At 34.3% G+C, this 144,179-nt stretch overlaps 1 long non-coding RNA gene across 1 annotated transcript; it reads left to right on the forward strand.

Moving 5' to 3' along the window:
- The first annotated feature begins 8,606 nt into the window (after positions 1 to 8,606).
- LOC137761190 (uncharacterized) lies at positions 8,607 to 119,609 on the forward strand. Its single transcript, XR_011073403.1, has 5 exons — positions 8,607 to 8,705; positions 51,910 to 52,013; positions 101,355 to 101,431; positions 102,238 to 102,397; positions 118,143 to 119,609. It is a non-coding gene; the product is annotated as an uncharacterized lncRNA (long non-coding RNA).
- The last annotated feature ends 24,570 nt before the right edge of the window (positions 119,610 to 144,179 follow it).

The following is a 144,179-nucleotide window of genomic DNA, read 5'->3' on the forward strand; positions in this document are numbered from 1 at the left end:
TACACCTCTAGTTAAACTGTAATGTGACCACTTCTTACTATCCTGGGAGCTCATCCTATGCTCATTCCCTAGTGCCTGATTTTAACTGCCAAATCTGACTTAATGTTTCTCTTTCCTCTGACATTATTTTGAATGGTTCTATAAATTCCAGTTCTAGTTGGTATATTCTGAATTTCCCCACCACTTCTCCCACCCCTATCTCAGTTTGACAAATGATCACAAAAATCTCCAGTCCTCTTACACTAACACATACTTCCTCTGTCTTTCCAATTTGCAGATCTCAACCTTGACCTACCTACCAAAACTCTATACTTGCTCATGTGCTTTAATTTACATTGAACACCCAAAACTCCTGCCTTGATTCAACGTGACGTACTTGGCCCAAGATTCACAACTGTCATTCTGTCAAACCAAATATCCTTTTTATTCATACCAAGAATGAAATGGATAATTTTCTTCTCTCAGTAGAGCATATATGTACTTCAATCTCTGTTTATATTGCACTAAACTTTTATCTACCTTTATTCTATATGCCAGTATCTTCTCAGACACATCTTGAATGCATATTCTGGTATATTCTGGCTTACACATCTCTGCATTTGGTGCCTCTCAACATATTTTCTAATGTATACACATTTAATTAATTAATATATTTCTTCAACACTTTGACTAATCTATTCTGTATTTATTACTGACTTTTAATATAGGTTCTGCATTAGAAGCCTTACAGAGATCCAACTCCCACTAGGCCTTGTTAGCTACTTTAAAATCACTAACAACTTGGCAATATCCATACTGCTTTATTATAATACTGAATTTCCTCAGTACTGATTTGACTTAATTTATCTTTAAAAAGATGCAATATTCATTGACAGTAAGATGGAGAAACATGGTAAAATATATATTGTGGTAACTCATGCAATAATATTCATGGAATATTATACAACAATGAGAATTTAAAATCTACAATTATAGTCAACAATTAGGATGACTCTCACAAATGTAATGTTAAGTAAAAGAAGCAAAACATAAAACATCTTGTACAATTCAATTTCTGTAACTCACAAAAACAGACAACTAATCCATGTTTTTCAATATTAGTATAATCGTTATTTTTGAGATTGATGGGAGGGCAAGCTTGGTATTAAAAGAGGACATGAGCAGGGTTTCTGGGTTGCAAGTAATGTGTCCTTGATCTGAATGCTGAATACATGGGCATATTTACATTAAAAATGCATTTAGCTATATATTTATAATACTTAAGTAAATAGCTTTTAAATGAGGGCAATGGATATTCCTACTGAGTGAAATAAAATTTCAGTGGTTGTCTGCTAGGAGAAAATTATGTAGATTCTGCTTGTCCCAACCCATGAAGAAATCGTTTGCAATTAACGAGTTTATCCAGGAATTACATTCATGCTATTTTGGTCTGTGACCCAATATTTATAAAAGCTAATATAGATTAGATTCATAGATCAAGTGTTCTTTGTAAAGCTATCATCAGACAGGTCAACCTTTGAGCCATAGTCCCTTACTTAATAAGTTTCATAAGCTACTCAATCCTGTCCTAAAATCCTGACGTATAATACAGCAAAAATATTTAAACATTTAATTGAATGCAGTGTTTGCAGAACAAATTTGTAAAAGATAAATAACAGCATTCAAGTTTGAATAAATTGCACACATACTCAGAATACATTAAACCTAAATGTTTTGTTCCTGAAGCAGCTTCTTTATTTACTTTGAAATAATTTTTTTCTGAAGACTTATTCTTAGAAATAGACAAGAACATAGAACACATGGGATGGGTTACTTACTTGACATTTTAGCTTTTGTCTTCCTTTTAACTGTAAACTTGAAGTATTTTAAAGTAGTATTTTTATTACCTGTCTGTGAACCCTAGTTAAAGCAATATCAGTTATACCTTAATCTTTTGAAGAAATCTACTGCATATCTCTTGTAACCCTATGCTCACCAGCCAACCTTTCCAATAGTTATAAGAATTAAATCAAGTTGGCTTTTCTAGCAGTGCTGTTGAGAGCCACTCAGTGTTACTGACCTTTTCTTGATAATTGCTTCTACTTTTACCATCAATCTTCTGGAAAAGATGATTTCACCTTTATGTATCCAGGCTAGCAGGGCTGTAATTATAGGAATTTATTTATGTTTCCTACCCTCCGTTAAGAAAATATTGAGATGGTCTCTTTCAGCATCTAAATCCTCCCAATGACTTGAGAAATCACTTGTGTGAGCTGCTCATGTGAAAAAAGGTATATCTTGGAATACTTACCTTGTTCACTGTAACTTAACTATTTCAAATGACTTTGTCCTGGCTGCACATTTGAGTAACAGAAGTAGCTTTAAAAAAAAGACCTAAAAAGCAAGAAAATGAGCATCAAATGCTAACAGTTTGGTCCCACTGTTTCTCATTTTCTCATTTAATTATTCTATGATGGTGCCCAAGTATTCTTTTTAAGAAACCCCAAATGATTTGCTATGAAGACAAGACTAAATATCACTACATGAAGTCTCGGGTTCTCAATCTTTGTTCTATGAAGCTACAGGTGTACCTTACAGTAACATTAGGAAGGGCTGTGAGTTGAAATAAGGATATCAAGATTCAGAAGGTGAATCTACAGAAAGTGAATCCAGACTCTTCCTCCGCTATTTAAAAATCATTCGGCTCTGTATTTTTCTATGTTGAGAAATTATGCTTGAAAAACTAGTTGAGCTTTTTAAAATGTTGAAATCACCCAATTAAATGACTGTTCCTGATTCTCTAGAGATGTGGTTAGATCAGTATTTGTCATATTTAATTTAAAGATTCACATATACATACATATGGACATAAATATCTAAGTCTTAATAAGAATTGAGTGGTTCAGCAAATAGCTGTTTTGCTATATTTCCTGTGACTTACATAGATATCGATAAAGAAACTTTTCTTCCCTCCCAATATTTTTTCAAAGTCTCTCCACATAGACCACTGAAATATTTTTTCTTTCATATATTAAATTCATATGTTAAGAGTTTTGAATAAAATTATGACTTGAAATCATGCAATGAAGGTCATAGGAATATAGGCACAGGAATGAAATAATCAATAAAAGCATCATATTTTGGAGCTATTTTGTGATGGCTCACTCTGCCTATTTGAGGAAGAAAGAGACACCATAGGTAATAGATTAGATTTGCTCTGCTGGGCTTTTTGAGGGTTGAATTAGCTGTGCAAAATTTTCCATCATACTCTAAAAAAATAGAACTATGTACAAATTTAGACGAAGATATCCTGAGAGGAAAACAGTAATAGTTAACCTAATCTAAAGGCAAATGTTAAAAAGGCCATTGACAATGTTCATACATGACACAAAGCAGTAGTTCTCAATGCATGTTGAAAATCATCTGACATAACATTGCCTGGACTCCATTCATAGAGATTCTGATGTAGTTGACCTGTGGTGCAGCCAGGCAATCTGTGGCTTGTTTGTTTTGTTTATTTGCTTGATTGATTGTTTAAAGCTCCCTAGGCAATTCTAACTTGCCCACACGGCTAAGAACTACTAGAGGATTGCTGGAGGCAATGATATTCCTCCCAGGAAATGATCTGTAATGGCCAACCACATATAGATATTTAAAGGCAAGAAATAGACTGCTCAAGCAATAGGACAGGGCAGTGAACTCAAAATGAGGGCATATGTGTCAGTGGGAAGGAGCTGACCAGAGGCATGAAGAATGTGCTCTATTATTGGGAAAAAAAAGGTGCTAAAGTTGAATATTGACATTAGATCATCTCTTGGCAGCTGATGATGTGACTTTAGCACAGGGAATAAGATGCAGGTACCATTTTATTTTTCTTTATTTTTATACACTTTTAAGCTTTTGTTGGTCTTAGTCTCTGGTCGCTAAAGTTTAACTTTCATTTTCAAGCTTTAAATTATGTGTACATATACTCGTTGCATAAACTTACATGTACTGTTCATATGGTTTAACATGTTAACATACCTTCATGATTTCTTTATGTCAAAATGTAAGTATTGGCATTTAGAATCCACTACTCACTGTAATTGTAGATATCATTCATTGACAACTTACTATGTGCTACATTCATAAGATACATTCTCTTAGTTAATTCTAACAATCTTATGTCTCTATTTTGCATGTGAAAACCCAAGGCTCAAAAAATTAGGTCTATTGCTTGGGGGCTTAAAATCCTGGTATTTAACACAATCTCTCTGACTCCAAAATCTGGGCTATTAAACTCAAATAATTTTGATTTGTTTTGACTTATTTTATTATTGTTGCTTTAAATCCTTAATTTTAACTATTTTAGTGTTCTTTATTTTTATATACTTTTAAGCTATTAGTACACTTATTCTCTTTGTGCTAATATTTAAATTTTATTTTCAGATTTCAGGTTTACCCTTTATACTCATATCTTTATTTTTTATACCTTTTATATATTTTTTATTGAATATTAAATTCATCATATATATCAGCTTTTGTTATTAAAATTCAATTATGAACTTTCTGTACATTACTTATTTTAATTTTATCTTATAATACTACTAGTTCTTAGATTTAATCAATTTTCTCATAGTTCTATATAACTGTATTTTTTTTCTTTTTATTGTTTTCTTTCATTTTTCTTTTCTCAAGTTTTAATATTTTTCTGATGACAGGCAAAAGATGGAAAGCCCATTTGACAGTTAGGAATTCTGGGAGACTCTATTCTTTATTTGTCCATTTATTGAATACCTACTATAAGAAAATATCAGTGAACAAAACAGAAAAGATAGTCCTCTTCCTGGTGGAGAAATATATGTTGCAGTATATTAGAAAGTTGCATGTTTACATATTCTATAGAAACAATGGAGAATTATTTGGAAATTTTTAAATAGGATAGCAGCATAGGTCTATTGAAAAGGGGAAATTTGGGCAAGGATGTATGTAAGTGATATTAAGGATATATATTTTAGATGGAGGAAGTATCAGAGGCAGGTGTGCTGGGGCAGAGAAAGTGAGGAGGAGAGCTGAGAAATATGAGGTCAAAGAGATAATGGAGAACCAGATCCACAGCATGCTTTGTAGGTCTGTCTTGTATGCCATTGTAAAAATGTTGACTTTAACACTAAATGAATTGCATGTTGAATAGAAGAATGTAGTACCTGGCTTCATGTTTAAAAATGGTAAGTCTAGCTGCTGTGCTTAGAAGAGACTAACTGAGGTAAGGGCAGAAGCAGGGAGATAATTTATGAAATGACAGATTCCAGGTGGTTGACATCTAGTTATATTTAAAGCAGGATCAAAAGAATTTCCTGATGGATTGGATCAGGTATATGATAAGAAAAAGATAAGAGTTAAGTACACCATAAAGCTTCTCATGCATTTTAAAAAAATTTTTTATTGTACTATAGTTGCTTTACAATGTTGTGTTAGTTTCTACTATACAGCAAAGTGTATCAGCTATACGTATACATATATCCTCTCTTTTGGATTTCCTACTCATTTAGGTCACCACAGAGCATTGAGTAGAGTCCTCTGTACTATACAGTAGGTTCTCATTAGTTATCTATTGTATACATAGTATCAGTAGTGTATATATATCAATCCCAATCTCCCAATTCATCCCACCCCCTCCCCTTTCCTCCTTGGTATCCATACATTTGTTCTCTACGTCTGTGGCTCATTTCTACTTTGTAAATAAGATCGTCTATACCAATTTTTTCAGATTCCACATATGTGCGCTAATATACGATATTTGTTTTTCTCTTTCTGACTCACTTCACTCTGTATGGCAGTCTCTAGGTCCATCCACATCTCTACAAAAGACCAAATTTCGTTCCTTTCTATGGCTGAATAATATTCCACTGAATATATGTACCATTTTTATTCTTCTGCCCAAACTGATCTTCATTATTTCTCTTTTACAAACTGTTCCCCATGAATCATTGGGATTCTTTTTGAGTGTCTTAAGTCAATTATGGTTTAGTATACATATTTTAAATGGCCTTTATTATAAATAGAGAGTTTGAACTATAGCATAATCAGAGCTTGTTCATTTCTCTAATTTATTTCACTGTGTTCTTTACCAGTACATTCAATACACCTTTTCTTCTTCTAGTCAATTAAGAGATATACTATTCAACTATTCCATCTTATATATCTTGCCAGGCCTGTGGAACTCTTAATTAAATGGTATGGTTTCTTAACATCCTACAATGTCTAGTCATAGGAGAAGGAGCACATTTTAAAAATAATATAGCTGGAAATATAAATATGATGAAACTATAAACATATAGCTCAAGAAAGCCAAACAGAAGAGAAATATTATGAAAAGTACACCAAGGCACATTATAATGGAAAGGATCCAAAATCTGTGATAGAGATATTAAAAGCATCCAAAGACAAAAACACAAAGAAACAAAGATAGAGATGACAACACATTTATCACTAGAAACTAGGCAAGCAAAAAGAGAGGGGAACAACCTCTTTAAAGTATTGAAAAAAAATTTGTCAACATAAAATTTTATACTGGGAAAAAAATCTTTCAAAAAGAAGGCAGAAAAATTACTTTGTCAGACTTTCAAAAGTTGGAACAATACATCATTAGCAGATCCATACTTTAAGATGTTAAAAAAAATCCTTCAGAAACATAGAAAATAATACTAGATGGGAATATGAATGTACTCTTAGAATCAGAAATGATGATTTTATTGGTAAATTATATGAGATTTTCTCACTTTTTAAATATCTTTAAAAGATAATCAACTAGTTAAATACAGATAATAACAGTATATTGTGTGAAATGTATGACATGACCACAAAGTTTGGGTGGGGAGATGTGCAAATATACCAGTATAAGTTTATTAAACTATAGGTTAAGTGTCACAATATCCCTTGAAGACAAATTATAAGATAAAGATGTATAAGTCATAAAGCAAGCACTAAAATAACAGAAGGTCACAGCTGCTAAGCTAGAGAATGGAATTATACAATTTATTCAGTTAATTTCCCCCAAAAGGAAACCGTGAAAGGAAAAAGAGAAGAAAGAAGAGCTAGGATAACTAGAAAATAAACAGGAAGATGATAGATTGATACTTAATCATATCAGTAATTACATTAAATGTAAATCACCTCAATTCAGCAAGTAAAGGTAGAGATTGTTCCAGTAGATGCACTTTTGCACAGTATGAAATAAACTTTGTTCTCTGCCTCCAACCATATAAATTTTTTTAGCTCAAAATGGAACATAGAATTTAATGTAAAATCTAAAATTCTAAAACTTTTGAAGAGACATAGAAGCAACCTTTGTGACCTTAGATTGGATTAGGCAAATAACAAATTGAAAAATTAGACTTCATCCAAATTAAAACCTCCTGTTCTTGAATAGGTGCTGTTAAGAGAATGAAAGATAAGCCAGACGATTAAAAAAACGCTAATCATTTGTCTAATAAAAGACATGTATCCTGCATATGTAAAGAACTCTCAAAACCCAACAATAAGAAAAAAATAGTTCAGCTTAAAATGGGCAAATGATTTGAAGATATTTTATCAAAGAAGATATATATTGAGGTGGCAAATAAGCATGTGAAAAAGGCTCAACAGCACTAGTCATTAGGGAAATAAAAATTAAAACCACAATGAGTTGTGGTAACATACCTACTCGAATGGCTAAAATGTAAAAGGCTGACCATAATAATTGTTGGAGAGGAGGGACTCAAACACTTCTGTTGAGTATGTGAAATATAATTATGCTAAATGATGGAATCCAGACAAAAAAGTAAAGAATGTATGATTCTATTTATATAAAATTCTAGGAAATGCAAACTGTGGTACAGTGATAGGAAGATCAGTGGTTTCCTAGGGATGTGGCAGGAGGAATGGAGATGTGAGGAAGGAAATGATTACCTAGGGCATGAGAAAACATGGGGAGTGATGTTCATGTTCAGCATTTTTATTGTGGTGGTAGTTTCATGGGTATATACATATACCATAACATCAAACATTTTGAGCACGTGATTTATTGAATGTCAGTTATACCGTAACAATGCTGGTTTTAAAAAAAATTTAAAGTGATTCACCTGATTTTACTTATTTCTCCAAGTAAAGACATTACTCTGCCTCGTCTCTCATTGAGGCAAAATGACCTATATATATATATTTTTTTTTTATTTTGAAATTAACACTGTTGGGAGGAGCTTAATCTTCAGCCCAGAGGTCCAGCCCCCTCAACCCCGGAGGTGGTCCTTATAGCAACGCTTTGATAATCTCCCCCCACCCCCGTCTTAAAAACAACTTGGTAGCCTTCTCTACTGCGTTTTCCCTCTCCCACGCTTCCTCCCCTGCGCGGAGGACCGACTCGGCCCCTTCCGGAAACACCCGAAGCGACTTCTAGTCAAAAAATTACACTTCACGCTCCACCAACCTAACCCTGGCCAACGCTTTTGGGGCGACCTCGCGGGTAGTCGAAAGGGGCGCTCGTTTTTATTTCCCGATTCCCCCCCACCCACCTACCCCCAGCGTTCGGAGACACGCAACCCCAGGGTCAAGGAAGTGGGCGGAGTCCTGCTTTGGCGCCAGCCACTACTGCTGCAAAGCAGGAAAAACCTCCGCCGAGGAGACTTCGGTCACGGGCCTCACCTCCCCCTTCCCTCTCCCTCCCCTCCCCTCCCCTCCGGGGACCACCAGGCGCCAAGCCACGAACGGTAAACGCCACTCGACCTATATTTTTAAAAATATATTTCGGGTACTTTTCTACTTTTTGTTAAGGAAATGTTTCCAATTGGGCTCTTTGATGTAATTCCCCATTCTCTGCCGTAATGTGTCATAAATGCTTATAGTTCTGCTAATTGTAGTTATGTATATCTTTTTTAATTTAAGCAGTGCGAAAGCATGCTTATTGATTCAGTTATTCTCAAGGATGTTTGATGTTCATCAAACATCAAATATAAATTGTTTCATGATATCTAATTGATTCTGTTAATTCTGAATAAACCGGTGTGTCCTAACACACCCAAATGTGGTGATATTAGCAAAGGATTAAGACCTTAAGTATTAAAAAGTGAAAGAGTTTTAACACAAAATTGTAAATCAACTATACTTCAAAAACAAAAAAGTGAATTAAGCATCCCAAATGTCTTTATGATAAAGCTCCACAAATTATTGGGTCCTCCTGTGAATTACTGATACTCATTTTCATTTGAAAGCCTAGTCCTGTGACTTTTTTCTTTCCTTTTCTTTTCTTTTTTTTTTTTTTTTTTTGGTAAGGTTTTAACGTGTAATCATGCAATCTAAAGCAGCATGTGCTACATCTACCTAAGGAACTCATTTACTGAGCCCTGCCATCTGAACAGCAGGGAGCTAAGTTCCCTGAAGTGCCTCTAAGCATTTCAGGCTCAATGAGTCAAGAATAAATCAAACCCAGCTCCTGTGAAAACAAACACCTGCCAGATAAACCTACTAATGGGTGGTTAACAATTGGCAGTCCTGCCCCATCTCCATGATACTAGCACATTGTCACACTTAAATCTCAATTGTAGCAAGCTGTACTAGGATATTGAGCCTAAAAGAAAATGATTTCCCTTGATCATTTCATATTATTTTGTGAGAAGAGAGGATAAGGGAATCCAGTCAGAATACCCATGGAGAGAATGGTGAAAAGTTGTAGAAAGAGGAAATCATCTTCTGATAAATCTACAGTTCATTTTAAATATACACAGGGGAACCAATGCTGTCATTTTACCTCAGTACTCAAATACTATTCAAAGTGATGCGTTAGTTTCACTTAATATTGATTGAACCATGCCACTTTATTTTTTTTATTTTATTTTTTTTTAATTATTTATTTATTTTCATTTATTTATTTATGGCTGTGCTGGGTCTTCGTTTCCGCGCGAGGGCTTCCTCCAGTTGCGGCAAGTGGGGGCCACTCTTCATCGCGGTGCGCAGGCCTCTCACTATCGTGGCCTCTCCTGTTGCGGAGCACAGGCTCCAGACGCGCAGGCTCAGTAGTTGTGGCTCACGGGCCCAGCCGCTCCGCGGCATGCGGGATCCTCCCAGACCAGGGCTCGAACCCGTGTCCCCTGCATTGGCAGGCAGACTCCCAACCACTGCGCCACCAGGGAAGCCCCACTTTATTTTTTAAATATTTTTATTGGAGTATAATTGCTTTACAATGTTGTGTTATTTTCTGTTGTACAACAAAGTGAATCAGCTATAAGTATCCCCATATCCCCTCCCTCTTGAGCCTCTCTCCCATCCTCCCTATCCCACCCCCCCTAGGTTATCACAAAGCACCGAGCTGACCTCTCTGTGCTATGAGGCTGCTTCCGATTAGCTATCTATTTTACATTTGGTAGTGTATATATGTCAATGCTACTCTCTCACTGCATCCCAGCTTCCCCTTCCCTGCCGTGTCCTCAAGTCCATTCTCTACGTCTGCATCTTTATTCCTGTCCTGCCACTAGGTTCATCAGTAACGTTTTTTTAGATTCCATATATGTGCGTTAGCATATGGTATTTGTTTTTCTCTTTCTGACTTACTTCACTCTGTATGATAGACTCTAGGTCCATCCACCTCATTACAAATAACTCAATTTGTTCCTTTTTTTGCATGCCACTTTATTATAGCTCTTTTTGTACACAGGAGAATAAAATGCAAAGTAAGAATTCATTGCACATAAAAGAAGCCTCATTCTTTAGTCTAGATAGAGTGCTGTGTGGGAAATGAGAAGGTTTCCCACTACATAATTTTGTATCCAAGGAACAGGAAAGAGCAGCTAACCTTCCCTTGATAGGTGGGATTCAGTGAGAGGTAGTCTCTGTATACACATCCTCTGTGGATGGAGGGGAAGGGCGAAGATAACAGGAGAGACTGGCAGAGGGTGTGGTTAGATGGAAAAGGGCAGGTTGCAGTCTCCACTTGTCTCCCAGTCTGTTTAAGTCTTCAAATTTTGTGATATAGGTTACCATCAGTTTCTCAACCCTGAAGACACAGACGTTACATGAGAGTGGGTCTGTCTACTTCCCAGAGACTGTATCAGCATGGGACAAAGAAATGGGGCCATTAAAGGAATGACAACATAACCCTGACAGACAGCTCAGAAAGCACATACAACTGATTTCCCAGGGGTATCTTCGACATAGAGGGATTTATGTCAAACATGATCTACACCAGACTATAGGTTTTTAACAAATGATTGGAGGTTCTTCCTAACACAGAAGATAACAAGAAAAGTTGACGATGTTAATCAACAGAGAAGGACCAGTGCCCAAATGCACATTGACCCTTCCCTTACATAATAATGTTGCCTAAAGCTTCCCCTGGATTCCAGGGGAAAGGAGAGAGGGAAGAACCTTCAAGAGGGGAGACAATCCTCATGTGAAGATGAAATTTTCATTGACTAAGTTGTGAACTAGGTATTGATTTTTAATGCCTGAGATATTTAGTAAACTAAAATGAAAATAGAAAAAAGAGTCACAGAATTTAACTGATGATATCAGAATGAGTTAGAGCAAATTGCCCTAAATAGAGTGAGGAGTAGAAAACAAACTTACTTTTTGTCCTTCCATTCTAAGGAAAACACAGTTTTCGGAAACTTTACACCCTAAATATCTCCCTTATTTGTTCCATTGTTTTATACTCAGAGCAACTGCTTTGGTTCAGGCTTCTTAAACTCTTCTGTCAGACCACAAATTCTTAACCTTTAATCTCAGTTTTTTCTAATCCACTGTTCACATGGGATTTGGAATTTATTTTATGGGAAATGAAGAAATATAAGTCAAATATTTTGTTTTATTTTTGCCTTCTTTTAGAAAGTCTTATGTTAGTTTTTCATTCTGTTACATAATGAATGCCATTAAGAAGTTTACTGAAAATGAAAGTATGAATGAAATATCTTTAGTATATATTTACCTGTATTTCATGTTGAATGCACTTTAAACTATCTGTGTATAGAAAATCCATTAGTTGCACCCACTATTGGTTTGGAATTCTGTGAAAATTTGAGACACCAGGAATAAAGTTTATATCAATATGCAGAATGTTTTTGCTAAATAAAGTCCAGTTCCTCATTTATTTAACCTAGTTACAAGAAAAAACTGCCAATAGAGGTGCACAACTGCAAACTGTCATAAGTATTTATGCTGTGTGTTCACTTACTTAATTTTATCTTTTAAATTTTATTTATTTAACTTTTAATTTTGAAATCTTTCAGATCTATTGAAAAGTTGCAAAATTAGTTCAGAGAGTTCCCATATCCCCTTCACCTAGCTCCCCAAGACAGCATCTTGTTTAACAAAAGTACAATAATCAAAACCAGGAAGATTACATTGATATGAAACTATTAAGTAATCCATAGATATATGCAAATTTTTCCATTTGTGTCTCTAATGCCTTTTTTCTGTGTGTAAAGGCATTTAATTGTCGTGGCTTCTTAGTTTCCCATATTCTAGAACATTTCTCAATCCAATTTTGTCTATGAATTTGACATTTTCAAATGGCACTGGCCAGTTATTTTGTACAAGTTCTCTCTGTTTTTACTTGTCTGGTGTTTCCTCATGATTAAATTCATGTTATAAATCTCCATGCCATTTATTTTAAAATATTTTACAATACCTCTTTCCATTACTTTATAGTGATCTCCCTTCAAGCTGTAGGGGAGGAAAAATTTGTTGCCCTTACATTCCTAGGTTCCCTGGCTAGGGTCCTATAAGCTAAACTGACAAAAGAAAGATTAACAAGAGAAAAACAAACACAAGTTTATTAACATGTGCAATGTGCATTCATGTGGGAGAAACACCCTGAAAGGAGTGGTTAGAAGTTGGGGCTTTTACAGCAATTTAAGCATATTAAGAAATGCATTATAAGTATATTAAGAAAGGACAATAATTTTGTAGAGAAGTGACAAGACGAAGGAAAAGGGCTTTGAACTGCTAGGGTGGCAAACGTGGAAAGGCAAATACATGGGGAAAGTAATGGTAGATCAGGGCTAGTTGGTAAGGTTTGTTTCTGTAGGCTCTTCCTAGATGCTGTCTAACTTCTGGTGATAAAGATGTCATCCCCTTCTTGGTACTGAAAGTGAGGAAGGGGCTAAACTTTCATAAGGAGAATTTATGTTCTGCTTTCAAGCATATGTGGGATGGACAGAGAGCTCTTACTGGAATTGTTTTCTCATGTGCCTTCAGCTCATAATAATCCTATGCCACAGTGGTTTATTTCGGGGTGGCATACTCTGAATCCCTTCAAAGCTAACCTAAAATAGTAATAATTTATTGTAGTTTACCATTTCATTTAAATGTGCTTGATTTTTAAAGAATAGTTACCATATACATTAGGTGCAGACAAATACTGTTTGATTCCACTTATACGAGGTACCTAGAATAGTCAAATTCATAGAGTCAGAAAGTACGTTGGTAGATGCCAGGGACAGGGGGGATGTGGAGGGGGGAGGGGAATGGGGAGTTAGTGTTTAAAGGGGACAGAGTTTCAGATCAGGAAGGTGAAAAGTTTGGGAGATGGATGATGGTAAGAGTTGCACAACAATGTGAATGTACTCAATGCCATTGAACTGTACAGCTAAGTATGGTAAAATAGTATGTCTTGTTATGTGACTTTCACCACAATAAAAAAAAATTTTTTTAAATAGTTACCATAAAGAAAATAAAACACCCTTGTATATGATTTTAGAAACATGTTAACTGAAAAAAGAATTGTCCAGTTGAGAGAAATTGTTTGTAGTGCATATATTTAGAGATATTAAGAGTAAGTTTCTTAATGATTGGAATTCTTTATCAAGTTTTCCACTCTATAGAAAATAAAAGCTGTATTTCTATTTTATCTACTTTATCATTGTTTCTGAATTGCATTTCATTTCTTGTTATTGTAGATTTGAGACAAAACCTCATTGTTATAAAACAAGAAGAATATTCAGCTAATCTGATTGTCCAATTGACTGATCCTTCTTAACCTTATACACTAAAACAGAAGATTGGTAAAACCAGGCTGTTTATTGTAATTAAATTAGTGAAGAATTTTAAGTGAGTTTTAAATGAATGAAATGCATTTCCAGAAAAAGAGAAATAGTTCAATTTTTCAAAACACATTTCCTCCCCGGGAAAGAGGGATCCTAAGTGGAGGCAGGAAAGGAAGAAGCCATAAAGCCCCATTACCTTGCTATAAAGTCCTGGTTGAACAAAAGCGCCCACCACACTGTATATGTATATGTATATGTATATGTAGGAGTCAGCAAACCAGACTTCGAATTGGGAGCCAGTGACAGCAGCAGTGGAGCAATAACCTGTCCTCAGGGAGGCAGTGACAGCAGTGCCAGCAAACGTGACAGGTGACTTCCAGAGTCAACGCCTGTGGGCAGCACTGCAGTCTCTATGGGCAAAGGTGGTGTGTCCTCACTGGAAAGTCCTAGGGTATCATGTTAGCTGTGAGCCCAGACATTACCCCTCCTCTTTTTCCTGCACTATTGTTCATGCCAACTTCTGTAGTTTTCTCTCCATTTCTGCACTACTATAAGTTGTTTTTACTGCTTGAATAAGTCAGATTTCTAATGTGCTCAATGATGAACGCTGGCTCATATACCACATAAATGACATGACTGGAGATGTGATCTTTCTCTTCTTGTTTTTTGGTGTGTTTCATACACTGCTTAATTTGCATGGTGTTGTATATTGTCTTTATCTTTGACCATCTGTAGAGTTGTAAGTTTTCAATATTAATATAGATTCATTTTAATATATAATCACTATACATCATATCTACCCACATATATTCTGAAACAAAAGTTTTGAACATATGCATCAAAACTTCACATCTAATTAAGTGTTATAGCTTAAAGTACTTGCCTTGGGAGATTATATACTAACGTCAAAATGCCTGTCAATTGTCAGAATATTTTGTGTATTTCTTTAGAACCATGTAGAAATTAGTCTCTTCATTTTATCATTCTGCCAATCTCCCCCCTCCCTTTAAGGAATACAAGAGTATTTTTTTATATCGATTACTTTTTATATCCATCAAGCCAGGTTTCGGGGATTTCATATTTATAAAAATTAAATCTATTTTTAAAGGATGATGATTTGCTGTCATTGTGAATATAGAAAATTCTCTGTGCCTTTTAGTGACTGGGCTTCTCTGTGTCCTAGGCCCTTGGGAAGTTCTCTCCCACATGGATTCCCTTACTTGTCCCGACCAATTTCACTTTTTTCTCTTGGAATGATTCCTCCTTGAATGCATCTTCTTGGAACCCAGCCATTATGCCCTAAGGCATTCCAAGCAACCACAGGAAGAGGTCTTTGGAAGGGAATCAAGCCTCTGGCCAACACCAGTAACTGAACCCACAGTTGAGCCTAAGGCTTCAATTGTTCTAGCATCCCAGCCACCAATCATGTGGAACAGAATAGCCCAATAAACCCACAGAATCTTACTGAGAGACAATAAGTAATCATTCTAAGCCATAATAGGAATTCCTTAATAAGACTAGGATGGTTCTTTTTTTTTTTTTTTTTTAACTTTTTGGGGGTATAATCAATTTACAGTGTTGTGTTAGCTTCAGGTGTACAGCAAAGTGAATCTGTTATACAAATACATATATCCACTCTTTTTTAGATTCTTTTCCCATAGAGGCCATTACAGAGTATTGAGTAGAGTTCCCTGTGCTGTACAGTAGGTCCTTATTAGTTATCTATTTTATGTATAGTAGTGTGTATGTGTCAATCAGGAATAAGATGGTTCTTATACAACTGAAACAAGTCCTAAATAAGCTTAGATTGCTTAAAAATTAATAGGAAAAATATTTAAGGAAATTGCGTCTTTATTTGCAGCTTTCATCTTTACTTTCATAGTTATCTCTTGCATTACAATGTCTTTTTCAATATTCTTTTCTATATAGATATATTTTCTCTAGCAGCACTTTAACTTTTCTAAAAGTAGTGTCTACTCTACTTTTATTACTAACATCAACTATCAATGACTTTCCTAGCCTCTTTTTTGTGCGTGATTACATTTTTGGAACGACTAAAAAAGGTAATACAAACCAACAAGCCAACGTCTTAATAATTTGAATTAATATATTACTTTTTTAATTAAAAAAGTAAGCGAGGTATTACATCATGATATAGTAAAATGGCTTTTCTCATCCTTGTCTTCATATTCTTTTTCTTCCTATCTAACCACAAGGACAACTAACTATGAATTTAACAGTTAATATAGAGAAGAGCATTAACTTATTTAAAAGTTATCACTGACAAAAGGAAAAGACGTAATCTGTTGAAACATACCCTTAAAGTTTTAAATATTAGATTTACTAATGTGGACGTTGATTCTTTCTGGCTTTTTACTTTACTCCTAGCAATTACTTTTTAGGGTTCATATGGACCCCCCAGACACACACACACACACACACACACGCACACACACACGCACGCACACACTAAACAACAACAAAAAAACCTGGCTCTACCACAGGTAGATAATTATCAATATCTATAGCTTTAGGTATTGCTAAGTAATTTTACTCATGGCTTTATAATCTACTATACTTCTCATTCGTTGAAAGCCCTTGACTATTTAAAACTGTATTTTATTTTACTTTAACTTTGAAGATCACACCTACAGATGACCCAAAGCAAATTTTTGGTTTTAAAAAGTTCTTCATTTTTTTCCACCAATGACCAGGTAAATTTTGATCACTTGTTCCTCTTTTTGTAGTATTTGTAGTCTTACATCAAAGCATATTTCCAACCGTGCTAAGTGACACTTTATTGTATCTAAATGTGAATAAGACTTATTCTCTGCCCTTACTTGCTATTCTTACCCGACCCTTCCATTTGAGTTTGCAGTTGCACTATTACCACAATGCTGACAGCTTCAATTTTTTTCCTTAGCTGTCATTTTCCCAACAACATTCCATTAGTTCTTAAGATTGCCTAGTCTTTCCTCCAATTGTATCCTAATACATTTACTGGATAGGCTTCTCTACAGGGTGAGAAACAGGGTGCTTAAACATAAATATCAGAGTTATCAAAACAAAACAATTCCAATTTATTTCAACAAAAAAATCTAATGTCAGATTTAAGTAATGTCATGAGATGAATTTACCATTACCTACTCAGTCAAATATTCCAGCAGATTAATTTTTAGGCTACTGAAACTTTGAGAGAAATTCTTTAAGTAATTTAAAGATATTTACTAACTAAAATTTTCAATTTTTGTTATCAAAGAATAGAGTTTATGTTTCTTATAACATACCAATAAATTATACATATTTAAGTGTACTGAATATTTTCTAAACTTTTTGAAAGTTGTGTGCTCCATTATGCATTTTTGTCATTATTTATGCCAAGTAATATCTATAAACAAAACCCCAAATTGTATGAACAAAACAAAACTCATGAAATATATTGCCAGGTAATCTTACAAATCAGGAAATTAAGTCTCTGAATGCTGAAATACAGGTCCCAATATTGCACACATACCATCATCTGTTAGTTTTTATGCATTTCTCTACACTGTGCTTAATGCCTTATAAACAATATTTTGTATAAATTATGCATCAAATGGCATAGACTAATACTTTAAAATTTCTTTGTACAATTTATCCTTTCAATCATTCTGACATTTATGTCAAAGAATTTAATATATTTGCAGACAGACATATTTTGATGGATGTTTCTTTCATTTTTGCTATCAATTTGCTTCAGTATTTTGACTCCAAGTACCATAATAATTAAACATTGTATCCAGAAAGAATATTTTATAGCATGCTTACTTTTTTCTAAGTCCATCTATCTACTTACTATCTATAATTATTATTACTTGATTAGTAGAATCAAAATCACCATATTTCTTGTTATACTTATTGATCATATATCAGTTATAAATTTTACTATAATTTATGTCATAAAATTTACTATAATATATGCATATATATAATATATACATCTTATGTTATATATGATATAGGTAACATAATTTATATGCATATGTAAGTACACATACACATACACACACATATGGATAGATCAATAGAAGTAGTGAGAGTTGATATCCTTACTTGCTATTAGGGTAATATAATTCTGTTTTTCACCATTAAATAAAGTGGCAGCTGTAGATTCCTCATATGGGTCTTTATCTTGTTTAAGAAGTTCCCTTCTACTGCTAGTTTGTGTAGATCTTTGATCAGGAATGGTTGTTTTATTTCGTATATTTATCTTTTTAGGTCCATTGAGTTGATCACATACCAGGTTTATCCTTAAGTATTTCATATTTTGCGGCTATTTTGGTGGTATTATTTTTCTTAAATTTCAATTACCAAATGTTTGTTGGTAGTAAATGGAATGAAAAATGACTTTCATAAGCTAACTTTGTATCCTACAACATCACTACATATAATTATTCATTCTAGTGGACTTTTTATATAATACATTCCGTTGTACTGTCTACATAGACAATCATAGACATACATTGACACAGTTTAATGTCTTTCTTTCAAATCAGTTACTTGTTTTCTTTTTCTTGCTTTACTGCACTGGCTAGAATTCCAGTACAATGATGAATAGAAGTGGTGAGAGCAGGCACCCTTTTTGTATTGTGATTTTAGGAGAAAAGCATTCAGTCATTTATCATTTTGTATGCTCTTAACTCACAGATGTTTTTTTATCATATAAAAGAAGATACCTTCAAATTCTAGTGTGATGAGCTCTTTTATCAGGAATGAATGTTGGAATTTGAAAAATGTCTTTTCTGCATATTTTGAAAGGAGCATATGGTTTTTCTTGTTAGGTTTTCAACATAGTCAATTGTATTTCTTGATTTTTGAATGTTAAACAAACATCCCACTCCTCTGAGAAACCCCAGTTTCAAATGTGTTTTCTTTTTTATACATTGTTTCATTCAAGACGTTAAAAACATGTTTAGAAATTTTGCAATGGTGTTATGAAGATATTGGTCTACAGTCTACTTTTCTTATAATATCTTTGTTTGGTTTAGGTATCTGGGTAATTCTGACATTATGGGATAACTTGGAAAGCATTCCTTCCTTTTCATCTCTGGAAAAGTTTGCATGAATTTCATATTATTTCTTCCTTAAATGCTTGGCAGTATGAACTGGTGACAACATTTGGGTGTGAAGCTTCCTTTGTATGACAGATTTTGTTAAAATTTCAATTTGTATGGAGGATGTGAAGCTACCCATGTTATATATTTTTTCTTAATAAGTTCTTAGGTAGTTTGGGTCCTTCAAGGAATTTTTCCATCTTATCTAAGTGGTAGAATATATTCCTTAAAGTTGTTCATAACATTCCCTTATTATCCTTTAATGAATGTAAAATCTGTACTGTTTCTCATGCCTTATGTAGTAATTTGTGTTTTCTCTCTATCTTCTTGGTCTTTATGACTAGAAATTTATCAACTTTGATCTTATCAAAGAACCAGCTTTAGGTACTATTGATTTCCCTATTGTATTTTGTTTGTTTCATATTTATTTTTGATAATTTCTTCTACTTAATTTGTATTTGATAAGCTTATATTTACTCATTTCTTAAAATGGAAGATGTGGCTATTGATTTTCAGTCCTTTGCTAACATTGAGTATTCTTTGCTAATATTCATATTTAGTGCCACAAATTTTCCTCTAGTACTGCTTTAGTCACATTCCTCAAAATTTGACATATTCTGTTTCATTTTCATTCAGTCCAAATAATTTCTAATTTCCCTTTTCATTTCTTATTTGATCCATGGATTATATAGGAACATTTTATTACTTTTTAAATATTTCTAATTTAATTTTATGTGGCCAAGGAACACACTATGTATCCCTTGAATATTTTAAAATTTACTGAGGGTGTTTTATGCCAGAATGTGATCTGCTTTGGTAAATATGTCATGTGTTCTGGAAAACAAAAACTCCAGTTGTTGAGTAGACAGTTTTCTATGAATGCCAATTAGTTCAAGTTGATTGATAGTATAAGTTCTCTATGCCATAACTAATTTTTTATGTATTTGTTTTGTCACTTACTGAAAGGGGAATTGAAATCTCTAACTATACTGTGGTTTTTGTTTACTTTGCTTGCTCATCTGTCTGGTTTTGGTTCATATTTTTTGAAAATCTTTTATTAGGTACATAGAATTTGAGATTATTATGTCCTTTGATGAATCAACTATTATTAGGAAATGATCTTTATCTCTGGCAATATTCTTTGCTTTGAAGTCTATTTTTTTTTATAATAATGTGGCTACACTAGCTCTATTTTGCTTTGAGTTAGAAAGACATTTTTTTCTTAACAAAGCCTTTTAAAAGTTTTTAAACTTGTAGATCTTTAATTTAAAATGTATTTGTTACAGGATGCATTTAGTTGTGTGTTTCTTTTTTATTCAATCTTATAAGCTCTGCCTTGAAATTTAAACCATTTATATTTTGTGTGATATTGATATGGTTGGTTGTAAATATTTTGTTGCTATTTGTTTCTGTTTGTCTCATCTATTCTGTATTATCATTTTACCTCTTTCCAAGCCTTCCTTTCAATTAATTATCTATTTTTATGGTTACATTTTATCTTCTTTGTAAACTTATTAGCTTCTCTTCTTTGATCATTATTTAGAGATTGCTTTAGGGTTTATGGGATATATAATTTAATTTCCTTCAATTGATGTCAAGTTATATATCTCCTCAAGCATAGTGTGAGAACGTTACAATATTATACTTCCATTTCTCCCTTTCCAAACTCTGTACTATTGTTTTCTGTATTTTTCATTTACAAATATTATAAATCCTATACTATATTATTGTTTTATACAGCCAATGATTTTTAATATATTTAAATAACAAGAAATTGGTATCATACTACTTCTACTTCTTTGAAAAATTTTCTTAACATTGTTTGTTCTTATTTTGTGGTGTCTTTGTCTGGTTTTGGTATCAGGGTGATGCTGGTCTTGTAGAATTAGTGTGGAACCATCTCTCCTTCAATTTTTTGGAATAGTTTGAGAAGGGTAGGTGTTAACTCTTTTCTAAATGTTTGGTAGAATTCACCTGTGAAACTCTCTGGTCCTGAACTTTTCTTTGGTGGGAAGTTTTCATTACTGATTCAATTCCATACTGTTAATTGATCTGTTTATATTTTCTATTTCTCCTGATTCAATCTTAGGAAGCTGTACATTTCTAGGTATTTATCTATTTCTTCTAGGTTGTCCATTTTATTGCTGTGTAATTATTCATAGTAAAATCTTATAATCCTTTGTATTTCTATGGTGTTAGTTGTAACTTCTTTTTCATTTCTGATTTATAAAATTGAGCCCTGTCCCTTTTTTTCTTGGTGAATCTGGCTAAAGGTTTATCAATTTTATTTATCTTTTCGAAGAAATAGCTCTTAGTTTCATTGATCTATTCTATTGTTTTTTGGTCTATTTTATTTATTTCTACTCTGATCTAATTTTTTTCCTTGTACTAATTTTGGGTTTGTACTTCTTTTCCTAGTTCCTTTAGTTATAAGTTTAGATTGTTTGAGATTTTTCTTGTTTCCTGTTGTAGACTTGTTTTGCTATTAACATTGCTGCTAACATCTCTCTTGGAACTGCTTTTGCTTTGTCTCACAGATTTTTGGATCTTTGTGTTTCCTTTTTCATTTGTCTCCATGTATTTTTTTAATTTTGTCTTTTATTTCTTCAGTGATTCATTGGTTGTTTAGTAGTGTATTGTTTAGCCTGCACATGTTTTTTTTTTTTTTGCAGTTTTTTTCCCCTTGTAGTTGATTACTAGTCTCACACTGTTGATATGTTTAAATTTATTGAGACTTGTTTTGTAGTCTAGCATGAGGTCTGTCATAAAGAAGGTTCCATGTGCACTTGACAAGAATGTATATCCTGCTGTGTTTGGATGGAATGTTTTATATATATCTATTAATTCTGCCTGATCTAATGTATCATTTAAGATCAGTATTTCCTTATTGATTTTCTGTAAGGATGACGTGTCCATTGATGTAAGCGGGGTGTTAAAGTCCCCAGCTATTATTGTGTTACTGTCAATTTCTCACTTTGTGTTTGTTAATATTTGCTTTAAGTATATAGGTGTCCTTTGTTGGATTCATATATATTTACAATTGTTATATCTTCCTGCTGATTGATTCCTTTGTCATTATGTCATGTCCTTCTTTGTCTCTTGTTAGTTATTGTCTTAAAGTCTATTTTGTCTGATGTAAGTATTGCTACCCCAGTTTTCTTTTCATTTCCTTTTGTATGGAATAACATTTCCCATCCCCCAATTTCAGTATGTGTGTGTCTTTAGATCCGAAATGAATTTCTTGTAGAAAGCATATATATGGATCTTGTTTTTTAATCCAATCCACTTTTGTCTTCTGATTGGAGAATTTCATCCATTTACACATAAGTAATTATTGATAGGGATGTACTTATTGCCATTTTGTTCATTGTTTTGTTAATTGTTTTGTGATTGGTTTTGTAGTTTTCTCTTTCTTTCTTCTTCTTTTGCTGTCTTCCACTGTGTTTTGATGGCTATTATTAGTGTTATGCTTGGATTCTTTACTCTTTTCTGTGTATCTACTGTAGGTTTTTGGTTTGTTGTTACCATAATGATATCTATGTCTATATTTTGCATTTTTATTTTCCTGTCCACATTTAATGTTTTGACATCTTATTTTACATTCTTTTTGTGTATCCCTTTACTACTTACTGTACATAAAGATGGTATTACTACTTTTGTCTTTATAAATATTTGTATTACTACTAGCTTTATAAGTGGTTGTTCTACTATCTTTACTATATGTTTGTCTTTACCAGTCAGAGTTTTTCTTTCATAAATTTTGTTTTTCTAGTTGTGGTCTTTTTTTCTGCTTAGAGAAGTCATTAACATTTCTTGTAAATCTGGTTTAGTGGTGCTGAACTCTTAGCTTTTGCTTGTTTGTAAAACTCTATCTCTCCTTCCATTCTCAATGAATTCTGAATTGAATTCTGAATTCAGAATACTCTAGCCTTTCTGGGTAGTGTATTTTTGTTTGTGAGTTTTTCCCTTTCATCACTTTCATGCAGTTTCTGCTGAAAAGTTGGCTGATAGTCTTTGGGGAGTTTCCTTATATGAAACTAGTTGCTTTTGTCCCACTGCTTTAAGAGTCTCTCTTTTCTTTAATTTTTGCCATTTAATTATAATGTGTTTGGTGGAGAGATCTGTGGTTTCACCTTTTGGTTCTCTCAGTGCCTCCTGGACTTGAATGTCTGTTTTCTTCCCAAGGTGAGGAAAAATTTTACCTATTATTTCTTCAAATAAGGGCTCTATCTCTTTCTCTCTTCCTTCGTGACTCCTGTAATGCTAATATTAGTATGCTTGGTATTGTCCCAGAGGTCTTTAAAACTATGCTTTTTTAAAAATTCTTAAAAAAAATTTTTTTTTTCTGTTCAGTTTGGGTAATTTCCACTACTTTGTCTTCCAGATCACTGGTCTGTTCCTCTTTATCATCTAATCTACTGTTGATCCCTTCTAGCATATTTTAAAAAATTCAGTTAATGTATCCTTTAGCTCTGTTTGGATCTTCTTTTATATTTTCTAACACTTTATTTAACTTCTCACTGTGTTCATACATTCTTCTCCTGAGTTCATTGAGCATCTTTTTCATCATTACCTTGAACTATTTATCAGGTAAATTGCTTATCTCCATTTCAATTTGTTTTTTTCTTCTGGGGAATTGTCTTATCCCTTAATTTGGAACATATTCCTCTTTTGCCTCACTTTGCCTAATTCTCTGTGTTTATTTTTATGTATTAGGTAAATCAGTTACATCTCCCAATTTTGGAGAAGTGGCTTTATGTAGGAGATGTACTACGGGGCCCAGCAACACCCTCCCCTCTGTTCACCATAGCTATATGCTCTAGGGTGACCCCATGTAGGCTGAATGGGCCCTTCTATTGTGGTTGCCCCCTGGCCTGTTTGGCTGCCAGACCCTACCTGAAGTAGTGGCTGCCTGTCCACTGGAACAGCTGGTTGCAGTTCTGGGTCATCTTGGGGCTACTGCCAGCCTGCTGGTGGGTAGGTAAGCCCCTCGCACTAATAGGCTAGAGGGAGAACTCCAGAATGGTGCTTTCTAGCACTAGTATCCTTGTGGTAGAATGAGCCTCCCAAAATGGCTACCACCAATGTTTGTGTCCCCAGGAGGAATACCAGTTGCCTCCTGCTTCTCCAGGAGGCTCTCTAAGATCAGCAGGTGGGTCTGACCCAGACTCCTTTCAAATTACTGCCTCTGTGCTGGGATCAGAGGATGTGATATTTTGTGTATGCCTTTTAAGTGTGAAGTTTCTCTTTCCTGCAGCACTCTGGCTCTCCCATATGCAAACCCTGCTGGTCTTCAGAGCAAGATGTTCTGGGGGCTCAGCTTCCTAGTACGGGACCCTGGGTTGGGAAGCCTAATGTGGGGCTTGGACCCCTCACTCCTTGGGGAAAATCTCTGCAATTGTGATTATCCTTTTGTTTGTGAGTCACCTACTTGAGGGTGTGGTCTTGACTATACCATGTCTCTGCCGCTTTTACCCATATTACTGTGGCTCCTTCTTTATAACTTTAGCTGTGGAAAATCTTTTCTGCTAGTCTTCAGGTCATTCTCATAGATAGAGGTGCTCTGTAAATAGCTGTAATTATGGTGTGTCCATGGGAGGAGGTGAACTCAGGGTCTTCCTACTCCCCCGTATTGGACACAGTTTCAGTTTTCTTATTATTAGAAAATTTTTTTAATTAATTAAAAGTTAAAGTACTTTAGAGTTAAGAAATAGTGTGCTTCAAAATCACCATAAACTGACAATGAATTAACATCCAGAATATATAAAAAATTCCTATCAGTCAAAATTTAAAAATACAACAGTAAAATGAGCAACACGTGAGAGCAATCATTTCACAAAGTAGAACATATTTTTGTTGATTAAATGTAGAAACATTTAGCCTCATTAGTAACCAAAAAGATATAATTTAAGACTAAAATGAGATATAATTTTAATCCCATTCAGCTGACAAAAATCAATATATTCATGAACCCAAATGTTGGTGAAATTATAGATCCCCATAAATTTTGTACATCATTGGCAGAACTGTACATTGGTGCACACACTTAGGAAAACAGTTTGGCCTCATAAAGTTGAACCCATGTGTAATCTACATAGAATGTCACTCTTAGGTTTATGATTAGCAGAAATTATTGGTTATGTGGTATAGCAAACATGCATAACAATGTTCATAACATTGTTTATAATAGCAAAAAATATAAGCATAAAAACAAAACAATTTAGTGTTCATCTGAAATGTCCTTGCCATGAATTAGCTTGGTATTTTGGCAAAAACATTTGCATGATGGCACATAGACCTTAAATTACAGGTTAAGTGCTCAGTTTATGATCTAAACAAAGTACTTCAGGAGACATCACACTGAGAGGTATTCTAATGAGGTCTTCTTAACTCCTCAGTGTCTTGCAGTAAATAAGTGTGCATCAGTAACATGTTATTTTGTCTGTATCCTATAGCATTTCAAGTAAGAAAGATAATATTTGGACAACCTAAAATATTTATTCAAGCTTCAGGAAAAAAACACAAACTGGATATTAATTAGTGGAGACATATTTTACTTGACCTCTATGAAAGATATCCGGGGTTTATATTACTTTGCTCTTTTCACCACCCTGCCTACAGGTAAAGATTTGTATGACAATGAAAACTAACCACAAATATAATACCTCTTGAACACAGTATTCAGTACCTAACAATTATTATGAAGAAATTAGCAATAATAATTATTTTTATATGGAATTAACAATATATTTCATGAAATTAGCTTAAATATACGTCATATTTTATTTTCTTTCTTCTTAAATTTCCTCTTTAATTTTTTTTCCCTTTCATTGAACATTTAACTGTGGACTTACTCTATGTCAGATATTATGAAAATAGAAGATTTGTGGATTGTAAATTAAATTTTTTATTATCTATTCACTTTATAATTTTGATAATTATTATACTTATCTAAATCGAACTAAAAAAATAACATATTCTTTATCTCTGGACAGAGTCTATGAAACAATATACTCTAATTAAAGTCACATTTATTAAAGCATTCATGAGAGAAAAACTGTATCTTGTAAGGTGGAAGATGAATGAGTTTGGGATTGCTCTTACTCATCTCCTCTCCACTTATCCATCTCCTTCAGCCAGTGATGAGGAAAGCTTTCAGTAGTGGCTTACAATGTCAGGTACCCTAGAAGAATTGTGTGCTGAGGGATTTGAAAGTAGTAAATGTATAGTGTGCCAAGCAAATAATTGACTCGGGAAATATAAACTAGTAGTTGTAGTAAAAAGAAAACTGTGTTATCAGAGAAAAAAAAGGCATAAAAAATTGTATTTTACAACTGTATTTTACGGTTACATTGACTGCCAGGTTGGGGACAGTGACAACTTCTTTTTCTAACAAATGCCTACTACAAACGAATATTATGTAAAATTGAAAATAACCTCTGAATTTTTGATGATTTTTTTCTTTTATGCTATTTGATGTATCATATTCAAGATGATAAAGTTGGATATTTATAATAGGGTATATTTGCTTTTTATTTGTTTTAAAAATAAATAAATATTGATTTGATTTTTATTATAAACTCTACATTGAAATTTAGGTCTATAGTAAATTAAAAAATTTTAAATGTCGTTCATTGGTCACTAAAACTAAAATAAAGCTTATATTAGAATAGTAACAAAAATAAATAACAATACATTTATGTAGTGGAATTCTTATGTTTTCTTAACCATGGGTGACATGAGCATTGTTGTTTTTGTAATTAAGTTTCTCATGCAATAACTCAGCAAGGTGAGGGTGTCTATGTATTTAATATCCTTCCAAATATTGTATCCTAAGTTTTTATTTAATAGCAGTTCCCATAAATAAAGGAGCTGATAGAATAAAATTTTATTAATTTTATTAAAATTAGAAATAAAATTAAAATTTATATCCTATCTTTCAGTGACAAATTAATCAATACAATTCATGGTATTAATAGTTCCTATAATTAGGAAAATATATAAATCCCCTTTGTTTAAAGTTTATCAAAGAAATACAATATTTGAAGACATTTCCAAGGCAAGAAAATTATTTTAATGAACAAAATGAAAGCTCCTCACATGCAATAGATTTTAAATATGTAATTAAATACATCATGTAGTAAAGTGTTGATTAGATATTAAAGCTGTCTTCTTTATCATTTTATGTCTTAAAACTGTGTGAACAGCTATTTGCTATAATACTAAGGCACTAGTATTTGATATAGCAAAAGTTATTAAGGACTTACTATGTGCAGATCCTGAAAATTAAATAGATGAGTAGGACATATTCATTACTGTTAAATGACTTACAGTAATGTTTACCAACAAATAAGTAAATGTTAAGAGAGTGAACTCCAGTATAATAATTTTTTTCTGTGCTGATGAAAGAAAAAGTCCATTCTGCCTGTATTGTTTCATTGAGGAGGTATTATTTGGTTGTGGTCTTGAAAGATAGTGGAGATACCATTACGTGGCAAATGTAGAAAGGAACACAGGAAAAAGTAGTAAATAAATTGTATAAATAAACAATTGCCTAATTACAGTGTCTCTTTTATAGCAAAGACTGAATAAGGGTCATCTCATCATAAAATGAGAGTTTAAAGAAAACTGGAGACGAGTTCATTTTCTTTTAGATGAGCTAAATGAGGATAGATTGATTAAACAACTTTTAACAATATCAAAACATCTTTCCAAATATTGAAAACAAAGTAACAGCATAACTGAAATGTATATAGCTCTTGTTTAAATACTAATTAAGAAAGATAATTTATTCTAGTAATATTTTAGTGCATATTATTTAGTAAACAGAACAAGAGAAGATTGTTTTATTTATTCATGCATATTATTTTATTTAGTGCATCAATAATACAGAAAAAGTTTGCTGAGGATTACCAAACAATGAACAAAGAATGATAGGCATTGAAAAAATTTCATCAGATAAAATTATTAAAACAAAGGTAATTTCTAGATGAATACAATTAATAATAATTTATTTTGCTACGTGATATATTTACACAGGGCCTAAAATTTGAGTTTGAATTCATAACTCACCTCTTAAGCTACTTAAAGAATTCTTTAGGCTGATTCAGTTTTCTGCAGTACCAGGTACGTGCTTCACTACCTCAGTTTTATTAGTTATCATATTCTTTTTATTTAAAAGCAATATCTTCTGTTTTTAAATAACAAGATGATAATGAATTAATTGATTCTTTTTTCTTTCATTATTTTATTCATTTACAAACAATTTTGTACATATGATATGTACCAGGCAATATTCATGAATATGCTAGGGATATATGCCTCATATGGAAACATACATACCCACTCATCAAAACAAAGAACAAAAAATTAATATACAAATAAATAATCATATATATAAATAAGAAATCTTCAGATAGTTATAAATGGCAAAGAGGGAAAAATGATATAATTTGAAAGATAGTGGCTGGAGGGGATGTCAACAGTAGTTACAGTGACTAGAAATGCTGCATGGAAGGTGATTACATCGAATCAGCATGAAAATATCTGGCAGAACACTTGAGACCAACACTGTCCAATGGGACATTCAGCAAGGATGAAAATGTTCAAAATATGTGCTGTCTAATATGGAAGCCATTAGTCACATGTACCATTTGGCATTAGTAGTGTGGCTATTTGGCTGAGAAAATAAATTTTAATTGTCTTTACTTAATTTAAAATCAAATTGTCACATGTGGCTAGTGACTACTCTATTGTAAAAACATGGCTGTGGTTCCTCAGGTGAGAATTGGTTTGCCAAATTTGAGCAAGAGAAGAAAGGTCAATGTTGTAGTATATAGTAAGCATGTTTCTAAACACAGGTTTGGAAAAAGCAGGAAAAACATCTGGTAGAGCATTGTAAGCTGTGTTGAAGTCCGCTTTTATTCTAATTGAGATAGCCATAGATGTTTTAAGAATTAATTTTTTTTTGAGGTGTAAGATATAATAGAGTTAACCTCTGTCTCTTTTAACAATCAGTGTTCATTTTCAAGAAAGTAAAACCACTGACTATTTTAAGCAGAAAGAATGGACTATATACAGTGGCAGATTTACCATGAGGCTAAGTAAGTTTTAGAAGCCCTCATTTGTACAGATTTTAAGACTCTGGGAGAGGGCTTTACATTACATTCTCTTGGTCAACTGTCTTTAAAATTTTTCCAAATAAAGATATTTAATATATATGTTAACTTCCCCCCGCATTAAACATGGAGATTTACCTATGGAAAAGCTGAATTCAAGACGCATTGAATTTACCTTTAGTGGGATATATTTATGTGGTTCACTTACAAGTTAAGTTACTACTAACTCTTCCAGTTTAGGTATGGCTTCTAGGAATAGTCCTATCATCACCCTATGAAAGTGCAGGGTCAGTATTTATATCAAGATATGAAGGTACTCTGGTACTCGTGCAGGGTCAGTATTTATATCAAGATATGAACAGGTACTCTGGCTTCTATCACTAGAAAAAGGTCAGTAACAGGCTTAAACAGTGGTTGAAATGTAGAGAGACAGAAGTCTTTCAGTCTTTCAGTCATTGTGTGTGAAAGTATAATTGGTATTTGTTTCTCATCAATTTGTCAACAAAACAGAAGTTCTTTCTGTCAGAAATATACTTGATAATGCAGCATATAAAATTATAAATATTATGTGTGTGCGTTTGTATAAGTGAGATTATATATACACACATAAATTATTTTCTAATGGAAATTGTTCAAAATAGAATTTATAAGAATTTCAGAATTCCTGTTTGTGGGGACACAAAACTATGGCAGTGATACAGTGGACATATCTTTATGAGAAATTATGTTGCATGCATACAGCTATCAAAAATAAAATAATATTCAAATAGCCATGCTAGAAATGAGGCAGAAGTGAATTGTCTTTATTATTGCTATAGAAATATTACAAAGTTATTGTCACAAGAAGAAGTGATCAAAGTGTGTCCTTCCAAAAATAAAGACAATGTATATGTGTATTAAGTACTTAAATTTTCTTAAAAGTTAATTTATTTTTTCTATACTTGGTGATGACCATTGTATTTGTCAGCTATTAAAGTTTATAATTTGTGTTTTTTTCTTATTCTAAGTAATTTACTTTCATACCTAATTTGCACATATAATTTTGTATTTTGCTTAATAAGAATCTCCCAAATTGTATATATTTTAGTTCCCATGAAACCTATATCCACCCATGAATAAAAAGAATATGTTATTTCAATATACTTAGGACTGAAAATGCAGTCTATGTAGTCTTGGCTTTCAAGGAAAGACTCCCAGAAAAAGCCCCAGGAATGACCAAAATAAAAGGTAGTCAGTACATTTGCTACAGTTCAGTGTGTACATAATCAGGAAGCGTCCCTTGTGACTGTCACCTTCAATGACACCCCGTCAAGGCTGCAACCTAGGGATCAGGAAGCTGCTGCTCCCACCCCTGCAACTGCCTCTTCAGACTCATAATACCTGTTACCTGACCCTGGAACACTGCTGCAGAAAAACCCATGTCTCCATGGTCAGGTGGATGGTAGGAAAGAGCTGAGACAGCACGGGGATGACCTCTGCCTCAGCTCTGCTTTTCAAATAATCCATCTCTTTACCAGAACCTAATTCCCATGGAGAGTAGTCTGCAAGACAATCTGGGAAATGTTATTTTTAGCTTTTCATCCTCCTGGTATAGAAAAACACACTATAGAAATTCACACTCATGGTCAGTCTGAGATTCGCCTACCTATTAAATATTTTCACTTAATTTTGTTGAAAGGTCATCATTTCTGAAGGAGGCCTATTGTATTAGTTTGCTTGGGCTGCCATAACAAAACAGCAAAGGTTGGGTGGCTTAAACAACAGAAATTTGTTTTCTCATAGTTCTTGAGCAAGAAATCCAAGATCAAGATGCCAAAATATTTGGTTTCTAGTTAAAGCCACTTTCGGATTGCCGACAGCTGCCTTCTCGCGGTGACTTCATGTTGCTTTTCCTCTGGGTGGGCATGGCGAGAGAGGGAGAGAGGTAGATCTGGTCTCTCTCCCTTTTCCTTATGAACACAAGTCTGATGGGATTAGGGTCCCACCTTTATGACCTCACTTAACCCTTATTACCTCCTTTTATTTGGTCTTATCTCCAAATATAGTCACACTGTGGGTAAGGGCTTCAATATATGAATCTTGGGGGGATGCAATTCAGTCTGTAATGCCTATGTTTGTTTAATACCAAATTTTGGGGGAGAAATAATGTAGGCTCCCACATATATTGCTTTAGTTCTCAACAAAGGAAAAACATTGAATATTTGTATTTCTTTTATTTTTATTTTCTATATTGAAAATTCAATAGAAGTGAAGATTAGGGAGATGAAGAGAGGTAGTTTTATATGTACTGAAAACTATTTTTCTTTCTTTTAGTAATTAGTAAGTGATCACACACTCACACACACACACACACACACACACCCTAATTCTCTAGCAGGAGTTCCTTCAAAGATCAGATGACACACAATGCTTTCTTTCTCTTTAAGATACTCATATTAAATTTACCATGAAGTGCACTGGCATTCTGCATTCCTAAATTCACCTGGAGGGTTGAACTATCTGCCTATCAACTGCATCAAAATTTCCCTCTACTCGTAGCCATCTCAGGAGGGTCTGTGTTTGATAGGTGATTCCAATAACCTGTGGCAAATGAGAAATGATATAATGCCAGGGAAAATAGAACTGTTTACTACCATCTTAGAGATTTCCTTTTCCATATTTGTTGTGACAATCAGAAATTAGTTGGGCTATGACCTCAACCTCTTCAACTGGCATGACCGTCCTTCCGCGGAGATTTCAGTGGTAATAACTTGCTTTACTCTATATTTTATACATGCTGAATGGAGACTGGGTTTAAATGAGCTGGGTTTAGGCCCTGGTGTGTCCATGTGTTAGACACTGGAGTTCTTCCAAAAGTGTAACGTAAGTGAGAGTTTGCCTTATTTCCACAAATTGTCTTACAGGTTTCCTTAACTGTAGCCTCAGCCTCTCAGATAATTAGGTTATTTGTGATTCTGCTGAGGAGGTATCAATTCTTGAGTTATTTTTTCATGTACAAAAAAATGCTGAACATCTGATCTTCATCTGAATCTTGTTTTATCTTTATCTTTAAAAAAAGAAAAAAAAAAAAACAGTACATAAAAAGACTCTAACCTGCGGATCTCACCATATACTGTTTAGTTTTAGTTGTTTAAAATGGATTACAATCTTCCTCTCTTTTATTCCTTCTATCATTTCAATGTGAATTTGCAAAAGGAGAAGAAATAAGTATGTGTTTGAATTGCCATTTTGAACCACAATCATAAACATCATGCATAATCACCACATAGGACATATTTTGAGAGCTGGCTTATGGGATTAATATGTATACCAAGTATGACAAATTTTAGCAAAAAGTGTTACCCAACTAATGACAAAGTTAAAGTAGAAACCAAAGACGACCACAGCAAAAATGGAGGATGAACCAATCACAGGGCTCACTTGAAGGGAAAGTGTTTGTAGAAGGGGAAGGCATTCCTGAATCATGCATAATGTTAACTATTAGTGGCTTTATTATACATTCTGGGCTTCCCTATTAGTGTACTATTTACAGGTGTGATATAATTTAGCAATCTTAGACAGAATCTCCTGTATATCATAGATATCATGATAAGGGAATTTTGACAATAGGACTGGGAAAGATTTAACTTGTAATCAAGAGAGAGAAATGTGATATATGCATTGACATAAATGTCCTGAGAACCATGAACACCTTATATTTTTTGGTGCAATTTGCTTTCTTGTCCATGTGGGCATTACAGTAAATAAAGCTGGGCTAACATACGTTTTCCGACAATCCCAGGGAGACCTCATAGAAAAAGGAGTCCGTAAGTCAGAGGAGAGTTTTCCTCCCACTTCTCTGAGTTACATTCGTTAGTAATATTTTACCTCAAATTTAAAAGTTTATTGTGTTTTCTTAATAAAATAATCTTCACTTCCTTAAGGAATGTATTTTTTAATACTGAAAAAATATAATTTTTCTTCCCTCAGATAAGGAAGATTATAATGTTTACTCTCTTGAAAACACTCAAATTATTGAAAAGAAATCTCTATCCATATCAGATATAGAAGCAAGGTGGACCCCTTCAAAAATAAGGGATATTCAGAGCTATCTTTATATTTTTTGCCAGATATGGATAGAGTTTAAATTGGGAGATAATAAAGCATGTTACTAAAATTATAGGTTTTTTTTTTTAATTTTAAAGAGTAATTATGTATGTCTGGATTGAAGTGACCCAAATTTTAATTTTTATTAGTATCACTAGAGGGCTATGACTCCTTCACTTTTCCTAAAATATTAAATTAGTGATCAAGTTGTATCAATTATAATTTTAGAATCACTTCCCTATTCTTTATTTTTCCACTTTACTACGTTATCTTTGCATTTCTGAATGTTTATTCAGCATTTTTTAAAAAGGCATTTTATTATTCCTGTACAGGCTAAATTCCTTTACAGGATAGCATCCATTCTTCTTTAAAACCATTCTTCTTCAAAAACCATTCTCTTTCCATCTTGCAATTCATTTTTCACACTTATGATATGTCAGTATTCCTAAAATGCACCTTCTATCATGTCATGACCCCGTTCAAAAATGTTATTTCCTACTGCCTACAGGATACATTGCACTCTTAGCCTGACATTCAAGGCTTTCAAAAATAAAGACTAAGTTATCTTTTCAGAGCCCTTAGACTCTAAAATATGCTATCCACTTAGGCTAATGTGTTTCAACCACTTCTGCCGAACAGACTTTTCAGTTTTCCTGCTTTAACACATGCACCGTGGTCTCCACTCTCCTCTCAACCAGTGTAAACCTGAACCCCATTTCAGGAGCCAACTCACATTCCTCTCCTGACACATGGTGTAGTACTCCCTCCCTTCTCCGATAGTCTATAGTAATTAATTTCCATAAATTCTGATAGTATGCTGAATTGAGTTATCTGTTCCATTGCTATGTTCAATAACCTTCAAAATATCTTATTTTAAAAATCATCTTATATTTATGTCTCATCCCTCCAACACCTGCAGTAAATACCTTACAGGTGCTCAGGTATTCTAAAATACCTATTTGGCTGCAATACATTCGAAGGCATGGTGGTTAGGAAACTATTTTACTACAGAGAATCAAATTCATACATCCATACTACAAAGCATGTAAAATGAGGCACCTACAGGATTATATACTTTATAGCAATCAGTGTTTTTCCAGTTTATGAGATATCTTCAATAGTGCTCTATCATCTTGTCAAATAATCAGGATTAAGTTTATCAGGGGCTTAAATTCAATCTCTGATTGTCAAAGGACTAGTTTTCTGTCCCTAATTTCAGGCCAGTTGTCTATCCTGATGAAGCAAAATTGTTTCTTTCCAGTAAGGAATATTGGAATATTTCTTCCAGTGAGGAAACTGAATTTTTCATTGCTTCCAGGTCCTGTACTCCTGCCTCAAGTAGCTTGGAATCCTATGCCAAAGTCTGCAATACTCTGTTCTTCTACTTCCCTACTTCTATAGAATGCAGGCCCACAGGTCATGGCTCAGGGGAAGACAGACAGACTGTGAATATGGCTGGAACTCATTCTTAATCAGACACCTTTATTAACCACAGCCATTGTTACCTTCCCAGTCCCTAAATAACCAGAAGAAAAGCCCTTGCAAACTTATGCTATTATTGATTTTCTTATTATTTGAAGATTTTTGTCATAAATCCTTAGCTTTGGTGAGCTGGGCTGCATCACGCGAAGGATATTTTATGCTTCAAACAGAAGCAGTTCTTCTTTCCCTAGCATACACCTAAAAAGAGTAAACTAGAATTTACCCCCTAAGTCCTGGAGTCGAGTTACTTTAAATGGTCTACCCAAAGACTTGGATTTTTCATTCCGGCTTCTCCTCCCTTACTGGTCTCCAGCCTTGTGAGACTAAGAAATAGGGACTAAGAAATCAGGGATAGACAATTCTTACCAAAAATTGGCTTTTAGCTGCCCACCTAGACATAGTGAAAATTGTCCTCAAGCACCAGGACCCAAATAATGTCCTTAAACTAGTTCCAACCTTACTTTTATCTTTTATAATGTCTAGTTACTTAGAGTTCTGAGATTGTCCCCAGCATTTTAATAAAATTAATTGGATATTATTGAATATCCACTATACAGCACACCTAAGATAAATTTGTGAGGACACAAAAGTAAAAAATACTGGTCTATTCCATACTCTAAAAATAGAAGGGAAAACGTATAAAACAACATCTATCATAGAATTTTTTGCATTATCTACTATTGCTGTCAATAAAATACTATGGTAATAAGAAATATAAAAGCCCAGAATGGATGAGTTGATTTTCTCGTAGTAGAGGGATATTTGCTACCATCATCATCATTATTAAATAATAACAATAATAATAAAGGTTATATCAATGAAAAATAATTCCAGGGAATAAAATTGAGGAATTCTTTTTTTAGGTAGCACTGGGAAACAATGAAGTAGAAACTCCAGGAAGAAAAGAAACAGAAAATGGAGTAGTAAAATATAAAAGAAATAATAGGAAAAATCATCCCAAATAGAAGAAAGATATAAATGGCTTAATGTCAAGATCACAACAAACAAAAAAAATTCATATAATTCACATCTTGGCACATGATTGAATTTTAGAGCACCAAGAATATTAAAAATATACTTTAAAGATCTCTATACAAATAAAAAGATCTTTAAGTGGATGAGAATTAAATTCATTTCTGTTCAATTGAAAATAGTCTCAGAATCCCGAGAAAAAAAATTTATTCCAGAATTTGACACTTGTTCAAAGCTATCATTCAGATTTGCAACTGTCATGAATGGATGCTAAAACCATTTGTTTTGTAATGGAGTGATGAGGCTGATTAACACTACACCTACAAATTGATCTTGGTTTCACTAAACGCATGTCACCAGACATATTTTTCGTGATGTGATGTAATAGAAAGTGTATAAATCAGTTTACAGGAAATAAAAGAGAGCAGCATTTTAAATGATACGTAAAAGAATGTAAAACTTTCCCAAGGACAAGCCATCCTGTTCCTTTAGCAAATAAATAGAACAAAAAAGGAAGAAAGGAGGATGATTAGATAATAGAAAGACTTAAGCAACAGAAACCCAAAGGCAATGTTTTGATCATGTTTGTATTTTAATTCTAAAAAGCACGTGTCAAAGGACACTTTTAAGACAATTTGGAAAAATTGAATATAAACTGCATAAAACATGATATTGAGTAGTCGTTAATTTTATTAGATGTGGTAATGTCCAGGTGATTTTACATATATAAAAAAATTCTTGTCAGAGTGGCTTAATGATAGCTGAAATGACATGATGTCCAGGATTTACATTAAAATACTCCAGGCAATTAAAAAGCAGAAATTTGTGTGGAGGATGTGGTAGGATTGGTGAGAGATTAATAAATGAAACAGGGTTACTAAAATATTGATAATTATTGAAATTGGGTGTTCAGCATATAGTCTTTCTATATATGTTTTTAAAATTCCATAATATATATTTCATATATCTTTTATATATCATATACATGATACATAGATAGATAGAGATATTTTCAAATAAAAGAACATAAACAATCCTTAGCAACTACAATAATTTTCAGATATTCAAGGAATTGTTGAAGTTTTACCACCCGTGGAACTTCTCTGAAGTAATATTTGAACAAAATTAAGCTTTGTAGTTAAAAAAAGTAGAACAAGGTAAGTTAGATAAAATAAAAGAAAAAATGTCATCCATGATTTTTAAATTTTTGGAGGGATGACAATTAGGGTTAGAGAAATACTGAATTAAAATGTGAATGTGATGATCAAAGAAATAAAAATATAATGCACAAGTTTCAAATGAATAGAAGTGTTCTTCAAATAGACTATAAAATAAAATAGAAATAAATGGAATAACAGAGAAAAAAAAATTTAACTGAATTGATCCTGATGGCAAACAGAGGAAACAATGTAAAACTTTAAATTATGATATGGAAACACAAAAATAAGAAAGCAGAAATGAGTATGCATATTTCACAAATCACAATAAAGACCAATAGGATGAGTTCACCAATTAAAAACAGAGAGTGTCCAATTGAAAAAAGAAAAAAAAAAACACAACCAATTTACAATATGCAGACCAAAAAAGAAACAACACAGATAATTTACAAATAATAATAGAAGAAAAACACACCGGAGCAACTCCCCAGTACCTACCAATTTTGGATAAGGGACACATAACTTGGAGCCATTTTAACTTAAAAAAAATAACTAATCTATTTTGTATTATGTGTGCTTTGAGAGGTAATAGCGTTGTTCAGTCATAACCCATCTGCATTTTTTTTCTTTCTCTGGTTCACTAAAAATTTAATTCTATGCATTTTGCTTAGGAGGGAGAAGCCACCACCAACTGTGCTTAGTCTGCCGTCTTGGAGTAGAAGTTCTTGAGTCCTTTATGAAGGTCATCTTATTTAATCCAAATAGCATTTTGAAGTATATATTAATATTACTTTCCAAATTTCCAGCACCTCTATTCTCTTCTCCTCCCATGCCCTCCCTTGCCCTCTATGTTTCTCCTCCTCCTCCTCCTCCTTCTGTTCCTTCTCTCCTCACTTCTTCTCCCCCTCCCTCTCTCATATTATAATTTTTAATTAAATTTTAAATGTTTCTCTCTTAATTTTAATTTTCAAAATTATTCAAAATCTTCTCTTTTCTCCCCTCTCCCTCTTTCTAATTTCTTATCATCACCAGATATCTACAAAATAGTTATCATTACCCCAATCTGTAGAAAAAACCCATAAACACAGCAGCCCAATAGTTTGACCAAAATCACATGGCTCTGTTTATTTTACAATACAGTCTGCCTCACGGGCTTCCTCTCCTCCCTCTTATGATGTTCTTTTGGGAAGGGGTTCTGCAATAACACTATAAAGGCAATCATTTCTCAAGTTGAACAAATCTTTCCTTTTCATTTGACATGTAAATCCAAGCTGGCAAATTGTGGCCCATAAAAAATGCTGCTCAACTTCTTTGAAATCGTAGAGAGCTTTTCCATATGTAAGGAAATCCAACAGCCTTCTCCTTGTTACTACTAACATTTTCTGTAAAAAACACTTCTTTAAAAGTAATAACAGGCAGTGCGTCCTAGAGTACAAAATTACACAGCACACTTCTTTCATATCTATTCCTTTTTCAAGGTGTTTTTTAGGAAATCATGAGATTGAGCATGAGCCTTAAGCATATTTTGGTTCAAGTTCTGTGTCTTTATAAAACATTATTTAAATGATCTTTCCCTTTTTACTCCTTGACTTCTCCTTTAATCTTTTAGTTTAAATGTCAGTTGGTCGTTATATGTTTTTAATATACACAAAGCCTGCTTCTTTCTCTGTAACCTACAAGAAATTTAAAATGTCATAAGTCATCCCCTAAGAAAGGCCCTCAATTTTTCAAATTCTTCTATAACTAACATTACCCAATGTTTAAAAATTAATATGCACATATGTCTTATTGCTTTAATAATAATAGTAATATTTATTAGGAACTTATTTTACATAAGACCCTTTGCTAAACACTTTACATATATTAATCAAATTTAATCTTCATGCTAATCCTGGTGATTATATTATCCTCCTCTTAAAAATGAGGAAATTGAGCAGACGGGTAACTAAGTTGCCTGAGGTTACCTTGTCATAACATAGAAGAGGCAGGCTTTGAATCTTGGCAGTCAGAATCAGATTATACTATATCTTAAGATTTACATTATCTTATTAAAATAAATCAGACCACTTAGTATATATCATTACCTTCCGATGTTATAATTACTCTTACAGTTAATTTAAGTATGATTTTTGGAGATATTTTTACATATAAAGAAAAACAATCATGCAAGTGTGTTTAAAAATTTGAATTAAAAGATATTCCCCAGACTAATGCTGTTTGGAATAAGTTTGTTAATGCTTTAGTTAAAAATTCTAATTATAAAACTGAAGCATCTAATATTAAGGTGAACAAACTAGAAAATAAAAAGCAATTACTTTGAAAAATTAAATATATAGAATGAACAGCATAGAAATTTTTTGCATCAAGACAAGAGGAAGATGGATTCCTATGATATGCCACAGAATCAAAACAAATGATTTCAGTTTGTTTGTTTTTATTGCTTAAAGTGAAAAATTCTGTCTTTTTTTGAGAGTTCAAATTAGAATTTAGTTATAAAGTATAAGAAAGCAGGATTCAGTTGCAGTGTAATTTACTGCGTTTTTTTTTTCCTGAAGAATGATTTTTTTCTTTATGTCAAACATCCAAGAAACTAGCAAAACTAAGTATTATAATATGAAGTCAAGGAGAGTAATATCCTTGATTAACCTGGAAATAAATTCTTACCTTAGAAATACATATCTGTAAGTGTTAATTCAATACTTGAAAAAAATGTTCAATAAAGGAAGTAATAAAGAATTATGAAATCAAAATCTCCTTTTAATATGTGGAATTTAAACACTAATTTGGCATTTTGAAATGAGCTAAAATAAATGATCCATTTTAATTCCACAACAAAAAGATATAACAAATAAAAAATTTGTTGACAGGTCAAAAGACTGCATTTGCCATTTGTACTAAATAGAAAAACTAATATTGATCATTTTCTAGGAAGACAATGGAAACATAATATTATTTTAGTGTTCTCCCTGCTTTTATGAATAATCAATGCATGACTAAGTTTGCACAGTTTCACAATTTAGGGGGGATATTAAGTTTCATAACACAAAATTAGAAAATTATGTGGCTATATTTTTATCATTTCAGAGTCATTTTTAATATCAGAGGTTAATTAAATTTGCTGTTCCAAACCATTAAGTATTATATCAATAATGTTCTTGGAAGTCAATCTTTTTTGGTTCCCAGAAGCATAATTTTGAAAGCCTAAAGCATGGAAAAAAGACAATAATCTTTGTCAAAAGCAGAGAGCATATTTGTTACTGGCATCTATATATTTGTACTTCAAAACTTTACAAAGAGAGGGCAAACCACGTCTATAGACCATAGAAATTAACCTCCAATGAATTATTGTCACCTCACCAAAGAAACAACTCTTCATTCAGGAGTAGTGCTTGATACAATTACTATAGTGAGGAATAAAATAGATAATGAATCTTCTCTGGTTTTTTATGCTAAATCTATATGAAATATCTGCATAAATATACAAAATGTAATTCATCACCTAAATTATTTGACTCCATAATATCAAATATATTGGTGTTCATAATCTTAGAAGAATTGAGAGTAAAACATTACTAATTTAAAATGAGATTGAGTCAGTATGAGCACTAAATTGGGAAAGTACTAGTTTTGGTCTTTCTAAATGCATGATAATATTGCTTGTTTGCTCCTTGTTTTTGTTCATTGTTCCTTAAATATATTAAAATATTTTAAGGCATATTATTGCATTTTTACTTTACATTCCCTAACAATAAGGTAAATGGATATACATAATTTATTTAATTTAGTATCCACTTTTACTGTATGGCTGTATGTGGCCATAATAAATTAACCATAACAAATTCATTAACAGCAATGTTTTTATCCAGGTACATAAATAAAGTCAAAGTTCTTTGATAAACAGAGATTTTAGAAAAGAGAATAAAGGTAATGACTTCTAAACAGAATAGCAACTAGGAACCTAGGATCATGGATGGCATCTTTGTCAATAACAGTATTTTCTTTACCAAACCAGGAAGAATTCCTATTATTTAGCCTTACCAGTTCATTAGAAACATATTCTGAATTCAAAGGAGAATATTTTTTAATAGCTTTATTGAGATAGAATTCATATACTATGGATGCACATATTTAAAGTGTACAATTCAATGGTTTTTAGTACATTCACAGATACATACAACCATTATCACCGTCAGTTTTAGGATATTTTCATCACTTCAAAAAGAAACCCCTTACCTTTTACCAGTCACCCTTCTGAACCCTTAATACCCCCTAAGCAATACCTTAAGCAGCCACAAAATTACATTCTGTCTCTATAGAATTCCCTCATTGAAACCTTGTTATGAATGAAATCGTATAGTGTGCCATCTTTTGTGACTGACTTCTTTCACTTTGCATAATGTTTTCAAGGTTTATCCATGTAGAATATATTCAGTACTTCATTCCTTTTTTTAAAACTTTTTATTTTATATTGGAGTATAGTTGATTAACAATGTTGTGATAGTTTCAAGTGTACAGCAAAGTGATTCAGTTATACATATACATTTATCTATTCTTTTTCAAATTCTTTTCCCATTTAAGTTGTTACACAATATTGAACAGAGTTCCATGTGTTATACAGTAAGTCCTTGTTGGTTATCCATTTTAAATATAGCAGTGTGTACATGTCAACCCCACACTCCCTAACTATCCCTTCCCGCCACGCGTCCCCCCTGGTAACCATAGTTTGTTCTTTACGTCTGTGAGTCTGTTTCTGTTTTGTAAATAAGTTCATTTGTATCATTTCTTTTTAGATTCCACATATAAGTGATATCATGTGATATTTCTCTTTCTCTGTCTGACTTACTTCACTCAGTATGACAATCTCTTAGACCCATCCATGTTGCTACAAATGGCGTTATTTCCTTCTTTTTAATGGCCGAGTAATATTCCATTGTATATGCGTACTGCATCATCTTTATCCATTCCTCTGTCGATGGACATTGAGGTTGCTTTCATGTCTTGGGTATTGTAAACAGTGCTGCAATGAACGTTGGGGTGTGTGTATCCTTTCAGACCTTTTTAATGGCCGAGTAATATTCCATTGTATATATGTATTGCATCATCTTTATCCATTCCTCTGTCGATGGACATTTAGGTTGCTTTCATGTCTTGGGTATTGTAAACAGTGTCGCAGTGAACATCGGGGTGTGTGTATCCTTTCAGACCATGTTTTTCTCTAGTTATATGCCCAGGAGTGGGATTGCAGGATCATATGGTAGCTCTATTTTTAGTTTTTTAAGGAACCTCCATACTGTTCTCCATAGTGGTTGGACCAATTTACATTCCCACCAACAGTGTAGGAGGGTTCCCTTCTCTCCACACCCTCTACAGCATTTGTTGTTTGTGGATTTTTTGATGATAGCCATTTTGACTGCTGTAAGGTAATATCTCATTGTAGTTTTGATTTGCATTTCCCTAATAATTAGTGATGTTGAACATATTTTCATATGCTTCTTGGTCATCTGTATGTCTTCCTTGGAGAAGTGTCTATTTAGGTCTTCTGCCCATTTTTTGATTAGGTTGTTTGTTTTGATGATATTAAGCTGCATGTGCTGTTTATAAATTTTGGAGACTAATCCCTTGTTGGTCACATCATTTGCAAATATTTTCTCCCATTTTGTGGGTTATCTTTTTGTTTTGTTTGCTGTGTAAAAGCGTTTTAATTTAACTAGGTCCCAGTTGTTTATTTTTGTTTTTGTTTCCATTACTCCAGGAGACGGATCAAAAAAGATATTGCTGTGATTTTTGTCAGAGTGTTCCGCCTATGTTCTCCTCTAAGAGCTTTATAGTGTCCGGTCTCACATTTAGGTCTTTAATCCATTTTGAGTTTATTTTCATGTAAGGTGTTAAAGAGTTTCTGTTTCCCCCAGTTCTGTGGAAGTCCTGCAATCAAATCCTGCTGTCCCTCAAAACCAAACTCTCTGGGGACTCCTCCTCCCGTTGCCAGACCCCCAGACTGGGAAGCCTGACGTGGGGTTCAGAACTTTCACTCCAGTGGGAGAACTTTTGTTGTACAATTGTTCTCCAGTCTGTGGGTTGCCCACCCAGCAGGTATGGGACTTGATTCTATTGTGATTGCGCCCCTCCTACCATCTCTCCCTGGCTTCCCCTTTGTCCTTGGATGTAGGGTGTCTCTTTTGGTAGGTTACAGCATTTCTTTGTCGATGGTTGTTCAGAGTTAGTTGTGATTCTGGTGTTCTTGTCCTTCTACTCTGCCATCTTGAGCTAATCCTCCTTCATTCCTTTATATGGCTGAGTAATATACCATTGTATGAATGGACCACATTTGTTTATCCTGTTGATGGATACTGTTGTTTTGTTTATCCTGTTGTTGTTACTCTGTTCATGGACATTGGGTTGTTTCCAAATTTGGGCTATTATGAATAATGCTGCTATAATCATTCATGTCCAAATTTTTGGGTGGACATATGTGTTCATTTCTCTTGGGTATATTCCTAGGGATAGAATTGCTAGATTGTATAACTCTGTGTTTATTCATATTAAGCACTGCCAGACTGTGTTCCAAATTGGCTGTACCATTTTACATTCCCGCTGGAAGTGTACGAGGGTTCCAATATCTCCACATCCTCGCTGACATTTTTTTTTGTTATCTGTTATGTTAGCCATTCCAGTGTGTGTGAAGTAGTGCCTCATGCTTTTGCTATGCATTTCCTTGATACCTAAGACACTGAGCATCTTTTCATGTGCTTATTAGTGATTTGTGTATCTTCCTCAGAGAAATGTCTATTCAGAATATTTTCCCATTTTTTCCAGTTTTATTGAGAAATAATTGACATATATCACTGTATAAGTTTAAGGCTTACAGCATGATGGTCTGATTTACGTATATTGTGAAATGATTACCACAATAGGTTCAGCCAACATCTATCTTCTCATATAGATACAATAAAAAGAGAGAAAAAAAGAAAAAAAGGGAAAAAAAATTCTCCTTATGGTGATAACTCTTAGGATTTACCCTCTTAACAACTTTTCCATATTATCGTACAGCAGCAATAGCTATAGTCGTGTTGTACATTACATTCCTAGTATAAGAATTACTTATAACTGGAAGTTTGTACCTTTTGACCACATTCCTCTAATCCCCCCTCCCCCCACTTCCCACTTTCCTCCTCTGGAACCACAAATCTGATCTCTTTTTCTATGAGCTTGCTTTGTTTGTTTTTAGATTCCACATACAAGTAAGATCATACAGTATTTGTCTTTCTCTGACTTATTTCACTTAGCATATGTCTTCAAAGTCCATCCATGTTGTTGCAAACGGTGATTTCTTCATTTTTTAGGGTTGAATAATATCCCATTATATACATATGTCTAAGTCTGGACTCTCATTTCTGTTTATACATCTATATGTCTATCCTTTGCCAGTGCTACACTGATTTGATATGCAGTAATTTTTAGTAAGATCTATAGTAAGATGCTTTGTACTAAGTTTTGAGAAATTGAGAAGTGTGAGAACTCTGACTTTGTTCTTCTTTTTTCAGGATTGTTTTGGCTATTCTAGGTCTCTTGCAATTTCATGTGAATTTTAGAGTCAGCTTGCTAATTTCTATAAAGAAGGAAGCTGGGATTCCTCATAGGGTTGATGTCAACTCTATAGATCAGCTTGGGGAATATTGCCTTCTTAACAATTTTAAGTTTTCCACTTCCTGAACATGGGATAGTTTTCCATTTATTTAAATATTGAAAAATCTTTTGCAATAATGTTTTATAGTTTTCAGAGCATAACTTTTGCACTTCGTTGGTTAGATTTAGTCATAAGTATTTTATATTTTGATGCTATGTGAATTGAATTGTTTTCTAAATTTCATGTTGGATTGGTCTTTGTGAATGTATAGAAATACAATTGATTTTTGTGTATTGATCTTATATCTTACAATCTTGCTGAACTAATGTATTAGTTTTAATAATTTTTAGAGGATTTCATAGGACTTTCAATTGTCAACCTCAAAAGTAAAATAACCAGTTATTTTACTAGCAAAGTGAGTTTATTTGGGAATAGCAGAGGATTGCTGTTTGGAACAGGCAAGCTATGGTAGTGAAACATGGGCAAGTCCAAAGAGACAAGGAGGTCAGCTTTTAATAAGTTTTTGGAGGAAATTGGGGAGGTTTGTTCTGAATACAAGTTCAGTGGAGAAGAAAGGAGCTCCAGGTTGTGGAGGTTTATTATTGGCTACAAGCAGTGGTTAGTGCATTGCTGCTGGGACAGGGAGGAATCCTCCTTCCTTTTCTTAAAAGCAGGAGATGAAATTCCTATGTGATAAATGTCCTCCCTTGTACCAGAAGAAAAATAACATTCTTTTTTTTCTAATTTTTAAATTTATTTTTTAATTGAAGTATAGTTGATTTATAATGTTATGTTAATATCTGCTGTATAGCAAAGTGATTCAGTTATATCATCATTGATAAGTAGTTGATACTGAGAGAATTTCATACAAAAACTGACCGTGTCAAAATAAGTCTTGCCTTCCTTCTTCCTGCTGGTTATGTAGGCTGCAACAAGCGTTCGGTGAGTGAGAGCTCTCCCTTCAGGGCTTCCTGACTCCATTTTAAATGAGATTTTTTCTTTCTTTATTTTCACACTATATATAAGATCATGTCATCTGTGAAGAGAGATAGTTTTACTTCTTCTTTTCCAATCTGGATGTCTTTTATTTGCTTTTTTTGCCTAATTGCCCAGGCTAGAACTTCCAGTACAATGTTGAATAGAAGTGACAAGAGCAGACATCATTGCTTTCTCTTGATCTTAGGAGGAAAGCATCCAGTCTTCACCATTAAGTATGATGCCAGCTGTGTGGGGTTTTTTTTGTAAATACTCTTTATCGGGTTGAAAAGTTTCCCTTCTATTCCTAGTTTATTGAGTGTATTTATCACGAAAGGCTGTTGGATATTGTCAAATGCTTTTTCTAGATCAATTGAAATGATGATGAGATTTTTGGGTTTCTTTATTCTGTTGATATAAAGTATTATATTACTACATAAATCCCACTTGGTGTAAAAGTTCACTTCATGTAAAATTCCTTTTACATGGGGCTGGATTAGATTTGCTAGTATTTTGTTGAAGATTTTGCAAGAGTCAATAAATATTTCTAATTTTTACCTTTTATTTTTCATTCCTAGTCATCTTCTGACTGAGCAAAAGTGCCCATTATTCTCTTATAATATTAAAATACTCTATTTATTGTCCCTGCCTACATTTTTCTGCATCAGTTCTTTTCTTGCTAAAAAGTAAATCTCATGCATGTGGTTTAAAATAGTTAAATAGCAGTCCAAGACATAGCTTCTCCCAACTCGAATAAAATGCCCATGGCATTTCAGAAATAAGATAAAATTCATGGCAAAAAAAGAAAAAAAAAATGTTCTCACAGAAACCCATCTTGGCTTGGGCAGATATTTCTATTTAGCAGACATAGTGGTAATTTAAATTAAATATATCTTTCAAATATGATGCAAATGCCATTATCATGAAAGATGGTGAAGTTCTGTTTCCAGCACCTCTTGATTACTAGCTCTAATAGACAATGCCTGTGTCAACCTGAAAACTTGACAGCAATCTTTCTATTCTACCAATAATCCTTTTATGGTAGCCAAAATATATTCTTTTATCCTAGTTGGTAACACCTCTTCCAAAAGCATCTGAAAATTATAATTCATGACAAATAATGTCAGTCAGTAAGAAAAAAATCAGTGTCATACTAAGGTTGCAAAGAGTTAAGCCAAATAGTAAATTGCTGATGGCATGGATGACAAACAGAAGGGTTCTAGTTGTAATGTATGGTTCTAGTTCTTATTTCTTAATTTGGTTCAGTTTGTCATATAAAGAAAAAGTAGGTTGTATAATATTAAAATAAACCAGGAAAAATGCACTAGATGAATGAATGTCTGATAGATGATGGAAATCCATGTGTGTGTGCAAACAGACTGTTCCCTGGCTACAGTTATTCAGTTGTTGAGCTGAAATGGCTTATGGTCATATTTTCAAAAATTGCAGAAAAATTAATAATGTTCCTAATGGATAAAGTATTTTCCCCAAAATAAAATATGAAAGGAATATATATAGTATCAGTTAAGAAGAATCACAGAATCAGTAATATAAATGAGTAGCATATTTAATTTTTAGAAATTAAAACCAAACTTGATTATTTTTGAATATTAAAAAAAAGGTTCAACTTCACCAATACAAGTACAAGCAAACATAACTATCAAAATACATCAAACTGGAAAATACATAAAAATTAAATTCTCATTTTCATTGACTGTACTGTGATACATGCACTTATATTGATAAAGAATTTAAATTAAATTATCCATTTTGGAGTGCAAATGAAAAAAAAATTTAAAGAGATATTAAAATATTTAGATATTTAATTTGTGGAATTTGAAAGAGAAAGAGCAAGATGAATAAAATACTAGAAAAAAAGTTACAATAAATGATAAAAATAATTATACCTAGGTGGTTGAATTATGTGTAATTTGATGCTGTTCTTTAAACTTTGTTGTCTAATACTAAATATGTTTTCATTTCTTTTAAGTGAGGATTATGTTGTATTGCTGGCAAAAATAATAAAAGGAAAACCTTATTTAGATAAATCCTTGTGAACTTTTTTTTTGAACATCTTTATTGGAGTATAATTGATTTACAATGTTGTGTTAGTTTCTGCTTTGTAACAAAGTGAATCAGCTGTACATGTACATATATCCCCATATCTCCTCCCTCTTGCGTCGCCCTCCCACCCTCCCTATCCCACCCCTCTAGGTGGCCACAAATCACCGAGCTGATCTCCCTGTGCTATGTGGCTGCTTCCCACTAGCTACCTGTTTTACATTTGGTAGTGTATATATGTCCAGTGAAAGTCTAAATAAAATTTCCTTCACTGATCCTCCAAGAAAGGGTAAATATTAGTCTGATGTTACACTTCTCTGTAGCCCTAAATGCAAAAGAAATGTCAACAGAACTCTGGAAATGCAAAGTTAATGACAAAAAAATAGTTTAACCTAGTGAAGGTACTGTTTGTGTATATGAGAGATGATTTTACCTAGAAGTTAAGTTTGTGGGTAAAAGGAATCAGAATATGCCACTCCAAGATATGTCATTTGGCTTAAGGATTATTTTGAGCTGAAGGCAATTGAGAAACAGCAGATACCTTTTCCCTTTTCTGCCTACAGGCAGGGTATAAATTTCCCTTTATGAAGATGTTCCCCCTCTCCTCTCCCATACCTGGAGGAGAAAAACAAAAAAACAAAAAAAACTTAGCACTGGAGATAAAAAGTCAGCACTAAGTTGGGTCTGCACAAACAAACCTTAATAACATAACCCGTATCTTCCATTAGTTTCCCCCATATATTTACCTCCCTACAATTTACCACCCCTGGAAGCCCAAACCCTTTTTCCTTTGTCTTGTCACTTCACAAATTCATTGTCCTTTGTTAAGATGGTATATAAGCCCTATATTCTAGCCAACCCTTTCAGTTATTCATCACTTAGTTCCTGCAGGGGTATGCATGTTGAATGTGTAAATAAAAATAAACTCTGCTTTTCCTCCTTTTTTCTTGTCTTTTGATTCATGAACCCCAGTCACCAAACCTAAGAGTCAAGGAAGAGATTTTTTTTTTCTCTCCTACATAGGTTTTGACTCAGACCAGACCTGTATTCAAATTCCAAACCTACCTCTTATTGGCAGTGTGACCTTGGGAAAGTTACATAATCTGTTTACATTCAGTCCCTATCTGAAAATCAATATTATAATAATACCTCAAAGCATTGTTGATAGGATTAATAGAGATAATGTTTTCAGCACAGTACTTATTACATAAGTAGGTATTTAATTTTAACATTTATTATTTTGTTTAAAAGCAATAGAAAACCATTCTTCTGTATTAATGACTTGTCCTTTAACAAAAATTGAAGTTGTCCTCAAGCAGGTTGAAAAGTTAATGTTAGATCCTAAGAGTGAGAAAATTGCATTATATAACAGCAGTATTACTACTTGAAACCAATTTTTAGGTCATTGAAATTAATAATTAATTACCTTTTGAAAAAATGGTTATAATATCTGAAGTAGAAAATGTTCTTGTAAGATGTTTCAAATATTCAAAAACAATATTGCAGACATCATTAGGTTGCTTAGAAAACATCAGTTTCACCTTTTCACTTCTTAAATGACTTAGTATACATAGTCACATCTAAAGAAGAATCTTGATTAGTTCAAGTCAATCCATAGATGTTTCATTTTCTCATCAACTGTTATTGAATCAGGAGCAGGCAGGTGACATAATCTGGCTCAATTAGAGGAAAAGGAAGGTTTTTCATTTCAAGTTTGGGAAAGTGGTTTCCCCCATCTCCCTATAAGGTGAATAAGGAAGCATCCAACCCCGGGAGTTAACTGCTCCCAGTTGCCAATATTGAGGATTCAGAGCAGAGATGAAACAAACATTTTTCCTTGATATCATCAAGCTGCTATTGTACATGGAGTTTAAAACACCTCTTGACTTCCTGGTATGTGAGATGCTCCTTGTTTAAGCCAGTTTGAGGAGAGGTTTTCTCTTAAACGTATATGTAATGATAAATATTTTATAACAGAAAATGGTTCTTAAAACTCAGATAAGTTATTAAACATTTTGTGGAAAAAAATACATTCAGGGACTTCTCTGGTGGTCCAGTGGTTAAGACTTCGCCTTCCAATGCAGGGGGTGCAGGTTCAATCCCTGGTCAGAGAGATAGGATCCCACATGCCTCGCAGCCAAAACACCAAAACATAAAACAGAAGAAATATTGTAACAAATTCAATAAAGACTTTAAAAATGATCCACATCAAAAAAATCTTTAAAAAAATACATTCAGTAGAAAGCATTGCTCATATTTGATTAATAAAACTCAGAATATTTTAAAAATTGTTATCTTTATAGAAAAATTAACACCAGATTTATAGATTATTTCAAATTTTAAAGGAACAAATATTATCCATGTTACATAGACTCACCTAAAATATAGTCAAAGAAGGATAATTTCCCAAATGATTTGTCAAAATATCAGTACCCTAAAGCACACACCTGTCCAATATAGTTAGTTACCCCAAATCTGGTCTAGCCTCATTTATGAATAAAAGGCTAAGATGATCCAAATAAGATGATAATATACTGAATACTGAATCATATTAAAAGTGAGCAAGTAGAGTATATTCTAGATATGAAAATATGGTTGAGTAATATCTTCAGCCTCTAAGGGGAGCTCAGGCACCTTTCCAACCTCATCCCAGCTATAAGCATAAGAAATAGGAGGACAATAATGAGACTAATAAAATACAGGGTTGTGGTTTTAGATGATGGTGCTAGGACAAAAAAACCAAAACACATTTTGGGTCACTTTTGAAAAATATAGCTTCTCAAGCCCTGCCTGTGAAAATACCAATTCAGTAAGTCTGGCAAAAGGACAAGTTATGTGCATCTTTAATAAGCAAACTAGGAAATTCTGATGAAGATTCACTGTGTTAGATAAATTGTTGGTTAGATGACAAAAGAGACAAAAATCTCTAAAAAGTGAACTTTTCCCTTTTTTTTTTTTTCTCTTTCTCTGGCAGTGGGGTAGAATTTATTAATAAACAGATGGAAAAATGGTGAGAGTATTATATAGGAAATAAATGGTACTATATAGGAAATAAATGGTACTATCTAGATTTACATTGAGCAACATCTGAATGAAGCTTTCACAGACCCAATTTCATAAAGAAAGAGAGAGGCAGAGACAGAGAGACACAGAGAGGTACTAAAGATGATTCAAATTCTCAACCTGAAATGTCAATAGTTCTTAATGACAGAGGGAACATTATGGTCATTTGGCTAAAAACCCTCACAGTTTGGTGCAGGAAAAAATATTGCTTGAGGTTAGAAGAGATGAATTCAGAAATTCTGGTAACAAAAGAATCAGCCTAAAGATAGATTTAGATCTTTCAGTTAAAAGCTGCAAGAGACTGTGTTAGGTCTACCTATGATAGGGGAGAAAAAATATATCAAAGTTTTGAAAATTCAACTTGACCTGCTGGAAAGGAAAGAAGAATAGAGAGAAATAAAAATAAAATATTCAGGGAAATAGGGTCAGAGCCACCTAGAGCAGAGAAAGAGTTGCTTGAAAGAAATGTTTCAAGCTGACATTGGTATGCCAAAGGTTATTCAGTGCCAGAATTAAATTAAGATAAAAGGCAAAGTTTTATGGTGGATGACATGGAAAATAATTATTTAATTTTCATTACCTCTCAGGCCCCCAGACTTAGTAAGTAAGGAAAATAGTACTTTTGCTTTGGGAATCTATTGAGTTTCTCTAACAGGGATATGTGGGAACAATTCCCCTGCCAGGATCCTAAACAATTTCATAACAAAGACAGTGTCATACAGGGTATTTGGGGTAGAAAAATACAGAGAGAAAAGTAGGAGATTGACAAAGTGGGAAATGAACAAGCCATGAATCTTAGAGAGCTGTCTGTTACAAATGTTGTTAACCTGCTCATGAAAGAGTATGGATACAGACTCATTCAATTAGGCATTGATGGTGTTTACGCATAGTTGATTGACACTCAGTCCATCATAAAACCCGGATGAAGAGAAAACTACCTGGTGATTGGCAGGTACAGCACTGTAAATTTCCTAATTTTACAGAAGAGTTTGACAGAATGAGGGATGCCCCATTCAGATTCCCCTTCAATGAATGATTCACTGTCCAGCTGTGAGGAATATGGTTACCTCACAGCCTCCAGCTGTTAGCTTCTTCTAATTCACACCAGCATTCAAGCCAAAGTCACATTCTTTTTAGAGTGAGCCTTAGCCAGTGACTGAGCAAGATGGTAAAGCCCAGGCTTAGCCATTTCTGCCAAAGTTGAGACTCCTCTATCTACTAGTATTTGTTTCAGGGTTCTGACATTATTATCCAATGGCTTTTTTTTTTTTTGCCTAATCTTGCTTTCTCCCTTTTATTTCACAGGTATTACTCCCCAGTAAACATATTGAACTCTTAATGCCATCTTAGCATCTGTTTCCCGGAGAACCCAAGGAGGACAAGGGATATCAGATGAAACTAGAATAAAGGTTTGTTGTTATTTTATGTTTTGTTTTAGTGGGAAGTGACATTTTTTGCACTCTTATTCTACTCTACTGCTCCAGAATATAAGAAATACTGTACTAATTAAATGCATTAGAGGAAATTTATCGAACATGCATCTTAGTTTTGGGGTAGTAGACTCTAAGCAACTGTTCCATTTTCCTTTGCAGCCCTTATCTGTATCTGATATTATTTATTTTTATTACCAGTCTATCCCACTAGAAGGTAAAAATCTATGTAGCCTTTTTTAAAAATCACCTCAGTATCCCCAGTGCTTCAACATTACCTATTACATAGTAGACATACAAGCTATGTTTTATAATGAATGAGTGAATGAATGAGTGATTTGGCTGATGAACAGCCTAACCAGATTTCTGTCTCTTACCACAATATAGCAGCAAATCTCAAAAATTTACTGTAATATAAAGGATTAATAAAGCAAGAAATACTTTAAAATGCAGTATTATGTAAATCAATAATATAAATGGACAAGCACAATTACATTAGAAGGCCTAATGTAGTAATCAAATGTTTACATTTCAATTTAGAATCACTATGGTTTTGAAAATTGTTTACTGTGTTGTATTGACAAATATGTTAGCATTGTTGACGTGATATTTAGGAAGAGTAAAATAATTTTGGAAAAATTCCAAACAAAGCAACTCTCAGTCAAGGCAGCATTACTCTTGCAAAGTTCTGCATGTAATAAAACTATGCAAAAATAGTTTGTGTTTATATATGTTGAACAGAGTTAAGTTCTGTGCTCACATAATTTTAAACAGATTTTATATATTTAAAATGTTTTTGTAAATTGTATAACCTATGCAAATGTTAATTGTTTAAAATCAATGTCATGGAGGTATAGTTTACATAGAATAAAATGCATCAATTTTTTTAACTGTCCATTTCATTAGATGTGGACAAATGTGTACACCTGTGTAACTACCACCACAATCAAGATACAGCACGTTTCCATCACTCTAAAGAATTCTCTTGCGCCCCTTCCCTGCCAACCATCCCTCAACCCTAGGGTCCCAGGCAATAATTGATTTGCTGTCTGTCAGTATATATTAGATTTTTATTTTCTAGGGATTCAAATGAATCAAATATAAACATATTAAAAAGTAAAATGAATGTCTTGGAGGCTATCCAAAAATCTCATGGAATACAGGAGAATCCCTCATTCTATAAATCATGATGAACACTGCAGGATATAATATGAAGGAATTAAGATTCAGTACTGGAAATATAACTACCCTAAGTATTATAGACAGCAAGGAATTTAATATAGGGAATTAAGAGTTTACAAAATTATTGGAAAGGTTGAAGAAACAAGTTCTAGCCTGGACCCATTGAAATATTTCCTAGAAAAATCGATAATTTCCTGCTATAACATTCCTATTTCTAAGACTGCCACTGGAGCTATGCTGGCCTAGGTCTGGGAACAACAGCATGGCCACAGCAGACCCCAGGCAAAGAAGACTGGAGTGTGGATACCCAAAGCTGTTATTCAGGAATCAGATCATATGAAGAAGCCAGAGTTACTGTCCTTGTTTCTTAACAAACAGAAAGCTGCTTAACAGAAAATAGTATCGGATGCAGAAAAATGACAACTTCCTTAAACAGCAGCAAATGGCAGTAGCCACAGGAAGATGTCATTCATCTTATGTCTATCTTGTCTACCTTCCAAATCTGTAGCAAGACTATTTCATTGGATTAACCTAAATAAAAATATCCAAACCTATCTGCAAGGAAATCTTTGGATTTAATCCTTCCAACTCCTGCTATACTGGGAGAGGGCCAACAGTGGGAGAGAGAGGTACAGTGAGTGGGAATGGGAATGGATGTTAATTGACAATGGACAATATGCAGCAAATCTAACATCCCTGGCCCTCCCATTAAATGTGAGTTACAGTGGCCCAATCTTATTGTGAAGCCAAGAATGCCCCTGCAAACGTCCAAAATTCCCTCTAGTTAAAGGTACCACCACTGTTGACTACCACTGATTTAGAGTGTTATCTGCTATGGTACTTAAATTTGAGTATAAGATTTGCTTGAATTTTCTTAGTATTATATACATTAGGCTGGTGATATAGTTTGCCTTCTTGATACTCTGAAACAGCAAAAGTGGGGCACATGAAAGACTTGGGTTTGGGAGAAATGAAATTTCCAATGTGCTAAAGAAAGTAAATCATATTGTGATTCATGTTTCAGCTGATGAAAAGGAAATCAGGACCACAACTAGGAATCTCAATGGTTCCTGGCTCAAAATCAGCAAAATAAGGACAACCTTGGGGAGGAAAAATTTTTGTACTTATTTTAGGGACTTTATATTCTCCTAAGAAAAATGAATGGAAGAAAGAGTCTTCAATCTGCTCAGATTTCTTTGGTGGGATAAAGGGAAAGCCAGAAAATTCATACTGTTAGGTCAAAAAGTGTTGACTTATTTAGTCCTTGAATATTAACTAAAACTTAAAATTTTAGCTGATGTACATTAAAGATATGAGTTTTTCTTTCCTTTCTTTTTCCCTATGATAATATTTACAAAAACTTACGTTGGTTGAGTTGCCAGAATCCCAGGGAGAGGAACTGTCACATGAGAAACTAGTGCAGATGGGAAAAGTGAAATTGAGTAAAGAGACAACTTACCCCACTAATATTGCCAAAAGCAGTTGCCAGAATTTTTTTTTTCTATTCTTAAAGATGAATTAAAAGTTTTCTAGCAGTAAATATGCAAAGGGAAGAGTTTTCAAACCAACTGGCTTTGAATTTTGGAAGTTTAATAAAGCCCCACGTGTTCCGCCAATACTAAGGTAAGGTCTCTTTCTTTCATATCTGATGGCCACTCCCCAAATAGCTCTTTGGAGAGCTCTATAATTTCAGACTTACATAATGTAAATATTGTACACTTTAATAATTTGTTTTTAAAATTCCCAATATGTTTAATGTTTAATATTTATGTAATTTATTTTAGGAATTAGTATTAACATGTCTTAAAATTTAAAGGAAGGGCTATTATAAGGATGTCATCTAACCCAGTCTATTTACAGGGAATATATAGGACCGAAAAATTATTAAATGGTTTTTCAAAGACATAGGACATAGTAGTGATAGAATTAAAAGCAGAATCTATCATTTTTCCCTTTGCATTGTAAAGTATTTCACCTACACGACCAGTTGTCCAAATATAAAGACTCAGAACCTTCCAGCTTGTGATACTAGCTTATTAGTTCTGTAAGATTTTTCTAATGGGGGTATATTTATAACTTTTTGGTGAGCACATATAAAGAATAACTTCATATATATACATATATATATACACACTATATTAATTTTTTGGTTTTATAAACATGAAAACATATACATTTAAAATAAAAGTCTTCTGAAGTCCTATCCCTTTATAGCAAAGGTGATAATATAATAATTATTTTTAATTTTTTTTTAAATCAAAAGTTACATATTTTATAAAAAGAGAGAACTTAATTAAAGCAACGTAAATCAACTCTGGCTAATTTAAACAGAAAATGGCTTCAATAAAGGATATTGGATGGCACATAGAATTTTGCTAAGAGAGCTGAAGAACCAGAACTGAAGGCTACACAGCTACAAAAGTTGTCAGAAGTTACATGACAGAACGATCCATGAAGATATTGTTGCTCCTCTATTGAAGATTAGATATAGTGCAACTGATAGAGTCAGCCTGAAGTACCTGAAACCTCGTTGCAAAGGAACCTGAGAGAGTATATGTCCTCCACACTGAAAAATGGACTTATGTAGCAGGGAATTCCTGAAATATTGAAAGTAGGTCTGGCTTTCCCATGGAAATGGTAGTTTGAAATGGAGATAATAATTTATCTCCTTACTAGAGAGTGGATGGAGAAACCATGAGGGTATTAGTGGACTCACAAAAGCTGACTTGTATAGAAAGTTCTAGAGAGGGAACAAAATGCACTATGGACTCTTGAGAGGGACAGATGAAAACATGGCACTCAAATCTCATGGTAGATTCAGAAAAGCCTTCTGAAAAACAGAGTATCTTGAAGGTTAAAAATACCTACATATTTTCTTGGTATACCTAAGTTACAATGTTAGTAAATAAAAGAAGTCAGACCAACATAAAAAGCAAGTTACAGATTTAACAATCTGTTGATCTGTATGATAATAATAGGAACAACAGAGACAAATGGGACATTATATAAAGACATAATTTTTGTACTCCTTACATTTTCAGAGAGATAGCCAAAAGAGACTGCAGGGGGAAAGCCAAAGAGGCAGCCAAAGTGAGAAAGACCCTGTTATTTCCTTCCAGTCGTATGAAAAGAAACCATCCAAAAAAAAAAAAAAAACCAACAGCAACAACAAAAGATCATTTTGTCCCAATAGATAACCATGTTTACCCCTCATGCTAATACTGGGTCTTCAGAAAATAGAGCCCTCATTAGAAATTGACCTTGAAATTGAACTTTGAAGAGGACAGGAGTGAATAAGAATGGAGAGATAGATGTGTTTATCCCAGTATTTCTTAAGTGAAATATGTATAAGATGTACATAAACTAAGGTAATTTAATGAGGACCTTTCAGGAGGAGTGCAAGCTCCACTGCCTTTTCTTATATAGTTACTGCTCAATGCACATTTTAAATAATTATGTGCTTAGAAGCATGTTACTAGTTTCTATATTTTAAGATGCCTGAAAATACATATTAACAAATGTATATCTTTTGTGCACAATAAAATTGCAATACTGACCAAAACAAAGCAAATATCTAGTAAAATATAACATTTGCTCAATACTTAGTAATCATAAAAATATCATATGGGATTCCAGAATGGATATTTTTAATGCAATTAAAACTGGTTAGCTAAAGAATAATTTTGGAAGCAGATGTGAATTTGAAATTAGGTAGAGATTTGAATCGATAAAGGCACACTTCTGGAGTTAAATTAACTATGAGAAAATCTGAATATTGAATATAGATGAATGTAAAAAGTTTTCTTAGGAAATAAACGTATAATTTACAGAGTGGAAAAATAAAATTAGGTAAGAAAATATGTCTAAAAACAATTTTAGATTTTATACTTAAACTAGAAAGTTTAAAAAGTAATTAAATACAGTGAAGTTGTAGAAGCATTTTTTTTCCTAGTATTTTCACAGGTAGTCTTGTATAGTTGATTACCAAGCAGAAGTGAACACAGGTATGTCCTTATTCCAAAGACTGAAAGTAACTTCAATAATTTAATCAAAGTGTCCACTCAGAATTTATATAAAGGTGTTCAATGAGCTTTAGATTCTATTATAGCAAAAATTATGTAAGATGAAAAAACAAGGAGGTTACATCATTGTAGAAGAGACAGTGACATCATTCACAAAGGAAACACAGGAGGTTAAAAGTATACCAAGAAAATGGGTTACAATTGATTTAGAAATTTCAGATAAGAAAAGAGTAAGAAAATGTGTGTTTATATTTAGTCAAAACACTACTGGAGAAAAAAATAAACAATACAGATGAGGCCTTCTTTTTTTTCATTTGTGAAACTTGATAAAAACAAAACAACCCTGAGGAAAACAAAAGAAGATACTGAGGGGCTTCCCTGGTGGCGCAGTGGTTAAGAATCTGCCTCCCAATGCAGGGGACGCGGGTTCGAGCCCTGGTCTGGGAAGATCCCACATGCCACGGAGCAACTAAGCCCGTGCACCACAACTACTGAGCCTGCGTGTCTGGAGCCTGTGCTCCGCAACGGGAGAGGCCGCGACAGTGAGAGGCCTGCGCACCGCGATGAAGAGTGGCCCCCGCTTGCCACAACTAGAGAAAGCCCTCGCACAGAAACGAAGACCCAACACAGCCATAAATAAATAAATAAATAAATTTAAAAAAAAAAAAAAGAAGATACTGAATAGGAAATGATCTGAAGCAAATCTTTAAAATTGAAAATGGAAGATAGTTCCCCAATTGATATTAACTAGAAAAAGGACAAACAAATTTATTGGAAAAAATGAATAAGGAATATACAATTAACAGAAAATAATATGAACTTCCAATAAAAAATATGAAAATATTGAATATTTACCAATTCAAAATTTATCAAAGTCAGGTAAATTACACCAACATTAAAATGTAACTACTTGCCCATCAGAGAGGCAAAGATAACTAGTGGAAGAAGTTCTAACACATTAGGGCCTTGTGGGAGGGCAATTTGTCAGCATCAGTCAGAATATAAAGAGCACATACTACTCTTAAATACAGAAATTCCAATAATTATCCCTTTTTCTTTATTACAGTTACTTAATAATTACTGATCTCTTACCCAGAAAATATTATTTCTTTAAGATTTATATATTAAAGGATGAAAATTGAGAGATCTTTATATGTGATCAATTCCACAGGATTAAAAAAACATAATTCCACTATTACTAAAAAAAGCTTTTATAAAGGGCAATATTTCCAGTTCTTATCAATTTTAATTTAGTATGGTTTTATTTCTAATAGTGTAATATTTATATACTTTTACACAAAAGTGTTTTTAAATAACAAAATCCAAAATAGGTTAAGTGACACATAGATGTTTGAGGGGCTTGAATTTTAAAAATAAAACAAAAATAAATTTGAATATTGAAATTTAAAATAATGGATGATTAGCAAATAAAAACAAAATGTTACATACATGTGTAATTAGAATATAACCCTTAATTAAGATTTGGTATCATAATAAAATTTTTAAAAATATTACATAATATTATAAAATAAAGAGCTGTAAACTGACATTCTGAATTTAGACTTGTGTACATAATTTCTCAGCATTATCCTATATGTGGGAAACTGAGGAAAACTGAAGTCAGAGATTTAGATTACTCAGCAGAAACATTTTTGATGTGTTCTTTTTTGTTGCTTTCCATAGATATAAGACAATAGTTGCATTCAGTTAACTAAGTTAAGCGAAGGTGAGTTTGACTGTGTGTCAAAAACATAAAAAAATTTTTTTTGAATGTCAAATGGTCTTTCATTTCTCCTCCTTGAGATTCATGTCTCTATTCTTTCTCTATCTTTCATGTCTACTGTTCTTTCAACCCCTTTGGAGTAGAGCCAGACACGGCATCTACAGTGTGAATATGCCTGCTATATTGCTGTTTGATCTTCTTCCCTTGATGTGTCAGTTTCTTTGTGGGCTGCCTACTTGTCAAACCATTTTTATTCTTCAAAACTTTATACATAATTTTAAAATAAGCTGTGCAGATCTCAGGGCACTTGATGAATTTTTCACAAGTTAATCACACTTACATAGCATAAACACTGCTGCTTATGTGTTTAACACTGTAAGGACAAGCATGTATTTACTCAACTGCAACCAATTAGATACAAATACTCAAACTGTAGGTTAAAGAAAGGTGTTTGTGCTTCTCTTTGAATTAGTAAAATAAGTAGATTTAGGAAGCTAGCTCAACAAAATGCATCCAGTATTTGTAAGCATCAAAATGGAGGATGTATTTTTCGCTAAAAGAGCAAATCAATGCACATTATTTAATGATTATTACACTAAGATATAAAAATCTTAATTCTCATGTTATCCAACAGTTGGGTAGTCGTGATTCTTTTTTACCTAGGAGAAAATGTATTCCTCATCCTTATTTAAGTCTCTTCCTATTAAAAGGAAGATACTCTCTAGTCAGGTACATTTTATAAAACTTGGCACTCATCACATGGGAAAAAAATGTCCTTTATCTCTGTGCCTCATACAACCTTAGACATGAAATAATTGTCAAGAAAAGCAATACCTGTTGTGTTATGGAGCTTAAGTCATTCACCTCAAAGTTTCTGTAGGTTACAATGAAAACATACTAATCTATGGGAAGAAATCCATTTTAAAAATTGTACTCAGCAGATTATTAATAATGTTACTCTTGAGAAACTACTTAGGGAATGACAAGGCCATCCTAGTATTAAAAAAAATTCTACAAGGTGGACCAAAATCTATCTTTACCAAGCCCAGAAAAGGTCAGACAAAAGAGAATTTAAGTAAACTGTACACTTTTATAAGATGTTGTTAAGGTCAGCTCAAGTTAATATTTTTTAGTCCTAGAGAGGTAATAGAGAGAAAGGGCAGACATGATCAGGAAAGATGAAGAAAAAAATAAATATATTTATCATAAACCAGGGAACAGTTATTTTTTCTCAGATATATTCACCATTGAGAGTTCAAGCGCATTTTGCCAGAAATCTTAGGTTGTTAAAATTATACCAAAACAACAAGAATAATGAGTAGCAGATTTGCAAATTAACTTCTCTAAAACTATGAGAGATTTGTAATCCCAAAATACTACTCATGAGAAAGGGCTGTCAAAGTTACTGAAGGAGTATGAAGACACAAAGTGAAGATGCATGCAACTCTAATTCTCAGAAAAAATTACAGTAGAAGATAGTTGTCTAAACTGATAGTTCATGAGGGACAAAACCAAAAATCAGCAGTGTCTTATTTGCAGCAATGGGAGTGGCATCTGAGGCTGGTGGCAGAAGTTACTCTGAATTCCACAGAAGAAAAGAAGAGCTGGATTTGAACAGGGAAGTGTGCAAAATATCTTTCCAGAAAGCTGTCATTCAGAGAGGAGTCATGGAAAGGGTATTAATTTATGGGCAAACTGCTGCTTTCTATTATATAGAAACAAGTACATAAAAAACAACTATCTATCCCCACAGAGTCCACACTCCCTCAGCTACACACAGACACACAGACACACACAGACACACACACATACCAGAAATATATGAAACTTCATGGACAATTGGTGGATATTCTTTTTGGCTCTAGAGATAGGTATGGACCCTCTTGGAAATAAGTAAAGGGATACTTCTTTTTTATCTATACTCCTTACCTTTTTTTCTCTTTTTTTTTTTTAAATGAGATATAGTTGATTTACAATATTATATAAATTTCAGGTGTACAACACAGTGATTCACAATTTTTAAAGGTTTTACTTCATTTATAATTATAAAATATTGGTTATATTCCCTGTGCTGTACAGTATATCCTTGTGGCTTACTTACTTTATACACAGTAGTTTGTAAACACTTAGTCCCCTATCCCAGCCTGCCCTTCCCCCATTTCCTCTCCCAACTAGTAACCACTAGTGTGTTCTCTACAACTGTGAGTCTGTTTCTTTTGTGTTATATTCACTGTTGTTGCAAATGAAAAAATTTCATTCTTTTTTATGGCTGAGTAGTATTCCATTGCATATATACCACTTTTTTTTAGTCCATTCATCTGTTGATGGACACTGAGATTGCTTGCATGTCTTGGCTATTGTAGACAATACTGCTCTGAACACTGGGTGTATGTATCTTTTCAAATTAGTATTTTCATTTTCTTCAGATATATACTCAGGAGCAGAATTGCTGGATCAGTTGGTAGTCCCATTTTTAGTTTTTGAGAAAGCTCCATACTGTTTTCCACAGTGGCTGTACCAATTTACATTCCCACTAGCAGTGTACAAGGTTCCCTTTTTTCCACATCCTCACCAATATTTATTTTTGGCTGTTTTGATGATAACAATTCTGACAGGTGTGAGGTGATATCTCATTGTGGTTTGCATTTCGCTGATGATTTTTGAGCAGCTTTTCATGTGCTGTTAGCTAACTGCATGTCTTCTTTGGAAAAAATGTCTATTCAGGTCTGCTGATTTTTTAATTGGGTTGTTTCTTTTTTTGGAATTGAGTTGTATGAGCTGTTTATATATTTTGGATATTAACCCCTTTTCAGTTATATCATTTTCAAATATTTTCTCCCATTCAATATGCTGTCCTTTCATTTTGTCAATGGTTTCCTTTGCTGTGCAAAAGCTTTTAAGTTTCATTAGGTCCAATTTATTTATTTTTGCTTTTATTTCCTTTACTTATGAGACTGATCCCCCAAAAAATATTGCTACAATTTATGTCAGTGTTCTGCCTTTGTTTTCTTCTAGGAGTTCTATGGTTTCCAATCTTACATTTAGGTCATCAATCAGTTTTGAGTTTCTTTTTGTATGTGGTATGAGAAATTATTCTAATTTCATTCTTTTACATGTAGCTGTCCAGTTTTTCCAACAGCACTCACTGAAGAGACTGTATTTTCTCAATTGTATATTCTTGCCTCCTTTTGTCATAGATTAATTAACTATATGTGCGTGGGTTTATTTCTGGGCTCTCTACTCTGTTTAATGAGCAATATATCTGTTTGTGTACTGTTTGCCATACTGATTTTATTACTGTAGCTTTGTAGTATAATCTGAAGTCAAAGAGTGTGATACCTCCAGCTCTGTTCTTTCTTCTCAAGATTGTTTTAGATATTTGAGTTCTTTCATGTTTCTATACAAATTTTAAAATTATTTGTTCTAGCTCTGTGAAAAGTGTCATTGTTATTTTGATAGGGATTACACTGAATCTGTAGATTGCCTTGGGTAGTATGGTCATTTGAACAATATTAATTTTCCAATCCATGAACATGTTATATCTGTCCTATTGGTATCCTCTTCAATTTCTTTCATCAGTGTCATAGTTTTCTGAGTATAAGTTTTTTTTATCACCTTAGGTAGATTTCTTACCTAGATATTTTATTCTTTTTGATGTGATTGTAAATGGAATTGTTTCTTTAATTTCTGTTTCTGATAGTTTATTGTTAGTGTATAGAAATGCAAAAGATTTCTGTGTATTAATTTTGTATCATGCAACTTTACTGAACACATTTATGATATCTAGTAATTTTTCCATGGTTTCTTTAGGATTTTCTACATATAGTATTATGTCATCTGCAAACAGTGAGTTTTACTTCTTCCTTTCCAATTTGGATTCCTTGCATTTCTTTTTCTTGTCTAATTGCTGTGGCTAGGACTTCCAATACTATGTTGAATAAAAGTGGCAAGAGAGGGCATCCTTGGAAAGTTCCTGATCTTAGAGGAAATGCTTTTAGCTTTTAACCATTGAATATGATGTTAGCTGTGGGTTTATCATATATGGCCTTTATTATGTTGAGGTATAGTCCCTCTATACTCACTTTCTGGAGAGTTATTTTATCATAAGTGGATGTTGAATTTTGTCAAAAGCTTTTTCTGCATCTACTGAGATGATCATGTGGTTTTTATTCTTCTATTTGTTAATGTGGTGTATCACATTGATTGATTTTCTGATATTGAAACATCCTTGTGTCCCTGGGAAAAATCCCACTTGCTCATGGTGTGTTATTCTTTTAATGCATTTTTGGACTCAGTTTGTTAATATTTTGTTGAGGATTTCTGCATCTATGTTCATCAGTGATATTGGCCTGTAATTTTCTTTTTTTGTGTGATATATTTGTCTGTTTTTGGTATCAGGGTGATGCTATCCTCATAGAATGAGTTCAGAAGCATTCCTTCCTTTGAAATTTTCTGGAATAGTTTGAGAAGGATAGGTGTTAATTAGGCTCTAAATATTTGGTATAATTCACCTGTGAAGCCATCTGTTCCAGGACTTTGTTTGTTGGGTGTTTTTGTTTGTTTTGTTCTGATTCAATTTCATTACTGGTAATTGGACTATTCACATTTTCTATTTCTTCCTGGTTTAGTCTTGGGAAATCGTACATTTCTAGGAATTTGTCCATTTCTTCTAGGTTCTCCATTTTATTGGCATATAGTTGTTTGTAGGAATCTCTTAGGATCCTTTGTATTTCTGTTGTATTGGTTGTAATTTCTCCATTTTCATTTATGATTTTATTGATTTTGGCCCTCTTTTTTTCTTGATGAGTCTGGCTAAAGGTTTATCAATTTTATTTATCTTTTCAAAGAACCAGCTCTTAATTTCATTTATCTTTTCTATTTTTTTTTTTTTGTTTCTATTTCGTTTGTTTCTGCTCTGATCTCTATGGTTTCTTTCCTTCTACTAACTTTGGGTTTTGTTTGTCCTTCTCTTTTTAGTTCCTTTAGGTATAAGGCTAGACTGTTTATTTCAGATTTTTCTTGTTTCCTAACATAAGCTTGTATCATTATAAATTTCCTTCTTAGACTTGCTTTTGCTGCATCCCATAGATTTTTGTTTGGGATTATTTTGTTTTCATTTTCATTTGTCTCAAGGTGTTTTTAAATTTCTTTTTTGACTTTTTCAGTAACAAATTGGTTGTTTTGTAGCATATTATTTATCCTCCACGTGTTTGGGTTTTTTTGCAGTTTTTTTTTTTTTCTTGTAGTTGATTTCTAGTCTCATAGCATTGTGGTCAGAAAAGATGCTTGATGTGATTTCAATCTTCTTAAATTTACCATGGCTTTTTTTTTTGTGGCCTAGCACATGATCAATCCTAGAGAATGTTCCATGTGCACTTGAAAAGAATGTGCTGCTTCTGGATGAAATATTCAATATACATTTATTAAGTTCTTCTAGTCTAATGTGTCATTTAAGGTCATTGTTTCCTTATTGATATTATGTCTTGACGATCTGCTCATTGATGTAAGTGGGGTGTTAGAGTCCCCTACTATTATTTAGTGTCAGTTTCTCCCTTTATGTCTGTTCATATTTTCTTTATGTATTTAGGTGGTCCTATGTTGGGCACGTATATATTTATGATGGTTATATCTTCTTGGATTGATCCCTTCATTATTATGTAATATCCTTCTTTTTCCCTTGTAACAGTCTTTGTTTTAAAGTCTATTTTGTTTGGTATAAGTATTTCTACCCTGGCTTTCTTTTGATTTCTAGTTGAATTGAATACCTTTTTCCATTCCCTCACTTTCAGTCTGTGTGTGTCTTTAGATCTGAAGTGAGTCTCTTGTAGGCAGCATATATATGGATCTTACTTGTGTATCCATTCAGCCACTCTGTGTCTTTTGATTGGAGCACTTAGTCCATTTACATCTAAAGTAATTATTGATATTTATGTACTTATTGCCATTTTGTTAATTGTTTTTAGGCTGTTTTTGTAGGTCTTTTTTTCCCCTTTCTTCATCTTTTACTCTCTTCCCTTTTGATTTGATGACTATCTTTAGTGTTATATTTGAATTCCTTTCTCTCTTTTGTGTGTGTTATCTATTATAGGGTTTTGGTTTGTGGTTACCTTGAGGTTTATATATAGAAATATAGAAATATATCTATTTTATATGGATATAGATATGATTATATTTTACATCTAATTGTTTTGTGTATCCCTTAACTGCTTATTGTGGATAGAGATGATTTTACTACTTTTGTCTTTTTACCTTCCTTCTAGCTTTGTACATGCTTGATTTACTACCTTTACTGTATATTTGCCTTTACTGATGAGTTTCTTCCCTTCATAATTTTTATGTTTCTAGTTGTGGTCTTTTCTTTTTCGCCTAGAGAAGTCCCTTTAACATTTCTCATAAAGCTGGCTTGGTGGTGCTGAACTCTTAGTTTACTTGTCTGTAAAACTTTTGATCTCTCCATCAAATCTCCATCAAATCTGAATGAGAGCCTTGCCAGTTAGAGTATTCTTGGTTGTAGGTTTTCCCTTTTATCACTCTAAATGTATTGTGCCATTCCTTTCTGGCCTGCAGAGTTTCTGCTGAAAAGTCGGTTGATGGTCTTATGGGGGTTCTCTTGTATATAACTTGTTTCTTTTCTCTTAATGCTTTTAATATTCTCTCTTTATCTTTAATTTTTGTCATTTTACTTACAGCATGTCTTGGTGTGTTCCTCTTTGGGTTAATCCTGTTTGGGATTCTCTGTGCTTTCTGGACTTGGATGTTTCTTTTTCCAGGTTAGGGAAGTTTTCAGCTATTATGTCTTCAAATATGTTCTCTGCTCCTTTCTCTCTTCCTTCTCCTTCTGGAACCCTATAATGCAAATGTTAATATGCTTTATGTTGTCCCAGAGCTCTCTTAAACTGTTCTCATTTCTTTTTATTCTCTTCAGTGGCAGTGATTTCCACTACTCTGTCTTCCATCTCACTGATCTGTTCTTCTGTATCATTTAGTCTACTGTTGATTCCTTCTAGTGTATTTTTCATGTCAGTTATTGTATTCTTCATCTCTGTTTGGTTTTTCTTTATATTTCCTAACTCTTTGTGAAAAAAAAAAAAACTTCTAACTTCCTGCTGTGTTCATCCATTCTTCTCCCAAGGTTTTGATCATGATCATTACGTTGAAATCTCCCTTGGGTAGATTGGCTATCTCTACTTCACTTAGTTCTTTTTGGGGTGGGGGGGTTGTTTATCTTGTTCCTTCATTTGGAACATGTTCCTCTGTCACTTCATTTTGCCTAATTTGCTGTTTTTATTTCTTCGTGTCTGGTTTCCTGACCTTGGAGAAGTGACCCTTTGTAGGAGACAGCTTATGTGTCCCCACAGCACACTCCCCTCAGTCACTAGAGCTATATGTTCTAGGCATGCCCCCAGTGTGGACTGCTTGGGTCCTTCTGTTGTGGTGAGCTGACTACTGTGGGTGGTTTGGTAGGCTAGATGGGCCTCTGCTCAAGTTGGTTGGTTGCCAGGCCTTGCACTATACAGAGTCTGCTAGCTGCTGCTTGGCAAGGCTGGGTCATGAAGCAGTTCACTGCAGAACCCCAGTGGGCCTCAGGGATAGTGCTGGCTCACTGGTGGGTGGAGCTGGGGTCCAAGAGATCCTGGTGATGGTGTCCACCCACCAGTGGGTGAAGCCAGGTCCTGACTCTAGTACTGGCCCACTGGCAGTCAAAGCCAGGACCTGGTGTCTGGCTGCAGGGCCTATGGTTCTCAGAGCTGATGTTGGACCACTGGTGATTGTGGCCAGTTCCTGACAGAGCTGGCTGCAAGTTCAAGATATTCCAAAGGCTGGTGGTAGGCAGGGTGAGGGCCCAGCCAGTCCCAGGGCTGTTGCTGGCCTGCTGATGGATGGGCTGGGTTTGCAGGCTGTGGAGCTGTGGTTTTCCTAGGGCTGATATCCACCTACTGGTGGGTGAGGATGGTCCTGATGTTATGGCAGGTTCACTGGTGGGAGGACTGGCAACTCTGGAGCTGGTGCCTGCCACTTTTGGGTGGATCTTGGTCCAGGGGTCTCTGGATGCAGGGCCCTCGGGTCCCAGATCTAGTGCCTGAGCACTGATGGGTAGGGCCTGGTCCTGGACTCTCTGATGGGCAAGGTTATTTCTGATTGGCTGTGGGCTCAGGGGGTCTTAAGGCAGCCTGTCTGCTGGTGGGTGGATCTGTGTCCTTGCCCAGTTAGTTGCTTGGCCTGAGGCATTCCAATACTGGTGTCTAAAGGCTGGTGAATGTGGGTGGAGCTGCGTCCTGAGGTTAATACACTAGAGGGAAGATTCCAAAATGGTGCTTGCCAGCACCAGAGCTCCCCACAATGACTTCCACCAGTGTCTTTGTCCCCACGATGAGCTCCAATTGCCTCCTGCCTCTCTGGGAGAATCTAAAAACTCAGTAGGTATGTTGGGCCCTTTTCAAATTACTGCTTCTGTCCTGGATCCCAGAGCATGTGAGATTTTGTGTGTGCCCTTTAAGAGTGGAATCTCTATTTCTTACAGCCCTCTGGCCTTCAAAAATTAAGCCATGCTGGCCTTCAAAGCCAGATGTTCTGGTGCTTGTCTTCCCAGTGCAGGGCCCCCAGGCTGGGGAGTTCAGTGTGGACCCCAACCCCTTGCTCCTTGGAGAGAACCTCTGTAATTGTAATTATTCTCCTGTTTGGGGGTTGCCCACCTGGGGATATGGGTCTGACTGTACTGCAATTCTGCCCCTCTTACCTGTCTTATTGTGGTTTTTTATTTATATCTTTAGTTGTACATGATCTCTTCTGGTAGGGTCTTGTCTTTTTCATTGATAAGTATTCTGTAAATTGTAATTATCGTGTGCCCATGAGACGAGGTGAGCTCAGCATCTTTCTACTCCACCATTTTGACTAATGCAATGGATGTGCCTATACTCTCTCCTTATATGATCTCATCTAGTCATATAGTTTTTAAAACTGTCTGTATTCTGATGATACCCAATTTGTATTTCTGGACCTTATCTTTCTCTGGAGCTATATTTTATATCCAAATGTTTGGTTCAACCTTGGCAGTCTGAAAGGTATCTCACATGTAACATGTCTAAAACCAAGCTCTTAATTCCCCCATTGTAAAATTTTGTTCTCTCTAGCCTTTCTCTTATTAATAAATAGCTATTCACCTTTTCTGTTTACATAGAACAAAAATTTTGGAACCATCCTGAACTTCTCCCTTTACCTCATCTTCATTTCATCATAAAAGCCTGCAATCTCTACCTTAATATAGTATCCAGAATTCAATTTCTTCTCGCTACTTACAGTATAAAAACCTCATCCCAGACAACCTTTATAACTCACATGAAATCTTGCAATTTTAATGTTTCCATATTTCCTCTCTTGCTTCTCGAAGTATTTTCCACCATTGATACTGAAAAACTTTTGAAAATATAAGTTATATCATGTCATCCCTATTCTTTAAACCCTCCCATGGCTTTCCTTATAATTAATAATAAAACATAAAGTTCCTACTTTGACTTATCAATCCCTACATAATTTTTCTCATTGTTAACTATATGCCTTCATCTTCTAATATCCGCCATTTTGCTAACAATTCTCCAGCTAAAGTTCTTTTCTTACTCTTCAAACTGTTATGCATGTTCCATTTAAGTACTTTTTCATGTAATTGCTTTCTTTCCTGTAATACCTTTCTCACAGATATGCACAGGACTTAATTCTTCAGAAAATGCCATCAATACTCTCCAAACATACAATAGAGTTCTTCTCTAAAAACCTCTTCAAAAATATCAACAGCCCTCTTCACTTTCTAGTTCCTTACTGTGATGTATTTTCCTTAATAGAACTAAAACTATCTCATATATATTATATATAATTGCTTATGTTTTATTGCCTTTCTTCTCTCACTAGAGTATAAGGTCCAAGAAAATATTTTTTCTTTTCTGTTTCTTGGTTTTATGTATCCCCAGTTTCTACAACAATACATAATTGAGTCAGTCTCTCTCTTTCTCTTTTTCTCTCTCTCCCCTCCCACCTCCTCTCTCCCTCCTTCTTCCTTTGTTCCTCCCTCTCTCTCTCTTTCTTTCTCCACATACCATGAGCTTCAGAGTTAGGTCTCTTGGAGTTTAATACTCATTTTCTGACATAGTTATTTTGGGATTTTTAATATTCTATGCTATTATTTTCATACAACCTGAATATACTGAAATATATATTTCATAAACTTTATACATATTATATGATCAATCTTAGTAATTTTAGTATTAAAATTAATTATTTTGCTTAATCTTGATAAAAATAAAAGATCATTTGCAAATTTAACATTTCTAGTAGTTCATATATTTTTAGTGATATGATTTTTATGCATTAAATTCATGATGGTTATATATTCACTGATGATTGTAACTTTTATTACCACAAAATGACAATATTTATTCCATTTAATGATTTTCCACTTAATTCTATTTTACCTGGTATTAATATTAGCATTCATTATTTTTGCCTTCACTAGTATATTTAATATATTCAACACATAATGCCATAACCATGAATTAAAGTTGATGCTAACTCATAAAATAATGGTTATTGCAGAAAACATTTTTTGTCATTATGAAGCTTAAACTCAATGGAAAATTCCCACTATCCATTTACTTTTCTTTAGGTACCTAATAAAAAATTTAAAGCTTATTTTTGAAAAAGTCAATACATGAACATATTAGAAGAGTTCAAAAATTTCAATTTCGACTTATGTTTCTTAGAGGAACCAATTTTACCTGTTTTGTATGTATGTATTCTTGTAAACATAATCTATAATTATACAAGTACTTACATATACGTCGTATTCCTTTGTTCATTTTACCCAAACAGTAGCATCTTGCTTTCTTTTCCCTACTTAATACTTTGGTAGTCATTCTACACATAAGCTGCCATCTTTTTATAACAGTTTATGTTAAGTTGATTATTTAAGTTTGGATGCATTACAAAGCTCTACATTTTCCTCCCCCTCCCCAACATTTTATATTTTTGATGTCACAATTTTTATCTATATATTTTGTGTATCCATTAACAAATTATTAGAGTTATTTTTATTACTTTTACCGTTTAACCTTCATACAAGCTTTGTAAGTGATTTACCTACCACTTTACAACATTAAATCATTCTGATTTTTACCAAATATTTACCTTTACAAGTGAGATTTACACTTTCATATGTTTTCCTGCTACTAATTAATGCCCTTTTATTTCAGCTTAAAGAAGTCCTTTTAACATTTCTTGTAAGGCCAGTCTAGTGCTAATGAACTCCACTAGCTTTTGCTTGTCTGGAAAACTCTTTCTCTCTCCTTCAACTCTGAAGGACAACTTTTCCAGTAGAGTATTCTTGTTTGGCAGTTCTTTCCTTCAGCACTTTGATGCCTTTTTTTTAAAGAGCTGACTAGTATTTTATTGCATAGATGTACCAAATCAACCAATCCTCAATTCATGGACAGTCATGTGTCCAGTCTTTTACAATTACAAACTACTACTGTGGATGCCCTGGTAGGCTTGGTGGGCCTCTGGTCAAGTTGGTTGGTTGCCAGGCCCTGCCTTGTGCAGAGAATACCAGCTGCTGCTTGGCAGGTCTGGGTCAGGAAGCAGGTCACTGCAGAACCCCAGGGGGCCTTGGGGATAGTGCCAGCTCACTGGTGGGTGTAGTTGGGGTCCAGGAGATCCTGGGGATGATGTCCACCCACCAACGGATAAAGCCAGGTCCTGGGACTGAACATCTTTTAATATGCTTATTTTCCATTTGCATATCTTCTTTGTGAAGTGTCTGTTCAAATCCTTTGCCCATTTTAAAATTGGGTTCTTTCTTATATTACTGTTGAGTTTTAAGAGTTCTCTGCATATTTGGGATACAAGTCCTTTATCAGATATGCATTTTGCATTTTGCAAAGACTTTTCCCCTGTATTTTCACTCACTTAACAGTGTCTTTCACAGAGCAGAGGTCTTTGATCTTAATAAATTTCAACTTAATTTTTTCTTTAATGGATCATGTTTTGGTGTATCTAAAAACTCACTGCCAAACACAAGTAAACTAGATTTTCCCCTATGTTATCTTCTAGAAGTTTTGTACTTTTGCATTTTACATATGATCCATTTAGAGGTAATTTTTGTGAGATGTGTGAGGTCTGTGTCTAGATTCCTTTTTTTTTTTGCCTTCATATGGATGTCTAGTTGTTCCAACACTATTTGTTGAAAAGACTATCCTTTTCAATTGAATTGCCTTTGATCTTTTGTCAAAGATCAGTTGACAAAATTGTATGAATCTATTTCTGGGCTTTCTATTCTGTTCCACTGATCTATGTGTCTATTCTTTTCCTAATATATGCTGTCTTTGTTACTGCAGCTTTGAGGTTGGGTTGTATCATTCCAACTTCTTTGGTACTGTGTTGGCTATTTTGGGTCTTTTACCTTTCCATATAAACTTTAGAATCAATATGTTGATATCTACATATAAACTTGCTGAAATTTTAATTGGGATTACATTGAATCTATAGATCAAGTTGGGTTGGGCAGAATTGACATCTAATGATATTGTCCTCCAATCCATGAATTCATAATATCCTTCCATTTATATCTTGCTAGATTTCCTTAATCAGAGTTTAGTGGTTTTCTAAGTATAGATCCTATACATATTTTAGATTCATACCTAAGTATTATTTTTTTGTAAATGGTATTGTTTTTAGTTTCAAATTTCAATTATACATTGATGGTATTTATTAAAGCAATTAACTCATATATTAACCTTGTATATTGTAATCTTGCTGTAATCACTTATTATAGTTCTTTTATTTTAACTCTGAGATTTTCTACATGAACAATTATGTTATCTGTGAACAAAGTCAGTTTTATTTCTTCTTTCCCAATCTGTTTAACATTTATTTCCTTTTCTTATTGTATTTGTTATTACCTCTAGTACAATGTTGAAAAGAGTAGTGAGGGGATATCTGTGCCTTAGCAGGAAAGATTCTACTTTCTAAACATTAAGTATGATGCTAGCTGTAGGGTTTTTATAAATGTTCTTTATCAAGTTGAGGAAGTTCCCCCTTTATTCCTAGTTTTAGAGGGTTTTTTTTTTTTTTGAAGCATAGTTGATTTATAATATTATGCTAGTTTCAGGTGTAAGCAAAGTGATTCAGTTATATATGTACATATATTTTTCAGATTATTTTCCATTATAAGTTATTACAAGATATTGAATATAATTCCCTGTGTTATACAATAAATCCTTGTTGCTTATCTATTTTATGTATGGTACTTTTTAACTGTTTATTTCATACACCTAATTTATCATACCTCACCTCCCCTTTGTTAACCATAAGTTTGTTTTCTATGTCTATATGTTTCTATTTTGTATATAGATTCTTTTGTGTTATTTTTAAAATTCCATATATAACTGATATTATATTTGTCTTTCTGTCTGACTCACTTCACTTAGTATAATATTCTCTAAGTCCATCCATGTTGCTGTATATGGCAATATTTCATTCTTTATTATGGCTGAGAAATATTCCACTATATATATATATATATATATATATATATATATATATATATATATATATATATATATATATATATATATATATATATATATATATACACACACACACACACACACACACACACACACACCACATCTTGTTAAGCCAGTCTTCTGTTGATGGGCACTTGGGTTGCTGCCATGTCTTGGCTATTGTACATAGTGCTGCTATGAACATTACAGTGTATATATCTTTCTGAATTAGAGTTTTTGTTTTTTTCTGGATATATACCCAGGACTGGGATTGCTGGATCATATGGTGGCTCTATTTTTAGTTTTATAAGGAACTTCCATACTGTTCCCCATAGTGGCAGCACCAATTTACATTCCCGCCAACAGTATAGAAGGGTCCCCTTTTCTCCACACCCTCTCTAGCATTTATTATTTGTAGGCTTTTTGATGATAATCATACTGACTAGTGTGAGGTGCTACCTCATTGTGGTTTTTATTTGCAATTCTCTAATAATTAGCTATGTTGAGCATCTATTCATGTGCCTGTTGACCATCTGTATGTCTTCTGTGAGAAAATGTCTATTTAGGTCTTCTGCTCATTTTTTGATTGGGTTTTTGTTTTTTCAGTATTGAGTTGTATGAACTGTTTGTATATTTTAGATATTAACCCCTTTTCAGTTGCATCATTTGCAAATATTTTCTCCCATTCCATAGGTTGTCTTTTCATTTTGTTGATGGTTTCTTTTGCTGTGAAAAAGCATTTAAGTTTGAAAGGTCCCATTTGTTTATTTTTGCTCTTATTTATTTTGCTTTGGGAGACTAAGAAAATATTGCTAAGATTTATGTCCAGGAAAGTTATGCCTATGTTCTCTTCTAGGAGTTTTATAGTGTCATGTCTTATATTTAGGTATTTAAACCATTTTGAGTTTATTTTTATATATGGTGTGTGGGAGTTCTAATTTCATTGATTTACATGTAGCTGCCCAGCTTTCCCAACATCACTTTTGAAGAGATTGTATTTTCTCCATTGAATATTCTTGCCTCGTTTGTCATAGATTAATTGACCATAGTTGTATGGGAATATTTCTGGGCTCTCTATCTGTTCCATTAATTTATATGTCTGTTTCTGTGCCAGTACCATGCTGTTTTGATTACTGTAGCTTTGTAGTATGGTCTGAAGTCTGGGAGGGTTATGCATCCAGCTTTGTTCTTTTTCCTCAGGATTGCTTTGAAATTCTAGGCCTTCTGCAGTTGTATACAAATTTGAGGATTATTCTGATTCTGTGAAAAATGTGACAGATATTTTGATAGGAATTGCAATAAATCTGTAGATTGCTTTGGGTAGTATGGCCATTTTAACAATATTAATTCTTCCAGTCCAAGAGCATGGGGTATCTTTTATTTCTTTGAATCATCTTCAATTTCCTTTTTCTATGTTTTATAGTTTTCAGTGTATGGACTTTTGACCTCCTTGGTTAAGTTTATTCCCAGGGGTTTCTTTTCTTTTCTTTTCTTTTTTTTACTTTCTGTTTCTGGTATTTCACTATTAGTGTAAGGAAATGCAGACAGATTTCTGAATATTAATCCTGTATCCTTCTACCTTATTAAATTCATTCATTAATTCTAATAGTTTTTGTGTGGAGACTTTAGGATTTTCTATGTAAATTATCATGTCATCTGCAAATAGTGATAGTTTCATCTCTTCCCTTCCAAACTGGATACTTTTAATTTGTTTTTCTTGTCTGATTTCTGTGGCTAGGACTACCAATACTATGTTGAATAGAAGTGGTGAGAATTCACACCCTTGTCTTGCTCCTGAATTTAGCAGGAAGGCTTCCAGCTTTCCACTGTTAAGTATTATGTGGCTGTTGGTTTGTTGTAAATGGCTTTTATTATGTTGAGATGTCTTCCCTCTATACTCACTTTGGTGAGAGTTTTTATCACAAAGGATGTTGAATTTTGTTAAATGCTTCTTCGTCAGTTGAGATATCATGTGTTTTTTGTCTTTCCTTTTGTTAATATGGTTTATCACATTGATTTTTGTATGTTAAACCATCCTTGTGACACTGGAATGAATCAAACTTTATCATGGTGTATGATTTTTATGTATTGTTGGATTCAGTTTGATAATATTTTGTTGAAGATTTTTGCATCTATATGCATCAAAGATACTGGCCTGGATTTTTCTTTTTTGTAGTGTCTTTGACTGGTTTTGTTATTAGGGTGATGGTGGTTTCATAGAATGCATTTCGGCATGTTCTCTCCTTTTCTATTTTTTGTTTGTTTGTTCGGTAGAATTCCCCAGTGAAGCCATCTGGTCCTGGACTTTTGTTTGGAGGGATTTATTTTGTTTGGTTTTGTTTTTGTTATTGTTGTTGTTGCTTTAATTACACATTCTATTTCACTTCTGTTGATTGGACTGTTCAAATTACCTGATTTTTCTTCACTCAATTTTGGCAGGCTATATGTTTCTGGAAACATGTCCATTTCATCTAGGTTTTCCAATTTGTTGACATAGAACTGTTAATAGTATTCTCATGTGATTTTTTGTATTTCTGTGGTATAGATTGTTGTCATTTTTTTTCTTTTATTTCTTATTTTGTTTATTAGGGTCCTCTCTTTTCGTCTTGGTGAGTCTGGCTAGAGGTTTGTCAATTTTGCTTATTTTTTCAAAATCCAGATCTTGGTTTTATTGATCTTTTCTACTAATTTTAAGCTGTATTTTATTCACTTCCTCCCTTTATTATTTCATTCTTTCTGCCAACTTTAGATTTTGTTTGTTTTTTTCTAATTCTTTTAGGTGGTAGGTTAGGTTGTTTGAGATTTTACTTGTTTCTTAAGGAAGGCCTGTATCACTATGAACTTCCCCCTTTGAACTGCTTTTGCTGCATCTCAAAGATTTTGTAATATTGCCTTTTTCTTTTTCATTTGTCTCAAAGTATAATATTTTCTGATTTCTTTTATTTTTTCATTGACCATTGGTTTTTGGGTAGCATTGTTGTTTAGTCTCCATGTGTTTGTTTTTTCCACATTTTTTTCTATCTGTGGTTGATTTCTAGTTTCGTACCATTGTGGTCTGGATAGTTGCTTGAAAAAATTTCTATCTTCTTAAATTTGTTGAGGCTTGTTTTGTGTCCTTGTATATGGTCTATCCTAGAGTACATTCCATACACTCTTGAAGAGAATGTGTATACTTTTTTTTTTTTTAAATATAGTGTCGTGTAGATTTCAATTAAGTCCAGCTGGTCAGTTGGGTCACTTAGGACTTCTGCTGTCTTATTGATTTTTTGCCTGGATGATCTGTCCATTGATGTTTGTGGGGTCTTAAAGTCTCCTACTATTATTGTATTATTGTCAATTTCTCCCTTTATGCCTGTTAGTACTTGTCTTATGTATCTAGGTGTTCCTATATTGAATAGACATACATTAATAAGCGTAATATTCTCTTCTTGTATTGATCTCTTTATCTTTATATAATGTTTTTCTTTTTTTTAATGGATTTTGTTTTAAAGTCTATTTTGCCTGATATGAATATTCCTACCCCACTTTCTTGTCATTTCCATTTGCATAAAGTATCTTTTCTCATCCCCTCAGTTTCAGTGTCTTTCACTCTGAAATGAGTCTCTTGTAGGCAGCATGTTGTAGATTTTTTAAAAATTATTTCCTTGCTTTTTATTCTTTAAAATTTTTAATTATTATTTATTTATTTCTTGGCTGCTTGGCATGTGAGATCTTAGTTCCCTGACCACAGATTGAAGCCGTGTCCCCTGCATTGGAAGCAAGAAGTCTTAACCACTGGACTGCCAGGGAAGTCCCAGTTATTTTTTTTTAATCCAATCTGTAACTCTATGTCTTTTGATGGGAACGTTTTAGTCCTTCGACGTTTAAAGTAATTATTGATAGGTATGTACTTATTGCCATTTTATTTCTTGTCTTCAGTTGTTTTTATAGTTCTTTGTTTATTTTTTTATTGTTGTTTTTCCTTTTGTCATTTGATGATTTTCTTTTGTAGTATGCTTGAGTTACTTTCTGTTTGGTTTTTGGAATCTATTACATGTTTTTGATTTGTGGTTACCATGGAGTTCAAGTATGTTGACCTGTAACTATATCTACTTACTTTAAACTAACAGTCATTCAAGTTCAAACACGTTCTATAAGATTTACTTTTGGGAGTTCCCTAGCGGTCCAGTGGTTAAGACTCTGTGCTTCCACTGCAGGGGGCGTGGATTCAATCCCTGGTCAGGGAAATTGGATCCTGCATGCCATGCTGCACGGCCAAAAAATAAAATAAAAAAAAAGAAAGATCTACTTTTTTATACATCCCTCCCTCACCTTTTATGATTTTAACATCCTATTTTACTTCTTCATGCTTATCCTTTTACTGTTAATTACAGTTATAATCGCTTTTACGATTGTTTTTATTAATTTTAAATCTCAGTACTGGTTTATTTAAATGATCTTCAACCCCTTTACACATTTGCCTTTCCTATGTGATTTTCCCTTCCTTTAGATTCTTGCTTCTTTTATATTTACAGAAGACCCTTCAATATTTCTTTTAGGGTAGGTTTACTATTGCTGAATTCTTTTAGTTTTTGCTCCTCTGAGAAATTTCTTTATCTCTTCCTATCCTAAATGACATTTTTTGCTGGGTAGAGTATCCTAAACTGCAGGTTTTTTTCCCTTTCAGGACTTTTAATATATCATGCCACTCCCTTCTGGCCTGCAAAGTTTCTGCAGAGAAATCAGCTGATAGCCTTATGGAGGTTTCCTGGTAACTAACTCTTTGCTTTTCTCTTGCTTCCTCTAGAATCCTATCTTTGTCTTTAAATTTGCCACTTTAATTATGACATATTTTGGTGTGGGTCTGTTTGGGTTCACCTTGTTTTGGACCCTCTGTGTTTCCTGTACCTGGATATCTGTTTCTTTAAGTTTCGGAAGTTTTCAACCATAATTTCTTCAAATACATTTTGATCCCCTTGTTTCTCTCTTCTCCTTCTGGAACACATATTATGTATAAGTTGGCATGCTTTATATTACCCTGTAGATATCATATGTTGCTTTCATTTCTTTTTTATTTGTCTTTCTGTCTGCTCTGCTGATTGGATATTTTCCATTAGTCTATCTTCCAGATCACTTTTTCATTTTTCTGTCATTTAGTCTGCTATTCATTTCTTCTACATTGGTTTTTATCTTGTCAATTGCATTGTCTATTTTTGATTTGTTCATCTTTATAGTTTCTAGTTCCTTGTTACAGTGATCTGCGTTTTTATCAATAATCTTTCTTAATTCCTTTAGCATTTTTATTTTCTTCTTTTTGAACTTGGGGTCTATTAAACTGGTGAGGTCTCTTGTTCTTTTAATTGGGAGTAGTTCCTCTGCTTTTTCATTTTGCTTAACTTACTCTGTCTCTATGAATTTAGGAGAAACAGTTATCTACTGTAGTTGAAGAGGTGTTTTTAGGTTGGAACCTCCCTTTGTAGACTCTGTGTGTTCAATATTTTTGGTGTGACGGCTGGTTTTGTTACGGGTGTCAGCCATGTCTTTCTTTGGAGTGTGCTGGCTTTTATCCCCTTGATACAGGGTGTGATTGATGTTATTGTATCTAGATCCTATGCTAAATGTGAGGTGGAGCTTACTCTTTGCTCCATGGGTGTCACTGACCTGTCAGGGGTGAGGTCTGATCCCCATTTGCTGGAGTAGAAGCCCAGAGGGTCAGGTTTGATCAGGTTCCATTGCCCTTGAGTATGTGCCCTGCCCAAAGGAGATTACTGAAGCAAGTGAGGCCAATGTGGTTACAGTGAAACTAAGCACCACCTGTGTATGCATCCCACATTCCGTTCAGAAGCAGCCCAAGGTAACATACCTTTCTCTTTTGTGTTCATCCCAGATCTAGTGAAAGGCTATGATGTGGAGTAGGCTGGGGTTGAGGGTCAAGGCATTGTTGATATAGGAGTTTAGGTGGCTGTGCTATTGCCTGAGATCTGTGCAGCCTCTGTGGCAGACTTCTCCCATACCTGCCTGCCCCAGATCTAGCACTAAGCTGTGGTGTGGAGTGGGCAGAGCCAGGGCACTCTCCCTGGGAAGTGAATCACAGCATACTCTAACCCAGGGCCTGTCTTCTGGAGATTCAGTGCTTAGCCACTGTGCATTTTTAGTGCTGGCTCCATCCAGATCACATTCCAGGCCCTCCAGTCTACCTCTGTGTAGCTAGACTGAGTTCTCTCCCAGGGTCTGTCTAGCCAAGATTCAGTGCTTAGCCACTGCACTTTCCTGTGGTGCCACCTGGTGTGTGCACTGATAATGTCTGCCCAGCTAGACCCGCCACCCATGTGTGTGCACTGACAATGGTCTCCATTGCTCTGCCCAGATCACAACTCAGGTGCCCTGGTCTGTCTCTGCACAGTTAGAACAAATCTTTGCCCTGATTCATGACAGGCTATGGTGTGGAGTGAGTTTGCACCTTCATATTAGGAAGCATGTTGAGGTGGCAGCCGCCAGTGCAAGGCTTTCTTTGCCTGAATTGTCAGCAAGCCAGCACATGTGCACTCCTTGCAAGTAGAGTCTAGGCTTCTCCAGCCCTTCTTTCTCAGTTGATTTTCCAGCAGGTGAGGGTGCTTGTCTCATCCATGCAGGACACCAGGACTGGGATGCTCAGATTGTGAGTCAACCAGCTCTCTCTCCAGAGGGAGGGTCTGCCTGTGTAGACCTTCTCTTCCTCACAGATCCCTCCCTGGGGTGCAGGTTCCTACTCAATGCCTTTTTCCCCTCATCCTACCCAGTTATGTGGAGATCTTTCTTGCAGCTTTAGTTATATAGGAGATGCTCTGCCAGTTTCCAGTTAGTTTTCTGTGAGAATTGTTCCAGGTGTAGATATATTTTTGATGTGTTTGTGGGGGAGGTGAACTCCACATCCTCCTAGTACACAATCTTTTTTTTTTTTTTAATTTATTTTTGGCTGTGTCAGGTCTTAGTTGTGGCATGTGGGCTCTTCATTGCAGTGCACAGGCTCCTCGTTGCAGTGCGCAGGCTTCTATCTGGTTGTGGCATGCAGGTTTTCTCTTCTGTAGTTGTGGCGTGCAGGCTCCAGGGCACGTGGCCTCTGTAGTTGAGGTGCACGGATACCAGAGCGTGTGGGCTCTGTAGTTTGCAGCACACAGGCTCTAGTTGAGGCGCATGAGCTCAGTAGTTGCGGCATGTGGGCTTAGTTGCCACGTGGCATGTGGGATCTTAGTTCCTGACCAGGGATCGAACCCGCATCCTCTGCATTGTAAGGTGGATTCTTTGCCACTGGACCACCAGGGAAGTCCCCAACACGACCATCTTGATCCTCCTATCCCCCATTTTCTTTGTTTTTAAACATTTTATTTTATATTGCAGTAGAGTTGATTAACAATGTTGTTAGTTTCAGGTGTACAGCAAAGTAATTATACACATACATGTGTCTATTCTTTTTCAAATTCTTTCCCATTTAGGTTGTTACATAATGTTGAGCAGAGTTCCCTGTGCTATACAGTAGCTCCTTGTTGCTTATCCATTTTAAATATAACAGTGTGTACATGTCAATCCCAAACTTCCTAACTAACCCTCCCCCACCCCCACCCTTTTCCTCTGGTAACCATAAGTTCATTCTCTAAGTCTGTGAGCCTCTTTCTCTTTTGTAAATAACTTCATTTGTATCATTTTTTTTTAGATTCCACATATAAATGATATCATATGATATTTCTCTTTCTCTGTCTGACATACTTCACTCAGTATGACAATCTCTAGGTCCACCCATGTTGCTGCAAATAGCATTATTTCATTCACTTTAATGGCCGAGTAATATTCCATTGTACATATGTACCACATCACCACATCATCTTAATCCATTCCTCTGTCAATGGACATTTAGTTGCTACATTGTCTTGGCTATTGTAAACAGTGCTGCAGTGAATATTGGGGTGCATGTATCTTTTCAAATTATGGTTTTCTCCAGATACATGCCCAGGAGTGGGATTGCTGGATCATATGGTAGCTCTATTTTTAGCTTTTAAGGAAGTTCCATACTGTTCTGCACAGTGGCTGGACCAATTTACATTCCCACCAACAGTGTAGGAGGGTTCCCTTTTCTCCACACCCTCTCCAGCGTCTGTTGTTTGTAGATTTTCTGATGATGCCCATTCTAACTAGTGTGAGGTGATACCTCATTGTAGTTTTGATTTGCATTTCTCTAATAATTACTAATGTTGAGCATCTTTTCATGTGCCTCTTGGCCATCTGTATGTCTTCTTTGGAGAAATGTCTATTTAGGTCTTCTGCCCATTTTTTGATTGGGTTGTTTTTTTTTAATATTGAGCTGCATGAGCTGATTATATGTTTTAGAGTTTAATCCTTTGTCCATTGATTCGTTTGCAAATATTTTCTCCCATTCTAAGGGTTGTCTTTTCATCTTGTTTGTGGTTTCCTTTGCTGTGCAAAAGCTTTTAAGTTTCATAGGGTCCCATTTGTTTATTTTTGTTTTTGTTTCCATTACTCTAGGAGGTGGGTCAAAAATGATCTTGCTGTGATTTACGTCAAAGAGTGTTCTTCCCATGTTTTCCTCTAAGAGTTTTATATTGTCTGGTCTTACATTTAGATCTTTAATCCATTTTGAGTTTATTTTTGTGTATGGTGTTAGAGAGTGTTCTAATTTCATTCTTTTACATGTAGCTGTCCAGTTTTCCAGCACCACTTATTGAACAGGCTCTTTTCTCCACTGTATATTCTTGCCTCCTTTATCAAAGATAAGGTGACCACATGTGAGTGGGTTTACCTCTGGGCTTTCTATGCTGTTCCATTGATCTTTATTTCTGTTTTTGTGCCAGTACCATACTCTCTTGATTACTGTAGCTTTGTAGTATAGTCTGAAGTCAGGGAGCATGATTCCTCCAGCTCCGTTTTTTTCCCTCAAGATTCCTTTGACTATTTGGGGTCTTTTGTGTCTCCATACAAATTTTAAGATTTTTTGTTCTAGTTCTGTAAAAAATGCCCTTGGTAATTTTTAGGGATTGCATTGAATCTGTAGATTGCTTTGGGTAGTATAGTCATTTTCACGGTATTGATTCTTCCAATCCAAGAACATGGTATATCTCGCCATCTGTTTCTGTCATCCTTGATTTCTTTCATCAGTATCTTCTAGCTTTCTGAGTACAGGATTTTTACCTACTTAAGTAAGTTTATCCCTAGGTATTTTGTTCTTTTTGTTGCAATGATGAATGGACTTGTTTCCTTAATTTCTCTTTCTAATCGTTCATTGTTAGTGTATAGGAATGCAAGAGATTTCTGTGCATTAATTTTGTATCCTGCAACTTTACCAAATTCATTTATTTCCTCTAGTAGCTTTCTGGTGGCATCTTTAGGATTATCTATGTATATTATCATGTCATCTGCAAACTGTGCCAGTTTTACTCCTTCTTATCCAATTTGTATTCCTTTTATTTCTTCTTCTCTGACTGCAATGGCTAGGACTTCCAAAACTATGTTGAATAATAGTGGCAAGAGTGGGCACCCTTCTTTTGTCCCTGATCTTAGAGGGAAAGGTTTTCAGTTTGTCACCATTGAGAATGATGTTTGCTGTGGGTTTGTTGTATATGGTCTTTATTATGTTGAGGTAGGTTTCATCTATACCTACTTTCTGGAGAGTTTCTGTCATAAATGGGTGTTGAATTTTGTCAAAAGATTTTTCTGCATCTATTGAGATGATTATATGCTTTTTATTCTTCAATTTGTTAATATGGTGTATCACATTGATTGATTTGCGTATATTGAAGAATCCTTGCATTCCTGGGATAAATCCCACTTGATCATGAGGTATGATCCTTTTAATGTGTTGTTGGATTCTGTTTGCTAGTATTTTGTTGAGTATTTTTGCATCTGTATTCATCAGTGATATTGGTCTGTAATTTTCTTTTTTTGTAGTATCTGTGTCTGGTTTTGGTATCAGGGTGATGGTGGCCTTGTGGAATGAGTTTGGGAGTGTTCCTTCCTCTACAATTTTTTGGAAGAGTTTGGGAAGGATTGGTGTTAGCTTTTCTCTAAATGTTTGATACAATTCACCTGTGAGGCCATCTGGTCCTGGACTTTTGTTTGTTGAGATATTTTTAATCACAGTTTCAATTTCATTACTTGTGATTGGTCTGTTCATATTTTCTATTTCTTCCTGGTTCATTCTTGGAAGGTTATACTTTTCAAAGAATTTGTCCAGTTCTTCCAGGTTGTCCGTTTTATTAGCATAGAGTTGCTTGTAGTTGTCTCTTATGATGCTTTGTATTTCTTCAGTGTCCATTGTAATTTCTCCTTTTTCATTTCTAATTTTATTGATTTGAGTCCTCTCCCTCTTTTTCTTGATGAGTCCGGCTAAAGATTTATCAATTTTGTTTATCTTCTCAAAGAACCAGCTTTTAGGTTTATTGATCTTTGCTATTGTTTTCTTTGTTTCTATTTCATTTTTTCTGCTCTGATCTTTATGATTTCTTTCCTTCTGGTAACTTTGGGTTTTGTTTGTTCTTCTTTCTCTAGTTCCTTTAGGTGTAAGGTTAGATTTTTTATTTGAGATTTATCTTGTTTCTTGAGTTAGGATTGTATTGCTATAAACTTCCCTCTTAGAACTGCTTTTGCTGCACCCCATAAGTTTTGGATCATCGTGTTTTTGTTGTCATTTGTCTCTCGGTATTTTTTGATTTCCTCTTTGATTTCTTCAGTGATCCCTTGGTTATTTAGTAATGTATTGTTTAGCCTCCATGTGTTTGTGTTGTTTACCTTTTTTTCCCTGTAAGTGATTTCTAATCTCATAGCATTGTGGTCGGAAAATATGCTTGATATGATTTCAATGTTCTTAAGTTTACTGAGGCTCAATTTGTGACCCAAGATATGATCTATCCTGTTGAATGTTCCATGTGTGCTTGAGAAGAAAGTGTAATCTGCTGTTTTCAGAAGGAATGTCCTCTAAATATCAATTAAATCTATCTCGTCTATTGTGTCATTTAAAGCTTGTGTTTCTTTATTAATTTTCTCTCTGGATGATCTGTCCACTGGTGTAAGTGAGGTGTTAAAAGTCCCCCACTAGTATTGTGTTACTGTCAATTTCCTCTTTTATAGCTGTTAGCATTTGCCTTATGTATTGAGGTACTCCTATGTTGGGTGCATATATATTTATAATTGTTATATGTTCTTCTTGGATTGATGCCTTGATCATTATGTAGTGTCCTTCCTTGTTTTTTGTAACATTCTTTATTTTAAAGTCTCTTTTATCTGATATGAATATTGCTACTCCAGCTTTCTTTTGATTTCCATATGCATGGAATATCTTTTTCCATTCCCTCACTTTCAGTCTGTATGTGTCCCTACGTCTGAAGTGGGTGTCTTATAGACAGCATATATATGGGTCTTGTTTTGTATCCATTCAGCGAGCCTGTGTCTTTTGGTTGGAGCATTTAATCCATTTACATTTAAGGTGATTATCAATATGTATGTTCCTATTACCATTTTCTTAATTGTTTTAGGTTTGTTTTTGTAGGTCCTTTTCTTCTCTTGTGTTTCCCACTTAGAGAAGTTCCTTTAGCATTTCTTGTAGAGCTGGTTTGGTGGTGCTGAATTCTCTTAGCTTTTGCTTGTCTGTAAAACTTTTGATTTCTCCATTGAATCTGAATGAGATCCTTGCTGGGTAGAGTAATCTTGGTTGTAGTTTCTTCCCCTTCATCACTTAAAATATATCATGTCACTCCCTTCTAGCTTGTAGAGTTTCTGCTGAGAAATCAGCTGTTAACCTTATGGGAGTTCCCTTGCATGTTATTTCTCGTTTTTCCCTTGTTGCTTTTAATAATTTTTCTTTGTCTTTAATTTTTGTCAATTTGATTACTATGTGTCTTGGTGTGTTTCTCCTTGGGTTTATCCTGCCTGGGACTCTCTGCACTTCCTGGACTTGGGTGGCTATTTCCTTTCCCACGTTAGGGACGTTTTCGACTATAATCTCTTCAAATATTTTCTCACATCTTTTCTCTCTCTCTTCTCCTTCTAGGACCCCTATAATGCAAATGTTGGTGTGTTTAATGTTATCCCAGAGGTCTCTTAGGCTGTCTTCATTTCTTTTCATTCCTTTTTCTTTATTCTGTTTCGTGGCAGTGAATTACCCTATTCTGTCTTCCAGGTCACTTATCTGTTCTTCTGCCTCTGTTATTCTCCTACTGATTCCTTCTAGTGTATTTTTCATTCCAGTTATTGTATTTTTCACCTCTGTTTGTTTGTTCTTTAATTCTTCTAGGTGTTTGTTTGTTCTTTTATTCTTCTAGGTCTTTGTTAAACATTTTTTGCAGGTTCTCAATCTTTGCCTCCATTCTTTTTCCGAGGTCCTGGATCATCATCACTATCATTATTCTGAATTCTTTTTCTAGAAGTTTGCCTATCTCCACTTCATTTAGTTGTTTTTCTGGGGTTTTATCTTGTTCCTTCATGTTGTACATAGTCCTCTGCCTTTTCATTTTGTCTATCTTTCTGTGAATGTGGTTTTTGTTCCACAGGCTGCAGAACTGTAGTTCTTCTTGCTTCTGCTGTCTGCCCTTATAGCGTTGCAGTATAGTGTGAAGTCGGGGAGCCTGTTTCATCCAGCTCCATTTTTCTTTCTCAGATTGCTTTGGCTATTTGGGGTTTTTTGTGTCTCCATACAAATTTTAAGATTTTTTGTTCTAATTCTGTTAAAAATGCCGTTGGCAATTTCATAGGGATTGCATTGAATCTGTAGATTGCCTTGGGTAGTATAGTCATTTTTACAATATTGATTCTTCCAATCTTTAAAGATATACTTTTAGTATATCTGTTTATTGTTCAATTTTTGTCCTGTTAATTGTATACCAATGGAGTAAAAGTGGTATGGAGTAATACAATATGGAAGAATTTAACTTAAATAAAGACATCTACCCCAATTAATATTTTTAAAGTATTTTATTGCTAATTCTTATTTAGGTATTCTAAGTATTTTTCCTGGTTCACCATTTCCTCCTGAATCATTGCCCTCCTTTAAAGAATGTTTTCTTCACTCCAAATGCATTGGTTACTAATTTAAGTTGCAAACAATACAAATGGATCCTGGCTAACTTCTGAACAAAATAAGTTCATTGGAAAGATACCTGTACCAGAGACAACTGAAGGAAAATACGAGTCAGGTTTGGAAAACATGTAGGCATGTATCAAGAAAACTAAGCCAAAGTGATTTTATAGGAACATTCTGTTTAGAATGACCCAGTTGGCTCTAATATCAACAGGAATGTGATGCCACTTTTGAGTGATAATTTTTCAACTCCCCTCACATCTTTCACTCACTCCCTCAAAGCTTAAGAGTGCATCACTGTGTGTCATTTTGGCATAGCCTAAATTGTGCATTAAGGATTGAGCTATCAGGAACAATGGAGAACTATCTAGCACTTTGGATTTGTAGTTGAGGGAGGTTCTTGATTTTTTATGCGACTTACAAGGTTAGGAATTTCCACAAAAATCAGAAGAGTATTTGGATTGCAATTACCCAAAGATTGATAAATGGCCATTATATTGAAAAAATTTAACATGAGTTTTAAAGAAAATTTATGTGGCATAGGGAAATACTTAAAATATATCATTTGTCAAAATTTTAGTATGGGAAACATTTTTTCTAGTATAATCAAAATTTTATTTAGAATGATACATGTAATAGAAAGGGACATGAAAATGCAACATTAATGATGATATACCATTTTAGAGCTTGGTTATGTGATTAGAAATAACTTGTACTCTCTTCTGAATCTTTCAGTTATTGTTAACAGATACTAATATAGATAAGTATCAATTTAATACAAGGAATTCAATTATTATAAAAATAGTTAAGTGTTTAGAGGCATAGAGTCTATGATAATTGTCTGGAATGACCCACTCAGTAAAAAACTGTCTACAATTATGAAGCTAGTGAGTCAGAAAGTTACCATCCAAAATATTTTCTCTAGTGTTATACCTTCTTTGCCATAATCTGTAGATTAGGAGGCTGTGGCAATTGTTGGCTCTAGGAATATGTTGCCTATCATAGCTGCGATAGTATTAGTGAATTTGCTAGATTCATACCTGGAGAAAAATTATTACTACCACCTTTATTTCAACTTCTCCTTATATAATAGTGCCTTAACCAGGGTTTTCTATATCAGTTTGCTAGATAGTACACATGTATTTTATGATCAATAAATGGTTGCTAATTATTTGTGATAATGATTATATTAAGTTTGAATATGGAAATAAATGCTAACTTTTCTAGATGTTTCATGTTAAAGAGATTATCTCAATAAGTGGATGCCATCCTGGACAAAGGAATAGCTGAGATTACTGTTTTTTTATATATATGTTTAGAGTATTAAATACATGGTTGTTTTCTGTCAGTCATCACTGAGAGATGGATCCAATGGCTCAATTAAGCAATATTCAGGATTTACATTATTGTTTGTTATAACTGGTGTACTTGTAGGTATCACGTTTAATTTTGAGAAACTTAAAAGATTAAATCTATAAATAAATAAACATGTATTCTAGAGGAAAAAATGCATGTTCAGTTTTAAAAATTTTGCACTACAACCATAACTATAAACTCCTAGCAGCATTGGTTCTTCGTTATGGTCAAAATTCTATCCCAAAATATAGAATATTATATAATTGTTGGAGTAATTCCAGCAGTGAGATACCAATTAATTAGTTTGTTAAGGAGTGCACTGCAACTTTGCAGTGTTTTTGTCAAAATTTCACAATCAATCAGCCATAATCTAGTAAGCTGCCTACTGGCCCAGGACAAATATGACAACAAAACTCTCAGGGGATTACAGAAATAGAAAAATATTCAAAGCAAGCTTTCAGCTGGTGTAACTTCTCATCAGGAATCATCTGATAATCATCTGGAGGCTGAGAAAAAGTATAAATCCTGTCATCTTTTTGTGAACTTCCCTTATGAAGCTGACAGTGGAGGGGGGAAGGGTAAGAGGCAGGAATATGAATTACGTCACGCCTTAAGGGAAGAAAGAGACGTAGCATTGGATTTACATGGCCTGGAGTGGTTCTCAAGTCTAAAAAGGAAGCCTTTCTTTGCAAAACCACTGTCTAGTTATATTTTATTTTATTCTGCCATGATTTCCTGTGAGATGTTATATGGGTTATATGACTTAAAATGGAGCATATAGCTGAACGATTGCAAGTACTGGTTCTACATGACTTTGGCATCATTGGTCATTGTTCATTTTTTCTAAACATATAAACTGTTGGCAAGGTCCATGAACCAGTCACTAGAGGAAAGCTGACAGTGGCAGTTTTAGAGTGAAGCCAATCCCTGTAGAGGAAATACCAAAGGAAATTTTCTTTACTAGAAGATACCACAATTTACACTACTGGATCATGATAGGACGACATGGAAAACAATTGCCAGGGAAATTTTTAGAAACCCTTCATGACTATAAGGAACATAAAAAGAATGAATATGTAAAAGTCAAATTCTATAGGTCAAACATCTCTTGTTTATTTCCATTAACCTGAACTTAATGATCGAAAGACAAAACTGTTTTAAGTGCTCTAATGCTAATACAAATGATGGAGGAAAAGGTAATGCCAAGTTGTAACAACACAAATGAACACTATTCTTTTTACTAAAATCAAATTTTCTGGCCTGAGGTTCTTACAAAATACACACTGTGAGTTACTATTCCTGAAACTGGGTCTATTGTAACATACTGATACCCAATATTATGAAGCTGAATCTAAAGATATATGGAGGAAGCAGAAATGGGGATAAGATACTTTCTACCTACAATGTCTACTCAGCATAGGGACCAGTGTTGTGGATTACAGAGGCCTATGGATAAGAGCTGCATATGGAGCCACTGCGGAGCATGATAAAAATAACATGGGAATTTCTCCTAGAGAAATTTTGTTCAAAAAAAGAAATCCCATTTAATGATTCTACTGTGCTTCAGTTTAGGGAACTAATGGAAAAATACGGACTCTGGGGTCAGAAATTCAATTCCTGATTACTTAATATTGATTTTACATCTTTGAATCTCAATTTCTACCCATATAAATTTTCATTGCAGATTCTATGAGCTAACACTTACAAATTTCTTCAGTTAATGTTCAATAAATCTGATCTCCTTTCTTATTCAAAGGAACAAACCTACTCATTATTGTTATTTAGTTCATATCATAAAATTTATACAAAAGAATGTAAGAGTGCTGAGTAAATGCTATAGTACTGTATTTCTGGATTGTATTAAAGAAAGTCCCCAAAGAATTGATCTTCCGACTGACTTACATTTTGGAAAAAGCAAACAAAAAACACTCCCCAAAACCCTGCTTCTTTTACTCCTGAGGTAGAATAAAAACAAACAAACAAACAAAGATATTTGGTCTTTGCTCCTGGCACAGAGTTTCAAAAATTCTAAGTTTCCTGAGTGATAAGACTGTCTTTGTTATTCTTAGGGGATGACTCTCTAGGGAGCGCCAGCCAGCTTTAGGATGGGGGATGGTCTCCAGAAAATCTAACCACATGATTAGAGGGTTGAACCTTTCAGTACCACCCCTTCAGAACTCCAGGGAGGGGAGATTGAGTTCAGTCACTTGGCCAATGACTTAATCAATCACGCCTAGGTAATGAACCCTGAAGAAAAACTCAGAACCGCAAGAATTGGTGAGCTTCCTGGCTGCTGAACATATCTATGTACTGGGAGAGTGACTCACCCTGACTCCAGAGGGAAAGTAAATAGCCTGTCCCCCTCCCTCCCAATACCTTGACCTATTTCTCTCTTTGATTTGTCTGTTCTATGTTGTATGCTTTGTAGTAAAACTGTAAATACAGTGCTTTCAGTGAGTTCTGTGGATCATTCTAACATTTCAAACTTGAACAGGGGTCATGGGAACCCTGGAATTTGTAGCTAAGTCAGGCAGAGATGTGGGTAGGCTTGAGGACCCCACTTGTGGCTGGAAGTCTTGTTGGGAGGCACTGGGACTCTCAACTTGTGGGATCTGACACTGAATCTGTATAGTGTCAGAATTAAAGAACTTTACCTTCAACTTGTGTGATCTGATACTAACTTGGGTAGTTCATGTCAGAATTGGATTAAGTTGTAGGACATACGGTTTTCGTCAGAAAATTGGTATTGGAACATAATTCCTGTGCTATGTAAGTTGTCTGTATTTTTGTGATTATATACTAACTTCACTTACTAACTTCTATGAGTTTTGAGTTATTCTTTGTTTCAAAAAACTCCTCTTTTTTCTCATATTCTTTGTCATAACATCAGTATCCTGTTATCACCTTTGGATGACTTCTATGTATAAGTGTATGATCTGTCCTGAGACCTTGATTCTCAATTTTTTAATGTTCTCATTTCTACATCTATCTCAGCTACCCATTCCTATTAATTACCCATACCTCTTAATATTGTCATAATTGAAAATCGAATCAAATATTTAAATGTCCAATAATCTCACCAAAACCATATAAATCCTTCATTGTACTTAGTTATGTAACCATCCTTCAATCTCATGCAAAGCTCCAAGCCATTGTATAGTATCAACTTCTCTGCACTCATCCGCCTTTTTACTTCTCCTAGTTATGTAGCTAAGGGTTATGCATCAACATTAAAATATTTTCTTGTAAATATATTCACCCATCCAGCTCCAGTGTTATTCCAACATATTCTTGTTACAAACTGCAGACTTGGATAAATAAATTTATGGAAATTTTATCCACTCTGTAGCTCAGCATTGATGGAGAAAAATCATACAACTGGGTATGTCAGCTCATGACATAAATTCATGCTTATAAATTATAAATTCATGATTGCCATTCCTTTTTTTGGGCACTAATACTGCCCAGTAATATAATTACAACTCACTACCTAAGATCCTTCCCTCCCCCGACCCTGCATCACCCTCTGGTCTATTTCCTGTCTGCTACACTACATTATCTTCTAATGGTCCTTTTCTTTCCTTCCCAAACATAATCAAGAATAGTTGATAGAATTGCCTCATGCTGTGTTGAGTTAACCGAAGCCTTACTATTCACAAATGTGCAAACCTATTTTCTATTTGCATCCATCTTTTCCTTCTTTCTGTTACAACAAAGAATGTTTTCCCTTCTAGCAAAGGGCAAACTTTACACCTGTATTATGAATTGCATCCCCTCTTACCTTAGAGACATTTCCCCTTTATTCCCACAGTCTTCAGAGTATTGTCATTGAAATTTTTAAGCATCATTGGGATTAATAGCCAAACTCTGCCCAGTAACTCCTATTTTAATAGCAAACAAACTTAAGACAGAAAGAACAATAAAAACAACATTTGTCTGAATTTCATTGAGATCTTTCATATGTTTTCAAAATACTCATTGCATCAACGTTTCAATTTTTTTCTAATCTTCAAGCTTATCAAAAGTTTTCTACAACCCACTGACTCCACAATTCACTTCCAGCCAAGTTTCCAAACTGTACCCTTGGCTACCATTCTTCTCAATCTACGTATTCAGACCTCTAACTCTGTTAGGCAAGTATGTATTTTTAACTTTAGTCTAATTTAAATATTAATAGTGTTTAAATTAGTTTAAAAATGTGTTGTTTGGAAATATTCTATCTCTTGGCTTTCCTGCTATTGTATTTGCCTAATCTCACTAACAATTTTTATCTCACTAACTAATTTTTCAATATCTTTTTCAGTATAATTCTGTTCTACTCTAATATAGATTTTTTTTTTTCAGGATACATCCTAGGCTGTTTTCTCTTGTGGGCTCAGTCTCCCAATCATTTCAACAGCATATATTTACATGCTAATAACTCTTAAGTATGTATCACATAGACCTTGCTTCTGAGCTCTAGACAAACATTCCTGTGAGAGTTATCTATCTGTTCTATGTCTACTTAGATTCTGTATTTGTCTATTTGGCACCCATTCATCACAGGACCAGTTATATTAACTATATTTTCTTTTCTGTATTCTTGATGCTATAGCACTTGGGTGCCTTAGAGACCAGGGGAGAGACTGCCTTTCCCAGGGCTAGCTAATTCTTAATGATAATAACAGCTTGCCTCTGAGCACGCCTTTTATATGCAAACCAACCAATCTGGATCACCCCAATCACCTCCTTATCTAACTCTCCCACACCCAGCCAATATTACCCCTGCCCTAAATCATCCCAGGGACAGGTACCAGGCAACTGGAGAGCATTCCTATAGCTCAAAGTCTGCTGTAACTATTCAAAGCAGCCAATCTTAAACTGTTTACTCTGCCCTGCCTTGCCAAGAAAACCCCAACAAAAGCTCTAGCCTAGGCTTTCTCTTTAACTTCTGCTTCTGCCCTGACCAAAATCTGGTGCTTTCTCATGCGGCTGTTCATGGCACAGTGAGCCCTTATGTCTCGGGACATGTAAGTAATGGAAATCTTCCTCCTATGGTGTGAGCCTCTCCTTGTCATCACTTGGTCGCCTCCGTAGATTAAAATTCTGTGGGTACATTTAGGTTTCTTCCATGTCTTGGCTATTGTAAACAGCACTGCAATGACATTGGGATACATTTGTTACTGAAGAGTAAATGTTATTCGTATAAGATCAAAGTGATATTTCATGCTCGTAAACATTGGTCTTTTTAATGAAAAGGGTTTGGAATTTTTAAATCTTTTATTTTTTTTAATATTCCCTATGTTGTACGGTAAGGTTTGGAAATTTTAATTCAGTGTCTAGATTTCTTTGGGCATATTGATAAACAATGTGGGGCTCCGTTTTGCTATCTCTCAAATAGTCAGTTGTAGTCTCTGTTGTCCATTGACAGGTTAAATGAATAAAGAAGACGTGGTACATATATACAATGGAATATTACTCAGCCCTTCAAAAGAATGAAATAATGACATTTGCAGCAACATGGATGGACCTGGAGATTATCATACTAAGTGAAGTAAGTCAGACAGAGAAAGACAAATATCATATGATATTGCTTATATGCAGAATCTTTAAAAATGATACAAATGAACTTATTTTCAAAACAGAAACAGACTCACAGACTTAGAGAATGAATTTATGGTTACCGGGGGAATGGTTGAGGGGAGGAATAGTTAGGGAGTTTGGTATTGACATGTACACACTGCTATATTTAAACTGGATAAGCAACAAGGACCTACTGTATAGCACAGGGAATGCTGCTCAATATTCTGTAATAACCTAAATGAGAAAAGATTTTGAAAAAGAATAGATACATGTATATGTATAGCTGAATCACTTTGCTCTACACCTGAAACTAAACAACATTGTTATACAACTATGCTCCAATATAAAATTTAAAAAAAATTTTTTTAATGTAAAAAGAAAAAATTCTGTGGGTACAAATGAGACACAGCTACCAAATTATCCAATATAGAAATTTGAGCATTTGTTATATTCTTTTTATGTCTTCTCTGCTTCAACTTTCTCCATGCCCACTACAACTATCTCATAATAGGAACCAAATTCTTGACGTTTTTGTCATTGTCCCTTTCTAATCCATTCTTCAAACTGAAAGCAGAATAATATCTTTAAAACGAAAAAGATCACAATGTGTTAAAATCTTTCAATAATTCTCTATATCCCCAAAGATAATGTCCATACTCCTAAATGAAGCAAACAAGAACTTCTATTACCTGGATTTTTTACTTCTCTGCCTCACCACTGGCCAGGCCCTTATTTTTACCCTCACAGCCATACTGGATATCATGCAATGTTCTGGAAACACTGTGTTCTTTTCACGTTCAATCGTTTTACACATGCTTATCCTCACTTTGGAAGAATCTGGCTCCACTCACTCACCGTGGAATATTCTGCCCCGAGACCTCAGAAGGCTTTCCTGACCGCTTACAATGTTGGCTGGTCTAACAATTCCTTATAACGACCTCTGTGTTCACACTTAGGTTTCTTTATTGAATAACCTCTTTTCTGTATCTTCTATTAGGCAACAGGTGTCTTGTGGTCAGGCATTGTGTCTTAACCTTGAACGCTAGTGGCTCCCTAACACACTGCTTGGCATGTACTTGGCATTCCAAAATATTCCAGAAATTTAATGAATTTGAGATTCACTCCTTGAAATTGAACAAACGTTTATGTAAACAACACTTTTCTACAGAAATACATTTTGTTCCTTTTTATTAAAAATGTTGTCATGTCTCTAAGGAGATATCAGCCCAGTTTTGTTTACTAAGTGTCGGCGGAATAGGGGTGGTTGTGGCAAATAATGATGAAATTTTTTCCGTCATTATTTGCTAAAAGCTAATAGAATCACAGTACAAACTGCATTTTCTAAGGATACTTTCTGCGTGAGGGACCCATTAATAATCAACAGCATTGTTAAGGATTAAAAGACATTATCTGTGAAAGGATTTAGTTAGCAATTCAGTTCTGATTAAGCATAACAAACGTTACATTTGTTTACCTCTGAATAGTTGCCTCTTAACTGATCTGCCATACTTTCTATCCTTGACTGCTACTTACTCCTCCTGTTGTCAAATTTTTGAGGGAGAAGGCTCAGGTTGTATTTAATTAGTCCAAGAGGTTCATTTGTTGTACTTCGAATGTGCTGACAGTTGATTCTTTTAAGCTTAGGTTAACTTTCTCCAAATAATTCATTTTAAAACAAAGAATGAGTGTTTTAAATGCCATTTTCAAAAGTTTAAATTTCAAACAAAGTGGAGATTTGTTTTCGCCTGTAATATCTCGCTTGTTTATCATGAGAATCTATATCAAAATTAGGAATTATCCATGCTGGTAATACTTGAAGTACATGAAAGCCTGCATTCTTTTCAAAAGTATTTTGTGAATTCTAAACTCGGAGGTAGGCAGTGAGGATGCTATTTTTCACATCCCCAAAGTTCACAGTCTTCTGTAAAAGAAAATTTAAAACACAGCATAGTGATACCACTGTAGTCATAAGTACAGGGGCTTTCCTATCACAAGGGAAGGACTAAAACAATGGAGGTTTTATTGATGTATTAAATATTGGTCATTATCCCTTATTTATGGAATATCTTCTCAGCTGATTGCAGAGTCTGAGACAGGGAAGTTTCCTAAGCATTGTAATCAGTGCCAGCTTCTCTTCTCCCTTCCACAGTCCCCTCAGTTCTTTGTTCTCACTAGGCACTGGCTTGAGAAATCATCTTAGTTTCTGCAGAAGTCAGTTGGCTTTACTGGCATGAGTAAAACAAAGTTGTCAACCCCAATACCATCTTTTTAAATATTTTTATTGGAGTATAGTTGATTTCCAATGTTGTGTTAGTTTCAGGTGTACAGCAAAGTGATTCAGTTATACATGTACATATATTCTTTTTCAGATTCTTTCCTCATACAGGTTATCACAGAATACTGAGTAGAATTCCCTGTACTATACAGTAGATCCTTGTTGTTTATCTATCTTATATATACTAGTGTGTCTATGCTAATCCCAAGCTCCTGATTTATCCCTCTCACCCACGTCTCCCCTTTGGTCACCATAAATTTGTTATTGATATCTGTAAGTCCGTTTCTATTGTGTAAATAAGTTCATTTGTATCATTTTAAATTATATTCCATGTATGAGTGACATAATATGATATTTGTCGTTCTGTGACTTACTTCACTTAGTATAATAATCTTAAGGTCCATCGATGTTGCTGCAAATGGCATTATTTCATTCTTATTTTTTAAAAAAAATTTTTAGTCATATATATATATTTCGTTTGCTTAATATAAGTTTTTTTTAACATCTTTATTGGAGTATAATAATTGCTTTACAATGGTGTGTTAGTTTCGGCTGTATAATAAAGTGAATCAGCTATACATATACAGGCATCCCCATATATCCTCCCTCTTGTGTCTCCCTCACATCCTCCCTATCCCACTCCTCTAGGTGGACACAAAGCACTGAGCTGATCTCCCTGTGCTGTGCGGCTGCTTCCCACTAGCTAACTATTTTAAATTTGGTAGTGTATATATATATGTCCATGCCACTATCTCACTTGGTCCCAGCTTCCCCTTCCCCTCCCCATATCCTCAAGTCCATTCTCAATGTCTGCATCTTTATTCCTGTCCTTACCCTAGGTTCTTCAGGACTTTTTTTTTTTTTTTTTTTTTACATTCCATATATATGTGTTAGCATATGGTATTTGTTTTTCTCTTTCTGACTTACTTCAACCTGTATGACAGTCTCTAGGTCCATCCACCTCACTACAAATAACTCAATTTATGGCTGAGTAATATTCCATTGTATACATGTGCCAAATCTTCTTTATCCATTCATCTGTCGATGGACACTTAGGTTGCTTCCATGTCCTGGCTATTGAAAATAGAGCTGCAATGAACATTGTGGTACATGACTCTCTCTGAATTATGGTTTTCTCAGGGTATATGCCCAGTAGTGGGATTGCTGGGTGGTATGGTAGTTCTATTTTTAGTTTCTTGATGAACCTCCATAATGTTCTCCATAGTGGCTGTATCAATTTACATTCCCACCAACAGTGCAAGAGGGTTTCCTTTTCTCCACAACCTCTCCAGCATTTATTGTTTGTAGATTTTTTGAATATGGCCATTCTGACAGGTGTGAGGTGGTACCTCATTGTAGTTTTGATTTGCATTTCTCTAATGATTAGTGATGTGGAGCATCCTTTCATGTGTTTGTTGGCAATCTGTATATCTTCTTTGGAGAAATGTCTACTTAGGTCTTCTGCCCATTTTTGGATTGGGTTATTTTTTTGATATTGAGTGGCATGAGCTGCTTCTATATTTTGGAGACTAATCCTTTGTCAGTTACTATGTTTGCAAATATTTTCTCCTATTCTGAGGGTTGTCTTTTCATCTTGTTTACGGTTTCCTCTGCTGTGCAAAAGCTTTTAGGTTTCATTAGGTCTCATTTGTTTATTTTTATTTTTATTTCCATTTCTCTAGGAGGTGGCTGAAAAAGGATCTTGCTGTGATTTATATCATGGAGTGTTCCGCCAATGTTTTCCTCTAAGAGTTTTTTAGTGTCTTGCCTTACATTTAGGTCTTTAACCCATTTTGAGTTTATTTTTGTGTATGTTGTTAGGGAGTGTTCTAATTTCATTCTTTTACATGTAGCTGTCCAGTTTTCCCAGCACCACTTACTGAAGAGGTTGTTTTTTCTCCATTGTATATTCTTGCCTCCTTTATCAAAGATAAGGTGACGATATGTGCGTGGGTTTATCTCTGGGCTTTCTATCCTGTTCCATTGATCTATATTTCTGTTTTTGTGCCAGTACCGTACTGCCTTGATTACTGTAGCTTTGTAGTATAGTCTGAAGTCAGGGAGCCTGATTCCTCCAGCTCCATTTTTCTTTCTCAAAATTGCTTTGACTATTCTGGGTATTTTGTGTTTCCATACAAACTGTGAAATTTTTTGTTCTATTTATTTCTGTGAAAAATGCCATTGGTAGTTTGATTGATAGGGCTTGCAATGAATCTGTAGATTGCTTTGGGTAGTATAGTCATTTTCACAATGTTGATTCTTCCAATCCAAGAACATGGTATATCTCTCCATCTGTTTGTATCATCTTTAATTTCTTTCATCAGTGTCCTATAGTTTTCTGCATACAGTTCTTTTGTCTCCTTAGGTAGGTTTATTCCTAGGTATTTTATTCTTTTTGTTGCAATGGTAAATGGGAGTGTTTCCTTAATTTCTCTTTCAGATTTTTCATCATTAGTGTATAGGAATGCAGGAGATTTCTGTGCATTAATTTTGTATCCTGCTACTTTACCAAATTCATTGATTAGCTCTAGTAGTTTTCTGGTAGAATCTTTAGGATACTCTACTCTATGTATAGGACCATGTCATTCGCAAACAGTGACAGCTTTACTTCTTTTTTTCCGATTTGGAGACCTAGGGACACATACAGAGTGAAAGTGACAGGATGGAAAAAGATAGTCCATGCAAATGGAAATCAAAAGAAAGCTGGAGTAGCAATTCTCATATCAAACGAAACTGACTTTAAAATAAAGACTATCACAAGAGACAAAGAAGGACACTACATAATGATCAAGGGATCAATCCAAGAAGAAGATATAACAATTGTAAATACTTATGCACCCAACATAGGAGCACCTCAATACATAAGCCAAATACTAACAGCCATAGAAGGGGAAATCAACAGTAACACAATCATAGTAGGGGACTTTAACACCCCAGTTTCACCAATGGACAGATCATCCAAAATGAAAATAAATAAGGAAACAGAAGCTTTAAATGATACATTAAACAAGATGGACTTAATTGATATTTATAGGACATTCCAACCAAAAACAACAGAATACACTTTTTTCTCAAGTGCTCATGGTACATTCTCGAGGATAGATCATATCGTGGGTCACAAATCAAGCCTTGGTAAATTTAAGAAAATTGAAATCGTATCAAGTATCTTTTCTGGTCACAATGCTATAAGACTAGATATCAATTACAGGAAAAAATCTGTAAAAAATACAAATACATGGAGGCCAAACAATACACTACTAAATAACCAAGAGGTCACTGAAGAAATCAAAGAGGAAATAAAAAAATACCTAGAAACAAATGACAATGAAAACACGAAAACCAAAAACCTATGGGATGCAGCAAAAACCTATGGATTGCTTCCCAAGAGGGAAGCAATACAATTGTATAGCAATAAAATCCTACCTCAGGAAACAAGAAACAACTCAAATAAACAGCCTAAACTTACATCTAAAGCAATTAGAGAAAGAACAAAAAATCCCCAAAGTTAGCAGAAGGAAAGAAATCATAAAGTTTAGATCAGAAATAAATGAAAAAGAAATGAAGGGAACAATAGCAAAGATCAATAAAACTAAAAGGTGATTCTTTGAGAAGATAAACAAAATTGATAAACCATTAGCCAGACTCATCAAGACAAAAAGGGAGAAGACTCAAATCAATAGGATTAGAAATGAAAAAGGAGAAGTAACAACCGACACTGCAGAAATACAAAGGATCATGAGAGATTACTACAAGCAACTATATGCCAATAAAATGGACAACCTGGAAGAAATGGACAAATTCTTAGAAAAGCGCAACCTTCTGAGACTGAACCAGGAAGAAATAGAAAATATAAAGAGACAAATCACAAGCACTGAAATGGAGACTGTGATTAAAAATCTTCCAACAAACAAAAGCCCAGGACCCGATGGCTTCACAGGCGAATACTATCAAACATTTAGAGAAGAGCTAACACCTCTCCTTCTCAAACACTTCCAAAATATAGCAAAGGGAGAAACACTCCCAAACTCATTCTATGAGGCCACCATCACCCTGATACTAAAACCAGACAAAGATGTCACAAAGAAAGAAAACTACAGGCCAATATCACTGATGAACATAGATGCAAAAATCCTCAACAAAATACTAGAAAACAGAATCCAACAGCACATTAAAAGGATCATACACCATGATCAAGTGGGGTTTATTCCAGGAATGCAAGGATTCTTCAATATACACAAATCAATGTGATACACCATATTAACAAGTTGAAGGATAAAAACCATATGATCATCTTAATAGATGCAGAAAAAGCTTTCGACATATTTCAACACCCATTTACGAAAAATACCCTCCAGAAGTAGGCATAGAGGGCACTTACCTCAACATAATGAAGGCAATATATGACAAACCCACAGCCAACATCGTTCTTAATGGTGAAAAACTGAAACCATTTCCTCTAAGATCAGGAACAAGACAAGGTTGTCCACTCTCACCACTATTATTCAACATAGTTTTGGAAGTTTTAGCCACAGCAATCAGAGAAGAAAAAGAAACAAAATATTTTTAAAAGGGATTTATTAATAGTCTCTCATTTTTTAGAATATCACAGCCTAAATAGCAAAATTGAAGCATTTATTCATATTAAAGTGTAATGTGAAAAGTTTTACTTTAAATAATGCATTTCTAAAACTGGATTTTACTCTACTGGTGGTATTTACTAAATTCCTTGTATGTCAGCCTTTTCTTAAACAGTAGGCTTTAGAAGCAATGTTCTGTAAAGATTTCATTATTTACGATTTTCCAAATGAAGAATGGTGCTGAATACTTTAATTCACATATAAATATCATAATGTGCCTATCTGTTTAAAAGACCAGTTACTTGTTTATACGTTTTCTCTCTACTAACATAGACTGTCAAGACACAGACGAGTTGATGAACAAAGACTGGAGGACATAGAGCTTCACTTAAAGTGCTTTAATTATCCTTGCAATGCTCTCTAGAGTCTATTAATTTAGAAGGTGCCTAGATTGAGGAAGGTGCATTAGCAGTCCTAGCTATAAATTCAACAATACAGTACGTCTTTGCCCATTTTTAAAATGTGCATGATAGACTATTTCTAGAACGTTGCTTTTACTCTGCTCAACTAAGATGCTATCTTTTTTGGTCACACACACAAGTGTGTGTGTCACACACCCGTATAGGGTTTTTTTACCCTATAAGTATCATGTAGCTATAGAATTTGATGGGTGATAAACAATTGCATAATAGTAAAGGAATTTAAAGTCTTCAGGCATTTTTTTTTTTCAAATAAAACAGTGCATAAGTTTTGCTCTGTTATAGAATTGAGTGTATTGTTTCATATTATATCTGAAATATTATGGCATTATAAGATTTTTAAATCATACTACCCTTGGTTTTTAGAAGAATTATGATTCATTAACAAATCATTTTTATCTGCAAATATGCAGCCTTAGTATCAGCAATAACTATAACACTTTTATTAAATTTTATTTTATTTTGATTTCTAAATTCTTAGTCAAAATGTTTTATTTTTTTCCCTTATCCACATATAATATTGATTTTTAATGCTTGTTTTTGGTTTTCTGAATTTAATAATCTTTTCTTTCATTTTTATATTAAACAAAAATAATGCAGCAAATGTTTTCTCACAATAACTAAACTGACAAATTAGTTGAGCCTGTGTGTGTGAACATTCACATTTTTCTCTTTTATTTGATGGCCTGGGGAGAATGGAACGAATTATCTCTAAAGATGCAGACAAAATCTATTTGATACATTTTTACTTAGTAGACTGCCTCATAGGAAGATACCAGTAATATTCAATGAAATCAATCAGAATTCTTTGTGGTAAGAAGATAACACTGTCTATTTTTATGAGTTAAGAGAAGAATGCCCGTAGAACATTTTCCAGAATAATGTAAATAATTATTTTATTCCTGTTACGTGTGGAATTGTGTACCCCTCCCTCAAATTCATATTTTTAAAACCTAACTCCCAGTACCTCAAAATGTGACCTTATTTGGAAGTATGATCTTTAGGTTAAAATGATGTCATTAGGGTGGACCCTAATCCAATATGACAGGTGCATTTATAGAAAGGGGAAGTTTAGAGACATGCACACACATGAGGAGTTTGCCATCTGAAGAGACACAAAGAGACGATGACCATCTACAAGCCAAAGAGAGAGGCCTGGAGCAGATCCTTCCTGCACAGCCCTCAGAAAGAACCAATCTTGCTGACTTCTTGCCCCCAGAACAGTGTGAGACAATTAATTTCTGCTGTTTAAGCAATCCAGTCTGTGGTACTTTGTTATGGCAGCTGTAGCAAACAAATACCACCTCTACAATACATATATGTTTTAAAAAATGAAAGTGATTGCTTTGAGGGAGTGGTAATAAACAAAATCATTCTTCCATATCCTATCTGGACTTTGGGTCCAAAAGTCTAGCAAAAGTAAAACTCATTTGAGAAGAGTTTTATGTAACAATATTTTCTTTTAAAATCTCATGAAATAGATCACTTTGAAAATGTAAATCAGGAGCATAATTTCCAAAATTAATTTTTAAATCAATTATTATGTTTCTTTTAGAAACCAAACACTTGAAGAGTGGAAATACATGCCCACTTTCTCTAGATTCTCAAAAGGATCATTTCAGAAGGCATATGGTGAGTTAGCCTGACCCATGTATGTCAGCTATTTATTTTCACAACTTGTAGAGAAAGCAGGGCTATTTTAGTAGCATAAGTTACCAGAAAGTTATTTCCATAACCTTTTCCCCAGCATTATGCATGCTAGAATGAATTAAGAAATCCTACTTTAATCAGATATTTGACACCAGTAAAATGAAACCCATGATATAAAATATTTAATGTTAAGAACAATAAAATAAAATTTTAAAAAAGAACAAAATATGCATTGATAATTTTGTATTGTACAGTGTAAAATTAGACAAATTTTATTTTTATCAGTGCTTTTCTTAAGTTAATGCAAAACTCCATCCCATTATATACAGTCAATATATTTCACATTTGGTATTACTTGGGAAATGCCAGTAGAGATGAAGAGGAAAAATTTAGTTGAGCATTTAATAGTTTGTGGTGACTTATAGATAAATATTACATCTGTCCTGGTATTTTCTCCAGTTAACCTTTTAGGGCTGACTGTGGGAATGGAGAGACAGCAGTATTTGAGAATGACAGGCTCTCATGCACCTGTTTCTTATCTATGGCAAGTAACAAATCTGTCAGTTACTTTCCAAATTAAAGAGACAAACTGTGACCCAGACTAAATTGGGAGCATGTTCAAAGTTTCAGATACAGTGAATCTAGTACTTTTGTGTTCCTTTATGAAACATTTTAAGACTCATGCTTAAACCATCTATATTTAAAACACCAATTTAAAGTTATTAAAGTTATTTATTGTGAAGCTTATACTCTACTAAACTTTTAAAATTATACATTTATTTATGCAGAGATCAAGATGGCAAAGTAAGAGGATGTAGAGCTCACCTTTCCCAATGAATATATCAAAAATACATCTACATATGGAAAAATTCTCACCGAAAACTAACTGGAAACTGGCAAAAGACTCCTGTACAACCAAGGCTGTAAGAAAGATGCACATGTAATCAGGTAGGAAGGGAAGAAAAGCAATCAGGTTGGGACCTGTGCCCCAGGGAGGGGACTCAGAGGAAAATAAAGATTGCACATTTGCCCTGGGGAGTGAGCAGATCGAGCCACAGACCGGGTGTCCTAATCCTGGGGTCCTCCACAGGGGAGACAAGCCCCTTGGCTGGCTGGAGAACCACTGGGACAGATAGAAAGGCTAGACAGGCCTAGACTCCATTTGTGAGGAGCATGTGCAGGCTGGCAAACCCCCGGGACAGGGCAGAGAGACATCTGCTTTAGTGGCTGCTTAGTTTCCCATGATTGCCTTGCCAAATAACCCAGTCCAAGCCAAGTGAACACTCTGGCCCTGCTCACTCCATGCCACAGCACAGCACTGGATTGGGGGCAGCCAGGGCCAAGGAAAAAACTTGACCTTGGGATTCAAGAGGCAGCCTGGTCCCAGAGCAAAGCCTGAGTAGGGTGGTGGTGGTCACTGTTGGTGCTTACTCAAGTGGCACCCCAAAGCAGCCCGATTTCTGATGGTAGCCATTCTGCCACAGCTCACAACTCCCATACACACAGAAACAACACACAGGCCCTGACTTCCCAGGGGAGTGGTGCCACAAGAAGGTGGGGGACAGTGAGCAGCTGTGAGAGACAAACTGTCTTGCCCCCGAGGCAGTGGGGAGAGGTCTGACCTGGCAGCTGCCACCCCAGCTTGCTGTGACTGCCTTGGTGTGCACCCCAGCCCAGCGTGAACTAGCCGAAGCCCTGCTCAAACCACACCACAGAGCAGCAGTGGATCTGGGGCAGTTGCAACTGGAGCGAAGACTTGACTGTGGATTGCATCTGAGCAGAGCTGCAGATGACTGCACAGCAACACATCAGACCTCTGTATATGCACAGACTCCACTTACTTCAGCACTCCCCTCCTTTGGGACAAAGGTCCTGGTGTGGGGAGAGGACAAAACACCCACTTAAAGGAAAAAGAGCCGGCCCAAGTCCAACTATCAGGGCTTCTACTCCAGCAACTTAGAATCAGACCCTGCCCCTGACAGGTCTGTGAGGGCTACTGAGCAGAGAGGAACTCTCACCTAAAATCTGGTCCAGCTTTAGCTCCTCTATCTCCAGCCACAAGACATGACTTGTGTCCACATCAAATCCAGCCCTCTTACCAAAAGTATTGGGCATGTACAATCTGCACAGGGATGCTCCCACATAAGAACACCTCTTCAAGACCACAATAGGTGACTGTTCCACCTAAATGCATAGAAGCAGAGAAAGTTAAGTAAAAGGAAAAGGAACTACTCTCAATTGAAAGAACAAAAGAAAAGTCCTGAAAAGATAAATAATGAGATAGTGATAAAAAGTTTACCCAGATAAAGAATTCAAAACATTGGCAATAAAACTGTTAACAGAATTAGGAAAAATAATTGACTAGACAATGAACATGTTAACAAGGAACTAGAAAATATAAAAAAGACCTAATCAAAAATAAATAATTCAATAGCTGAAATTTAAAAAAAACCACTAGAAGGAATGAATAGCAGACTAAGTGATACAGAGGAATGCATAAGTGATCTGGAAGATGGAATAATGGAAAACACCCAATCAGCAGTACTGACAGAAAAAAAAATTAAATGAAAACAATCCAAGAGATTTCTGAAATAACATTGTGCTCCAACATTTGCATTATAGGAGTTCCAGAAGGAGAAGAGAAAGAGAAGGGCATCCAATGTGTATTTGAAGAAATTACGGCTGAAAACTTCCCTAACCTGAAGAAGGAAACAGATATCCAGATACAGGAAGCACAGAGGGTTCCAAACAAGATGAACCCCAAACAGACCCACACCAAGGTATATCATCATTAAAATGGAAAAAGTTAAAGAGAGAATTCTAAAGGGATCAAGAGAAAAACAAAGAGTCATATACATGGAAATCCCCTTAAGGCTATCAGCTGATTTCTCTGCAGAAACTTTTCAGGCCAAAAAGGAATCGCATGATATATTCAAAGTGCTGAAAGGAAAGACCCGGTAACCTAGGATACTCTACCCAGCAAGATTATAATTTAGAATGGAAGGGGGGGAGATAAAGAACTTCCCAGAGAAGCAAAAACTAAAAGAATTAAGCAATACTAAACCTATCCTAAAAGTAATGTTGAAGGATCTTCTCTAAATGAAAAAAGTAAGAATATAGGAAAGGGAAAATCCCACTAAGAGAAGCAAATATACATTAGGGGTGGAATATCACTTAAATAAGCCAGTACATAGGTAAATGACAAAAAAGTGTAAAAGCAACTATAAATACAATAAATAGTTAAGGGATAAGCATGAAGATGTAAAATATGACATCAAAAACACAAAATGTGGGAGATGGGAGTAAAAAATATAGATCTTTTAGAATGTGAACTTAAATGACTATCAGTTTAAAACAAGTAGATATAATTATGGGTCAACATACATGAACCCCATGATAATCACAAATCAAAAACGTGCAATAGGTACACAAACAATAAGAGAAAGGAACCTGAGCATACTATTAAAGAAAATCATCAAACCATAAGGAAAGAAACAAAGAGAAAATGAACAAAGAAGAACTACAAAACAACCAGAAAATAAGTAATAAAATGGCAATAAGTATATACCTACAAATAATTACTTTCAATGTCAATGTACTAAATGCTCCAGTGAAAAGACATAGGGAGGCTGATTGGATACAAAAAACAAGACCCTGTAATATGCTGTCTACAAGAGACTCAATTCAAGCTGAAGACACACATAGTCTAAAAGTAAGCGGATAGAAAAAAATATTTCATGCAAATGGAAATGACAAGAAAGCAAGGCTAGCAATACTCATACCAGACAAAACAGACTTTAAAACAAAGACTATAATGAAAGACAAAGAGGGCCATTATATAATGATAAAGAGATCAATATGAGGAGAGGCTATGATACTCATTAACATATATGCATCTAACATAGGAGCACCTAAATATATAAAGCAAATACTAAGAGACATAAAGGGAGAAATTGACCATAATAGGAGACTTTAACACCCCACTGACATCAATGGCCAGATCATCTAGACAGAAAATCAATAAGGCATCAATGGTCTTAAATTATATAATAGATACCTACAGGACATTACATCCCAAAACAGAAGAATACACATTCTTCTCAAGTGCACATGAAGCATTACCCAGGATACATCACATGCTAGGGCACAAAAGAAGTCTCAACAAATTTAAGAGGATCGAAATTATATCAAGCATTTTTTTGAACCACAACGGTATGAAAATAGAAATCAACTACAGAAAGACAAATGGGAAAAGAACAAACACGTAGGTACTAAACAACTGGCTACTAAAAAATCAATGGGTCAATGGAGAAATCAAAGAGGAAATTGGAAAATACCTTGTGATAATAAAAATGGAAACAACTCTTGAAAATCTATGGGATGTAGCAACAGCAGTTCTGAGAGGGAAGTAATGATACAGGCCTTCCTCAAAAAACAAGAAAAATATCAAATACACAACCTAACCTATAACCTAAAATAATTAGAGAAAGAACAACAAATAAAGACCAAAGTCAGCAGAAGGAAGAAAATAAAGATCAGAGGAAATAAACAAAATAGAAATCAAAAAACACTAGAAAAGATAAATGAAACCAAGAGCTGCTTTTTAAAAAAGATGAACAAAATTGATAAACTTTATTTAGTCAGGCTTGCCAAGAAGAAAAGAGTGGACCCATAATACTCCCAGAAGTGAACACAGGTGGAATACTCTTTGACATAAATCATAACAATATTTTTTTGGATCAGTCTTGTAAAGCAAGAAAAATAAAAGTAAAATTAAAAATGGGACCTAATTAAACTTAAAAGCTTCTGCACAGCAAAAGAAACCACCAATGACATTAAAACATGACCTATGGAATGGGAGAAGATATTTGCAAATGATATGACCAACAAGAAGTTAATATCCGAAATATATAAACAGTTCATACTACTCAATATCAAAAAAAAAAACCCAATCGAGAAATGGGCAAAAAAAAAAAAAAAAAAAAAGAAGAAATGGGCAGAAGATCTCAATAGACATTTTTCCAAGAAGACATAAAATGGCTAACAGGCCCATGAAAAGTTGCTCATCGCTAATTATTAGAGAAATGAAAATCAAAACAGCAATGAGATATGAGCTTACACTGATCAGAATGGCTATCATTAAAAAGTCTACAAATAACAAATGTTGAAGAGGATGCAGAGAAAAGTACACTGTTGTTGTACACTGTTGTTGGGAATGTAAATTGGTGCAGCCATTGTGGAAAACAGTACAGAGTTTCCTCAGAAAACAGAACCACAATATGATCCAGCAATTCCACTCATTGGTTTATATCTGGAAAAAATGAAAACAGTAATCTGAAAAGACAGATGCAGCACAATGTTCATAACAGCAGTATTTACAATAGCCAAGATATGGAAGCAACCCAAATGCCCATCAACAGATGAATGGATAAAGAAGTAGTGGTATAAATATATACAATGGAATATTGCTCAGCCATAAAAAGAATGAAATTCTGCCATTTGCAGCAACATGGATGGACCTAGAGAATATTATGCTTAGTAAAATAAGACAGACAGAGATAGATAAATACTGTATGATATCACTTTTTTGGAATCTAAAAAAGTAATACAAATGAATGTATATGCAAAACAGATATAGACTCATGACATGAAAACAAACTAGTGGTTACCAAAGGGGAGAGGGAAGGTAGAAGGGGAATTTTAGGGGTATGGGATTAAGAGATGCAAACTACTATGTATAAAATAGATAAGCCACAAGGATATATTATATAGCACAGGGGATTACAGCATTATTTTGTAATAACTTTTAATGGAGTATAATCTGTAAACATACTGAATCATGATGCTGTACACCTGAAACTAATATAATATTGTAAATCAACTATACTTCAATTAAAAAAAAAACCTCATACATTCATTTTTTAAATATTAAATTTAAATGATTTAGGAACATAGGAGAAGTCAGGTCACAGACAAAACATGACAAAAAATACAGGTTAAAAACAAAAATGTACTTATGTTTAATATTGAAAATTTTCATATAAAGTCTGATATTAATTCCTTGCTTTCCTCTGTAAAAGCTATTGTGATTCAAATGATTTAAGTATGACTGGTCTTGATTATTCTAAATTTTAAATTCATAGAATTCTGCCTTATATTTTATGTAATCAACTCTTCAAAAATATTTATATGCCTGAGATTTAATTTTGATAAATCAAAATGTTTTTCGTTGTTTTTGATGCTTTATTTACCTGCCCTAAACTTCATTCTTCTAACTCTTGACAATATGTTTTATCTATATTTTATCAAACAGTGCTTCTAATAATGTGCTTTCTAGAAAGAAAGATTTTGTTTCTTTATTTTAGAATGTGTTTAAGTCTATATGACTATCAGTCTAAAGCAAGTAGATATAGGAAGGGGTTAACATACTAAAAAAACAGGGTAACCACAAATCAAAACATACAGTAGACTCATGAAAACCAAAAAGTAGAAAACACGAGCATGAAATAATAGGAAATTATCAAAACACAAAAACAAAAAGAAAGGAACAAAGAAGAAACATAGAATAAACTGGAAAACAAGGTTTAAAATGGCAATAAATACATATCTGTCAATAATTACCGTAAATGTCAATGGACTAAATGCTTCAATCAAAAGACATAGAGTGGCAGATTGAATAAGAAAACAAGAATCTACAATATGCTGCCTATAAGAGACCCACTTTAGGCCAAAGGACACACACAAATTGACAGTGAAAGGATGGAAAAAGATTATTTCATACAAATGGAAATGACAAGAAAGCGGGGGTTGCAATACTCATATCAGACAAAACTGACTTTAAAAGAAAGGCCATAAAGAAAGATAAGGACACTATATATTGATAAAAGGATCAATACAAGAAGATTTTACCCTTGTGAACATATATGCACCTAATATAGGAACACCCAAAAACATAAAACAAATACTAACAGACATAAAGGGAGAAATTGACAGGAATACAATATTAGTAGGAGACTTTAACACCCTACTCACATCAATGGACAAATCTTTTAGACAGAAAATCAATAAGGCAACAGAGATCCTAAATGATAAAATAGAACAGTTAAACTTAGTTGATATTTTCAGGACATTATATCAAACAAAACAAAACTCCAGAATACACATTCTTTTCAAGTGCACATGGAATATGCTCTAGGATTGTCCACATACTAGGGCACAAAACAAGCCTCAACAAATTTAAGAGGATAGAAATTATCTCAAGCATCTCTTCTGAGCACAATGGTGTGAAAATGGAAATCAACCACAGATAAAGAAATGAGAAAAAAAAATGCTTACATGGAGACTAAACAACATTCTACTAAAAAACCAATGGATCAATGATGAAATCAAAGAGGAAATTAAAAAATACCTTGAGACAAATGACAATGAAAACACAACCATACAAAATCTATGAGATGCAGCAAAAGTCATTCTTAGAGGGAAGTTCACAATGATACAGGCCTTCCTCAAAAAACAAGAAAAGGGGCTTCCCTGGTGGCACAGTGGTTGGGAATCTGCCTGCCAATGCAGGGGACACAGGTTCGAGCCCTGGTCTGGGAAGATCCCACATGCCGCAGAGCAACTGGGCCCATGAGCCACAATTACTGAGCCTGCGCGTCTGGAGCCTGTGCTCTGCAACAAGAGAGGCCGTGATAGTGAGAGGCCCGTGCACCGCGATGAAGAGTGGCCCCCGCTTGCCACAACTAGAGAAAGCCCTCGCACAGAAACGAAGACCCAACACAGCCATAAATAAAAATAAATATAAAATAAATTTAAAAAAACAAGAAAAATCTCAAACAACCTAATCTACCACTTAAAATAATTTGAAAAATAAGAACGAAAAACCCTCTAAAATTGGTAGAAGGAATGAAATAATAAAGATCAGAGAGGAAATAAATAGAGATTTAAAAAGCAATAGAAAAAAAATCAATAAAACCGAGAGCTGGTTCTTTGAAAGGGTGAACAAAATTGACAAACCTCTGGCCAGGCTCACCAAGAAGAAAAGAAAGAACCCAAATAAACAACATAAGAAATGGAAAAAAAAAAAAAAGGACACAACAATCAATACTGCAGAAACACACAGACACACACACAAAACATAAGGGAAAATTATGAACAATTATATGCCAACAAATTCCACAATGTAGAAGAAATGGACAAGTTTCTAGACACTTACAGCCCACCAAAATAGACTCAAGAAGAAACAGATAATGTGAACAGACCAATCACTAGAAGTGAAATAGAATCTGTAAAAAAAAAAAAAAAAAAAACTCTCTTCAAACAAAAGTCCAGGACATACGGCTTCACAGGCAAATTCCACCAAACATAAAAAGAAGAACTTACACTGATCCTTCTCAAACACTTTCAAAAGACTGAAGAGGACGAAACATTCCCAAAGACATTCTATGAAACCACCATCACCCTGATACCAAAACCAGACAAGGCACCACCAAAAAAGAAAATTACAGTTCAATATCTTTGATGAATATAGATGCAAAAATTCTCAACAAAATATTAGCAAATCGAATCCAACAACACATAAAAAAGATCATACTCCTTGACCACGTGGGATTCATCCCAAGTTCACAAGGATGGTTCAACATTCGCAAATCAATCAATATGATACACCACATAAAAGACAAAAACTACACGATCATCTCAGTAAATGAAGAAGAAGCATTTGACAAAATTCAACATCCATTTATGATAAAAACCCCAAAGTGGGTGTAGAGGGAACCTATCTCAACATAATAAAAGATATTTATGACAAAACCACAGCCAATATAATAGTGGTGAAAAGCTGAAAGCCTTTCTGCTAAAATCTTGAAAAAGACAAGGATGCCCACTCTCACAGCAATCAGACAAGAAAAAGAAATAAAATTTATCCAAATAGGAAGGGAAGAGGTAAAATTGTCATTATATGCAGATGATATCATACTCTATATAGAAAACCCTAAAGACTCTACACAAAAACTACTAGAACTGATAAATAAATTCAGTAAGGTAGCAGGATACAAGATTAACATACAGAAATCAGTTGCACTTCTTTACAGTAACAGTGAAATATTAGAAAGGGAATATAAAAAACAATACCATTTAAAATTGCACCCCCCCAAAAATAAAATACATAGGAATAAACCTAACCAAGGAAGTAAAAGACTTATACACTAAGAACTATAAAACGTTAATAAAGGAAATTGAAGATATATCATGCTCTTAGATTGGAAGAGTTAATATTGTTAAAATGGCCATATTACCCATAGCAATCTACAGATTTAACAAGATCCCTATCAAATTACCCATGACATTTTTCACAGAACTAGAACAAATAATACTAAAATTTATATGGAACCATGAAAGACCCAGAATTGCCAAAGCAATTCTGAAGAAAAAGAACAAAGCAGGAGGCATAACCATCCCAGACTTCAGACAATACTACAAAGCTACAGTAATCAAAACAGCATGGCATTGGAACAAAAACAAACATATGGATCAATGGAACAGAACAGAGAGCCCAGAAATAAACCACTTTGCTTTCTTAAAGAAGTAGAGTATAGCATTTAGTTTTACAAGATGAAAAGAGTTCTGGAGATGGATAGTAATGATATTTGCACACTTATGTGAATGCGCTAATATCACTGAATTGTACGCTTAAAATGATAAATTTTATGTTATATGTATTTTACCACAGTAAATATTGAAAAAATTTTTTGAATCATATAAAAATTTACATATAATGAAAACCTTTTTTTCCCACCTCATTTGAAAGATTAGTACTGTAAGAATAACATCCCTTTTTTAACACAGAGCCAAAACATAAAGATTTTTCATTTTCTTTTCATTTTTCAAAACTTGAGCAATAGATTGTAAAAGAGTTATGGTTTAAATGACAGGCACAATAACCTGAAATAAATATTAAGACATGCATTAGATTGCTTTGAGACTCAGTGTCTCATTGGTGCATATATTTGGAGTAAAACACAATTTGCCTGGAAAAATGCACTCACTGGAGTTATATCCCAATGTTCTAACCCAAATGAAGCATATTAGTAAGACTTAACCTGGCAAAATCTACATATTCAACAATATTTAGACAGTTATTGAAAAACTCCAGATTTTTACTAAGCAAAGAATTTTGAATCCAAAAGTAAACTGAGGAATTCAAACTTACACATCAACTAAGAATTTTTTAGGGTTAAAATTCATATCTCCAAATTCCCAGTATTGTAATTTCTTCCCCAAATTACACTGCCTTCCAACATGCAATGATCTTATCTTTGGTTGACAGTGAAGGTACATGGGAGATGTAACTGCTACAATTCGACTATGGCAGCAAATGCCAATCTCAATATTCTTTAGGCAGCACATGACATTCATTGCAATGGTTTATTAAAAACAACCTTTATCTGCATATAGAAGGGTTCTACTTGTTTGTTGATGGGCGTTGGCGGGAACTAATGCCACATATTCAATAGATTTTTTAAAAATATAAATTATATGGCTATTTCAAATCTTTTCACCTAATACAATTAAAACCTAGGGGCAATAATTTTGATTAGTTGAAATTTGGAAATATACATAATATTTGACCTAAACACATAGTGCTTTGAAAACCAGGCTTCATGTCTCCACATATAGTTTCAAATCCTAACTCTTCCACTACATCCTATCCTTCCATGAACAACTTGCTTCATTTATCTAAGCATCAGTTTCCCTTAAGTAAAATGGGGATAAATATCTACTTCATATAGTGGTTGTGAAGTTAATGTATATAAAATCCTTAGTGCTGTGCTTGGATTGAGGAGAGTCCACAACTCTTATCTCTTATTGTTACTACTAATTATTGATAGAGATAAAAGCAGGTTATTGAGTGGGAAAAACTCTCATAACAACATGTTTTGCATTTAGTAACAATGAAACAATAGCAATAACACTACATTTTTCTTTCTGCCTTGTTTTCCCTTTGTGTAAGACTCACAGCATATTTTTCTAGTACTTTTTATTCCAGTTTAATTTTTTTCTGATATCAGCTTCATCAGCACTAAGGGAGAATATGAGTTCCTTAAAAACCAGGGCTTCTATAGGTTTTGTTAGTGTATCTTAAGGCTGTAGAACAGTGCCTAAACCATTTTAGGCATTCAGTAAATTTTTGTTAAATAAGTGTTGATTTCCATTTGTATAATATTTTTCACTTATTAATTAAGAATTGTTTTATCTACTTTTTGTCTTCCTTGATTTCCAATAGAAACAAACTCCACATATTATTAAAAACAGCTCTCTGGTCCCCACATCACTCCACTTTTGATACCTCAGAGCCAAACACTTTCCACTCTTTTATCTTGTCACAGATTTTTTTGTTTGTTTTTAAACCTCCATATACCTAAATAATATTATCACATAAATACTTCCTAAAAACATCAGTTTTAGAAATGTTTTAACTTCCTGCAATTGAAGATAAACATTTGTCTGATATATTACACTGCATCACCAAATTCAGCACACACTCACACAGGCATTTGTCCTCACACATGCTAATATATCAATAGTATCTATAGTCTATAGGTTGAAAATAGTTACTTTGTCTATAATATTATTCATTGTTTATATTATTAAGACTACATAAATGTCATTTGCAGCCTAACCTCATAGAATTCGATTATCTTATCCTTTCTTGAGTAATTTCTTGTCCCTGAAATTAATAGTTGTCTTATTTTTCATTTGCTTAATCTTTTATGTACTTATCATACATTCAGCTACAAATATTCCTTCCATCAAATTATCTAAATCTTCTTTAGCAAACTAATTTGAAAAAATGAAAAACTGAGCAATAGTAAGGATTAAAAATTATTTGAAAATCGTAGCCGTATCCATATCCTGCAGCTGCTGTAACAAATCACCACAAACTAGGTGGCTTATAACAACAGAAATTTGTTTTCTCGTTGTTCTGGAGGCCAGAATTCCAAACTCAAGGTGTTGGTAGGGTCGTGTTTCCTCCAGAGGCTCAGGGGGAGAATCAGTTCCACAAGTCTCTCCTAGCTGCTGGAGCTGGTGGCAGTTCTTGGCATTCCTTAGCTTGCAGATGCATCACTCCGGTCTCTGCCTCCATCTTCACATTGGCTTCTCCTCTGTGTCTCTGTGTTTTCTCCTTTTCTGTCTGTCCTCAATCCCTTTTCCCAAGTAAGGTGACACTCACAGATTCCAGGGATTAGTGTGAGAATGTATCTTTGGGAGAGGCCAACATTCAACCCACAACAGTAACATTCTGTTGAAAATTATGTGTTTTCCCTCCAACTTTTTTCCTAAAGAACACAAAATCGTATATATTTTAAAAAATATGCTTAATGTATAGGATGTATCATATAAAATTTTGTCTAACACATAAATTTCAATTGTAAAAGAGGTTAAAAAAAAGAGTGGATGCACAAAACAAACCACAAAACTATATTTACTAATGCATAACAAAATAATAGTGTTACTAGACCAAGCATCTTAGGACAGATGATATTCATTGTGTGTGCAATGTAGCAAAACAATGCAAGATATGGAACTGACACAGTGCTGTGCTTATCAAAAATGGTTCACAGAGCACATACTACTAAGACGTGACATCGTATCTAAAATAAACAAAATTATTCCCCTGCAAATGTGAAAAATAAGCTCAAGTACTGTGATGTGTTGATTAAATAATCTCAATTCCTCTAATACCATGAGAAAATAATTTGGTTTAACTAGCAACTGTGTAACTTTGTTTTTAAAATATGAAACAATCCACAGTAAAACAGTAAATGGAAAACTTTAGATGGTTGTAATCTAGAGAGGATTATGAATAAAGAACAATATACAGAGATTTGATACCCTGATTAACCTAAAAGAAATATTGTTAGCTTTTATTTTAAACTTAGCTCTCAAAGATATTTTACTTCTTTTAGTTTTATCAGCGTTTAATATTATGCAATTTCCTGGGTATTTTACATGAGAATAGAATGGTTTTGAAATGCGGTCATAAAACTCAGTGTATACGTGACAAATTTAAAATGCTAATACTTCTTTATGGCATGAAAGATTTGCTGATTCAAAAAGCAATTACAATTCTAATTTATTACCATACTATTCCAGCGGCAAAATCCATTTTCTAATATACTGACATTTATATTGACGTCTGACTGTTGGTTTAATTACAGTTAAGCTGTTAATAGAACATCAACTCTGCAGTGTCTTTCTAGATAACTTTTCTAGGTTTGTGTGGTTTGTCAATTCAACTGGTTAAAGACTGTATGCCACGAGTGAATAAGATTGCTGAATGGATAATCTAATTCAGTCATTAAAAGAAAGCCCTTCTGCAATCAACATAGTTCTTTCCCTTTTATAATGATCAAGTCAGCTTTACTTTGATGAAGCATATTGGTTAGGAATTTGTCCTAAAGCTATTTCGAGAAATCTAATAAAGTGATAGCAAATAAATTAAGTTATTTCTCTTTTACATAAAAGAAGTTCAGACGTAGGCAGCCTAGAGACTGCATAGTGGTTCCTTCCAGCTTTCTCTTTTGCAGCACTTGTCTACCTGCTCTCAGGGCACCTGCCAGAGCTTTGGCTTATGTTGGTCATGTTTCAGGAAGCAGGATGGCAGAATCAATCAAACAACCCATGAAACCTCAGAGTCTGTTTTCCTGTTAGGGAACTTTTCCAGAAGTGTTACACAGTAACTCCCTTTATGTTTATTGCCTAAAAACATATCACATGGCTAACTCATCTTGCAGGGCTGCCAGTGGTAGGCAGAATAATGGCTCCCCAAGGATATTCATGTCTTAATACCAAGAACCTTTGAATTTGTTACCCTATTTGGCAAAAGATTCTTTGCAGCTGTGATTAAGACGAAAGACCTTGAGGAGATTAAACTTGACTCTTAGGGTGGGCCCAGTCTAATCACAAGTCTTTAAAAACTGAGAACCCTACCCAGCAGGCTCAGAGAGAGAGAGAGATGGAACATGAGAAAAGCTCAACCTGCAGTTGCTGGCTTTAAAGATGCAAGAAGGTGTTCACATACCAAGGACGGTGGGAAACACCTATTGGATTGGCCAGAAAGTTCGTTCAGGATTTTCCCTAACATCTTCTGGAATAGAAGCTGGAAAAGTCAAGGAAATGGATTTTCCACTAGTGCCTCTAGAAAGGAATACAGGGTACCAACACTTTGAGTTTAGCCTGTTGGAACCTATACCAGACTTCTGACCTACATGACTGTAAGATAATAAATGTGTGCTGTTTTAAGCCATTAAGTTGGTGCTAATTTGTTTTGACAGAAATAGAAAACTAAGAAATAAATTTTTTACCTGTGGAGGATTAGTGCCCCCAACAAAATAGGATTTCCTTGGATAAAAAAGTAGTGAATGGGTATTAGATAGGCATTACTTTAATATTATCAACTTTTCTGCCCTCAGCCCACCTCCAGTGAAAAGCAAAATAATTAGAATAAACTAGAATCCCAACCAATTTAGGATGTTACTAATCTGGTAGGTAAATAGTCCAAACTCTAGATAACACTAGTCAATAATATTTAATATAACAAGATTTTTAATATTTACCTTTTAGTATTATAAAGTAAATATATGCACTAAAATTACTAAGGGACAGTTGTGGTTTCAGATTTTTATGACTGGTACTCTCTTTTCCTGGAATCTTTTATGTCTTATCTTTCACAACTTTAAGGTCCCATCTTAAATATTTTCATTGCCAGGAAGGCTCCCTTGACCACCCCTGCCTGAATGGTGTAATTTACCACATCCCCTCCCATTTCTCTCTCTGCAGCATTACTCTATATTATTCCTGTCACAGAGCTAGTATTTATTACCGTCTAAAGTTACTTGTTCATTGAAGGTTTTACTTGCTTTTTTCCTATTGCTCCTATAAGAATATGAGTCTTATCGAGTTGGAACTCATTATGTCTTGTACACTCCTGTATCTCAAATACCTAGAATAATGTTTGGCACTTAATATGCACTCAGTAAGATTTCTTTGAATTAATGAGAGCCCAGAGGGCTTTAAACTCATATATATAATGAGTAAATTTTAATTGTTTAATATATGTGAAAATCATAGAGTTGATGTTGTATTAGTCAATAAAAATATATTAGGTGCTGTAACAGAAGTATGAGCTAAAAATATGAGTCAGGCAGCATTTGATAATGATGTATTTTGCACTGCATCCAAAAACTGACAGGAGCAGAATGGACTAAGTTTATTCTAAGCAGAAGAAAAGTATACGAAAAAGCAAAAAATCCTGAAATAGTCTAAAAAAGCAGTCCTCAAGTTTCAGTGCTCATGTGGATCACATGAAGTGTTTCTTAAAATGAATATTCCTGACGCCTAATCACAGAGGTTTTAAGAAATCAGACCCCACTGAGAAATTTTTTAACAAGTTAAAAATAATGGTGAGCAAGTAACTAAAAAATCATTAGAGTTTTATGAATATTATGGAGTTTTTACCTAAATGGAAAGAGAAATGGATATAGAATTGTTTCAGGAAGAATAACTGGACTCAAATAATATAAAATCATGGGACAATTGAGAGACATTTCTGAGGTACAATCAATAGTTGTGATGGATAATTGGATGGGGGAGAAATGTATAATTTGGAGGCTATTGCCACGTTTTCCTCTGAGAAAAAACACTACAGGTAGTTGAAAAGGAAAGGGAAAATTTACTTTTAAAAGATAAACTTGGTTATTTGGCGGTGCCTAAAAGTTGGTTATTTGGCGGTGCCTAAAAGTTATTTTTCACATGGTTACCAAAAACAAAACAAAAACACACTACATCTTGTAGTTTTATGACCTTGTGTAACGGTCTCCAATATTAAATTTGGGTTGGTTCATGTGCACTGATTTGGGCAACGGGATGCTAATAAGCTTGATGTAAGTGAAGGGTTGAGAAGCACTTTCACATACAGGGTTGTTGTCTTAAAATGTAGCCTGGATTCTCCTTGGAACTTAGCTATCATGCTTTGAGAAACCAAACTCAGTAATATGGAAAGGCCACATGGAGGAGAACCCAGACTCTGAGCAAAGACTGATACTCTAGTCAACAGTGAACACCTACTTACCTACCAGACAACAGCTGAGCCATCTTGGCCTTGTACTCCCCAGCAGACATAAAGTATCCTTGTTTTAAGCCTCTAAGGTTTGGAATGGTTTGTTCTGTAGCAATAGCTGAGTAAAGCAGAATTTGGTATCTAGAAGTTGGGTGACGCTGTAAACATCAACAACAAAAAGTATGATACTGGCTTTGGGACATGAAAGGTCGATAGGTAGTATGGACATAAGCTATAACGACATTGGCGAGAGCTGGAAGTTCAGTGAGGAAATTTTTATTGCGAACTGGAGAAAGTGTAACGTGATACGTAGAGGAAGAAAGTGTGACAACAACTGTCATCTGCAGTAATGTGGAAGACAGTAAATGTATGCAGTGAACGTGTTTATCTGGCTAAGGTTAACAGGCAGAATTTTGAATGATTTCCTTTACTGAGCATAATAAAGTAAGTTTAGAGGTGGATGAATTAAAGAAGAAACTGCTCAGTGTTAAAGCAGAATCTGGAGGGAAAATATTTAAACCAGAACCATTTGGGCTAGGGAATAATACTGTTTTTCATTCTCTCCTTCTACAGCTAACAAAAGAATCTCAAAGGTCCTGAGGATCTCAAAGATCAAACCCAGGGTGCTACCAGTAAAAATGGAATCAGATTCAAGATCAAGTCCAATACATAGCTGTAAGGCCCTTTGTGACAACCTCAGAAAGATTTAAGGGCATTGTCCTACAGAACCCTGACTCCCGAAGTGGAGGGGGGCTTATCCCTAGGGGATTTGTGGGTGGTCTTCTGTCTAATGAGTAAACCCCAAAATGATTCATAGGAAATGAATCTCACATGTTTTCAAATGCAAAATCTTCATGGAATCATCATAGCTCGGACTAAAAACGTGGAGACGGTTGAAAATGAAAAGATACCTTTGAGTCCCCAGTCATCTCCCACCTTTTACAAAGAGGAAGCCAACTGAGAAAGTTACTTACCCACAAAAATGGGCTATTTCTTATGGAAAAGGAAGTATAATGCAGAAGGTAGTTTCAGAAATCCAGAGGACAGAACCAAGTACCAAGGAAATCCACTTCCAGGGAGCAAACCTCATCACTAATTAATATGCATTTCCTGCCCCTAGAAGAAAAGGAATATCGGTAACATGCAAATGCTTTGGAGCAGTGATTTCTAGGTGCCGCTGATCCACTCCCTCTATTTATTTATTTATTTACTTGGCCACGCTGCATGGCATGAGGGATCTTAGTTTCCCTACCAGGGATGGAACCCACGCCCCCTGCATTGGAAGCACGGAGTCTTAGCCACTGGACTGCCAGGGAAGTCTCTCCACTCCCTCCCTTAGAACTCAATTGTTATTGAGATTATTCTATCTCAGCTTCACCATTATGTTGCCTGTGTCTCATGAGTTTAAAAGTAGGTAAAGACTGAAAAAATAGATAAGAACTTCAGGTAGAAAAGAACTGTACTTGAAAAGCTACACCTGAACAATTGCCCCCAAATGACTTCATTGGTATTTAGACCTGATTCAGATGAAGAGATTCTGTATCTTAAATCTGAGCCCAGTTTTGTAATCAAAAAGATAAGTGTATTTTGTATGTGGGAGGACTATGACCATAGGTACCAAAGGCAGACTGTGGAAGTCTTTGACATCGCTAACTCCCAATAAACCATACCTCTTAGTATTCACACCCTGTGTATACCCTTACCCTTGAGTCAGGTCACATTCTGTGATTGTTTTAATCAAGAGACTACAATAGAAAAGTGATGCCATGTGCAATTTGCAAGCCTTTAGAAGCTAGCATCTTCAGCTTTTGTGCTTTTAGGAACTCTGAATTATGATGTGATAAATCCAGGTACCCTGCTGAAGATAGCACATGAAGAAGTCATGTGGAGAAGGAGGGTCACTGAGACTACATAGGAAGACAAAGGTCTAGTCATCCCAGAGTCCAGGCTGACTCCAGCCTTGAGCTAACCAATTGGTTAAATGAAGAGGAATGGAGCCTGGCAAGACCAGCAAAACTGCCCAACAGAACTCAGCCCTGATCAGGATTATGAGCAAATAAAATGTTTCTTGACTCAAGCCACTCAGTTTTGTAGTGGTTAGTTATTCAGCAATATATCACTAAACCAAGATCCAAGTGGAAAATGCTTCGAAAATAAGGGTATGCTGCTAAGATATAGTTGAGGCCAGACAAACAGATATGGGACCGGTCGTGACATCAACATTTATAGAAGAGCTGATGCCATTTTAGGGGATAATATGACCTAGAAAAATATGCAGAAGATTAATTCTAATGGCAGAAAGATAGATATCCCCAATATTTAAGATACACACATGGAAGATCCACCAAAAGAGATTAAGAACTGTCAATAATTAGGAAAGAGTCATGGAAGCCAAGAGAGAAACTGACTGTATCTAGTAAATATTGAGGAGAGGTCAAATATAATTTCAGTTTGCAGGTCTACTGATTTGGCAATGAAGAGGTCATCAGTGCCTTCCATGTTAGCAATTTCAATCAAGTGTTGTAAGTAGCATATGCATTTTGCTAGATTGAGAAGGAAATGGAAAATAAAGTGAAGGTATATTGGGGTTGGGTGTGTGTGTGTGTGTGTCTGTGTGAGTGTATGTGTTTTGGATACAAAGTTGATCATATATTTTAGATTGGCATTAAAAAGGTAGAAGAAAAATAGAAACTCAAAGAAAGAGAAGGGGAGGAGTCAAAATGAATAATTGATTGTTCATGATCATAGAGTTGTTGGGATCCTATTTATTCTTGAAGAAGAGGAAAGTAGCATATTTGTCTTTCTGAGAAAGAGGGAAAGTCTCTGAGAAGTGATGACTACATATGTGTACTACCTTAAAAGAAATGTGAGGAAATTAACTTGCTAGTAGATCTACAGTGATGTACTCTATTTCTTCAGAAAAATTCGGCCTTGAATTTATTACACAGTTGAATCATCAACAGACCAAAGTAATCTCATTTATTTAAAAAATGGCAGGAAAAGGAAATACGTATTTACTTTTTGACTCAAAACCAGCAGGTTAATTTTTCTATATTAATTTATCATTAGACATCACTATTTTTTATGTAGAATAAGATGTTTTTGAATGGTAATCTTTTTTGTGGCTAAGCTGATATTATGAGCCACGTTACTTATCACTTATTACTCAAACTTTGTTTCCTTTTAAATAAAAGCAAAACTTTTAGCTTTTGTTAGAAAATTTTGTTTTTTAAGTACTCAGATCTGATTAGAACATTTTAATATCCTCATATAAAAATAGTAATACATTTTAGACCTGCATGTTCTTTGCATTAAAAAATAAACCAAATAAAATGAAAGATAACAGAATATTTCAGTAAGTTACATTAGTCTATCCAGAAGCATTTGAAGAAAAATTCAGAAAATAAAATATTATATAATGTCTACTTATTCTTTCTGAATTTCATATTAGAAAAACAAACCTCTAATATTGTTGCCACTGGATATTCTAAATAGCAGCAAAAATGTCCAACTATAGATTGAGAAAGCCAAGTAAGTGTGTGTGCGTGTGTGTGTGTGTGTGTTTATATGTATTATATATATTTTACTGGCATTCTTACTAATTTACATTTATCAAGCAGAAGAATTACAAAATTATAAGTCATGTCCTAAATTTTAATTCAATAAAACAGCAGAATTATACTACAGGAAGAAAAAGGTATTGATTACTTTCCTGGAAACCACATGAATATTTCATTTGCTGTGAAAGACTAGGTAGCAAGAAGTTATTCAATGTAAACTGAAATCTAAATCAGCAGGGAACAATACCAAGTATTGGAGCAATGGATAAGACCTTGCAGGATGACTTCAATGCACTTGAAGATGTACATACCCTATAACACAGCAATTTCACTCCCAAATCTGTAACTTTGAGAAAAGTTTACATATATGCATGGAGACACGCCCAAAAATGTTTACTACAGAGTTGCTTGTAAAAACAAAAAAAGCAAACTTTTAAATGTCAATAAACAGAAAAATAAATTGTGGTAGATTCAGCTAAAATGAATAATATATCATTATATGGAACAACATGAATACACCTCCAAATCAGCCTGGCTGGAAAAAAAATTGTATAAATGGTATCATACTTTATATATCCTGCAAAGTTGAAAATGTAGACAATGATACAATACTCAGATCTATATATAGATAATAAAAAAACAAATCTGCCCAGGAATAAGACACACTAATTTCATGAAATTAAAAACATTTGGCAGGTGTGGAGGGGGTCGGAAGAAGAATAAGGGAGAACGTGATAAATAAGGAGAAAACAGGACAAAATAAATATATTGGCATATTTGCTTCAAATCCATATCAATTAGATAGATAGATAGATAGATAGATAGATAATCTCCAAGGCAAATACAGCAAATTATTAAGGCTTGAGAAACTTGATTGGTATAAATGAGTATCTGTTATTTTTTCTCCATATAATTTTATGTGCTTAAACTATTTCAAAATAAAAAGAAATAACCATTAAGGTGACAATGATGATGATGATAATAATAAGAAAAGTCACTGAAGACCTGGTGACTTCTTGCATATGTAAGAACTTCTAGTGTGAGACTCAAAAAATAAGCACATGTCTCTTGAATAATTTCTTTCTTAAATAGCTTTACATATGAAAGCAGTTTGGCAACTTTTATAGTGAATATATACTTGCTAGTATGTAATAAACTGATCTAGTACAGAATTTTATAGGTGCTCAGTTCAGAGTCTAATATCAATATGAAGAAAAATGTCCTGATATGTAACAATCTAAAAAATGTTCACTTTAATGTTATGATATTCTCAGAGGATTGTGATGCTTCAAAGAGAAAAGTGATCCCCTTTAATGTAAAGACCAACGGTAAAACCCAAGCCAAACCTGAAGGATCAATTTTTCAGAGAGCAGTGAATTAACCCTCCTAGCACTATGAAAAAATGAAAACTACAAATAAATATACCGGCATGTTACAAACAATGCCATGTGCCCAAAGTAGCCAGTCTCAAATATTATCAGTGCCTATTTTGTACCAACCACTCTTCTAAGAACTCCCACTATGAAGAAGACGTACAGCCCTTATTGTTAGAGTTGACAGTAAATGAAAGTAATGAGAGGCAAACCTGAAAACAAATTAGAAAAGTGTGATAGACAGTATATCAATAATAACATAGAAAGTTTTATAAAATGAGGTAAAACATAGATATAGATGTAGATGTAGATACAGATAGAGATTATAGGTACAGTTATCTTGGAAGAAGCCTGGGTTTACTGATGCACAAGGTTGTTGATTTGAGCATTGTAACTACAGGAAACCTAACTGTGCAAAAAAAAAAAAAAATTGTTTTAGTTGTCAAATTGGTCAATCAAAATATTAGTTTATTGGAAACATTTTTTTTTTCATGCTGAAGCATTATAGCACCTCTATGTGAACAGTTCAGGAGATTTCAAACACATTTCAGTATAATTCCAAGTTAGCAATAATAGTGTAAAGCATATTACTCTTGAGAAAATTATAAATCATGCAAAGTGATGAATAATTTCAAAAGGTCAAGTATTCTTTGTTCATTGATTCTTTATTGAAAATGATATCTCATATGTTTTAAACTTATGATTAGCTTTACTAATCATAAATAACAATACATAATTTATGCCATCTTTGAAGTAAATTAATAAGACAAGACTAATCTGAATATATGTCTCTGGACTTTTATTCAACTGTTCTTGGTGAAGTTTTCCTGCTTGAATAGCTATAAAAGACTATCCTAAATTGAAAGTCAGACACATTAAAGATATTAGTATGATCTTTATGCTCCTAAGATCAGCCCTTCCCCAACCTCAACCTCTTTTCTAGACCTTGAGTTCCTGTAAAAAGATAATTTTTTACAAAAGGAAAAATCATGACTTTTGCATAAGTACAAAATGAATATGTGTCAAAAATTTTACTTAACTAATTCATGAATGAGAGAACTAGCAAGGTGTCATAAGCTGGTTAAAAAAATAATTCAAGGAGTATATGCATATATGTTCAATGAGGTATGCTAAAATGAAATTAACACATGCAATACTGACATTTTTCACAGGAGAGGGGGAGTTATGCACCCCCACTGGACAAAACTACTTTTCATTTCCCTGAAAGAGGATTATTTGCATCACTATTAATTTTCCACAATGTATCAAACTATGAAATACTCTAAAGACTTTGAAAGATGCAGACCTCCATCCATAAAATCAGATAACCTGATAATTTTTTGCCATTTCAAACTCTTTCACAACTTTTTTTCCTGACCAAAGCTAGAAAAGACATAGAAAAATATGTGTAGAAGTAACTTAGAATGTTCTATTAATTTCTTGAAATAAAGAGCAATCAATAGAAAAGTTTCAAAATTGCCTCAATAGGGTACAGTTGGGTTTAGGATTGTAGCAATCTTAGAAACTCTTTCTCCCATGAAGCATACCAGAACAGAGGGCAGAACAGATGTTTTTGATGTCTCTCTCTTCTTGGATCTTCTATTCTCCTCAGCCTCCCGCTAACTACTCACAGTATCCACGATGTGTAGTGCTGTCAAGTTGAATCAAGGCCATTCTTATTTTGGCTTTTCAATCAAGACTTTATTGTATCATCAGTTCTGATGGACTATGAGAAGCCTATGAACAGGAAAAATCGGGAAGACTGGTATTACTGCTCTTATACCAAAAATGCCTGCAACAGGACAAGAAACAAACAACAACAAAAACTTATTCAGCCAATTTTCAAGCAATTCTGTCTTAAGGTTTGCAAAACATTCTGCCTTAAATTAATGTGAAATCCTTGACAAAGAATGGGAGAGAAGGAATTCTAAATTCTTCCAATTTTGTCTGAAAAAATGCTCAGTGTTCTGGCAAAACTCTAAAAATATAATGCCTGTTAATGTCTGTTATTTTAACAAAGTATGAGAGCTATGAATTAAAGTTTTATATACATGTAGACTTTTATATAAATATATATAACTATAGTAAATATATTTATATAAATATATTTTATATACAAATTTATATTAATATAAAAAAGTTTATATATATACAAAACTTTAATTATATTTATAATAAAACTTTAATAAATATATACCCATCTTGCCAGCCTTGTCCAGCTTCTTCATGCCTTGGTCTTTACATTCTCAAAACTTTTTTTTTGTAAACAAAATCCCTGGCACTCAATGATTATCTTAGAAATGAACTGAAAGAAATTGTTTCAGAAAGTAACAATGGCATTCCTTTCTCTTTGCATTTCTGCATTAATAATGTAAATTCTTCCAGAAGCAAAGACTTGTTTTAATTAATAAAGGGAAAGTTACACAGAATTTGAAAAATAAAACATTTATTAGTATTTTGATTTATTATTTCCCATTATATTTCTCTTCACTTATGCTGTATATTGGCACTGTTGAGAAAGCCAAATATATGTTCTCTCTTTCCTTTGTGTGAAAATTCCTCCTTCTTTTTCTCCTCCTCTTCTTTCTACTTCTACTCCTCTCTTCTCTCCCCTTCTTTTGATTTCTATCTATATTTACCTCTCCATAACCACCAGTTTTGCATTTGCCACCACCTGGTCAACCAAAACTCTTAGTTGAGAACTAGGTCAAGATGAGTCAATGAGTCAGAGCTTCTATTATATGACATTGATTGATGTATTGCAATTCTAATCATTGATCTAATGGTGACATGGCTCAGAGACTTGTGCCAGTACATCCATGTTAAGTAGTAGCTTTATACAACTATAACTTCAATCAGCACATTTTTTAACAACTCCTATCAAAAGTGGGGAAGTCCTAGACCTTCCAAACCTCTACTGTGTGTAATGCATACATGTGTAAACATACATCATTTAAAATTGGCTCAAATACAGTATATTCAGAATTTTGGGGGGAAGTCTACATTAATAACATTGTTCTTTAGACCTACAGTCATTGAATATACAAATATATATACATCATATAAATATATATGTATATATATGTGTGTAATTATACAACAGTATTTTCTCTATAAATACAAAAATACATACCATAATATACGCATATCTGTAAATTATAAAATAGAGCTATAGAGTCCAAGTAATAAGATACACTTTCTATATGAATCTATTTTGTTCCTAAGTTTTAGATAACAAATAGCAGAAGCTGGTACTGCAATGAATAAATACATGCCTATCTCAAAAATTTTACACCAGTCTACTACATATCTGAAGTCAAGGAACAAGAGTTCAGATAGCCAGGTAGAAGCCTATGTATTGAATGGGTCTTAATTTGGACTTAATTTGGCTCTTTGATGGGATTAGGCAACTCTGCCCCCTTGTGGTGTTCAGTGGACTCGTAGCACCAATCTCCTGCAGATCATGTAAAAAGTTTGGAAGCAATTCTTAACTGTCATTGACTGTGCCTAAGCATTAAAATCAAATGCCTAGAAAGTATTTTGATATTTATGGGGCCCAGGAATATTGGGAGGAAAAAGAGAAATCATTTCTGATTAGGGTAGAGAACTGCTGAAACAAACAAACAAATTCTCAGTGGCTTTACACATGATTTGTTTCTCACTCAGTATGGATATTTGTGTTAGGTAACCTCCCATAGTGAGGCAGCAACTCAGGCTTCTGTCTTACGGTTGTGCTGTCTTCTAGGTCCTTTGTATTCTCTGCTGGATGCCCAATCTGGTCAGCAGATGAGGAATAAAGAAAAGAGAGAATTGTGTGGGAAGCTTTTGAAGGCCCAAGCCTCTAAATAGTATATGTGATTTTTATCGATATTCCACTGTCAAAAGAACCTAGTCACATAGTCATACCTATCTGCAATGGTGGCTGAAAATTGAGTCTAATTTGGTCAAGAGAAAGAGAAATGAGTTTGGCCAAGAACTAGCTAGCCTCTGCCTCTTTTTCTACAATTAGGTCTCAGATGAGTATAGATCCCACTCATTGATTCATAACCCTAAAAAGAAACTAAACTGGAGGTAAAAAACAATGTACCCCCTTAGAGAAAGTCATCATCAGTGATGTAAAAGTCCAGCAGAATAGGCCATACTAAAGATCATTATCCAGGTGTCAGGAATAGCAGTGATATGCTTTCACCCAACACAGTCTCCTTCCTCAGGTTATGCATTCTTACTCCCTTATCCAAGAGCTCATCATTCTGGGAAGTGAGGCAAATCACTAAAATCCCATAAGCTCTCAATTAGAAATGTCTCAGAAGAGCTGGTCAAATAAGTAGAGGGTGCTGGGGAATAAAATATTGAGGTGTTTATTTTCCATAAGATATATCAATATATTAGAATACAATTAATACTGTGGGGTGGAAAAAGATGTACCATCTGAGGGAAAACAAACTTGCTCTAAAAACAAAAGCAAAAGTGAAAAGGTGGATAGGTTTGTTTGACACCAAATCTGCTATCTACAAAAATAGTCTATCACTGAGTAAAACCTTGTCTCATTGATTTTGAAACAGGAAACTCAAAACCAAAACCTTTCTAAGTGCCCCTAATATTAGGCCTATGGGTAAACTTTTAGCTTCAGTATCCTGAAGGAAGATACTGGGTACCATGTAGTCCCTCAGACCATTAATATCTTTCCTAGTATTGAGGCAGAGAGGAGGGAGAGGGAAAATACTCTTTGTTCCCCTACTACTACCCATTGTGATTAGCTATCTGCTCTTTGCTTGGTTATAGTAAGTTATCTTCTGTGAACAGCATCATATACTTGGTCTTGCCGTCTTTTTTCCTGTTGGTGTTTGCTGCTTTTCTGTCTAACCCATACTGCCTCTAGTGGCAAGCACCTGAACCCTGACTCACTTGGGAGGGTGTATTTGTAAGTTCTTTGGAGTGCCATGTCCTACCCAATCCTCTAATCTGGAGAATTTATATCAGGCTTAACTTCTATTTTCCCACTTCTCCTATGTCTTCCATCACACCATCTCTTGCTTCCAGAAAACTATCTCCAGAAAACTGCTTTCTTGAGCTGAAATTGTGGGAAGCTAAAGGAAGACAGCTGACATCCCAATTGTCTCAGCAATGACTATTTGATTTTCAGGAAACTCATACAAAGTTGTCACATCAACCACAGAAACGTAAATATGCCTTCACCCCTACTCCCATCCATATGACCTCTCTCAGGTCCATTATGTTTCTTTCAGGCCATTTTTCTAATGCCCCAGCTCTGTGATTTCAGAGGATGAGCACATTTCAGACAAAGGATTATCACCAGTCCTTGACTTGCTTGGAAAGGAGAGATTTGTTTACCTCCTGAATACTATAGAAAATGAAGTAAAGGGGTGATACCATATGTTACCCTCACCAAAAGGAAGGGAAGGGCAAAGGGATGGGCAGCCCTCCATTCTTCCACTCTGTTCCCAGGGAAGATCTCTGATTGGTCCATTGTATACAATTTGCACATTCATAGGCCAAATTCCTTGCTATGGATTTGTACTATGATTAACAGGTTTGTGTAATATGCTCAGCCTTGTGTCCATAATAGCGGGGTACATCAACTGTTGCTCCAAAATAATCATGGAAAATAGGAGGTGAAGTTTCACAAAGGAAGTGCTCTTACCAGAGGAAAGAGAAATACTGTGAAGATAAAATTAGATGTCTTTCAACACATAAATAGAAAGAGAATATATGTGTAGACTTGCACACAGATTTCTACATATCTTATATAGTAATATAATTGTAGAGAGGAATAAAAATGTAATAGGAATAGGGTTCAACTTGAAGTTAGTAGACTTATTTAATGTCTTTTCCTGGTTCGACTGTTAATCATTCTCTGGCCTTAGGAAAATCTTATTTTCTTCTGTGATCATTTCTGTCTTCCTAAAATCAAGGTTTGGGCTACATTAGAAGTCAAACTCAATTTCATATGGATACTAAAATTATAACACAGATGTATGACATTGGCAAGGTAGGGCTATCCATCTAGCTTCTCTTTATTTGCATATTGAACAAAAGAGAATAAAAGAAAAGTGTTCTCTCGTTTTCTTGAACTATGTAGGCTTCTAGGTACATCTGACATTTTATAAACCTTGAGAGTTTGGCAAAGACAAGCTATCTATCCAGTGAATACTCTTATTCTCTCTTTCACACTGTAGAATTGAAGGAGATGCAGGCAGGGACTTCATTTCTCAGCCCAACCCTTGCATCTAGGTGGCATATGGGGCTTGTTACACCAAAAGAATGCCAGGAGAAATGGTGTGCATCACTTCCAGGTCGTGGAATTACATAGATGCAGAATTATGAAATGTATATATTACGTACAGCCTTTCTTTTCCCTTCCACTAAGTGGTCACAGATGATCTCCAAATCTCAGGGGATCTAAAAGTCACAAGATGAAAGGAAAATGAGTTCTTAAATCACCACTTGGAAGAACACACACACTGAACTATAACATAAAAAAGAAATAAAATTATTTTGGGTTAGGTCACTGAACATTTTGTTGTTTCTCACAGAAACTAAACCTGCTCTAACGAATATAAAAATAAAAAGGGAAGAGAGAAATTGTCTTTACTCAAAAATATATATATGTACATGGTGATAAATGGTAAGAAGACACTGTTGTAGTGTCTTGGAGACCACAGTGAATGATTGGGACAATCTTGAACCAAAGAGCACATACGAATTTTCTGTTTTTCCCGTAAGAGTTTGAATTCCAGTAATTGTGGGATTTTTATCTATTTTGTTTATTTTAATTTTCTGAGAAACTAGAGGAATATTATGCAGAATAGGCTATAAATAGATATTAGTTTGAATAAACAAACGAAGGAATAAATATCTTATATAAAGGAGTCAGTTGCTAACAGCTGTAGTACATTGCTGTTATTCAATAACGCAGATTTTCTTTTGTCAGATTTTTTCCTCTTTCAAGAGAAGCGGTAAATGTGGATATTTTATGTTGATTCAAAACATTTGAAAACACTTCATAGACCAAAGAAATAATTTCTGTGAGTTGGATTGAGCCCACTGTCAGCCCGTTTGTGACCTCTGAATCGTAGTATTGATTCTCAAACCTGGATGATCGGAGTGCTCTTGAGAATCCCTTTGGGAGCTCTATGCTAAAATTAAAAAAAAAAATGTTGGCTCTCCTTTCAACCTATTAATTAGAATCTCTAGGATTGGGACACATTTATATATATATATATATATATATATATATATACATATACACATATATACATATGTCTTAAAAGTTCCTCAGGTGATTTTCATATAACCTGCCTAGAATTAATCCATGGAATAGTATTAGGAATCACTATATTATATGACTTCAACTTGTATGCTAAAATTTATATTTTCTGGCATAAAACCTAATAAGAAATCAGACTAAATTATGATAGAATTTTAGAACCCCAATAGTTTATACACAGAAAGTTCTTCTTTATATTATTTCATTAACATCTTACCATTTTGCATTCATGAGAATTTCTAGAATTTCTTTCATATTACTAACAGTCAACACATATCTAGCCTTCATAATGTTACTATGTATTATCAGAGATAAGTTATAAAGATACTGAATAAATCTATAATATATTCAATACCTAAGAAATGAATGAAGCCTTAGGTAAATTGAAAACACCAGTGTTTTCCAATACCTAAAAGTAAGAGTTACCAGATTTCATCAACCCACTTTCTTTGACTATGGAACAACTTTCATCTTAACAGAGTTGGAGCAAATATTAAAAGAAATATTTGAATATTAATGTGAAAATAACATCCACTACCAAATATTGATTTGAAATATCAGTAAGTAATTTTTACAAAATTTAATTAGACTAAGTTAAAGAATAATCAATTTACATTTTGTCTCACATCAGGGATCTTTCAGTAATAAATTACATAGTGTCAAACTATTACCCATGTATTTATTTAAATTGATCACTTCCATTAAATATATTGAATGAGCTGTGATAAATTTGTGCATATTTAATCACTGCACTGAATCTGATCCAGTTGTAGCTGACTTTAAATGTGAAACACTCATTCATTAAATAATTGTTTATTGAGTTCCTTGGGGTAGCTGATCAGTATTCCAAGCATGGGAGATACAAATAATGATAAACAATTACATTTCCTGCCCTATTTGAGTTCATAATATATCAGAGAAGATGGACACTAAGCCAATAATTACATAAATAGTGATTGAATCACAACTGTGATGATTGCAAGAAGATAAAGTCCAGTGGCCTGAGCACTATATTTTGGTCAGGGATAGCATATAGCTTGTGAGGTCAGGGAAGATATATGTAAGGAAATATCAGACTCAAAGGCTGAGTTATCCAGGTGAAGAGGGAGCAGAGTGGAGCAGAAACGTGTCAAGAGAGAATAGATGATGAGTGAAAGAATGTAACATGTTCTTAGTAGTTGGAGTAACATGTTCTGAGGTATGAAGAACCTTGATTTTCAAAATGAGATTAAAGAAAACCCTTGACTAGGTTTCAAGTTATCAGGAAATAAATATTTCTGGGGATTTTTATTGTTTTTATAAGATTATTTCCTGAGTATAAATTGGAATGTAGTGAGAGAAGAGGGGATGTAAAAATAGCATTAAAGTGTAACAGAAAAGTCCAAGAGAAGATGGTGACTTGCCCAATTAGTATGGAAAGATGTGTGCTGATTAAAAAAAAAATTTACGAAATAAAGAATATAGCACTTCCTCAAAGAAGTCTAGGCTGAATCTTTCTAATCTAAATTAGGTCACCTTACAATATTTTAAAATGCACAGCCTATCCCCTTTATAAAATTTGTAAATGCACTCTTATTTATGTGATATTTTTTAACAATTGTCCTTCACTAGTTGGTAAGGTCCACAAGTACAGGTTCCATGTTCTTTCTATTTGTCACTGGAGTCACCATTTATGACAGAGTTTGGCAAAGAACATTTTTTGCCTAAGTTATTTTGATGGGATTGGAAGGATGACCTGGAAAACAGAGAAATAAAAGATAACTTCTAGGTTCCTGACATAAACAGCTAGAAGTGTGATGATTTTTTCTAGGTGAGGGGAAGATTATTAGGTCTGTTCTGAATGTACGGATGTTTAGAGCTCTGAGGTATCAGAATAGGGCTTTTGAGGAGACAGTTGGACGTAAGGGTCTGTGATTTAAAACAGACATCTGAGGGATATACATTTGGGATCTGTCAGTATGCGAACTGTGTAAGAGGGATGGAGACTACATCATTTAAGCAAACAGTATAAGAAGAAAACAAAATCCTGGGACAGAATCTTGTGAAACTCCAAAATGTAGAGCTCTTAGAAACAAAGAGAATTGTCAAAGAAAACCAATAATCCAAAGCCTGACAGGTAGGAAGAAAAAACAAACAAACAAAAAGAACTGTGTACTTTTCTAAGGATCTAAAAGAGGAATGTGTTTGAAAGGAGTCATTAACTGGGTCAAATAACTGTGCGGTCAAGTGAAAAGGGAAACTCTACAAATATTCATTAGCTGTATTTGTTTGAGACCATTTGTCAGAATGTTTGACTTCTTTCCTCTGCAGCCCCATAATCACATGTCACTTGAATTGTCACCATCCATCTACCATCATACACTCAATTACTAAAGCCAGAAATCTGGGTGTACTCATTGATCCTACTTTTCTCTACTTCCTAAGGCCTTGTTCTTTAAGAAATCCTGGCCCTTCAACCTCCAAAATGTATCTGCATCTCTCCCTGTCTCTGACTTAGCCGACCACTGTCCTACTTCAAATTATCATTATCACTTACCTAGGCCACTCTAACTGTCCCTGTTCCTGCCCTTGCTCCCTGCGTCCCTTCATTCCATTCAACATCCTAAAAGACAAAACCACATGCTATCTCTTCCCTACTTAAAAAATTTTCATTGACTTTTCTTTACAACTCTAATAAAACCCTAGCTTCCTACCAATGATTCTAAAGCATTCCTGATCTAGAGTCTGATTAGTTGCAACCTCTTCTCTTTCACTGGCTTCCCTACTCTCTAAACTCTATTAGCCTATTAGCCTTTGTAAAAAAATTTCCAAGAACACAACAAACTCTTTTTCACCTTATGGTTTTGGTCATGCTTGTGCCTTTTCCAGGAATGTTTTTTTCCGCAGATATGATTGGATTTAGATCTCAGCTTGTCCTCTATTAACAACAAGAAACAAAAACTTCTCTTACTACTTAGGTAAGTAACCCCATTCTACACCAGATCACTTTTCTTTAAGATTCATCTCTATTTGTAAACATCAGTATTTGTCTACTTATGCTCTGTCCTTTACTAGAGGAGCAGTGTGGCCTTTGCCATCCTGTTCACAGTTGCAGTTCCCAACCCTATCGCAGTGTCTGCCAGAGAGTAAGCATTTGATATATAGTTGCTGAAATGAACTGAATTAATTAGAGCTGCGTTACTGAGGTGATGGGAACAGACTCCGTGTTGGGGAGGCTGGGGTGGTGAATGAGTGGTAAAGAGAAGACCTAGGAAAATGTGACGGGAAGGAGGGAAGGAGACAGTAGCTTTAAAGAGCTGTGCTTCCCGGAGAAAAATTTAAATGCTCTTTTAATGGGTATTATAGAGAGAAGGAGTAAGAATATATAGCAGAAATAGGTTAATATTTGATAGTGAAAGATTACTACAAGGCAAGGGGGGCTGTGATTCAGACACCGGTGAAGGGATTAACCATTAATACAAGGACAAATTCTTTTGTTAAGACAGAAGCATAAAACTTGGGAAGGGAATGGTTGGTATGCAGTGTTTCTGAACAGTTCCATAAATTTTCAGTTAGGTAGTGATTTCACTTTTGCTTCTGATGATCCATTTTTTCCTTATTTTTTATTAAAAGCCTATGGTTACTGCATCATTAGAATAATTCAAATTGATAATTTCAGTTCAGTTGGTTAATGGAAAATCTTCCTTATATTGTATTGTACCTAGTTGCATACATTCCTGATATTAAATTAAAGCAAAACTGTCCCACTAATTCAAATAATATATATCTTTATTCTATACATAGGTCTCAGAATGCTGGAGTATATTACTAAGATATTAAAGAGAGGCATTGTGTTCTGGCTAAATTTGGAAATGCTATTAATTCTCTACATATAATTTCTACTGCCTGTCAAAACACTTTAGTCAGTAAGTTTTATAAACTGGTTTCTGAATAAATGCATTTCTCATTATTTTTCAGATATTGCGTATAATTCCCGATTGCTTCCATTCACACTTTCTCACACATATAATCTCATGCCTTAAAAACCTCATGAAATCTTTATGTGAGAGGTTGTCAACTCTGATAATTAGCAGTAATGCCTTAAATTTCTACTATTGAATGGGTTATTCAAAAATAGGGGAAAAATTAAATTTTAAAAATTTCCTTTGCTTATTTAGATAATTTAGCATTACATAACTTCATTTTCTATAGGGAGGTCAGTAGATTCACTAACAGAAGGAACTAAACTCATTATTTAGGCTCATTCATGTTTGCCTTGTTGATGAGCTGAAAATAGTAGATACACCCAGAGAGCTTTTTAATTGATAAGTCCAGGATGTTGTTCTAGATCAGAATTGAAGAAAGTGAGCAAATGTGCAAGTAAAAAAATGGATATAATAGGTATACTACAGATGGTTTCCTGGGAAGTTTGCATGTATTGTATCCCTATGTCTCTTCTTAGCAAGAGCTCACAAAAGAGCAAGCAACAATATATCAGAAAAAATATACACCGAAGAATAGTACTGACCTTAATGGATTGAAGAATAACTAAGCCAGATGTATGAACAGACTTCCTTCCTGCGTCAAAAAGCCATGACGTTTGACTTCCAGAAACAAATAGGAAGTTTGGTTGGTCTGTAGGTCTCAAGCCTTTCCTCCACAGAGCACTCCTCTTCCTGCTTCTTCAAGTCTACTCTGGAACTCACTCTTCAGTGTGGTGTTGACCTGTTGTTTTTAAAAATGAGTAATATATATGGACTGAATATCTGTGTCCTAATAAAAAAGAAAATAAAAAATGAGTAATATAGAGGTTAGTGAAACAAGCTGCAGTGACCATTCTTCTGGCTTATTCAAAGATGATAATTAATTATTTATTTCCTCCACCACCCTTTCTAAATTCTCCTCACCCTTGGCAAATACTTTAGCTGGGCCAAATGACTTTCCTGGTGGTATAACATAGACCTCAATTACAGAGTGGTCTGGGACCTTGCTCTTCTCCTGGTCAGGCTGTAATTGCTACAATGTCCTGTTCCTGTTACCACCAGGAATGGAAGCATGGAAAAACTTCCATGTGAATTTTAGACCTATTGCTCTCTGATGATATTATGTAGCAATAACCCTAACTTCTCAACATGGTCAGAGTCAATTACATCTTCTAGCATGTTACCTCATTTCTATGTCTACAGTCTACTAGCATGAGAAGCCCAAAATACCCTGATCACAGTGGTTTTAGGTTCAGTAATCCTTACTACCCACTGGTGGAAGGATCCTGCTCTTGGGATCTAAAACCAGTAATCCAACATCCCTAAAGTAATGATATAGGAAGAATGAATTCTACTGGATAGTTAGTGGGAATAGTGGTGGGAGAGGTCAATTCTAACTTTTTGTTTTCTAGACCCATCTATTCTAGCTTTTGGGGACACAGCAATATATGGTCTTTGGTTCAATAAATATACCATATACCATCCTGGAGGAAAGTATAGCAACCCAGGCTGGCATCAACCCTTCTATAGGCAATTCCAAATTTCCATCAGGTTGTCTGCTTCTATATGATGCAGTGTATTGTCGTGAATCTTGTGGACATGTATTCTTTGTCACACCTCTTTCACTGTGAAATGTGTTTCTTTGTCTGAGAAAATATTATGCATTATTTCATGTCAGTAAATAAAACATCGTAAATCCCTAGGATTGTGGTGCTGCTAAGGCATTACGTGTAAGAAAAGCATACCACCATCTGGAATAGGTGCAACTCCAGGAAGGATGAATTGCTGATGCCTAGAGTGGAAACGTTGTGATGAACTGGCTTGCTATCCAGTGCTGGTGGTTCTCTTAGAGGAGAGTACCATATTGAGGGCTCAGTTTTGGTCTCTGCTGCTGACCAGTTGGTCTTCAGCAACAGCACTCTTAATGAAGAGTCTCTGATGTTGAACCAGTTCATAGCTTCCAATCTGCCACTTTGTCCACTCCATTCGGGGTGCATTGCATAATCTATCTCTATGTTATGGAGGTATTTGGCAGGTTGAAGATGGTGGGGTTTGAAAATTCTTCTCCTTAAAGGACAAAATAAATTGGATAGTGAAAATAGTTCAGTTGAAAACAGTGAAATGACAACAGTGAAAACAGTTAGGGAATGTGGTAGTCAATTTTATGTGTCAGTTTGACTGGCCAGAGGGTGCCCAGATTAAACATTATTTGGGGCTGTGTCTGTGTGGGTGTTTCTGAATGAGATTAGCATTTGAATTGGTGGATTCAGTAAAGTAGATTGCCTTCCCCATTGTAAGTGGGCATATTCCAATCCCTTGAGGGCATGAATAGAACAAAGGCACAGGAAGGAAGAATTTGCCCCTTTTTTCCCCTGCCTCACTGATTGAGCTGGGTCCTCTTATCTTTTTTGACCATTGCTCTGGGATTTACATCATCAGCTCCCCTCGTTCTCAGGCCTTCAGACTCAGACTGAATTATACCACTGGCTTTCCTGGGTCTTCAGCTTCTCATGGGACTTCTCAGCCTCTATAATCACATTAGCTAATTCCTCATAATAATAAACCTCCTTTAATGTCTTTTTCTATAGATCTTATCTATATCTATGCCTATATCTACATCTATATTCATATTATATAATATGTAGATATCTCCATCCTACTGATTCAGTTCTCTGGAGAACCCTGATTAGTACAGTAAAGAAGTTCAGCTGTCTATAGATTCTATCTAGAAAGTCTTTCAGGAAATTACACCTTCAACTGAGGATAGTCCTTGGGCCAAAATAATGGGAGCAACTTGGAGTTTTCAGAAGCCAAATCTATGTTTAGAAAAGATATTGGATGAACATATAAAACTGGAAATAAATATAAACAAGAGAACTAACATTTATTAAGCAAACCATATTATTCAACATGCAATATCCCCAATGATATATGACATTTTTCATACGATTTCATTCCAGTTGCCTTTCAAAATTAGTATTAATATCACCACTTTATAGGTAAGGTAATTTAGGCCCAAAAACACTTACCAAAACACATTAGATTACACATTAATGATAGAGACCTGGCTGTTATTCAACTTAGGACCATTTTATTCCAATGCTTATGCTCTTGCTTAGTGAAAGAAAACAGACAGAAAAGAGTACAAACTGTATGATTCCATTTATATTAATTTTTTTATAAAATTTAAACTAATGTATAATGAAAGAAAACAGATCTGGGAACCACAGGTAGGAAGGGGGATTGTGCCCCTTGTGCAAGGGGCACAAGGAAACTTCTGGGGGAGATGAAAATGCTTTTATCCTGATTGTGGTGAACGGTTTCATGGGCACATATATTTGTCAAAACTCCAAACTGTACACTTTAATTGCACATAATTGTTTACCTAGTGGTGTAAATTATGCTTAATAAATGACAGTTTTTATTAGTTATAAAAATAAGACACTCGTGCATGTACTGAAAACACAGGATAGTATAAAGAAAATAATACAAATTATCCAGAAGTAATCTCTATTTTAGTTTTCCTTTATACCTTTCTTCTAAACATGAATATGTGTGATTGTTTGTATAAATTAAAACTTTTACTAAATATACACTCAATCTAATAATAGATTTTATATTTCAGCAAATTTTGCTTATATACACACTTTAAGCAGAAAAGCTGTACTATAAACTTCTCAGAAGTGAAAATATTTAAAGGAAAGCAAATTCAAACACATGTTGCAAACACAAAGATATTCTCTCAAATGAAATGGATAATTTAAGCAATAGGGTAATGTTTTCCAAAATATGAAGTGATTTCGTTGAAGTTATAGAGATATAGTCAATGCATATGTGGATATACTGTGAAAAACAAAAACATAAAAACAAAAAAAGAGAGCTTTTTAATTGTCACTTGTCTATACATACCAAAAGCCATAACAAAATTCACATTACCCATTTAGTTATTTTACTACAAGTTATTCATGAGAAAATCAATCAGCAATTCAGCCAAAATCTAGGTAAAGGGATGTTCATGCAATACTTTTTAAAATAGCAAAAAAATTACATAATTTGTCAACAATAAAAGAGTGATTATGATAAAGAAGCCAGTCTCCATAATAAACAGAACTTCAATTCACATTAAACTAATGCAAAAATTTTTAGATTTGTCTTCTTGTTTAGACATTATATACCAGTTATAGATCTGAAGTATTTACTGCACAAATCATGTGACATGTTATGAGTCCCACATTTAGCTTTTAATTACTTTATAAGTACAAATCTATCTCTCCCTTTCCTAATTGGGGATATGCTTTCTTACATCTCATACCTATGGTCACAAGGCTCTTGCCCTCCTCCTGACCTCAAGACTAATGTCAAGGGGGTCATTGTATTTTCTTTATACAAAAAGTCCATTTTAATGTGGGAAGGTATTGCTGACTGGTGAGTGTGTCTCTCCTTCCTTTTCATAATTCAGTTCTTATAAAGGACAAGGTCCTATTTTTAATTTCTTAGTCTGTGATATTATTTTTCCCAACATTCGTATAAAATTGTTTTACAAAATTGTGATATTATGAAGGTATTTTAATCACAGTTTCCAATAACTATTTAAAGGATTATGAATATCTTTGACATATAATACTAAGTTAAAATGACAGTGCACAATTCTGTATCCAGCCTAAAGCAGAGAAATAAAGACTAGTTCAAGGTTGAGTAAAGCAAATACCATAATGATGGGTTTTTGAGAGAAGTATATAGTTGTAATTGCACCTCTGAATTGATTATAGCTGTAACTGTATTTCTGTATTGCTTATGTTTTGGGTTTTTTTTTTATTATTTGGTTTTGGATGTTTGGGTTTGTTTTTTTTTTTTTAAGCATACAGCAATGTTGGGTAATGTTTAATTTCTTCTTCAAATACCATCTTTCAACTCCTACTCCAGGATCTAGATTCTGTTAGTCCTTACTGTTAATTTGTACCTTCCAGAATAAGTTGCTTTTAACCAGAGGTTTATCTCATACTGCAAAGGTTTTACCAAGGTGTAAGAAAGCACAGTTTAAATAACTGCATCACTCCTAACAAACATTTATGAAGGACCTACTATGTTCAGAGCACTGCAGTGTAAATTCTGGAAATTCTAAGATAAAATACAGAATACCTATGACATAACTTGAAAACAATGCTGAGAAATAAACACATAATTTCAATGCAACATAAAAATGCTTTGAGCAAGTAAAAATTTACTGAAATTGGGGATCACAAAACACATAAAATATAGGTTGGATGGGGAAAGTTAGTAACATTTTTTGGATAACTGAGTTTTGAACGATGAATTTAATTTTACTCTTAAAGAATCAGTATAACAGGAAGATTAAGTATAATGTGCAAAGACGCACTCACAGAGAGATTGAAGATGTGTTTAAGGAGATAGAAATTGTTCCATGTGGCTAAAACATGAAGTTCAAGATGCCAAGTGGAAATAGATGAGGTTGATGAGACAGGAAGATGTCAACTCACAAAGGGACATAAATGTTGTAAAAATAATTTTGACCTCCTCTTGAAGAAGATAGAGAAAATTGAAGAATTTTCATCAGAGGAATGATATAAACAGTTCTGCAAGTGATATGGTCATGCTGGCAACAGTGTATATGAACTTGAGGTAGGTGAAGATTACAGGAAAGTACTGAGTAGAAGGCTGTTGTAGTAACTTAACTGGAAGATAATGGAGATCTGACATTGCCAATGAAATAAAAGAGAATAAACTAAAAAGACTGCAGTAATGATAGTTAATATGTATAAAGTGCTCACTATATGCCAGGATTTATTCTAAGTGCTTATAACTTATCTAATGTTCATATATGCATTAAGTACTATTGTTCTTCTCAATTTATAAATAAGAAAATTAAAGCACTGAAGACATGAATTAATTTGATCAGGATTACATAGCTAAAAAAGTTCTAGAATCCCGACTTAAAGACAGATATTTAGATTCCAGAGTCCTTGCTCAGAACCATCGTAGCAGATCAACTTGCTTAATTGAAGAAATAAAAGTCAAAGAACAAAAGACACAGTTTATTTACTAATAAGAATGGGTGGTGAAGATAATGGACTATTTATCCCAAGCATTTAGGCTGTAAATGGAGTTATGCCATTATTTTACGTTAACTACATATGTGAAGGAAAAGTCCATTTAAGGGTCTAAAGAATATAATGAGCACCTGAACATTTCCAGTGGTGACTTATTCCAACTCCTCTAAGAGTATGTATGGATAAAAAAGAAAAAAGATTCAAAGAAATACTTTAAAATTCAAGTCCATAAACTACAGTACTTATCATCACTGCCTGATGAATGCACTTGATAAAATTTCATGCTTTTTCATCAAGACTGAAAATAACTTGCTTCTTTAAACTCTGTATTTTCCATTGACTCCTAGAGGAATAATGCAAAAATGCAAAAACAACATCATTTTTGTCACCTTGCTCATTGACTGGTAACAAGCTAATGGCTAACAAATAGCATGTAGTTAATCTTTTCTCCAGATTAATTCATGTGTACAAACAGAGTAGAGCTACATTTCCAAATTAGTGTTCTGACAGCCAGTGTTCTCATGCATATTTTATTACAGCCTGATGTACTAACATTAGACATCCTCAGCACCTAACATCAGCAGGGAGGCCAGCAAATACTGTGAACTTCACAGAAGTACAAAATTTCTTGTAGTAAAAAAAACTCTGTAGAGAGATTTAAAAAGAATTTCCAAATCCTTAAAATAATTTGAGCACAAACGAGGCTATATTTGTACAGTTGTCATCTATGCTATAAACAATGATATTATAACATGTTTCCAGAGGCCCTGTGAATCTAAATTCTACCTCTGGGCTGACCTAGATTCACTGAGAATATATTCTTTGTGCTGGTTTACCTCGCTGCTCCTTCCCAGAGTTTTAGAGCTATTTGTTCATAGCACTTGCCGACTTGCTCACACTGAATTTTCTCTCCCAGTTCAGTGCTTTTCAGAACACCAGATTGGAGGTACATGTGTTATCAACACTCTGTGCAGAGCTGCAGTGAACACTACTTTCATACTGGTAGTAACTGTTTGCTATTTAATTTTAAATCTACCTTCTGGCATCTAGGAAGGACCCATCTAAATCTGTCTGTCATGAAGAACACGAAGAATTATCACCTCTTCACAGCCTTCATCACAGGGAGGAGCTTCAGGCTATTGGTTGTCATACTCTCTCAACCTGCCTCCTAAAAGCCCAGTCTGCCTTTCTTGTTTTCATTTTTTGTACTTATTTGTCTATCAGAGCAGTGTTGTACACGATGTGGTTCGTGAGAGATCCAAGCCTGGGGCTCCAATTAGAAAGGGTTGAATAGCCAGGATAACTGCAATCTGTCTACCATAAACATCTTAGGCCCCAATTGTGTTCACTGTTGAATAGGCGAGAGGCCTAAAGGAAAAGAGGATATTTGCTTAATCATTGTTGGTATGTAAGTTAGGTTTTAACTTTCTAATCTCTTGAAATAATGAAAATAATGGCACTTATTGGATGGTGCAATACCTTTGAAACATTGGGACACCTACTTGGATAATTTTCAATTGTAATTCTCATACTACATATTAAGACACATGGACTAGGGTAAAATATTTACTTTTATTTTTATTTTTAATTATCCCTTGCTTGTCTGACTTTCATTTCACATGTTTAGATAATGGTTTAATATAAAATTTGTATAGCCACCACTTCCTATTTGTTCAAAAAAAAAAAATCAATGAATAAACATAAGCACTGTGTATTAGGATTCTCCAGAGAAACAGAACATCAGGATATATGTAGCTATAGATATAGATATATACGTATAGGTAAAGGTAAAGGATATAGATATAGATAAAAGGATAGTGATAGAGAGGTTAGCGATAGAGATTGAGAGAGAGGGACATTTCTTTAAAGGAACTGGCTCATGTGATTGAGGAGGATGGTAAATCCAAAATCTGCAGTGAGGGCCGGCATGCTGGAGACCCAGGGAAGAGTTGCAGTTGGTAGTCCAAAGGCAGTCAGCTGGCGGAATTCCTTCTTGCTGAGGGGAGTTGCCTTTGTTCTCCTAAGGTCTTCAACTGATTGGACAAAGCCCATCACATTATGGAGGGTAATCTACTTTACTCAAGAAATGTTAATCTCATTGGAAAAAAAAAACAAAAACCCTTCACACAAACATCTAGAATAATGTTGGACCAAATATCTGGGCACTGTGGCCCAGCCAAGCTGACACAAAGTTAACCATCACAAGTATCATATACATTTCAAAAGAAAATTGAGAATAGAACACATTCATTTGTCAGGATTCTTCATTATTATATTTATTAAAAGATATGGTATAGCTAGTTTCCCCTTAACATCTAGCATTCTTCCCTTACAGGAACATTTTTGGTTACTTTATATTCTACAGTGGTTTCAGTTCAATTCGACTAAATTAAACACATGCCCACAAGCAATATAGGGTAAAGTCAGAGCTAATATTTTTCATTATTAAGAAGGGACATGATGTCTCTCTCTTTTCTCATAATTTTTAACAATTTACCAAATTGCAAAATGCATTAAAAATGTTCTTAGATATTGCCAAAAATCCTTAACTCACCTAGACTACTAACTTTAGCTGGCTCTTGATAAATTAAACAAGCTGAGGAGCATATCAGCTTCCTTTGTGAGATGTTTTTAAAACACCCTATCCCTTTTTCATTTTCTTGAAAAATAATGTACATTGTCTGTAGATTTTTACCCATAACTTAGTGAATTTATAGAGAAATGAACACTAAATATCTAAGTATAGCATATGTTCTGTTAAGTGAACTTTTTTATCCTAAATCTCAGTTTATTTTCTGCTAAAATGCAGAATTTGCAATTCTTTATCTAAGTTTCCTTATGTTCCCAGTGTTCTCTGCTTCACTATCCTAATCATCAATCCACATGTCATGCCAAAGGGTAAACCTACAGTTAAGCCTGAGGTGTATGGGAATAACAGCTCTGCTGATTAAGGTCATTAGTAAGTCTTTTACATTTATGTCCCTGATAATCTATTCAGCAAATCTATGAAGTAGATATTATTCCCGCTGCACAGCTGACAACACTAGGGTAACATAAGTTACCACTGTCACACTGCTAACATTTTTCATGGTAAAGTCATAATAGGTATAACCAGGCTAAGTAAATTCTATCTCTCTAAGTCCTTTGGGGTTTAAAAACTCAAAGGACTTAGTTACTCTGACATTTTGTGGTTATCTTATTTATATAAGCACTATTACTAGGGTCACCAGCTAAAATTTAGGATGTCTGGTTAAATTTGAACTTCAGATAACAATGAATAATAATAATAATGCATGGGACATACTTTTACTTGAAAATTAGTGTTTATATGATGTTCAAATTTAACTGGTCACTTTTTATTTTATTTGTTAAATCTGACAACCAATAATATGAATTAAATATTATGTATGATTAAAAAATCAGTCAATAAACACTCTGGAAACAAATCTCTTATCTCAGTAGATAAATTAAAGATTTTATTTTTCTTGTTTTTTAGGTACTGTAAGACCACACAATCACGATTTTTTGAATCTTTGACAGCCCTCTTGTGCCCATAACTTCTACATGCCATTGTTTCTTTCCATATTCTTTGTTCTCATTTTCTATCAACTTGTTTCAGTTTATTTCTCTCATATTTTTCTTGGAGTGGCTTGCATATTTTAAATATTGCAAATCAAAGTGATTTGTTCCTTTCTTTCTAGTTGCTAAGCTGATCAATCATATTGAGTGAAAAAATATTCTCAGCGTTTCTCAGATTAATTACTGCTGAATATTCAGAGTTTGTTTATAATATTTCAATTTGGCAACTTTTGCATATGCCTGATGTGGTCAGAAGGCTGATCTCCAAAGAACTGAGGAATATTAGGATCACTATTTGTAAATTAATTGATGGTTATAAAATACATACCATTAACTTTTACTTGAAAGTTCAGATCACTCAGAAGTCTAAGGAAGAAATTAAGTTATAAAATAAATGATTATTTTTAGCTTAATTATTCCTTAGCAAGAGCAAAGAGCTCTGCAACAAGTGGAACATTCCCAACTAAACAGGTCAACAAATTTTGGTTTTGCTCAAAACACTTTGGAAAATGATGTTATCTGCTTGTATAGGACCCTTGGTTGGTAGAATATCCTCTATAAGGAAATGTTCATTAAAATATTTTACATTTTATCTAAAACTGTATATAACAAGATATCTATATTAGTTTCCTTCTATAATCAATCCATCAATCATAACCATATCCCTAAAGGGATTTTAGATTTAGATTTTTTTCTAAATAAAAGGGAACATAAATTTCCTAGGATCTAGAAATTGACATTAAATATGACTTTAAATATTATTTATGGAAAATATGTATC

The sequence above is a fragment of the Eschrichtius robustus genome, chromosome 3 (genome assembly GCF_028021215.1).
Source record: "Eschrichtius robustus isolate mEscRob2 chromosome 3, mEscRob2.pri, whole genome shotgun sequence".
Taxonomy (NCBI): Eukaryota; Metazoa; Chordata; class Mammalia; order Artiodactyla; family Eschrichtiidae; genus Eschrichtius; species Eschrichtius robustus.